Below are 144,179 nucleotides of genomic sequence, written 5' to 3' on the forward strand. Positions count from 1 at the left end.
GGCATTTTCAAATTATGACAAAAACTGAAAAATGACAAAAATGGAGATACAAGGTTTTACTCTGACAGCAGTGATATGGACATATATGTGACTTGAGACTTATATTTCAACCATATATCAAATTAAACAAACACATATACATAACATGTCTATTTAAAACTATATAAGAAAACATTATTCATATATATGCATGGAATATATTACTCAAACCAGCTTCATCTTATAGAAGTTTTTTGTATTTAATTTTGGTACTTTGCTTTAAAATATCTTTCAGTGTTTGTATCAAACATATTATGGACATATGATGCATGTATGATACATATACTATGCATATATGCCCAATATTTGATACTTACATACATGTACACTACATATACGACCATATATTTATCATATGTGTGCATATATGGCTATATTTCAGAATTCTCTATATTTCAGAGTTTTTGGATAAATCACTTCAGATATTCCTGGGAAAAAGTTTAAAAATAGGTGGTTATTTAATATCATTTCAAACTCCAACACATTTCATAGATTATTTTCTTTCTTTTCTCAACTTTTTCACGAAACGTTTTGTTGAATGTAGAGCCGCATAACTCAGTTCAGTTCTACTGTACAAGACAACCTCAAACACCTACAGCTGAAAACCGCCGTAACCTGCAATATGAATGTGATACCCAGTCAGTTCCACAGCTTAACCGCTGGTCATTAGTAAAGTACACAGCGTTAGAGGCGTATTTACCGCGAGCTGAAGACTCCTCACCGCCTCCTCATGAACTCGGGATGCTGCCCTCGCCTGTCCGTGCGGTGAATTTGAAAAGGCTCCCGTTAGAAGTTTGTAGGGTTTCAGCGACGGCTGATTCTCCCACGCCTACCGCCCCGGCCGCCTCCTAATCGCCCTCATGTGAGTGAATTCTTCCTCCCTGACCCTCATCCTCACTCAGAGCGCCTCCAGGAACGTGGCCGCCCTGGTGGCTCCAAGCCAAACCGACGCTAAGCTAACGGGAGCGCCGAGCCTGAGCTGACAGAGCACGGAGCGCTCAGTCTGTGAGCGCCTGGAAAGAAACCAGCCTGTTTAAACCTTCACAAAACAGGCTTTGGGAGAGGGACAGAGGGACAAGGCTGGTCCCTTCATCCTTTCACCAAAATCTAGAGTTAACTCATTCGCGTCCAGCAGAAACGCCACAGGACGGGCTGTGACCCACAGCCGCTAATCTGACACGGAGATTATCTTTAATAAGGAGAGGCCACGGAATAATATATCGATGCCACAAATTACTGTACTGAGGCCTCGATTTACTGACACAAATTATTGTGTTAGTAATTATTATGTTGAGGCCACAAATTATTATACTGAAGCCACAAATAACTATATTGAAGGCAAATTTTACTATATGAGGCTACAAATTACTACATGAAGGTCATGAGTTACTATATTTATTAAGGCCACAAATTAATATATTGAGGCCACAAGTTATGAGAAACTTAACTTGTTGCCTCAATATAGTAATTTGTGGCCACGCCTTATAAAAAAATCACCATGTCCCTCTTGGGGCTCTGTAGTGACTGGTGATTGGTGTAAACTGACTGGTGTAAAGTAATTGGTGTAAAGTGATTGTGATTAGTGTGATTGGTGTGAAGTGACTGGTGTAAAGTAATTGGTGTAAAGTAACTGGTGTAAAGTGATTGGTGTAAAGTTATTGGTGTAAACTGACTGGTGTAAAGTAATTGGTGTAAAGTGATTGGTGTAAACTGACTGGTGAAAAGTGATTGGTGTATTTTGGCTGGTGTAAAGTGTCTGGTGTAAAGTAATTGGTGTAAAGTGATTGGTGTAAAGTGATTGGTGTAAAGTGATTGGTGTGAAGTGTCTGGTGTGAAGTAATTGGTGTAAAGTGATTGGTGTAAAGTGATTGGTGTAAAGTAATTGGTGTAAAGTGATTGGTGTAAACTGATTGGTGAAAAGTGATTGGTGTATTTTGGCTGGTGTAAAGTGTCTGGTGTAAAGTGATTGGTGTAAAGTGATTGGTGTAAAGTGATTGGTGTGAAGTGTCTGGTGTGAAGTGTCTGGTGTAAAGTGTGGTGTAATCGGTGTAAAGTGACTGGTGTAAAGTAATTGGTGTAAAGTGACTGGTATAAAGTAATTGGTGTAAAGTGACTGGTGTAAAGTAATTGGTGTAAAGTGATGATATTTTGTACAGTTATACCTCGAATGAATGTTTAATAGTGACCTTTGATTACTGGTTATTTTAGTGCTTTTGTTCACAATCACATTTGTATTGTTTTTTTTATTTTTTGTTAAAGTAAATTTCCATTTTTCTTTTTTCCCCGACAACTTCTTTGTAGTCATTGAGATGTAATACACGCATTCAGAATGGTTTGATGGGAAATGGTTCATTGTAGAGAACTTCACTGATTAGTTTACAATGGAGGGCAATTTTATCTAAATTTAGTTATAAATGCAAATATATTGGACCTCCTGCCTTATTAAGCATAATAACACATTATTTTATTGACTGTCTGTGCCATTAATATTATTAGTGGACGAATGAAATTCCAAAGCTTAAAAGCTGTTTTAAACTGTCTCTTCAAAGTCCACTGAAGTAGTTTCTTGTGGTTAATCATAAAACACTAATTATTACAGGAGTGGCTTTACTTGAATTTACTGTTTATTTGTGTTTTTGTCCATTTTTCATCATAAACAGACGCAGCTGTCATGAAATGACCCTTTTGCCTGTGTGGGTCTTCTCAGTGATCTGCACAAACCAGCAGACTAAAAGCCAACACAGTAGATTCTGCTTGACATGACGGAAAAGCTTTTTTCAGTGCTAAACCAACACGGGACCACATTCCACAAGTCCTGGTACGCAGGCTAAAAAGCACAAGGGTGCAGACAATGATGAGTGACAATATGCTGCCTCTAAAGCCCCATTCAGACACGTTATGAGAAGATTCACCAAAATGCACTTTGAAAAAAACGATGGCCTGATGCTGAGAAATATAGTTGTAATTCACTGATGACATTAACCGTTTAGGGAAAACCCTTCTCACCTGAAGAAAACAACATGCAAAGGTCCATCCACACCAAGAAAACGATTCAGTAGATTAATTCACACGAAGAAAATGATTCAGAAGATTAATTCACACCAAGAAAATGATCAGAAGATTATTCACCCAAGAAAATGATTCAAAAAGGTTCATCCACACCAAGAAAATGATTCAAAAGGTCCATCTACACCAAGAAAACGATTCAGAAGATTAATTCACACCAAGAAAATGATTCACAAGATTAATTCACACCAAGAAAACGATTCAGTAGATTAATTCACACCAAGAAAATGATTCAGAAGATAAATTTACACCAAGAAAATGATTCAAAAGATTAATTCACACCAAGAAAATGATTCAGAAGATTAATTCACACCAAGAAAACGATTCAGAAGATTAATTCACACCAAGAAAATGATTCAGAAGATTAATTCACACCAAGAAAATGATTCAAAAAGGTTCATCCACACCAAGAAAATGATTCAAAAGATCCGTCCACACCGAGAAAATGATTCAGAAGATTAATTCACACCAAGAAAATGATTCAAAAGGTTCATCCACAACAAGAAAACGATTCAAAATGTTCATCCACACCAAGAAAACGATTCAAAAGATCCATCCACACCAAGAAAATGATTCAGAAGATTAATTCACACCAAGAAAATGATTCAAAAGGTTCATCCGCACCAAGAAAACGATTCAGAAGGTTCATCCACACTAAGAAAATGATTCCAAAACGTCCATCCACACCAAGAAAATGATTCAGAAGATTCATCCACACCAAGAAAACGATTCAAAAGGTTCATTCCCAACCCAAAAACGACTGAGAACGTTCATCCACACCAAGAAAATGATTCTAAAGATTCATCCCAACCCAAAAATGACTGAGAAGGTTCATCCATGAGGCATATGATTCAGAAGATTCATCACAACCAAGAAAATGACTGAGAAAGTTCATCAACAAGAGGAAAATGATTCAGAAAGTTCATTCATACCAAGAAATTGATTCAGAAGGTTTACCCCACCAAAAAAAGGATTCAGAAAGCTAATTTCAACCGTGAAAATGATTCAGAAGGTTAATTCTTCTTAATGATTCAGAAGGTTCATCCCCACCAAAAAGAAAAAAAGATTCAGAGGCTTCACCCCACCAAGAAAAATGATTTGGAAGATTCATCCACTCCAAGTCTCATCACTACATATGACCAAAATAGATCATTAGCCATTTTATTCACCTCTGCTTCCATCCGTCCTGCTGAGACTGCACTCCATACTAGTTGATGTTGTATCGTGGAATAACTGTCAGCTTTTCCTTGACTAACAGGGACTAAGCCATGTGTCTGTCTGTATGGCTTCTATCACCAAATGGGCCTAACACCATAAAAATAATAGAAGAAGATTTATAATCACAACCTGTAAAGCACAGAGAACTATAGCGCTGCTGTGGTAACAGAACCTTGTACCTGGGAACAGTAACTATATAGAGGGAGGAGAAATACCTTTACTGTATGTTAATGGAACAAGATTCTACTGGTCCATTCGTCATGAAACATTCACACAATATAAAGGGCAGCTGGTGTTTTTGAAAAGAAACAACAAAAATAAAAAATCTAAATAAAAAAATAAGATTTTCATAGTGATGACAGGAGAGTTAAAGGGGAGTTGCACCAATTTTAAACGTTAAGGTGATCATCCGAGTGGTCAGACGTCAGAACCGCTGTAGAGAAACTTACTGAGTCAGAATTGTTCACAGGAGTGGTGAGGAACCAGAATTTAATACCCATAAAAGTTCACAGAAAATGGCTATGAATGAGCTGCCAGATGCCTGAGACATTGTTTATTATAGTTTTGAGAAAATATTTTGGTCTAAAACATTTTTTTACATCAATTCATGATGAAAAAGGGCCTGCAGGCAAAACAGTCCCCAAAGAAAGCACATGTTTAAAAATGTTTAACTGTGGAGGGGTACAGGCACGGCGTCGTGAGGCAAAGTAGTACCTGAAGAAAGTGCAGCTTTAAAAATACTTCATTGCGGAGGGGTACAGGCAGGGCATTGTGAGGCCAAATAGTTTCCACAGAAGATTTTAACATTTAACACTATTTTAACTTCGTCTACATTACATATAGAACTGAAGACGTGAGGTTCACTGACTGTTTTGGATAGTAAATAAAATGGCTGTGTTTGAATGGTTAACATCGTGACCCCAGAAGAAGATTCATCCACACCAAGAAAATGATTCAGAAGATTCATCCCAATGCAAAAATGACTGAGAAGGTTCATCCACATGAGGAAAATGAGCACCGAGTCATTAGGTTTCTTTACAATGAACTATTTCACTTTGAAACAGTCTAGATTACTTGGTTTACATCTCAACCACTGAATTACACAGAAATTCAGAAAAAAATAATAACTTTTTTATTTTTCTAATATGCCAACAACTTCAGCTCATAACCAGCAACAGACTAGAACATTACTGAGAGGCTTTTGGATAAAATTCAAGATACTGACAGATACTCACGAGCGCTCATATGACTGTTATAGATCAGGCTGTACCTTTCATTTTACTTGGACAGGGACAAAGTTCAACGGACATTCCCTAAAAAGCCTCTTTGATGACCTCAGTATCCTGTAGTCTTCAGTCTATGCAACACATTTATCACCTTGTACTTCCCTGCAGGGTGATGACATCTCTGTTCCTAGTTGCACTTTTCTAAGCCCAGCTGGATCATCCTCGTCTTTCTGGACACCTTCAACGGGAACACAGTACCACGACGGGATATCATATTCACATTGGAAGCACATTCGCATTAAATCTTCCTGACAGTTTTTTCCAGGCTAATGCCGTAACCTGTGTACAAATGGAAAAACATACTCCAGTTAACATCTTTAATATCCGTTTATCAAATAGAGATTAACATTATAGGCCAATGGGGCTGCACAAGCGTTTCCCTATGAGGTCTCTCCACTGTTACATAAGAGAGAGATTGACCAGGGATTACTTGGAAATTCCTTCGGAGCACAATAGTGAGCACTGGGTACAAACTCAAATACCTCGTGCCTCAGCAGGACCTGATAGAGGAGCCCTTTAAAAGGGACCTCTGGAACGCGGCCTTACTGACACGTCATGTTCAAACATCATAGATCGCCAAGTAGAACAGGAACCAACCAGAAAAGCCAGCAAAGAGAGAATTCTTAGAGAACCAGGCTAAGAATTCAAACAACAGTTTGGCTAAATATCAAATTTATGCAATTTTCCAATCAGCCCAAATGTAGTGGTCCTACATTTCCAGGGTATGATGTTCCTAGGGTCCTACATTTCCAGGGCCCTACATTTCCAGGGTATGATGTTCCCAGGGTCCTACGTTTCCAGGGTCCTACATTTCCAGGGTATGATGTTCCAGGGTCCTACGTTTCCAGGGTCCTACATTTCCAGGGTATGATGTTCCCAGGGTCCTTCGTTTCCAGGGTCCTACATTTCCAGGGTATGATGTTCCAGGGTCCTACGTTTCCAGGGTCCTACATTTCCAGGGTATGATGTTCCCAGGTTCCTTCGTTTCCAGGGTCCTACATTTCCAGGGTATGATGTTCCTAGGGTCCTACATTTCCAGGGCCCTACATTTCCAGGGTATGATGTTCCTAGGGTCCTACATTTCCAGGGCCTTACATTTCCAGGGTATGATGTTCCAGGGTCCTACGTTTCCAGGGTCCTACATTTCCAGGGTATGATGTTCCCAGGGTCCTACGTTTCCAGGGTCCTACATTTCCAGGGTATGATGTTCCAGGGTCCTACGTTTCCAGGGTCCTACATTTCCAGGGTATGATGTTCCCAGGGTCCTACGTTTCCAGGGTCCTACATTTCCAGGGTATGATGTTCCAGGGTCCTACGTTTCCAGGGTCCTACGTTTCCAGGGTATGATGTTCCCAGGTTCCTTCGTTTCCAGGGTCCTACATTTCCAGGGTATGATGTTCCCAGGGTCCTACGTTTCCGAGGCCTTATATTCCTTGCCTCAGCTAGGCTAGCCTCAGTAAGCTAATTAGCTAGCTAAGCAAACTTTGTATTGCAGACCAGAAGCTTTCAGGGTGGAACATAAACTATCAAAACTGTGCAAGCTTGTCTGTATGAATGACAGTCTTACTTTCCTTAGAAACCTTTTCTGGGACAAACTTAAGGATTTTCAAGGAAACTTGGGAACACAGGCCTAGAGAATATAGGGCCCTGGGAACATGGGGCTGTCTTCTTAGACGTTTCAATGAGCAAATAAAGGGCTACTAGGAACCCAGGACCCTGGGATAATCAAGATGGCATAATTTTGTCATTTTTTATAGATAACAATACCTACAGAGCCCGTTAGGGGTCACTAATGAGAAAAAAATTGTGAGGGGGAAAATCTGTCCCTGCAGTTTAGTAATCCGTACTCTCAGTTTATAAACCGTGCCCAGGGATTTGTAAACTGTACTCTCGGTTAGCAAAACTTTACAGACGGATTTGTAAACTGTACTGTACTGAAATGACGCTCATGCACCTGATTTCAACGTCGACTGTTCACTGGGCTGTAAATAGCCAGCAATTCTTGCACAGTCAGAGTTTAACGTTATTCATTTTAACATGCGATGTGCTCTCCGGGCTGAGACTCCATTCAGTCGCCGATGGCCGCGTGGTGGGATAATATAGGCAAAAACAAGATTATTTTTGCCTCGTTTTAAACAAGTGCATTCACACCATTCACTTCTACAAAACACTCCAGTTAAGCAGTGAGGTTGAACTGTAATTTAATGAAATGTTAAAGCTGTTGATAACGGTGTCTGTGAAGCTACAGCACAATTACATATCCTACTTTCTGGTCATGTCTGGTTTATTTCATGTAACGTTACTTGCTTATATTTATCTTTTCATCACAAAAGGTCGACACAGTTGTGTCGTCCAGTTGCCTGCCCTCAGAAATGTCAAAAAAATTCTCAATTTTCTCAAAATAGTCATAAATGTGGCCTGTATCGTAGCGTGTGCTTTACACAGTTAGATAGCTGACTAATCTGTGGGCACAGTTTCTAAAATGGAGAAATTGAAGAAAAATTCACAGAAATTAAATTCGAGAGTACAGTTTACAAATCCGTGGGCACCGTTTATAAACCGAGAGTACGGGTTACTAAACTTTTCCTCCTCACAATTTATTTCTGGTTAGTGACCCTTACCGGGCTCCGTAGAAACCACATAAGCAAATTTGAGATCACTTAATAAATCAACACACCTTCTGCCAAGTATGTGAAGATTTAAGCAGTTTGCACAAAGCTAACACTTCCATTACTCATAGCTCCAATGCAAAAGGCTTCAGATACCAAACGTGGCTCAGCTTGACATGGTACATGGTTTATGTGAAGTTAATTTATGTCAATCATTGCTTTCAGTAGAAACCACACATTCCAAAGGGTCGCTAGACCACGTCTCCCTCACCACTGTGTCCAGTGTATCCTGTTAAGTTTTCTCCAGCAGCTCGCTAATCTCTAACATATTGCACCCCTGGGGTAAAGGGGCGTTTGAAACATGCTACAGCGTCTCAGACCGGGCCAGTGGGGTCGTTGAGTGTGTAAGCATACCAGGCCACCTACGGTTTAGTTCCCTTTGATCTCAACCCAGAAACCCAGCACTAGGCCCACTCTCACACATTACACTCTGGTTTCTGAGATTTCCCTCATTGGAAATCAATGAAAGCTACATTTAATGGCTCTGTACTGTCGCTGTGGCACGAACAGGATGGCAGGATTTCTGTCAGTGCGAGTTACAGCCATTCATCTGCACCAAGAAAGTAAAAAATTCCAAAAGGACTCCCTCATACAGCGCTGCACTGTGAAGTTACGTACCATAATGCAGCATCTCTCAGATCATTCCTCGGGGCCTTACAGGATTTCCAGTGGAGATCCTCAGCTCACAGTGTTCTTTAGTGAAAAGCATGGTTGCCTGAAAAATTGCATTCAATATGACCGTTCTTATTAGTCCTCAGGCTCCCAGACAGTCCGTATTATTGCTCCATCACAGGTCCCTACACATCATAACAAAGCGAAACATTCTGAGGACGGCTCAGAGAACCAGTCTGAATGAATGCTACTATGTTTGATGCAGTCTTTCAGACAGACAGGTTCATGACTAAATAATGTCAGCTGAGGGCAGAGTTCGGCAGAGAAAGTGGCAACAGTCCACTATTCCAGTATTCAGTAACATTATGTTATTGTATAAGTAGAATTCAGATAGACAGGGTGATTCAAAAAGATGCACCCGATTTCAAAGCGCCATATATTTACAGCCGTGAGGTGCCTAGGAACCAATCACAATACAATTGTAAGAGGGGGGGGTCATAGAGTTTCTGACTCAGTATGGCAGTGAACCTCCAACAGCTCAGAGTGTTCGTCGCTGGGACCAGCAGTTCCAAGAAAAAGATCACCAGCATCACCAGATCTCACACCGTGTGACTTTTTTGTGGGGGTACATTAAGGAACATTATGAGCACCTCCTTGTTTCTATGCTTATTGTCCATTTTATCAGCTCCACTTACTATATTGGTGCACTTTGTAGTTCTACAGTTACAGACTGTAGTCCATCTGTTTCTCTGCATACTTTGTTAGCCCCCTTTTACCCTGTTCTTCAGTGGTCAGGACCCCCATGAACCCTCACAGAGCAGGCACTATTTGGGTGGTGGATCATTCTCAGCACTGCAGTAACACTGACGTGGTAGTGGTGTGTTAGTGTGTGTTGTGCTGGTCTGAGTGGATCAGACACAGCAGTGCTGCTGGAGTTTTTAAACACCTCAGTGTCACTGCTGGACTGAGAATAGTCCACTAACCTAAAATATCCAGCCAACAGCGTCCTGTGAGCAGCGTCCTGTGACCACTGATGAAGGACTAGAGGATGACCAACACAAACTGTACAGCAGCAGATGAGCTATCGTCTCTGACTTTACATCTACAAGGTGGACTGACAAGGTAGGAGTGTCTAATAGAGTGGACAGTAAGTGGACACAGTGTTTAAAAACTCTAGCAGCACTGCTGTGTCTGATCCACTCAGACCAGCACAACACACACTAACACACCACCACCACGTCAGTGTTACTGCAGTGCTGAGAATGATCCACCACCCAAATAGTACCTGCTCTGTGAGGGTCCATGGGGGTCCTGACCACTGAAGAACAGGGTAAAAGGGGGCTAACAAAGTATCAGAGAAACAGATGGACTACAGTCTGTAACTGTAGAACTACAAAGTGCACCTATATGGTAAGTGGTGATTGGTGTAAATGACAGGTGTGAACCTGTTAACATTAGCAAAGTAAGAGAGACGCTGTAAATGCTATAAACACATCACAGGCTTGTACTTTGTCATCACATGCATTTATTTGAGAGAGAAACAAACAAAAAAAAATCGCCATACACATCTCTTTGTGTTTACCAGCACATTTCTGATTAATTTAACAGGTAATTTAAAAATGACTAAAAATTAAAGCAATACAAACGTTGGGTTGGGGCAGCACAGAAGTGTCAGTTATTTTAGGCCAATGACAATCTGGATGTAGAGACCAATCTGTCCTGGGCTTTAGCTTCTCATTCGGAGGACAAACCCATAGCAGCCAAAGTGCTAAAGATAACAGCCAGCACGAGCGAGCCAGAGACTCCGGGATGGGGTACGGCAGAAAGTGGCCGATAGAGATAAACAGCACGTTCTTTTGACCCCAGAAACATTTTTTGGTGCTAACTTCGAGTCTCCAGCTCCCCCTGCTGGCTGCAGCTTCACCCGACAGTAGTGTTTTCTTTATACATTAACATTCATTCAGCCTTTTTCATTCTCTCCCCTGAAACAGCGTGCATTCTCACATCCAAACAAAAAAAAACAAAACTGCACTTTCCCCAAAGTTCCAGCCTCGATTTTATATATATATTTAATCAACCCCCCAAAAACCCCCTTACCCCTTAAAAAAAAGTATAATTGCTCTTTATATAATCTGAAAATATACACCAAATAGGGGAATCTTTAAAACCAAATCCCTCAGTAACAACTAATAAAAAACAGAGTGAGGAAAAGAGGAAAGAAAATCACTCAAAAGAAAAAGGCTCATATTTCAATAAAATAAATAGAAATGATTCGTCAAAGCAGCAAAAAAAAACAAAAAAAAACAAAAAACAAAAGAGGAGAAGGATGCTTAAAGGCAATGTATCGAAAACCTTTTTTCGGGTGCAAATCATGGTGGCACAAAGGGTGAAACCAGAGGAAGGCAGAAAGAGAGAGAGAGAGAGAGAAAGAAAGAAAGAGAGAGAGAGAGAGAGAGAGAGAGAGAGACTGACTGAGCTACAAACACTCTGTATTCCTCTTCATGTTTCTTTATATGAGAACGGTCCCATAAATTTCTCTGGAAGAAAGAAAATCACAGACGATCTGGGAAATTCAGCAGTTTCTCGCTACGGACAGCAGGTTGTCGGTTGTCCAGCCAATGCAGAACGCAGAACATTCACCTGGGTTTCCAGAAGGCTTCAGAGACCACTCTCCTGCTGGGGTCATCGAAAAAAGCCTGGAGAGATCTTTGCAGACGTGTGGTCTTGGTCAACAACAAAAAGAAAAACAAACGAACAAAAACAGGAGAACGTACAGCTAGCCAGACACCAAGACGGTTCCTGAGCAGGACCAAAAGGAACGAACAAAAAACAAAAAAGGGAATCGCTTTGGCGGGGTGGTGGTTTTTTTTTTGGTCTTTTTTCTTTTTTCCTCTGGAGACAGAACAATACGTGACACACATACACAAGCACACCTGCACACACACTTACAAAGCAAACAGCGTTTATTCCACCCCCGGTCCCCGACCCCGGACCCCCAAATCAGTCCTGAGAGCCAAAGAGCAAAACTCATTCAGTGTCCCGCACAATCAGATCTCGTCAGTTCTTCAAGACCTTTCTTTTCCCCAGAAAAAGGACTGGTCCGTCTTCCTGCTACAGTAACTTCTGGAGTACACGCTGGGGGGCGCCGGGGAGCTGCGTGCTATAGTCCACTGCTCGGCGTCGGTGGAAGAGGAGCGAAGAGTGCGAGGGTGTTGTTTTTTCGGTGCACGTGTGTCTGTCTTTGGTTTCTGTCTGGCTCCCGTCTTTATTGAATCCCACTGTTGAGGGGAATGTAGTGACGGATGACAGGACGACATGAAATGATCGTAATCCTCTCATCTGAGTCGTTAAAAAAAAAAAAGTCAAATATTTGTGTTTCATAGTGTTTTAGACTGTAGTGAACTGTGTGATGCCTCAGGAGCATCTGATCCATGATGCTGTTGTTTTTTTCCTTGATCTTTGTGTTTGAGTCCTCTCTAAGCGTCTGTATTGGAGGGAAGGAGCTGTGTGGTGTAGCAGAAGAAAGATGGGAGCAGGAAACTCCAAAGCCCAGGGGTTGCACACAGTCTCTCTACATGGGTGGACCCTGTGGGACAGGACAAAATAAGGGTTAAGGGTTTTAGGCACAGTCGATTGCAAATTACACATTTTGTTGAATTTCTAAGTGAAAATAAGACATCCTCTATAGACGGCATCCTTCTGCACATTTTAGTGCACAATTTACATACACAACATACTGAACATAACATACTGAAACATACTGAAAATAACTTTCAGACTTTTTCACAGGTTATATTTTATTTTATTTGTTTATTCCCAAAATGTTAATTTCGACAAATAAACAGCATCTCGAAAAACAGCAGTCACATGAAAAATAAGGTGGACACAATCAGCCCAGACATGCCTGAGGACCAACGTTAATTAGTAAATTAGCTAACAAGGGTATCTCTCAGCATGGGGTGTGGGGGGTCGTAATGCCCTTGAAAAAAGGAGTGTAAATCTTTCAAGGTTCATCACAATGAGGTCCTACACCGATTCTTTTAGCTGAAGATCTGATGATTTTCAAAACTTCAACATTTCCATAACAGTTATTTAACTTTCTCACAGACTATGGGCTTATAAGAAGGCTAATACTGACATTATGGAAAACTGAATGATTAATTTTTCTCCAATTATTGCTAAAAATGCAACTAAGATATGCTAGCAATGGGAGACACCGACAAAAAAAAGAAAAAAGAAAGTACAGTGTTGAGGGAATGTACAGCGTGTCCCAAAAAAACTGACATCATTTCGTAGTCTAATAACAATTAGAACCAATTCTCCCTCAAATGAAACTAACCCAGTTTAATTTTTAATGTTTTTTTCCAGGGTGAAGAATGGCGTTCACTAGAAATGAAAAGGCATTTTGTGTGTTAGAATATGCTCGAACACAGTCAAACAAGAGTGTGCAGCGTGTATTTTCGAGAAAATTCAAGATTTGGACACAGCACAAAAAATTCAAAAGGGAAGGCTGTCTGTGCAGGACAAAGGGATCTGGACGACCACCAGTATCGGAAGATATTATCTGTGAAGCTTTGAAATCGGTTATAAAATCTACATCCCTCTGAACTCCTTGTTCGAATTTTGATAAATAAATCTTGTTGTTCAACATGAAGCCTATTTAATTTTGTTTGCCTGGACATGTAGTTACTCAGATATTCACAACTCAAATGATGTCAATTTTTTTGGGACACCCTGAACTATTTAAAGATGCACATAACTTTTTTTTTTTTTTTACTTATTTTCCAATTTTCAGTTTGGAGAGAAAAGCTGATGATCACAGTTCGAGTTCTGAGTGAACTGCTACTATAACTGTTAGCCAGGGTTATAACCTTGAGAGGTTAACCTTAAAAAGCCTGTACATGTGAAGGCCTGTACATCAGCAAACACTTCAGTTCCTCACTCGCATAACTACATAGCTTACACTTAGTCTCATAGTAGGTACAAAATAGCAGGTTTTAAGGTTAATTAATAAACAATAAGTGTGCAGTTTAGACAAAGGCATATCTACTTCAAAAGGATTTACCGTAGCTACAGCACTAAGGCGTGTCTCTGCTCGTATCCAGACTGGCCTCTAAAAGGAGCTCTTCCAGATCCTGTCCACAGCTCAGCTCCGCCGTCACGCTCACTGTGAAAACACATAAAATATGAGCATAAAAGGACGGGCTCTGAAGAATTAGCTATGATAATCCTCATCGTTCTGGAACTCACTGTGCTCCATGACGCAGCAGGCAGCTTTGGGTGTCTCCGGCTCCAGCAGGTGGAAGGCGAACTCAGGCTTGAGGCCGTTGGGCAGCGTGGCCGTCTCTGCACTAATGCACTCCGCCTCCTCCGCGAAGCTTTCATCCGGAGAATCGGCCAAATCCTCCGTCCCTGCGGAGGTGACACGGTCCTGATCCACTGGGGGGCGCTCAAGCGCCAGTCCCTCTGCGACAGGCTGCGAGGGAGTAGATGAAAGACTGTTTGCTGTCGCAGTCTGTGGCTGCGCTCTAGACATGGCCTGTTCCAGTGAAGCCACTGTGTCCATCTCAGAATCAACTAGCTGACCCGTTTGTGCGTATTTTTGCGTATTCTCATCGTGTGGCTCACTTTCAGCTGCTGGCTTTAGGATCTGTTTCTCTTTCTGGGACATCAGTGGCTCTTTTGGGAGTTCATTGTTTGTTACTGGCTGCTGCTTAGCAGTGTCAGTATCTATTAGTCGCTCTACCAGAGAGGGAGAGACGTTGTTCTCCGGAAGCCCCTCACTGAGAAGTTCCTGCATGGCTCCTTGTATTGAAGTCTGCTGGCTTTGAATTTCATTCTCTGTCAGTGTCTCTGCTGCGTCCTCACTAGCCGCCACCCTCTGGTGCTGTTCCAGCTGGGTGGTGGCCAGCTCCATATTGCTGACCGTAGAAGATTGCTGCTCTGTGGTGGTCTGTAATAATACCCTGAGCCTCTTGCTGCTGTGGCTGAGGTACAGGCTCTGCTGGCGGTGTCTGTCGAGGCTGGGATGGCTCTGATGGGTTTTGTGAAGATTTCTCATTGGTCTGCTGAGCTGAAGCAGCTTTCTCAGCACTTGGATGCTTCTCCTCAAACTGTGGCGCAGATGGTTCAGAAGGTGCTTTAGGACTGGGTAGCTCTGGCGGCTTGGGTACTGCAGTTTTGCTCTCTTGCGTCCTCTCCTGGAGGCTCTTGGCCAGTGCAAGTAGTGGCTGCTGCTGTTCTGGTGGACTCTCCACACGAGTTACCATGAAGATCTTATGACCCCTCCCAGGGCTGGACACAGAGATGCAGCGGCCAGGGGAGGGTGGGGCGCCTGCAGGCACGGTGGCCTCCGTCACCGTGATGCTTGAAACCACAGTTGGGCTCTCAGAGGTGCTAGGGGTAGGGCTGGGGGCGGGGCTGGGGACTAAGCCAGTCTGAGAGGCACAGAGAGGTGTGGTCACTGCTAAGACTGGGGGTGGGGTTTGTTTTAGGGGTGATGTCTGCACCGTGGCTTTCACCACTTCGGCATCAGCTTCTTCTTCGTCATCATCAGTATCTGAATCTGAATCATCCTGTGAGTAGGGATGAGTACACTGGTTATCAATGTGGTACATCAATGCTACTGTTATTGATTCTTTTTTTTAATTTTTAAAATTATATTTTGTACTATTGAAAAGCCACACTGTTGAGTCAGAACACAGACCTGTTTACAATGGACCTTATCAACACTCTAGTTTTACTACTTAATCTTTCAGAACCAGGTTTAATGAGACTTTCCTACCTGTGTGGCTGCTGGTTTAGCTTCATCCTCTTGGCTTTCGGCTGGCTTCTCACTGCCATCCTCATCTTCGTCTCCCTCAGGCGCAGTCTTTTCTCTCTCTCCTTGGTCTCCCGACGCAGCGGGGTCTTCCTCCTCTTCCTCCGGAGGTGGCTCTTCAGTGGCAATTTCTGCCATGGAGGCTGATTGCCTCATCAGCTGCTGCGACTCCTCCTTCTCTTTAGCCAGAATGAAGTTCCGCTTGCAGCCATTCTGGATCTCTGCCAGCAGGGCGCGCTGTGTCTCAATAAAGCTTTTCACCTGAGAGCATGGGAGACAGAAGAGACCAAAGAGAGACAGAGAGCGACACAGAGACGTTAGCTCGGTCAGAAGTTTGCTACTTAAGGTTTGTGCACTGGAGCTGCAAGGCGAATGTAGCTAAAGGAAGCTGATCATCTCATACTTGCCTCAATAACACTGATGGAGTTTTGTATGTTTTCATTACTTGTTAACTGCACTAGGTTCACAGCTCCAGGGCAAAACTAAAGAAGCAAATTTGTACTGACTGACTGAGCACATTTGATTTAAACAGATATAAAAAAACACCCTTGAGCAAGACACCTAACCCCCAACTGCTCCCTGTGCGCCGTGGATAGGGCTGCCCACCGCTCTGGGCAGGTGTGCTCAGTGCCCCCTAGTGTGTGTGTTCACTAGTGTGTATGGGGTGTTTAGTCTAATTCCTCTGTGTGCAAACACAGTTGGCCAGTGGTTCTGAATTCCTTCATTCAATTCATTCTTTCTGCATCGTTTCTAGTAGAAAACCAGTGTAATTTTAAAATGAAAACTCTTGTGTCTCCTCAGACAAAAATACAGGGGTACTTGCTGTGAAAATACTCTGTTAAATGATAAGGGTCACTTAATCTTAAGGGTCACTTTCAGAGGAAAACTAAAGTTAATTCAGAGTCAATTTCAGAGGAAAACTAAAGTTAATTGTTAATTCTAAATAAAAAGTTAAGAGTTAAGTTCAATGTTTTGGTTGCTAACAACGATAATTTATGCATAACATTTTACCCTCATGGTTCGAAAGCTACAGAAGAAAGACATATATACAAAAAAGGAAACTAGCTTCACTGCTCCTAACACACAGCTCTCTTTTTAATTTTCAGTGATGCTCTGATCAGCCCTTAGTTTGTTGGCTGAATAATGACCATAAACTGCTGCTGTGCTGTGTTTGGGGAGGAGATCTGACCTACACGATTCACGTGAACGGCATAGTCAGCCGAGATGTGTCGAGTCTGTATGCTTGTTCAAAGGGAAAGTTGTGTGAATTAAAATAGTTCTGCTTCACCGTCTCTTTTTTGGGCTCCCGGTCCAGGTCGAGACGGAGCAGTGAAGTGTTGACCTTCAGGGCAAGGGATAGGGCCATAAGCCCGCCGGTCTTGATCTCGTTCTCCCGCAGGTCCAGCCGCAAAAGCCGTGGGCTCTCAGCAATAAACTCGGCCACAGCTACAGCCCCTGAAACACAATGCCACAGTAAAGGTCAGCGAGTTTTCAAATGATTGACTTAAAACAGGGAATCTCAGCACACATTAGGGCTGCACAACGTGAACGACATTTCATATTGGCATTACTTTATGTTGGCATGTTAGCTAATGTGGCTCGAATAGAAGGTAGCGTAACTAGCCTGCTAATGTCAGCCGTTCATTGCAAGCTACAGTGCTGTGAAAAAGTATTTGCTCTTCAACTGATTTCTTCTATTTTTGCTAATTTGTCACATTTAAATGTTTCAGATCATCCAACTAATTTGAATATCACATAAAGAAAACATGAAGAAACAACAATGCAGCTTTTAAATGATCATTCTGTTCATTGAAAATAAAGATTTATTCAAAACCTATGTCACCCATGTGGGTGTCACTCGCTATAAAGGTTATATTTGCCAATTTTGATCAAAGTTAGCAAAAGCAGCCTTTATAAACACATTTATAAACATTTATGTGGGGTTATATCAGTTGTCATGACAAGCTTATGTAGGTGTCATGTAGCCTTATGAACAGTACCCTACAGTAAAGTGTTCCCAGAGTAGGTTCAACCAAAGTGTCACTAACTTTTAGGAGGTGTTTTTCTGTGGTTTTGTTAGTTTTATTTTTAGAACATGTCTGTATCTCTTCTGAATAAATCCAGGGCTGTTTTTAAACATTTAAAAAGACAGATTTTGTTTCATTTTCCACACTGTTAAAAAAATACTTTAAAAATACTTTTTAAAATATACCTAAAAAATATTCTTGCTCTCCACAGAAAATGTTATCACCTGTTTTCAAGAAAAATCATGTTAAACTGATTTATATGGAAATCCCAGTGTTTAATTAAAGCATTAATGATTATAAGGTCTGTAATGTAAATGCCTAGGTTGAAAAAAGGCCTAGATTTATTGGCAACAATCAAACAAGCAGAATTTCGGCAGTTTTGTTCCTTCAGTTAAGGTCGGAGACCCCTGACGTAAGGTAAAATTAAGCTTCTTAGAAAAATCAATCAAGCTTTCAGCTCTTTAATTGTCCTATTATTTGAATGCAGGAAAGGGACTAGATTTAAGCATTTATTAGTTGCATATTATTAAAAAAACAAAAACAACAACAAAAAACTATGGCTGCCTCTGTGAAAGCTGGCCAAATCCAGCCCTGCACACAAACCAGTGTTTATGCAGCAGTTGATGTTTTACCTTCACAGGACAGCTTGGTGGAGGCCAGGCCAAGCCGGAGGACGGAGCGGTTGGCTATCAGGCCGTCCTTCAGTTTGTGCACTCCCTCATTGCTGACTGCATTATGGCCAAGGTTCAGAGTCTCCAGACTCTGTGTGCACGGCTAGAGAGAAAGAGAGAAAAAGAGAAAGACAAAAAGAACGACAGACAGCACGTTAGGCATGACATCTGGATGTTCCGATCAACATATTTATTAATTCATGAAACAACTGTCAGAGACGAACAAGAAAAACAGTCAACCTTTGCGATAGATTTTGTGCTTTGTAGAGAAACACTAAAGGAAAAATGCAAAATTGAGAAACAAAGAAAGAAACAGACTTGAACAGGTGGAAGATAATCAAACGAAAGACAAAATTAAATAAAACCTTATGCTTATCATATGACTGAAGGAATACAGACATTTATTCAATCCAGAACGCACAAAGTTCTCTAGTGTTTAGGGCTGCAACAACTAATCGACATTATCCAAAATGTCACTAATAAAAAATTGTTAGCACCAAATCTAAGTTTTCATTGGCTTGATGGCATTTGTGCTCATCATCTGATTGCTAAAAATAACATGCAAAGTCCCAGTTGTTCGTAGTGGCGGTGATGTGAATAGTTTTGCAGTAGCTTTTAGATGCATTAAAGTTATTACATGGCTATACACACACACACACACACACACACATGATTATTCAACTTGGTCGACTAAAATGGAAGGCAAAATTAGTTGGCAACAAATAGTCGATTCACTACGAATGTTTTGACATTACCGCTCACTGGGGAGTTAACAACAACAACACAATGTCAGCCTCAACAACAAAATCCTTAAAAGTGAGGGAGCTTTTCACGCTCAACTCAGAAAAAAAAGCAGTCAGTTGTGCTACTTGTAAAGCCGACATTAGCTGGCTATGGGAGCACATCCTCCATGATGGAGCATCTAGAGGAAACTCGTCAGTTCAGTGGGTGAAGATTCATCTCAGTAAGATCGTCCCAAACCGCACACTAGCACACTAGATAGTGTGTAAAAACTGTGCATATACCATTAGAAGTGCACTCGTCAGTGTAGTGTGTGACGCGGTGATAGTTGTGATAGCGAGCTGGTTAGCTAATGTTAATGTTAAATTCTGTCCTACTTCATGTTCTGAGCTGAGCTGTAACTTTTTCTAGTTTGAAATGCTGCTCTCTGTAATCGTTAATGGAGTTTGAACAGGGAAGCAAGTAACTATTATTCACAGCGACCCTGTTTACTTTCCAAATAACGTTCACAGTTTTGAACACTTCACCGTCGTCTTAACGTCGAGGCCGCCGGTGCGGTCAAATTCAGCAAAATTCACATTTAGATTGATTTTGTTTATTATTTACTTGATTAAAGGAAAAGTGATTTAGTTTTGTTATATTTTATTGCTGCTGCTGTGCACAGTGAACTCTTGAATGTTATTTATCCTTATTGTCTTCACTGTTAGTTAGTAAATGCATAAAACAACATCCAGCTAAATTTTAAAGCTAATAGCTATTAAAAGAAACTGTACACTGTAAAGAAATCTTTCTTTACAGTGAAAAAGAAAAGTTTATCTATAAAAAACCACTCTGAATAATTTTTACGTCTTAAAGATGTAATTATGCAGAACAGAAATTCAGAAAAATCAGCAGAACCTTCATGGTGGTGCAATTCAACTATCAACTAACTAGTATCCAGCTTCAACATCAAGCATCTGGGACCAACTCTCAACAGCACCACAGCCACTGTTCTCATTAAATATCCCTTTTAGACCACAGCAGCAGGTTTAAGATGGGGTTTCTGAGTAAAAGACTCACCCAGACCCAAAATAACATTCAATTATTTGCTACTCTTCAGTACAAAGTGTTCCTTGAACCTGCTGAAACAGCACTGCTTTCCCCCGTGAGAGAGAGAGAGTGTGCGTCCATCTCTGTCTGCAGGCATCACACACTAAATTAACTACAGGATGCCAACAACAGGAGAAGCAGCAGGACAGCAGCCACATACAAAACCAGACACATACAATATGTACTCCAAATAGTGAGAGAGACTCAGGGAAACAGACAGAAAGATCTATAAAGCAGAAAGAGGCAAGAGAGATGCATCGAAGAGACTGTAAGAGCACTGTCTGCCTGGGTTCTAAATCAAGCTATTTTTGCTGCCTCCTACATGGAGAATATAGGTTACTGTCTGCATGTTAAACTGGGAAAATACCTTCTGCAGACTATGAGGTCCAAAAGTACGTTTATGTACAGACCTGGATACGTCAAAATACACGACGGCTGCTTTTCCACTATCAAGCCAAATGGATCTCAGGGCCGTACTGGGCCGTTCCACGCTGGTCCAGACTCATGAGACCAGTTACGGTTTCTGTTTCCATGTATTGCATCGCTAAATCAGAACCAGGAAATACCCAAGAAAACTACACAAATGACTGGCTAACTGCTAACAGGCTAATGGCAACACACACGCCACCCACCACAAACACCCCTGATAGCAAGTGGATAGTGGACCACTGTTGGTCCGCTGATGGCAAAGCTGGTGGTCCACTGGTGTTTTCCTCAGAGTATTAAACAAAATTCCTCTTATCATCACTCATTTTCCACTCACCGTCCAATTTACTGATTTTTCCTTCCTTCCTTTCTTTAGTTATACTTTATAAATTAGTTTAGTAAATAATTTTAATCCAGCACAGTGTCAGCAACAACATTTTCTAAAAAAATCATTTTATATCAGTATAGTTAAAACTTGGATGCATGACAGTAATCTGGGTGGTCCAAGGTTGGACCAGCAGTGGCAGTCAGTGGGGTACTGACTTATCAAGCCAGCAGACCGATATATCGCTGCTGTCGGAAGAAAACCTCGTATCTCCATTTTTGTCGTTTTTCACATAATTTAAAAGTACATGTTGCCCTTTACATTGTGTTCATGATGAATGGACCAAAAGAAACGACCCAAAAATGACTTGGAAAAAAGTCTGGTTCCATTGACTCACATTAAAAGTGAAGTATGTTTTTTCCTTCTCCTGTAAAGTTACCATTTTGGAGATTCGAGGTTTTCTTCTGACAGCAGCGACATATTCACTATTTGGGATTTTTGATTACGTCCATCACTCCACCTCCAGTCTCTCTCGGCTGCTCTCATCTTCTTTATCCTTTAGCACCACAGAACAAGTCTATTTTTTATCTTTGTCACTTCAACACCAGACATTCGAATTTGTGCACTCAGATACGAGTCTATATCCTCTAAACGGGTGTATTTAAGCATTGGTTCGCTAAAACCGAGCCCGTACTGCAGTGGGAGGCACCGTGCACTCGCGTTAGCTTAGCCTAAAGCACTACAGAACACTCCGATTTCGGCTGCTTCCGATTCCGATTTTCACCCTTGGACCACCCAGATTACTGTCCTGCAAACAAGCTTGAACTAGTTTTTTTATCTCCTTAAACAGATTTTAAATTCACAGAGCCTTTTATTTTACAAATAGATAAATATTACAGCAACTGAGAGAACAAAAATAATGATTAGGCCTGATGTAAAACGATTTTATAGAAAATGTTGTTGCTGACTCTGAGCTGGATTAAAATTATTTACTAATCTAATTTACAAAGTATAACTAAAGAAAAGAAGGAAGGAAAAATCAGTAAACTGGACTGTGATAAATGGAATTTTGCCCCTTACTCTGCTTAACCACTGGTGGGCCGCCCAGAAAACGCTGAGCAAAAACACCAGTGGACCACCAGCTATGCCGTCAGGGGCCTACAGTGGCCCACTATCAGGGTATTGTAAGTTTTTATCATCTATACTTGTGATAGCAGAGCAGTTAGTCGAATTGAACCTGCACTGTGGTGTTTGGATCTACGTTGGCTAGGAGAGAAGAGCTGGCTAGCATTAGCTTAGCTAGGAGGCTCCGGTCTTCAAACACCAGAGAAGAGGTTAATTTCAGCTTTCTGTCCCTCCAACATCAACCACTCGACTCCGCTTCCTCAGATATGAGTCATTATCATAGAATTTTTATGTTTTAAAAGTTTTTATTAGTCAGACTCAAATCTGTTCTGCGGTGAGCAGAGCTGGCAGCATGCTAGCTAACCTCTTCTAGCTGGTTAGGCAGAGCATTTAACATTTAGAAATTGGTTTCAGATTGAAGCTTTGATGTTTATTGAATGATGGTTTTAAAATCGCGCACTACTTTCATTTATTTGAGCAAACTGAATTTATTTGAATGCTTTTGAGTTTGAAACCGTGCAGCAGGAGGCGGTGGCACAACATAGATATAAACAGAACCAATCAGTGAACAGCTACGTCGCTACATCATCCCACCGAACGGTTCTGTGTCCCCAAGTACGCTTAGCTAACTGTTCTGTGTCGAACCGTGTCCAGGTTGAAACGCCACTGGAACCGTTACCCTCCATGCTCAGAACCATTCAGCCCTGCAGCGGAAAAGAGGCCTGTGTGTTCAAAAGTACACCTGCTCATCTAATGAATCCTCTGAAATCAAGGCTATTAATAGGGAGGTTGCCCCCATTTGCTGCCTCTACTCCTCTATGAAGGGTTTACAACAGATGTTTAAAACATTGTTAGAACATAATTTGTTTGCATTCAGCCATTCAAGCATTACTGAGGTCAGGTACTGTTGTTGGACGATCAGTTCTGGACCACAAACATTAGTCCAACTCATCCCAAAGTTACTGGATGGAGCCCCATCACATCAAAGCAATGAGCTTTTATACCCCTCTAGCTGACCCTTGGCATTGGGCAGGGTGCCCTTAACCAATGCTCAATATATGTCAGAAAGCCCACATTTTTCTTTGTCTTCATTCATTTTTAGGTCACAATAGCCCCCAGATTTTTAGATTTAGTATATCGTTGCTGTCCAATGAAAACCACGTACCTCCATTTTTGGCGATTTTTAGTTTTCTACATCATTTCAACACACCAGCTGTCCTTTACATTGTGTAAAAATTGCATGATGAATGGACCAATAGAAATTCTCTAAAATCACTTGGAACAAAATCTCTTTACATTGGTTTACATTGAAAAGTAAGAGTGTTTTTGCCTTCTCCTGTGAAGTTACTATTTTTGGAGATGCTTGTTTTTCATTGGACAGCGACGATATACAACAAAACACCACACACCTTCAGGTTATGCTAACAAACCCAACCTGAGATTCTGAACAACTGTGACCTTAGTAGTGTGAACTTGACACAAATTGCTTTGGTAGGTGTGTGTGTATTTTGCAGTAAAAAAAAAAAAATGGGAATTTTTTTTTAACATCAAAACATGACAGAGGGGCTAAATGGTTACATTATCATAGCAGTATAATTGGAAAAATACATTTTTATCATTCTGTTCGGCACTGTTCAGCTCAGCTCTTATTGATTACTGATCTTTTGCATGTGATGTCAACACTGTCTGCATTCCTCCCTGCTCTACAGGATGATGCGTCATAAAACGTCGTTGTCCAAAGGAAAAAAAAGTATCTCCAAAACAATAACTTTACAGAAGAAGACAAAAACACTCTTACCTTTCAATGTAAGCTAATGTAAAGAGATTTTGTTCCAAGTGACTTTAGAGCATTTCTATTGGTCCATTCATGATGAAACTTTTACACAATATAAAGAACAGCTGACGTGTTGAAATGATGTAGAAAACTAAAAATCGCCAAAAATGGGAGGTACATGGTTTTCATTGGACAGCGACGAAATATTGAACATATTTAATCTCTACAATTTGAAATCAAGGTGTCCATGTCTCGTCTGTGAGTAGACTGGAGGACTGAAGACTTTCACATCCCACACCAGAGGATAATCTGGGAAAATAATTAAAATTGGGCCACCTTTTGCGACTGTCAGGAGGCGTGAATCAGCATCAAAATCCCAGGTTTTAGGTTCATGTACAGCTTCTCCAGAGCATCTCACTCTACTGGCAACGCTTCTATTCACTACACACTTTGCACCTTAAAGTACCTGAATACACTAATTAGAAGGGGTGTCTGGATACTTTTGGATGCACCGTGTTTGCAAACATTTACGTGCCTTTGCATGTGTGTCTGTGAGATGCTATTCATTTTACCAGTGCAGCAGCGAGGTAACCCATGCCGTTGTGTGTGAGCTGGTTGTTCCAGAGCACCAGAGTCACCAGGCCTTTCCTCTGCTCCTTCAGACCCTCACACACATACGCCAACCCTGCAAAGAACGTATAACCAAATTAGACAAGAAGAGAAATGATACAAATTTAGGCAAGGCTAAACTAGGAGAAGCCACTAGCAAAGGTAATGGAACCAGATGATGAAGTAAGTAGGTAAGTAAATAAATAAATAAACAAACAACAACAACAAAAAAAAATCTTGGCCGAAATCAAACCAAAACTCAGGACACACTTTTCTGGAAAAAAAAAGCTGACAAAATAGTTTACATAAAATAAACTAACTAAAATTATACATAAATATAAGTTAAAGTATCCAAGGCAAAAAGTCCACATGATCCACATGGCCTTTTTTATTGTTTGTATTATTTACTGTTTATATTGTTCATTGTTTAGTACTATGTTAATAGTCTGTGCTGACCGGTGCAGGAAAGTAATAGAAACAATGTTTTTTATCACTATTTTTCATTTAATTACCGTTAAAATTATTTGCAAAGCCTTCGATTTTGATAGTTCAGTTCTAGGCCTATTTTATCTTTTTTTAGGCCAAAATTTTAGACTTTTTCTATTTCGGCTGGAAAAAAAAAAATGTCATTTTGGTCTATTTGCTGCTGAAAATGTCGGTGCATCCCTAATAAACCCCAAGGACACAGAGGACAGACAGGGCAAATATTATGTAATCAAACAAAAAACAAGGACACAAAACAATGTTTCGAAATTACATCATACAATTACAACAGAAAGAAAAGGACCAATCAAAACAAACAAATGAGGTCGATTTCATGGGAGGAACCACGATACTAAAAGAGGAACTTGAAGACATGAGAGAATGGTCAGGGTAACAGGAGCAAAGGGCAGCTAAGTAGGAGGGAATCTCCTACCATGTAGGTCAGGGGTCGCAACACAAATGTTAAGAAGAGCCATTTTGTCCTTCCAACAAAAATCAATCCGCCTTGGGAGCCACAACATTTTATGTCCATTTATTGAAGTAAAGTTTTACCATATTGGGTGTAAATATGTGTCAGTATGTCTCAGTGTGGATTCAAAAACATAATATAAACGAAAACACAGACTTTGCTCTGCTTTTGGCTTCAGCTGTAGCCACTTTTCTCACATCTCTGGCAGGAAACTTTACCGCAAAAGTAGAGCAGTTTCTTGTAAAACGTCTCAATATTCGCTTTTTAGGCTGAAGTCGCTTCTCATTCTCCAGCTTGTTGTTCGAATTTCCCCATTCCACCTTAAATGCTGCCCCATTTAGGGTGGAACAGAAAAATTCAAACAAGAAGCTGGCGAATAGGAGCAGACTTAAGCATCGCAACGTTTTAGTGTTTGAGAGTTTCTCGCTGCAAACTAAACGTATCAGGAAACCAGCTGGAGTGATCATAAATAAGTCCATGCGCCTCCAAACCATCGATGTTCGTCTTAAATCTCTCTCTTTGCCGTTTCTTTAGCTACTAGCTAGGCGAGATTGCAGTCTGCACACCATCCTTCAGGGTTAAAGGGTGGTGATTTAGCAGTTACACAGTCCAGTGTTTAAGATGTTAAAACTGTGTTGAACGATCAGCAGATCTTTATTTTACTGCAAAGGAGGATTATTTTATTTTTACCTAAAAGCCTAATTCTGCTGTGGAGCCACAACGGGGCAGTAAAAGAGCCACACGTGGCTCTGGAGCCGCGTGTTTCCGACCCCTGATGAAGCAACTAAACAACACTCAAACACTAAAACAGAAACTGTGAGAAAGACACCAAACCAGAAGCCCCAAATCTCCAACTAAAAGCATTCAGAGAGAGCATTTAGAGAGAGCATTCCACTCGCCGACCTGAGTCCAGTATGTGGTTGTTCCTCAGGTCAAGGATCTGGATGTTGTAGTTGAATTTGAGAAGGTTGCCCAGCTGAGCCGAGTCCTGCAGGCCGTTCAGCTTATTATCAGCCAGGTACAGCTCACGCAGGTTCATATTCATCTTCAGAGCTGTGGCTGTGGACAGATACACACACAGAGCCAGCCATTAGTGGGAGTTTTAAAAAAAAAAAAAAGGAACAAAGAGTCGAAAAATGGTGATTTAATGGCATCGATTTTGGACGCTTACAAATGGTTATAATCGTATTCAATAATTGAATATTTACTTATTAATGCTACTGAATGATCTGAATTCTATTCAGAATGAGCTCGTGCACCTTTTATACAGGTATAGAAAACATGAGAACACAGTAAGCTCCAGTTCTACACAGTAAAATTTAAAAAATATATTAACGTTGCCAGTGGCAATGTGCATGTGGCATAACTCCACTGGCGGCAGAATTAAATTAATTATTTTTTATTGGTAGTGTGATATGAGTTTCTGTGATAAACACATTGCGCATGCCTAAAATGTGAAGACATCTCGCCCCTAAGTGCTGGTAACATAAAAGTCATAATAAAAAATAAAAAAAACCTGAAATATATGAAGCAGTAATCTGCAGCATCATTAGGAGCTTTTTAAGGAATTAAATGAACATAAATATATCTGGACTACTCTATCCAGTTAAACCGCGATATCACAAGAAAAAAAAACATTATTACTATTATATACTAATATGCATAATGATACATAAGAATGTGTAACTGGGGACAGTTATATATAATATTTGGACTTTCAATTTATTTAAACCCTATATATATATATATATATATTTATTTTTTTCTGTTCTTCATTCATTCATTTTCTTTATTTAGTATTTTTTTTACAGATCTTCTTAGTGTGAAGTTGCGAGATTTAGATTAATCATGAGTTTAATTATGATATAAAAAAACTATTAAAAAAACGCTGTCCCACGATTTCATGTCACTACCAAAAAAGTTTTAGTCCATAGTCTGAGCCCTATTTTAGCCAAAACCCTGCACTTTAGAGCAGGAAGTGAGGCTGCATCCCTGTCCCTCATGGCCACACGATGAGCAGTTAGACCCCATTGTTTTGAAATAAATGTGTCCCAAAGTCTGAAAATCAGATAAGAACTGTCACTACTGAAACACATATTTTCTGCAATTAAGTGAATTTTTAGTGTTTTAATGAAACATATTTGGATTTTATGTGTGAACAACTGTTCAAAGCTGTGTTTGCTAGTCATGTCCTGACTAGTGTTTAAGCACAAAATTAGCTAAAACTGATGCTACAGAAATATTTGGTGAAGTTCTGGTAGTGTTATGGTTGTTTTAGTAGCAAATAAAACAGAACATTCAAACATTTAATTAATAAAATAAACATACTTCAAATATAGTCACTTAGCCTAAAAGTTTGAAATGTGTTTTGAACAAACATAAACAGACTTGTTCAGCCATACAGCGTACAAAAGTGTGCTTACAGTTCTGATTTAAGTAGCTACTACACTTTCACTACTTTTATTTATTCATTTATTTTTGCTAGAGGTTATTTTTCTGTTTACACAGCAAAAAAAGTCTAAAAAAGCCCTCTATTTTAACAGTAATTTATTACTTCTCATATTGTGAGCACAATGGACCCTTTTCACAAAGAGTCGCGATTACGTCCAGTTTAAGCGTTAGCAGGGTAAAATTCACTTCCGCTCCATATAACTACTACAGAAGCGATGATGAAATGTTATAGTAGTGAACCATAATGCTCAAACACTGAGCTACAGCAGACATATTTTAGTTTTCTTGCACTGTCATGACAAACAGTGAGAATAAGAAGTGAATGGAAGCACTGATTTAACTAAAATGCTGTATGTGTTAGCCTTGTTTTTACTGCAGTCTGCTGCAGCTGCTCACATCAAGCAGCCTCTGTGTCTTTGTACAACATGCCAGCGATTTCTGTAATATTTCAAAAGAAAGAAGAACTTTTATATGTAGCATGATTTTGATGGACTCCTTATATATTAAGCTGGCTAAAAGCTATTGCTAACAGTAGTTATTATCTCAAACTAGTTTACCCGGCTCACATAAAGCAGCTTTGTTTTGTACCCATCTTTAAAAAGCTAATGAGGCAATAAACCGTCAACAAAATAATTCCTACATGATCAGCTCGGTACAAACAGCCAACGTTAGCTGGCCCATTATGTCAGAAATCGTACGTGGCTCTTCTCAGATCACAAACAACTAGCTAATCTAGCTGTGTCAGACAATGGAAATCAAAACGCCGCAGCATAACCGCGATGCTAAGATACGAGTTAGCTAGGAGTGGCGTTTTTGTTTGAGCAGTGAAAGGTGGATGTTTTCTGTAGCGCTGCTTCAAAAATCGCCATGAAACTAAAATAAAGGTGCTGTTTGGCAGATCGCTAACATAGCTAGCCAGCTAGCTTTAAAGTCTGCTACTCATATGAAGCTGGAGTTCCTTAAACTGCTAATGGTAGGCTAGCTAGTTTAAACAAGGTCTGTGAAACAAACTTAATATAAAAGTTTTGGTTTGTGCTTATAATATTAGAGAAATCGCTGCTGTAAATGTGTCACAGAACCTGCTCCACGTTAGCCAGCTGTAGGCAGCAGCTAATGAAAACTAGCTTCCTTGTTTGGGAATACAGATACAGTTAGCAATGGCCTTTAGCGCAGCTAGGCTAGGTACATCTAAACAATGTCTACCAAATTCATACTACATATAAAAAAATTTCTTCTACCTTTTGAAAACAGAAATATTACGGAAATCGCTGGCATGTTGTACAAAGACAGAGAGACTGCTTGATGTAAGGCAGCTGCACCAGCAGCAAACAGGGCTACACCACACAGCATTTTGGCTCTGTTAATCGTTAAATCAGTGCTTCCATCCACTTTCTATTTTCACTATTTGTCACGACAGTGCATGAAAACTAACATATGTCTGCTGTAGCTCAGTGTTTGAGCATTATGTTTCGCTACTATAACATTTCGTCATCGCTTCTGCAGTAGTTGTATGGAGCGGAAGTTAGTTTTACCCTGCTAACGCTTAAACCCGAAGTACTCTGTGAAAAGGGCCTATATGAGCCGCAGCCCTGCATCCGACAGAACTGTAACTGACTCGAACAACTTTAAGATCAGAGATTTTTACCCCTACCAGCCACGAAGTATAATGTTGTCAAAATAAACCATATTAAACCGAATGAAAAAGAGTGAGGACAATATACTGTAAGAGGCCAGGCGCTCATAGTCCAACCTACAAAGTTCTAACACACATTCTATTCTAATACAACACACCTAATCCAGTTACTCAAGAACAATTCAGGACGTTATTAGCACAAGGTGTGTTACAACAGTGCTGGATCTTCACCCTGCAGGGCGGTGTACAACCAGCTGCAGGACCAGGCACGTTTAGACTGAGTAACTCTTTAGTTTAGAGGCCATTCATTCTTTCTCCTAGTCTCACTGTTGTAATGAGCCTTTTCCAACATAAAGTACAGATTAGATCAACACTTTTACTTCCTCTACTGCTATGACTACACTCCCGTCTGGGCTCTGAGATGATTACATTTATATATCAAACTATGATCTTTTCGTTTTATTCCGCTCCTCTGCAGAATGCAGTGCCCCCTTCTTCAGCTTCTTTCACCCTCTCATCACGTTTTTCTTCTAGTCCCTGTTTTTCCGCTTGTCCTCTCACCTAAAGTCTCTATTGCTCTTTAATGCTGACACTGCATTCTCCTATTCAATAGCTCTCACCCTTTATCTTCTACTTTAGAGGAGGTCTGTTTTATTTAATTTTACACATTTTTTATCACTGACCACCTTATATTTTCATCTCCTTTTCTCTTCCTTCACTCTCTCTCTCTCTCTCTCTCTCTCTCACTGTACGTCCCTACCCATTTTAACATTCATTTAACCCTTGATTGCACAATGTTGCCTCAGGGCAAGAAACCCATTTTCCTCACTTGACAATAACATTATGCATATTTAAAGACAATAATAGGGTTAACAACATAGGGAAGAGTCTGAGTAAGTCAATAAAAAGCATCTCTTAGTGGGCACTTTTATACCTCTTTTTTCAACATTCAGTATCACTTTTTTTGTTAGGAGAATTTACAGAAATATGTTTGTTGCCTCGAAGCAACATTGTGCGACAGTGGAATGGATTTGGCCAGCCACAAGCCAGATCTCACTACGGCTCTATATCATTTCTTCCCGAGCAACCTACCCCAAAAGGATCCCTGCACACAAAATCAGGTCCATTTTATGCAAGAAAAGTGAATCGAATATTTATTTATTTGCTTTTAACTGCTCTCATATTGTGTGCAGTAGAGGGTTAATCATTCTCTCTCGCCTCCCCCTCCCCTTCATTCTTTTACACTACATTTATGCATTTAGCAGATGCCCTAAAAGCAGCATATAAAATGTGCAGATATGCTAAACAGCTATAAAATGGCCAGAGACACTGCAAGGATTTATGACCGAAAAGACAAGAGCCCTCTTAACAAATGCAAATGTAAACCTTGAAGACAAAAAAGTGCAAAAGCGATAAACAGAAATGGTATTTCATTCGTTCTTCCTCTCCTTCTCTCACCCAGCAGCATCAGTGGGCGTCCAGATAGGCCAGCGTTCTCCAGGTGCAGCACCGTCAGACTGCCGCTGATGCGCAAAGCTCGGGCCACGAAGGGAGCCGAGTGGTCCAGCAGAGGGGTGTTCCGCGCGTCCAAATACTGCAGGGAACTTGTCTGGACACACAGACACATAAATCAAAATGTAATCCAGGGACACAAATTTTGGCAAATTCTTTTCAGCAATAATTGACAGCCTTTAGTCAGTGATTAATCAAGCCTAAAATTAAGGACACAACCCATCAAAATACTGATTATTAAACTGAGAGCTACAGTTCTGTCCAAAATCTTAAATACTTCTAAATAAAATCTTAAAATAATCTAAAATACTTGATGTATGAACACTGTATCAAAAACTGTTTCTATAGTCATGCTTCAAGCCATATGTAAATGACCTCTGTTCTGATTGGCTTCCCTGCACTGTGCCTCATTAAAACAGCAGTCACTTCTTACAACTTTATGGGCAGGGCAAAAACACTGTAGGCTTAATGTCCGGACAAACGTAAATGTGCTGAATTTGGTGATATTACAAAAGCAATTCATTCAAAATGGCTTAGTTGGGTGCAAATTACTTTGCACTAGGGCTGGGCAATAAAACGATAACGATAATTATCGTGACATAACTTTCTTCAGTAGAACTATAAGAAATGTTCGATATAATAGAGCATTCTCACACTTCCACGTTCTAGCGACAGCCCTGGTGGCGTTTTCTACTGCAAGGAAAATGACACTACTCTGCTGTCGCCACGAGAGGGCGCACTTCCAAGTTTTTTTAAATGACTGGTGGAGGGGGATTCCCAGGCTAGCTCTGTCACTCACACAGATGAACTGATGTTACTGTAGATTAAAGACTAAAAAGCGCTGATTTCAGTTTAAACGTACCTAAAAGGAGGACTCTGTTTGTCTGGTGTGAGATTCACACTGCAGTTGATGTTTTTACACAGTGAGCGTCAGATATACTGCGGTTCACCCCTCAAACTATGACGACAGAATAGAGAAATCCAGTCGCTAGCTGGTGTCTGAATACTGTGATATGCTCTGACATGGATGTGGTAGGAGTGACGGCAGTAAGGCGGTGTGATCCATCACTGGCGTACCGAGCCAGCCAATGTTGGCTGTTCGTGTTAAGTTGATGTTGTTGAGAAACTAAACAGTTTAGTGCTTTAACCAGACAGCCCAGCTCTCGTCACCAGACAGATAAAATAATCTGTTTTCTTTCTTAAATTATGAATATTACAAAAAACTGTGGCCGTGCTTTTCCAGCTGGTAAACACAGCTGATCAGAAACTTTCTCCCTCTGTCCCAGGACAGATTAGTGAAATGTTCCACTGGTTGGTGAGTGTTTGTCATGTTCTGACCATAAAGGATAAAAATCAGCCTCCAAACTTAAAAGAAATAAAGATTTGACATTTATCGCGATACGTATCGATATCGACTGATATGAAATTTTTATCATGATAACATTTTTGGCCATATCGCCCAGTCCTACTTTGCACCCAACTAAGCAGCAAAGACTCGTTTTAAAAATGTTTAAATACTACATCATAGTCTTTAATTTCAAAGAAAAGAGGATTTGTTTTTTCATGATATCGGCCTTTTAATGCAGCCAGATATTAAAAAGTGTTTTATGAGGGGATGACAACTATAACATGCTCATGATTATATAACCAAAAACAAAAAACTAAAAAGTTGACATGATCTGTAGAATATAGACCTTCCACCCCAAATACTGAAAAAATTGGGGAAAAAAAACAAAACAAAAACAGACAAACAAACAAAGCTACCAAAAGAAGACACTTCCTCACCTTCCTCATCATGTGGGCGGCAGCCTGCCAGCCACGGGTGCCGATGTGCTTGTTGAAGGAGATGTTGAGGTGCGTGGCTGATTCATAGTACTCAATCATATCAAACAACGCTGAGGCTCCCTGAAGCAGAAAGGAGTGGAAGAACAGAGAAAGACAATACAGTTAGTTGTTGCCAGTGTTTTATGTGACCTTACTGCTTCCAGAGAAGGTGTTTAAGATGTTAACATCACCTTGATGAGAAGAACAGCTCAACCAAATACGCAAACACAGCTAACAATAAACAAAAGCTGCATCACTGGTCTAAGCAGAAATAAATTACTGTGTAGGCCTGTGATAAAGAGGGAAACCCAACATCCTGAAAGCCGTGCAGTCCTCAGCTCACTTACTCCAACGCTTCTGCCCTTCGGTCATACTAAACATTAGCAATCAACCAGATGCTAATGCTGGATCCACATAAACATAACCATCACCACAGTATTCTTTCCTATAAAGCACGTGTCAGCTTTCCACAGGCACCTTTGCCTAAAGGAGACGACCCAAAGTTAAAATGTCAGCAGAAAGATGAGGATAAAACACAACAAACTTAAATAAATAAATAAAAACACTAAACCTAATCACCATAGGCAAAACACATACCACCACAGCAGTCAAGAAAATGTTGATGGTCCATTTATGTCTTACCCATGATGACTCTGTGCACTGAAGTTAGATGTGCACTGTTAGATCTTTGCTTCGACAGTTTACGAAACCCATTTTAGCTTTTGTTGTAAAAGCACTATTTAAGCAGTAGAACACGAGAGGGGGTTTGTTATCACGAAATAACATCACGACAGTTAAATAAATAAAGTAATAAATTAATAAACTGGGCCGTGAACGCGGCGTTTAGTATGTTTTAATGTTCGCAGTTCCTTCACCAAATTATAGTTCCTTAACAAGCAGCTTGTTGCTACGTCAGAGTAACGAACTCCGCCCACTCGCTGCACAGCCGGCAGTTCGTTCTCCAGCTCCACACAGACCAACTGACAGTTTGGGAATTTAGTGTGGTCTCATCTTCAGAGTCTGACCAAATCGGCTGTCGGTCAAATGTGATCTTAAAAGTGTCCATTTTCTGTTTGTGGCAAAGTAAGAAGTAAAAACGTTCAATTGTCTTCAGCGTCTCCTACAGCTGTCAAAGTGTCTCAGCGGAGTGATACAGTGTTTGTGAAAAACCTGTGATGTTATGGTGAAACAGCACAGTTAGAACGCTTCTCAACCAATCAGCTTGCGTGGCCGGAACTAACTGTTGCATAAAGGCACTCGATTCACAGAAGACTGACCATAACAATGCTTTCAAGTTTGTTTTTGGCTTTGGAAATGGGTAGAAAACCACATACTCTAGGGAAGGAACCTCACTATTAAAATGTCCCAGTTACACATTTTATCTGCAACCGGAGCTTCGAATTAAAACACTGTTGCGCCGATACGAAACTGAATGCTTGAGGCAAAGGTTGCTAGACAGTGCTTGAAAGGCTGAGAACAGAAGGCGGAACTTGGCGAGAGGCGTAAAGATTTGATTGACCATAATACAACGGTGCCACTCAGAGAAATCAAATTTCATTATCTTAATAAATGGGTCATTCTACAGAAACGTCCACTTTTCCATCTCTCCATAGGAGTCACTGGTGTTACTGATCCTCATTGGTGTTACATAATAAAGGGAAACACCAGAGACAATTTTAATGAACAATGCATTTTACAAAATAACTGCTATAGAGCATCAAACCACATGATGTCAATCATGGAATATCCACTAAAATATGGAATTTAATCCATTTGTATTCTATTTTTTCACAATTATCTAAGAATAAAGTCGGTCACACCAGTGACTTCAGCTAAAAAAGAAAATCTCTGACAAGTGAAAGACACAGTGGACTCACCATGTGCTTTTCTTCATGGATCCTCAGAAAACAGGTAAAAGGAAGCCGAGTGATGTCATCAGTGTGACTTATTTCAAAATAAGAGATTTTTTTGTTATGCAGTAACACCAGTGACACGACTCCTAAGGACAACAACTTTCATTATATATTTTATAATATTTATTTGGCATTTATTTTCTTTACGTCATTTAATTTATATATTCCATAGTCATGTATGGATTATTGCAGTTAAAATTGCAGAAAAACATGTTTTTTACCTCAAAATATGGCCTCAGCCTTTACACATGACTGTGGGGACGAGCTCTTCTGTGGTGATTGGAATTCTATATGATTGATTTAAAAACCAATATTGCTAAATTGAGGCTCAAGAAGGTGTAACTGTTAAAATAACGTATTGTTTTATTTTAAAATATAAATAAATTGTAACCCTAACATGTTTTTCCAAGTGTAATATATCTGTAAACGCTAGGGACACAAAAATGGACGTTTCTGTAGAATGACCCAAATGTTCCATCCTCATGTGATTTGCAGGCCAGTGATAAATCTAGGCACACCCAGCCCAACTGGTGGCTACGCACCTGGTTTGCATAAAACATAATAACTTTCACCGTTAGCGACATTTCTGATCAAACCATTCCTTTAAACAAACAACACACATCACCTGAAACCACAGGTGTATCATTATTTCAACAGGTCCAGTTCACCTTTTCCTCTAATCACAAGCTTTAACAGCCAGCCCTTTATCACGGGAACAGTTTTCATCTCTGACTGCACGGAGGCGGAGCTGCCCCAGCAAAACACCAGGGGCACGCTGCGGAGGGCCTGTGTTACCATGACGATGATCTGTCACACCTGCAGGGAGCTCCTACAAAGGCAGAGCTGGGATGTGCTCTGTTCACCTGTTCTCTCTTATCTTCCAGCACATCCTGATTGGCCTAAATGCTCTGTACTTCCACACATCTACACAGATTTGAACGCTTAAAACCTTTGAGATGCTACACAACTAAAACAATCGAACACAGGCTCTCCTGTTAGTAAAAGGAAAAAGAACAGCTTATTTATTTCAGTTTCTGTGCCACCCGTCGTCTAGCCCAAAAACTGCTGACTACAGCCACAAGCACAAACTCACTATGGCTATAATAAATATATCACTGCTGTCGGAACAAAACCTCGTATCTCCAAAATGGTAACTTTACAGGAGAAGGAAAAAACGTACTTTACTTTTAATGTAAGTCAATGGAACCAGTCTTTTTTCCAAGTCGTTTTGGGTCGTTTCTTTTGGTCCATTCTTCATTAAATTTACAAACAACGTAAAGAGCAACAGGCATTTTCAAATTATGTCAAAAACTGAAAAACGGCAAAAATGGAGATATGAGGTTTTCTTCCGACAGCAGCGATATAATAAATCATGGCTATAACTGTTGTGGTACCAGCTTCAAGGCCGAAGCCTTTTTAGTATTTTGGCCAATTTATTTTGGCTTTTGTTGGCTTGTATGTCTATTAGAGGTTACCTGACCCGAGCATGACACAACCCGACAAAGCAAGAGCTTTGGGTTGGATGACTGATTTTTTATGAAGCACATTTTATATTTGAAAATCATGCATCATGCATCCTCATTCTCACTCGCATTAAACTCAGTCAAGTCACATTATTATGACCACCAGCTAACATCCAGAGTAACTGCCGTGGGCAGTGCGGACAGCAGCTAGACAGGCTGGGAGTGACTCGATAAGGTCCTGGTAGGTTGTCACAGGGATCTGGAGCCAGGCTGACTGCAGGGCATCCCACAGCTGCTGGAGGGGGTGCGGGGGAGGATCCACAGAGCAAGCACAACGATCGAGGTGGTCCCACAGATGCTCAATTGGGTTCATGTCTGGGGAATTAGGGGGCCAGGGTAGTACTCAGAAGTCTTGGTCATGCTCTTCCAACCAATGTTGGACATTTCTAGCCATGTGACGTGTCGCACTGTCTTGCTGGAAGATCCTATCTGCCCCAGGGAAGACAAACAGCATGTAAGGGTGTTTGTGATCTGCAGGGATGGATTCGTACCCAAGTCGTCTAAGAGTGCCTTCCACATGGATGAGTGAGCCCAGAGAAAGCCACGAAAACAGTCCCCAGACCATAACGCTGTCACCACCAGCTTGTGGACATTAAGTGGTCATAATAATGTGACTCGACTGTGTATAAGGACTGTTTCAGTCTGGACTGCTTTTTGAATGAGGCACAATACAGAACAGCCAATCAGATAACACACACACACACACACACACACACACACACACACACCATCTCAACCGCTTATCCTTCTGGGTCGCGGTGGGGTGCTGTAGCCTATCCCAGCTGTCACTGGGCAGAAGGCAGGATACACCCTGGGCAGGTCGCCAGTCCATCGCAGGGCAGACAGACACAAGCACAACATTCACACCTAGGGGCAATCTAGCATGTCCAATTGGCCTGACTGCATGTCTTTGGACTGTGGGAGAAAACCAGAGAACCCGGAGGAAACCCGGGGAGAACATGCAAACTCCACATGGGAAGGACCCCGGTCTCCCGGCTGGGAATCGACCCAGGCCCTTCTTGCTGTGAGGCGACAGCGCCACCATGCTGCCCAATCAGATAACAAAATAAGTTAATTTACATGCATCAGTCTTAAAGGTACAGTAACAAAACAGCCTGTCTGAGGTATAAACAAAGGAAAATCATGTAGAAGTGAATTATGATTGTTATTGGAACATAAATCCACACAAACGCAGGGAGAAAAATAAAATGCAAGTAAAATATACATTTAAATGTGCATTTTTTTCTATTCATCACTACTAATACAGCTATTTGTGCTGTTCAAGTACGACACTAAAGCTCATCCCTGAATGCAACTGGGGATGATGCAACCACACCATTGATGATGAGAGGGAGGTGCTGTGCTCATGAAAGGTCAGAGCAGATCTTGTTTGTTAAGCTCGCTCGAAGTGTGTTAGACAATTCCATTCATTTTTCGAAATTACTGCATAATCAAATGGTTATAACATCAACAAAGTCACTCAGACCGGTTTGACGTGAGCTGCTACCAGCTGTTCTTAACTAAACCGCAAGAGTGCGGTTTGTTGTTTAGCAGGTTAGTTGGGCTTCTTGTGATATGCGCGATGAGTCAATGGGTTGATTTTCTTGTCATTAAGAAAAATCAAAGGCATACTGAATACACATAATGATGAGGCGGGCTAGCCAGGTCAAAATTTGTTCTTGCACAGGTGCTTCTACGTCAAAATTCCGGCCCAGTTTGGAGCAAATGCAAACCTTTTGCTTGCACAGTAGAACCTTGGACTGTATTTATATCAGCACATCCAGTGCAGTTCACACCACTTCTTCTGACGCAAAGCAGAGCCCTGAACCACGAGCCCTTCACACACATCTGCCCCGAGAGAACAAGACACTAGAGAACAGAGTGGTGCTCTTTACGGTACATGAGGCCAACAGCCCACACAGACATGCTCTCTCATTCTCTCTATAAGGTTCTCTCACTGAGCTCTCTTCTCGCTTCTGTCTTTCCATCACATACACAACCCTTTGAATCTGGTATCACAGCATGAAGTGTACGATAAGCATCAACAAACGCCACGACTAGTAGGCAAAAAATCTAACTTGGACAGTTTTCCCTTTAACACAAATGAGACTGTGGCTATAAGCTTTTCTTAGGTCGCCATAGATCATCACATCCGTGATGTTATTGGCGATAACACACTCCTCGAGTGCTCTATTGCTTTTATACAACAGTTAAATAAATAAAGTGATAAATTAATAATCTGGGCCGTGAACGCAGCGTTTAATATGTTTTAATGTTCGCAGTTCCTTCACCAAATTATAGTTCCTTAACAAGCAGCTTGTTGCTACGTCAGAGTAACGAACTCCGCCCACTCGCTGCACAGTCTGCTGTAAGCCTCGCCTTTTGAAGCACAGACTGAGACATAAAACTGCCGCAATATCAAGTTTAGCTCAGTTTTGTCATTTTTTGCCAGATCAGTATTAATGTTGTTTTGTTCCAGCCAGTCTGTAAAGCATCTTACAGCCCATTTAGTTTGGCGAATGGTGTTGGGTTCATTTCTGGCTGATTCCAGGTTGTTTAGCTGTTCTTCTGTTTCAGCTGCCGACTGAAAAGCTGCTCAGTGGTGATGACAGTTTGGGAATTTAGTGTTGTCTCATCTTCAGAGTCTGACCAAATCGGCTGTCAGTCAAATGTGATCTTAAGTGTCCATTTTCTGTTTGTAAAGTAAAAACGTTCAAATGGCTTGAGCGTCTCCTACAGCTGTCAAAGTCGTTTGCTTAGCAACGGCGTCTCAGCGGAGTGATACAGTGTTTGTGAAAAACTGTGATGTTATGGTGAAATAACAGCACGGTTAGAACGCTTATCAACCAATCAGCTTGCATGGCTGGAACTAAATGTTCTATAAAACAAGGCCACACTGAAGCAGAAGCCAGTAGTAAATAAATTGTAAATTCATTTAAATTGCTAAGCTGAGGTCAAACCACTGAGGCAAGTTAATTACTTTTCATCAACTCAGCTCAGCTCTGTGCAAGAACTCATGAGGGTGGAATTAACAGGAAAGAGATGCTTTTCAGTAAATACGCGTGGGTGAGCTGAAAGCTTTGCACTTTTAAGCCTGCAGGTTTTCTCAGATCTTAGGCGTTTACCGACAACCATGAGTAATATCTTGAGCACTGTGGGGCTAATGGTTTCCTGCACCAAAGGACACAACAGCTCTACAAACAATATGATGCGAACACACAGCTATTTGTTTTCAGCACACAAAACTGAAACCCAGAAGGGAAATCAGCAGTGAAATCAGCAGATCATTCAGTGTGAATCAGGATCAGTAATAAACAGGAAGGCAAACCTCTGACTAACAACGATTCAAGTCAAATTACAGAGAAGAGAAATTAATCAATGCATCATAAAAGTCCTTTTTGATTATTTTGATAGGACTCAAAAGTAATTAAAAAATATACTGAACACACACAAGTAACTTCCCAAAGACGCTGAACGTTTTTCTCATGTGCATCTAAAATAGCTAAAGGAGATATTTCTGAAGATTAGATATAAGATAATCCACTTGCATAAAGAAGGGGAAGGTCAGATGAAAAGTGGAAAAAAAGCTGACAAAATGTTTAAAAGATACAGGGAAAATTAGATTCCTAGAAACACAAGACTTGGGGCTTTATTTATAAAATTTACTTGAATTTTATACTACAGCTGTCAAGAAGCCATTACTGATTAAAGGAAATAGACAAAAAAGAAAAAAAAAGTTCTAGAATAAAGAAACTGGACATCTTGGGCCATATTATCATTATTAAAACTTTCTATCTTAAGATCTGACAGGTCAAGATAAGATTTTTCACAAATTCGTATTACAGAAGCAAATCTGATCTTAATTTAAGAATCTTATCTTACAGCATCTTTTCTTAACTCAAGTTAGGAAATCTTAACCTATTGATTGAAGTCGACGATCAACTGTCACGTCTGTTACCTAGCAACCGACCACACGTGCACAGCTACAATGTAAACACGTAATCGTGTTAATTAGCCAGACAGCTAACGTTAGCTACCATTACTGATGTAAAAAAGGTCAAATAAAACTAAAGCGCGACAAACTGAAAGTTCAGAATATTGTGTCAGCGCCCCCTGCTGTTTATCAGTGTCGCTGCTCTTCAGTTTCAGTCTCCATTTCCCCAAACGCTTTAGCCGAGCACGCTAACGTTATTCCTCCTAATAAACAGACACACGTTCAGCTCTGTCTCCTCATTATTCGCCACCATCACTGTAATATTTTATCTGACGAGTTTTCCTCAACATTATCACATGAAGGTAATCAGAGGGACGGTGGAGATTGAATCTGCAGCATCTGAGTTCTTAAAAATGCTATTAAAAAAAAAAAACTCAAGTCAAAGCTCAGTTTTCAGTGTAGATAAATGTAGCGTCATTATGCTGGTTATAGTGAACTGTGCTGCCAATCACTGCATAAAACAATAGAAACAGACGATTAAACAGAAGTTAAGATGCTCTGGGGTTTATCTTAAAGTTAAGAAAATATTTAGGATATTTTGGCAACTTAGGATGTTTCTGTAAAACCATTTTCTTACCTGGAAATAAGCTAAGATTATAGACTTAAGGGCTGTTTCAGTTAAATCAGTATTAACTGAAGTTGCCATGACAACAAAACAGATAAAATAAGTTCTCAGAGTTTTCTGTAATATGGCCCCTGAAGTACAGACTAAGGTTTTATGGACTGATGAGTCTAAATCTGATATCTTCGGCAGTAACAGAAGGCAATTATGTATGCGACCAAAGCAATGAAAGACTCTGCAACCATCAGTCAAGCACGATGGAGGATCAGCGCTTTTGAGGACGAATAATAACACTCGCAATACCCTGACTGAAAAAAAAACATCTGATTGAAAAGATATTCATTCAACGAACACTGCTGAGAAGATCAAGACGTACTTTTCAAACAAAGAAGCTGCCGGTGTTCTCAGAACAACCGACTGACCACCCAAGACCCCAGACATCAACTCTGGGATTACTTGGATTATTTTTACACCCATTAGCAGTGACGCTCTGCAGATCAGCAATGGCTACTGAATATTATTGAAGTAAGGAAAGCTTCAAAGTGAGATAGAGGTAGGACTCACATCCTCATCCAGGTTGGTCTGTTCCAGGTCCACCACTTTAAACTGCACTCTCTTAAAGATCTCCTCCAGGGACTCACATGCTTTATAGTCCAACTTCTCGCCTAGAGAGGGAGAGAGGGAGAGAGAGCGAGAGAGCAAAGACACTCAGTCATGGGGATGGGAAGATTGTTAAGGTTTTCACTCAAACAGAGCAGGAGATCACCTGGTCGGCAGTTTGAAGACTTGAACCAACTGATTAAACAAGGGGAATCAGGTGTGATCCATCTTGTTTTGAGGGAAACCCTGCAGCCACACTGGCCCTTCGTGGACAAGATTAGATGCCGCTGATGTAGGCCCAATCCCATTTCTTATTTTTACCCCTACTCCTTGTTTGAGTTACAGGGTAGTGGTTGAAATCTTCCCCTATAAAACGGGACCCTTTCATTAACAGCTACTAGCGCTGCTCTGTAGGTGACCCGGCCCGTCTTCAGTGATAGCAGAGGAGGGTAAAGTTCAGCTCCTCACTGCTGGGCTTTAGTTACATTTAGGGCATCATATGCCTTCAAAGAGGGGGGCAATTATTTATTATCACCCACCCCTAATTCTTCAGAGATATGAAGCTGAAGTCAGATATTCACCAGATTCTTGTTCGAATTTTCCCGTTCCACCTTAAATGGTGCAGCAGTTACATTCTGGCGCTTCAGGCGTCAGAAATGCTGGACTATTCAAGGTGGAACGGGAAAGTTAGCTAGCTACTGAGACATCAGCATGCTATTAGATAAAACAGTGGTTACTGTAATTTTTTTAATGGAGAAAATTCTCACATTTGTGGGTTTCTTTGGTCTCTTGTTCATCCATCTTGCCGTTTTTTTCTTTTTTTTCTCATATCTCTCTGTTTGGAGTGTCTGAAAAACCTCTGTTTGGAGGGCCATGTAGCCCCAACACTTCGCCCCCTACCCCTCTATCACAAAAAAATTGGGATACCCTAAATCTAGACGTGAACGTGCACAACAGAGGGCTAAGGGTTAAGTGGTGGGGACGAGGGGTGAAATGGGATTGGGCCGTAAACACTGCTGCGTTCACTCCTCAGTCCATTCAATCCTTATATGGAAACTAAGCTTCAAAAATAGTCTGATTTTAATTAGTTGTTTCTGTGATGTCATGAAAACCAACACATTTGCTTATATCCACCTATTCAGATGACAGCGGTTTATCCCCAACCCTTCAGACTGAAGTTACACAGTCGAGTCACATAATTATGACCACCAGCTAATATCCAGAGTAACCGCCGTGTGCAGCACGGACAGCAGCTAGACGGGCTGGGAGTGACTCAATACAGTCCTGGTAGGTTGTCACAGGGATCTGGAGCCAGGCTGACTGCAGTGCATCCCACAGCTGCTGGAGGGGACGTAGGGGAGGACCCATAGAGCGAACACAACGATCGAGGTGGTCCCACAGATGCTCAATTGGGTTCAAGTCTGGGGAATTAGGGGGCCAGGGTAGTACTCAGAAGTCTTGGTCATGCTCTTCCAACCAATGTTGGACATTTCTAGCCATGTCACATGTCGCACTGTCTTGCTGGAAGATCCCATCGACCCCAGGGAAGACAATCAGCATGTATGGGTGTTTGTAATCTGCAGGGATGGATTCGTACCCAAATCGGTTGAGAGTGTCTTCCAGACGGATGAGTGGACGCAGAGAAAGCCATGAAAACAGTCCCCAGACCATAACACTGTCACCACCAGCTTGCGGACATGAGGTGGTCATAATAATGTGACTCGACTGTGTATAAGGAATGTTTCATAACGCTGTGGCTCATCACTACTAATACAGCTATTTGTGCCATTTAAGTACAAACACTAAAGCACAATGACAAAAATACACAAAGCTGTCAGGAGAGGAGAAATGATGGGATTATATGGGGTGGAGTGGTGTTACGGTACACAACACATAAGCCTATTATACTTAATAATAATGCAGGCTATACACAGAAACACAAGCCTCAGGGTGAAACAAATCAGGCTCAACCACTTAAAGTAACCACAGTGGCACCTTCAGCTTGTGTGTGTGTGTCGGTATAAAATGACACCTTACCTTTAAGATCCAAGCACTCATTTCGCTGAGTCAGCTCTGTCAAGTCCTGCAATAAATAAAAACAAATAACCAGTCACTCTGCTGCTCTACGGACAAAGTTACACACTATGCACTGATTCATGCGCACTCACATAACAGAATTACATTTATATTTTTTCTGGAGAGTGAAAATAGGTACATGAAAACTCTGCTAGTGACTGCTTGAAAACTCTGCTAGTGACTTCTGCTGCATTTTAGGGATGTAAATTACCGTTAACCAACCAGCACATAACCAAAAATATGAACAGTCAAAATATCAAACATAAAACTGACAAGTCAGGTTCAAGTATAGAGGCAACCCTCTTTGTCAGAAAAGAACACAAAGTGCTGAATCCACAGAGATAAAAAGATTATAAAAAGTCCAGAGAGCAGTCGTGTAATTTATTAAACAACAGATTAAGCACCGACGCATTTGCACACGGCCTTCCTTAGCATGCTAACAGCATTCAGGCCACCAACTCAAGTCAAGTAGACAGATAGGTAGATAGATAGATATGTAGATAGACAGACAGATAGATCACGACAGTTATAATAATAAGGGTGAAACAATATAAAGAGAAGAATATATACAAAAAAAACATCTACAGGCATTTATACAAATAGAAATGTACAAAAATCTGGAATAAGATCTACAACCTGAGATGAAAAAGGCAGTACAATAATGACTGTACAATGAGGCACAGCAACGGCATATAATGACAATACTGAATAAATATGTGCAGATATTGAAATAAAGTGTCCAGATGTGCAAGATGCGCGATAAGGTGTGCAGAAGTGCAATATGTACAGTAAGGTGTCCATATGTGCAGATGGATAAAAAAACCTAAGTCAAGTAAAGGAAAAGTTTATTTATATAGCGCTTTTTACAACAGGTGTTGTCACAAAGCAGCTTTACAGAAAAATCTGGGTCCGAGCCCCCATGAGCGGAACAAAGACTCAAAAGGGGAACGCATCCTCCTCTGGTCCACACCAGATAGCAAACAGCGTTAGAATAAAATATTAGAACGCAAAACAGGAAAAACAGGTGGAGCAATGATTAATTAGATAGTTTGAGTTATGCAGCAGCAGCAGCAGCAGCACTCACTTTTAGGGGAATTCCACCAGTTTTTCAAATTTGTTATATAATTCAAATATTAAGATGGAAACAAAGTCATTCAGAGTGGTTTAATGTGAAATGATCCATTCTAGAGAAACTTACCATAACAGAACTGTTCACAGTGGTGGTGATAGGAACCAGACAACCACCTCTAAAAGCTCCCTCACAGAAAGTTACTACATGAACTGGGTATGAATTCACTGCCTGATGTCTGAGACCCTGTTTTATGTCTGTTTTGACATAAGGTTTTGGCATAAAATTTCATTTTTAAATCATTTTGTCATTTTTATTTCAGATTTGCAACTATTTTACTTCACCGTTATATATATATAAACTCAGAAGACTCATGTACCACTGGTGGTTTGGATGGTAAATAAAATGACTATAGTGGTGTTGTAGACATTGTGACTCCTGGTTCCTATCAGCACCACTGTAAAGAAATCTAATTACTTAAGTTTCTCTAGAACGGAGCATTTCACAACAAACCGCTATGAATGCCTTACATCTCAACCGCTGAATTATGCAGAGACTCTGACAAACAGTGTAATTCAGCTTTAATAGTGCTACCAGTTCCACAATCCCCCCCACTTATGAAGTCACTGAGGCGAGCCACAAGTACCACAGACCCATCATCCACCATCTCCAATATAAATCAAAGCAAAGAGACAAAATAATTAAATGAAAAAACATTAAACCAAAAAAAATATATTTTTACTCAAAACTAAAAATAACGTAATAATGTATGAAAATGAAAAAAATGAAAAAGAAGAAACAAAAAGGGGTGTTTGAAGTTTTGTTCCAACAAAGACAATAGATGCACACGTTGGGCGCGTGTGTAATTGAGAGTGTCTACATGCTTCAACATGCACGACGTGCGAACGCGAAAACGTCTGCTGGACAGCATGCCGAGGCTTTTGAGTGTGTGTTTGTGTATATATGTGTGAATGTGTGTGTTCAGGTGGCAGAACTCAGAGCTCAATCAGGCACCGACACGCCTCGACACACAAGGGAGAGTGAAGGCAGGCGGGCAAGTCTTCCCGCTAACCCCAGAGTGGCTATTACAGCTGCACAATATATCAGATGATAATTATTTTCACAGCCTGCTCGTCTTAAAAAGCTCTAATTACACTGCAGTACATCCAACGCGCCACGTCAACCAACCCCACTGATAACTGCACCCCTCAGCAACCCAAAGATTACGGAAACTTATGGTGAGCATGTGCATCATTTAGATTTTGCTAAGAAACATCGAGAGAGCATTTCCACGAATCACAAGTATTCAAGCGCTTTTTATTTCTGTAGCTTCTGGCTTCAACAATGTTTTATTCATACTATGTTTTATTCATATATTGCTTGCTTAGGCAGAACGTTTTGAATACTTGCTAATGTTCTTCAAAGTATCTAAGCAGAAAGAAACAAATGGAATATTTTAGGTGGAACATACAGCCAGAAATCTTCCAAGTTGGCTTATGGATGAAACTGAATTGGCCAGTGACAGTAACAGATTGCGAGAACAGGCAGAGTGCGTTTGGAGTAAATGTCTCAGTCACCAGATTTCAGAAAAAAACTTACCCACTGACTATCTCAGATCTGCTTAGTACCTTAAAAAAATAGCGTTACTGTGGCAAACAGACAGCACGCAAAATTTTAAGCTTGGATCTCAATCAGATTCTGACACACAGAGGCTTTAAAAAGTGCGTATGAGCTTAATTTTGCCTTTTTTGTTTTATGTTCCCTCTTGTCCACTTCCTATCACTTGTGAGGGTTCACCTACCACAACCTCAATTCTTTATAAATGTCTTAATTCATTTCTACATAACTATTTTCAAACAGAAGCTCTGTACTATGCTTCATTCAAAAAGCAGTCCCAGCTGAAACTCCTTATAACTTTAGCAGGAATGGGTGGGGCTAAACTGCTGAAGCCAGAATGGGCGGATATTCATAAATGATTAAGTTTTTCATGACAACACAAAAACAATAAATTCAAAAGGAGCTATTTTTATAGCTTACTTTACATATGTGGACAGTATGGACCGGTGAGTGACTGATTTGCTTTGATCAGGTGAAAACATGCTTCCATATTACATTACTCTCTTTAATTAAATTCCATTTTGTAAAATATGGGCCCTTTAAAATAAACACTATAGAGATGGGGTCGTTAATTAAAATTCAATAAAGTCCAGTTAGAGGAAATATCCTCAAGTAAAGGTCCAGAACATCATAGTGTCTAACTTGCATCATGATTCAGTGCCATGTACTCTTTACTGAAGTAGCCTAGTAGGTATATCAACATCTTATGTAGTCAACAGCTGAATGTCAAATCAAATAAAGTACAGTTCAGTCATATTTCAACAATATTTATCACCACTTTTCTCTTTTTAGAGCGCGACATGTAAAATAATCTGGCTCACTTTCTACTTCGACTGCTGTTTCTTGCCTCGTCCCTCCCCTGTGTGTGCATCACTCACTCCAGTCTCAGTGCTCATCGTAATGCACAGATCTGATTGGCTGAGTAGCGTCACGTGTGATATTTACAACGCACGCGATTGGTCTGTGAGTCTCCCGGGCGGCTAAAACGGTACCGTAAACACTAGAAAAGTTACGATTAAAATAGGACCATCCAGTTGAAATTACATAATTCTCCCTAGTTTATCAGTTACAGGTCCAGGTCCGCATAGGACAGCGTCTGGGTCCGGGCTCGGACTGTGGTCCGCCTATTAGTGACCTCTGCTATAGAGGTCAAACTATGGTAGGTCAAACATTGAAACTACTGATGCTAGATGCTTGAAATGAGCAAGGATTATTCTGTGGTTTACGGTGTGTTTAAGTACCAAAACTGAAGACAGAGATGCATGTATGCTATTTTACAGTGGTCAGTTGTTAGGCCTTCAGGATTTCAGATGGACTTCTAGACGACCAGAGTTCCACACAAGAGTTCTACTGTCTGCCAACAGGGGGCACACTGTACAAGCCCTCCTTGCCAAAGCCAATACTCATCAGTGTGTGCTAAGGTCGCATGACCCGCGGCATTCAGAGCCTCTGTCCGACATTCAGCACTGACCTGCAAACAGCGTCTGGCCATGGCTTTCAATTTTACTGAACTCTATACCACAGCCATGGCTGATCTGAGGTCAGCTATGCAATTAGCCTTCAGAGAACAATGCCAGGGTCACACAATTTATCAGTCTTGAAGAAGTCAGAAGCATAAAACTACACAGCTGGAACAGAAGTAGGAGCTTTCGCTCAACTATTCAAATGATATACAGCTGAAAACAATATATAAACACATAATACCTTTACTAGGACTGTAGTTGTGGCACATGACTACTGCAAAGTGTGGGTGGGAGTTGGCACACATGCAGAAATATTTCTTTACTATTTCAGTTTTTGGCTGAATTAGTTAAATTCTGTATAGCTCAACGTGTGTGACCAAGTTTCTGCGATGCTTGTGTTTTTACACCTGTATAGCTGGGAGTGATAAGTATTTTGTATACCTGAGTAACAGGCATATTTTGTACATGCTTCTAGTGAGTAGCCTGCAGCAAACGACAATGCCAGGTGACTACTTCTGCTCTAAAATCTGCTTAGCTGTGTTCTTATTAACAACTTTCAGTCATTTCAGTTATTTATTTATTTTTTTACTGTGAGCCACTTTGAGGTAAGCTGAAGTTCCATTCAATTAGATTCCATTCACATGAAGTATAGGGGGATCCATGCGGTAAAGCTAGCGTTACAGCGCGCAGCAGAGAGAAATAACACAACAAACACAAAACCTCTCTCTCTCTGTGAAGCAGAGTACTGGTGTTTGAGCCCACACACTTCTTAAACGTCAACCCCTGTTTAATGGTCAACCAATGAATCAATCAATTCATTCACTCATCCATTTATCTTCTAAGCTGCTTATCCTCCTGTTTCGCAGGGGGTGCTGGAACCTTTGGCGGAAGGCAGGAAACACCCTGGACAGGTCGCCAGTATATATATATATATATATATATATAGAGAGAGAGAGAGAGAGAGAGAGAAAAAGAGAGAGAGTGCATAATAATGGTTTATTATTCAAAGACACCGCTTCACATTTTAATAATAATAATATGAAGTAATATTTAATAATATTAAGTTACGTCTGAATTTCTAAAAAGTTGGCCTTTTTCGGCAGCTTTTTGGCTACATTTGTCGTTCCACCTTAAATAGAGCAAGAGTTGCACTCTGACCGGTACACTGCCCACTACTAGACTGTTAGAGTTTCCTAGTTAAGTTTCCTACTTGGAGGAAACCTCAGAAGTAATTACTGCTCAATTAGACAACAATCTGAATAACAACAGGATTAAATATAGAATTAATCGTTAGTCGCAGGCCTAACGCACCAACACAACAAGACACTAAAAGTAGCACACATTCCATAACTGGCTGGTTAAAACAAGCCTCCCTGTATGAGGCTGCAATTCAGGAACATTCTGGACCGATGGAGAGGGCAGATGGCCTGTACCTTCCTGTGTTGAGTCATTTTAGGAGAGAGAGAGAGAAATGCTTTGTACTTCTGAGACTTAATATTGCAGGATTATACTGCGGCTCCCCTGGCAGGTGGCCTGCAGGTCTGTCAGCACAGAGAAAGAATGCGTGTGTTTGAGTGATTAAGGTACTGAAAGCATGTTTTTGATATGAATAACTACAATGTGTTTGAAAATACGAAGTGTATGCCACCGGGATGTTGAATGTATGCAGTTATGTGACGGAGAAATGAGAGTACTCGGAGAACGTTCGTCTCGATGCTACTGACGCCAAAACATTCAACACACAGCTGCCAACAGAAAGCCAAGATACCCCCCACAGACCTTCAATAAAGACCCAAAGCAGCCTTCGGCAACATCCAGATCCACTCTGCACACTCGTACATGCTCCTTTAAAAGGGCTTTTATTAAAAATGCACCCATCTTCCTCAATTTTTCAACAACAGGTGGGCTTTTAAGTCTCATGGAATACAGACTTTAAAACAAATCTTCCTACATTTTGTTTATTGGCTTGTGGCTCATTGAAATAAGCTGAGAAGTTCTGTAGTTTGTGTATTTCTAAACTGTTTAATTTCTGTTCATATTACATGTATTTGTAAGTTGAAGAGAATGTTTTATAATGATTTTAATTAAAAAGTTATTGCTGTGCAAAACCTTGCTTTGCAGAAAGAAAAAAAACACTATTTCCTTCAGATCACGCTCGTAAATACAGAATCAAATGCAAATGAACTATGTTACTACATACACAAGGTGATTCAAGAAGATTTCAAAGCGGCATATTTTTACAGCTGTGAGGCGCCTAGGAACCAATCACAATCCAACTGAAAGAGGGGGTTTCTGACTCAGTCTGGCAGTGAACCTCCAGCAGCTCAGAGCGTTCGTCATTTGTACCAAGAGTTCCAAGAAAAAGGTCACCAGCATCACCAGATCTCACGCCGTGTGACTTTTTTGTGGGGTACGTTAGGGTTTCTGTTTATGTGCCACTCCCAACAACACCGGATGATCTCGGAAATCTCACTGAAAGAGCCGCGAGTGCAGCGACACTCGACATGCTCAATCCAGTATGGGATGAATTTGACTATGGCGTTGATGTTGTCTGTACAGCTGGAGGAGGTTCACACTGAGACCTTGTACAATTACATAATAAACTTTATGCTGATTTAAACCATTTACAGTTTACTGCATTGATCTGTAATGACTTGCAAGTGAAATAAATCATTTTGAAATTGGATGAATCTTTTTGAATCACCTGTATTGTCATTGTGTGAATAAAACCTTATATCTCCAAAAAGGTAGCTTTCCAGAAGTAAAAACAAACATTCTTAATTTTTCTTTAATGGAAGTTAATGGAGAAATTATTTCTATTGGTCCACTCATCATGAAATTCTGACACAATGTTAAAGGTAGCTGGTGATTTTAAATAAGGTCAAAAAATAAACGACAACAAAAGTAGAGACATGAGGTTTTGTCCCGACAGCTACGGTATAATCGTGTAATTATATAATTACTAGGGCTTTTAACCATGCAGTCCAGGCTGAGACCCAGCTGTTCACACACTGTAAGTTGCTATGATAGAATCTGTGATTATAGCCCATTCAGTTCAGTACAGTTTTTAGATGGCTAGTCAAAGTTTCGGCACCTTCGACAGACCACACTGGACTGGAGGAGGAGACTCGTAGCGCTCATTCACTCACATAACACATACCCTCAGTGAATACATCACACAGGCTGCAAGCATGAGCCTCATAAACTGAAATAAAGAGAGCATTCAGTTAGGCATCAGGGTGGACAGAGCTTGCAGGAGACCTATGGATAAGTCAACGAGCAGCAAACTAACAAAAGCAACAGCAAAGTGGAAAGCTCCAGTTTCCCTCAAGAGCCTCCACTGAAACAAGAATACAGAAGTTGCATCAATGAGAGTGAGAGCCTACAATTGTGGAGGACCTGGAACCACTGACTGCATATAGTGTATGCCAAACTTTGAACACCCCTTGTGCTTGTGTGGTTTCTAATGACATTACCAACAAAAAATGGACACTGTATAGCTAAAATCAGTATTACAGACATCGTGCAGCCTGAATTTTATCTGTTTGTAAGAATAATAACATGCAAAACGCTGTCAGAAACCACATATGCAAGCCTTTTTGAGATCACTTAAGTTTGTTTGCAGTTTGAACGATGGTAACCGTTAGCTACAACCTTTGTGGCTCCAGTGCAAAACTAAAGATGGAAACTTTGGACACCAAACATCTTGGCTGATCGACTACTTTTGTGATTTTAGGCTGAATTACTCCTTGAGGCTGAGGGACGAGATTGGAGCTAATGTCATTTAAATTTCACTCTCACAGCACTTTTTTACAAGACACCATCACTATGCAACTTTCTGAAAATCCAGGGGGCGCATTATAGAAATTTCCTAAGCTTTTGTCTTAAGATCCGACGGGACAAGAAAACATTTTTCGCAATATTTGTGATACAGAAGCAAATCTTATCTAAATAAGTGATGCAATATGTAAGGACGAATGATGTAGACCAAAAAAACTCCAGCGCAATCCCACCCGACACCCCTCACTTTCAAATTACTATTTCAGGCTTTGCAGGGCGTTTCGCAGTAGAGTATTCCCACCAAAATTTAGCGTATCCTCCTGACTCAGACACGCTGCTTCGATCAAATTTCAACCAAGTTTTAACCAAAATGTACACAGTGCAGCTTTAAATGATTGTGATCAGCTGAAATAACTGCGATCAGGCGATTATGTAATAGCTGTGAAAGGCCTAAGCAGCACAGACTGCACTCAGTTTCTTTCTTACACTCACGTAACACACACCCTCAGCGAATACATCGCGCTGGCTGCAGGCATGAGCCTTGTAAACTGAAATAAAGAGAGCATTTAGTCAGGCATCAGCGCTCCCCCGGCCCTCCCCCTCCCTGTCTGCACCACCTCCCTCCACGATTTTGCCATAGGTGGCTTTGTGAAGTCATTTTTCCGAGTGACTAAGTGATTCAGACACGTAAGTAAACCTTAAGTGCGGAAAAAAAACACGGCACTCGTTCTCTCGCTCACACTCACCCTAACGGCTCACTATTTTCTACCCCTCCGGACCCCAGTGGAAATTTACCATGGGCCACTGGGGAGCTTTAGCAGACCGATGTTTCTTTCCACGGCTGAGTGTGATCTGCGCTCTCACACACACACACACACACACACACACACACCTGCGGCCAGGTTAACGGACGCTGCACATCACCTAATTGCTGAGGAGGGGGAGAGATGGAAATACAAGGATGGGCAATATTGAGATAGACATGCATCATTCAGTGATTCAGTTCATTCATATTAGTATATGCTTCAAAATACTGCCACTGCGTTTTAGTCAAATAGGTTGCTGTGTTCTTTTAAGAGCTCTAGTTTCACAAGCTCACAAGACGCTCTCGTGTTTCGGTCACATATTCTAGGTCACATTTATCACATAATCGCATGATCGCAACCATTCAAGCTGATCGCAGTCATTTAAGCTGAGCATAACTACTGTATTTTCCACACTTGTTTGCTTTCAACTCCATAGCTGTTTTTCGTTTTTCATGTTCAGCTCACAACAGACGTGCCCTGGGTCTTACAGAACTTTTGATGTGCTGTAACACATTTAAAGGGCAGCAGTGAGTAATGTTTGTTTACTTGATGTTACCTTTAGAGGTGTCGATGTTTGTTTTGTTACTTGATATTTGTTTGTGTGATTTTTGCTAACACTTTAAGGCTCCTTTTCACTCCCTTTACGTACGAAAAAGAACACGCCTGTTTCAAACGATGTAACCGTCACTGCCCAGATACTTGCACGTGTCCTTTATGTTGGCATGGATGTTAAGCAGTACGTCCACCAGAGGGCAGTCCAGAGTAAAACGTTTATGACGACTATAGACATGGCGATGGTGGAAGAGGTCATAATAATGTACTAACTATAAAGGACATGAAGGAGGCCCAAGTGAAGACTGTGATGGCCTGAGAAGCCATGAAATATTATGTGACGTGGACGGGGAATACTTTACACTTATATTACCAATGAGAGAAACTGGCATTGTGTCTTGTGTGAATTACTGGCTTCACTGCCCTCATGGTTTCTGGAGGTACCAGTCCGTTTCGTCCGTATCCATAAGCTTTCAGAGAACGTGCACTAATACAGACGAAATGAAGGCAGAGTACGGACAAAAGGCTCCGTCCGTAACCATATCTGTATTTACCGTTGTGCATTAATGAGCCTTTAGAGGGCAGAGGTGAGTAACGTTTGTTTATCTGAGCTTGAGCTGTGTCTGTGGTCAGCTGGGAGCTACTAAGTACTGACAGCTAAATCAGCCGATTTAGGCTTGTACTTTAATAGCTGCATACAGGAATAAAAAAATACAAATAAATAGTTTATCACAATTATTTATATGGCCATTAATCATCAGCTAAAATTTCATTATTAATACAGGTAACATCTTCTGTTCACTCGTTGCTCAGATAGAGGGTTGTTAACCAACCTGAGCTCAGCAAGGCCCAAAAAAATAAAGCAAATAAAAAAAAATAAATAAAAACAGGTTTTTGGCCGGTTTTGGGACAATTTTTGAGATTGGGCTCAGGTCTGAGACATGTTTGTAGCGTAGGATCTCACGAATAACGAATACTGTTTGCTCTCACACACTGTGTGCATATGAACTAAATGTCCCGAACACACTAAACAAATCCTCCATAAGAACAAGGTGCTGTTTAACAACCAGATCAGCAAATTGCTAACAGGTTAATTCTGAAAATTTAGCTAGAGGAAATCAGCATCAATGGAGCTGATAAGTAATGACTTTTAATAATGTTCATTAAACACTGCTGTGAAACGTGGCTGGTGCATGTTCATGATCATATGGCAAAAAAATTAACCACACGCACTCCTTCAGAAATTATCAACCTGAGATGAACAGAGCATTAGCGGCATCTTGTTCACCCAATTGTGAACCCAATTTATAGGTACACAGTATCTTGAGTATTTTGGTATTTCATCAAAGACCACTGAACTCTCTCTGCTCTTCAAACACCTTGGTTAAGTAACTCTCAAGTAAGATTAGTACAGAATCTGTTTCATCAATGCAAAACTATCAGTGTTATCTACCCAGAAGCAAGCTCTTTGTTGTTGTGAAGAAACGCCATAAGATACAGGAAAAATCAAACAATTGGTAAAAAATAAGATTAGGCAATAGCGGTGTCCAATCAGCTCCTTATTACTACGCCTTTTCAATGGGACACCACACTTAGGCTCAGTCCCATTCCTTATTTTTACCCCTACCCCTTGCTTTCGAGTGTCACCATGTCCCTTGGAACTGAGTTACAAGGGGTAGTGGTTTGAAATCCTCCCTACGAAATAGAACAACTTTCAAATACTTCATTAACAGCTACTAGTGCTGCTCTGTAGGAGACCCTGCCAGTCTGCAGTGACAGCAGAGGAGGGTAAAGTTCAGCTCCTCACTGCTGGGCTTTAGTTACATTTAGGGAATCAGATGCTTTCAAAGAGGGGGGATGCCATAATTACGTATCATCACCCACCCTTAATTCCTCAGTGAGATAAAGCTTAAGTCAGCTATTCGCTTCCCGTTTTTTTTGATCCACTTTCAAATGGTGCAACAGTTACATTCTGGCGCTTCAGGCACCATTTAAGGTGGAACGGGAAAGTTAGCTAGCTAGCTACCAAGACATCAGCACTACTAGCAATTTTTTATGCTTTTATGAAGAAAAGTACCATAATACACTGAAATGACAATAAACTAAGATAATACGATGGTGGTTGTAATTTTTTAACAGAGAAAACTCAAATTTATTACGTTTTTTTGGTCGCTTGTGTGGCTATCTTGCTGTTTTTTCTTTTTTTTTGTCTTAACACTCCGTTTGGAGTGGTAGGGGCGAGGGGTTGAATGGGACTGGGCCTTAGTCTTGTGTTTAGAGGCTCTCTACAACTGGTCTTAATCTCTGTTTTCGATGACTCATGCTTAATTGTTCAGTGCTCTAGAACCCATGCGTCAGACACAAGCCCCGCGGGCCAAGTAAGGCCCGTGACACAGTCCTATTCGGCCCGCAAAAGTATTTTAATTTTCTATTCTTATTAGCCCGTTTCACCCTGAGATGCACTACAGTCCTCTGCATGCACTGCAACATAGGCTTTGTTCACACAGCAGGTAAAAGTCACTAAAATCTGATCTTCTTCTCCGTATGTGACACAGATGTGTCTGTGTGTCAGTGTGAGCAGCAAAAAACACACTGAATCTGACATTTTCAATTCCGATTTGAGACGCTTTCATATGTCGTACTGAAACCCGATACGTATCCGATCTGCAGCAATGTGACTCAGTCTGAACAGCCAGATCGGACTTCATGTGACTTTTACGTCAATCCAACTCAACATTAGTCATAATTTCGCACTGCTGAGACTCACAAACATTTAGTCTGATGTTTCTGTACCAAAACATTAGAAGAGACTCATCAAACCGCTCCGTGTTTGAAGAGGTTTCAAATGAAACGGCCGAGCGCAGCTGGAGGAGACCGAGGCTGCAGCTTCAGAGAACAGTTTAAAGAATCTGAGGACACGAACCAAAGAAGTGGCCGTGGCAGAATAACGAGCCCTTTTTATGGCGAACTCGAACACATTGTGGGTGATAAGTCCAGCTGTCAACCACTGGAACTTTATAATCGCTCATGTGATGCTGGTGAAGACGAAACTAAAGCTCCGGGAGCGACTGGCGTTCACTGGCCATCGTGACTGTTTACCTCTGGATGAGCCACATGAAGCTCTGTTCTTTTGCGCATGCGGGTCAGTTTAGGAGCTGATCTGTTCAGACTGATGTCACATACAGATCACATTTAAAAGGTAATGTGAACAGCCAAACAAAAAAAATCGGATTTGGTGAGAAAATCTGATTTGGGCCACTTTTACCTGCTGTGTGAACGTAGCCTTAGTGTGTGTTCTGACCCCCAACAACAATCTATGGGCCAGCAGTTACACAAAAAGAAAAGATGCCTGCTGTCTAGTTCAAGCAAATAGGCCATTTAAAAAAACGACCTAAAACAATTTATTTTTATTTAGAACTATTTTTGAATAGAGATTCAATGCCGATTTTGCTCCTGCATTTTTGGTATGTTTTGAATAAACAGCGGCCTGTTCGGGAGGCAAAGGGTTAAGTGAAAAGATTTGAGATTTTTTTAATATGGCCCTTGTAGTGGTTGAGTTTGACACCCCTGCTCTAGAAGATACGTGTGATTTGCTCAGAAAAGTGTACTGCGATGTAATTTAGTGCAACAACAATATATCAGTCACACTGCCCACCCTTAATGAGAGAAATATAAAAGCTGCAGGTGAAAAGCAAAAGAAAGGAGAAGTGAGACAGCATGTGCTGGTTGCTGTGTAACAGTGGGTGTTAGTTGGCACGTGTCTCTATGTGCAAACAGCAGGCGATGATAACATGTTCTCTCTCGCCGTCTCTCTGTTTTCTGTGACTCAGCATGGAGCGTACAGGAGCGATGACCCTCTGTCTGCTGCGGTCTAACAATGCATCCGTCCATCACTCTGTGCCGCAGGCAGTCCTGATAAGCTGCACTGGAACGCTTAGAGAAAAGGCCCTGAATGATATGAGAGTTTTGTCACCAATAACTTTTTAATAATTAATAATTTTAAGTAGCTAAAAATTTCTGATAACCGATATCGTCCAATATTAATTTATAGCCAAAAATTAAACAGATTACAATAGTTTTAGTAAAACGCTATATGCTTACAATTTACTGCTGAAAGCCAAAAATCTTAGACGCTCTTTGTATTATTTTATAAAAATAATTTTTACAGAGCAGATCACTGTAGAGATGCCGTCTGTTTACAGTTTATAGCCCAGATTTGTGGAAAAATGGGTCGACTGAGTTCAGCTTCTTTTATTATAAGGGTTTAAAATTACATCACCCATCTATTTGAACGGAAAGAAGACAGTTACAGCTCTCATATGACCCTCACCTTTAGAATGTAGCTTATGAAATATGAAAGTTATGAAGAATATGACGAAGTGCGTTTTGGAACCACCGGTGGTCTCAAGGGGTTGAAAAGGTTAAATGGCTTATTTTCAAGGGTTCACAAAGTTTTTTTGTGTTATATTATATTACATGTCATCCTGATGCTAAAGGTTAGACCTAGATGCAGCTTACATGTCCTTGGTACTTTAACCATGGTGGTGTTTTATGTCCCGTCCCTACTGCTGTAAAAACACACAACTGTTTATTTCTAGCCTAGTATTTCCTCTAAAAGCTGGTACAAGGGCATGAACCTCTAAAATCCTGAGAAATGAATAATCACATGTATTCACTTCAATATAATATAAGATAAACCACTTATGATCTTTACCATTGGCAGGATTTTTGCCAATACAGCTAAATCGTGGAACCTTAAATGATATTTGGTCCTATAAGAGACGACACTGTTCACTGTCTCACACATGTAGAAAGGGATTCTTAATGCAGGCTGGTTTAATAACCGTGTGGTGAATAATGCTTGTGGTCAAACCTGTTTACTGTTCTAAGAAAGGCTAACTGTCACATAGTGGTTCCACACCAGGACAGCACCTTGGAGCTGTTTGCAGAAAACACCCAAAACACACAGCAGTCAGTCTGACCCTGTGTTCCAGTGTGTGTATGTGTATACACAGATCATGGAGGTGTTCTGAGAACTGTTGTTCAAATTGGTCTGTAGAGGTGTGTGTGGTGAAGACAGGAAATGGTGGTCTGCACCTTGACTCTGGCTTGAGGGAGGGGTGTTTGTGTGTGTGTGTGTGTGTGAGTTACCCTGATACACTTGACTGGTTTGTAGTTGGGTTAGCAGGTCTATGTTCACAGTTCGATGCACAACTACTGATCATTTGCTTAATTTAACATATAAAAAACCTAACAAACAAACAAACAAAAACAAAATATTACCCATCCAATTCCTCAACATGCTGTTTTGTTTCCAATGGAAATTACCCAATTAAAATGAGCTGAAATGCCATATTTTGGTTTGTCCTCTGTAGAAGATATACGTAATTTGAGCGGGGGTGTTCAAACTTGCATACGACGATATTTTTTGTTTAAGAATTTAAAATGCCAATTTGGCCCATTAAACCGCATATAATGTTGTTTATGATGCAATTTTGGCTAATAATAAGAACCGCAAATATGCTAGAGAGTTTCCTGTGTTTATTTAGCCAACAAATTGTTAAATATACATTAAAAAAGGCTAATAAAAATGTAGTAGTGGCCATGAGCAGTTATACTGCTATAATCATGTACAGAACATACACTCCTTCGACACTGTTCACTTGTAAAACATACATAAAGAAAGAAAGAAAGAAAGAAAGAAAGAAAGAGAGATTCCAGCTGGTTTCTAATGTTCTCCTTATTCAATCATTAAAAATGAATCCATTGATTTTTCAAAGTTTCTGCATAATTAAATGGTAAAGATGTAAAGAAAGTCGTTCAGAGTGGTTCGATGTGAAATGTTCTGTTCTTAAGAGTCAGAATTGTTCACAGCGGAGATGACAGGAACCAGATGTCTGAAGTGCTTAATGAAGCTGCCTCACAACAATTAGATAATATTATGAATATGCCTCCAGCTGCCTGAGACACTGCTTTATAATAGTTCTAACATAAGCTTAAGGCCTAAGAGCTTAAGGTATTTTTATTAAGAGTTACTACTATTTAACATTTTCACATCACATATAAAAACTTGACTGGTCATTTTGGACAGCACAAAACGTCTATGTTTGCGTTGTAGACATCAAAACCCTTGCTCCTATCACCACCACTGTAAATGCAGCAAAGTCAGTAACTTTATCTACAATGAACCACTGTGAATGACTCAGTCAGTGTTTCAATTCAGGGGCTGCGTCCTTCGGAGGCTGCATTTAAAGGCCGGCTGCGTCACAGCAGCGCGACTAGACTGTCCTATTTCAAAGGCTTCTTCATACGTGGCCGATAAATGTGTCCTTCTTTTTCATGGCAATGAAGGATCGAACGGGTGGATCCTTCACCAGCCAACATATCCCGAGGTTCATTGCGTGCCGGGGAGGATTCAAGAGCATGGCGGCGTCAGCAGAGGAGCGAACGGTGGCTGAAGAGATACTTTTAAATGTAAGTATTGGGTTTAAACTGAGGCGAATAGCTAATGATACAAATGTAAAAAAAAAATCTCATCAGTAGTCAGCGGTGCAGAATCTCCAGCTCTAATAAATGAGAAAAATAAACAACTGAAAGTTTCTGGCTCCATCGTTAAAGAACTTTAAAAGAACTTGACAGGAGCGGCGTATCGTGATGCAGTGGTGAGGGCAGGGAACAACGGTGCTGTGACGCAAACAGAAAATCCGCCACAGAGCAGACCGTCTCATTTCGGTTCAGCCTTCGCGACTCTAAGCGGTCTATGAAGGAGTGTCCTTCGAAGGATCCAGCCCCTAAATTACTTCTCAATGATTGTGTTATGCAGAAATTGTGAAAAACTGAATTCTAGGTCTTGTGCAGATAAACTGCTGTGTCAGTCTTATCAGGCTTGCATTCACACTTAACCAGTTTCTGTTTACTCCTGCATACAAAGGGCAGGTGTGTGAGGGGCTCGTGTATTTATCGGTGGTACCTGGATCTGTTTGAGCACTTTGGGGATGGGTTTGCAGTTGAGCTTCTGGCAGGCTTGTCTGTAGGCGTTCAGAATCTCCTCCACCGTCACATTCTGGGCTGCAGAGACACAAGGACAAAAGGGCACAAAGTCAGGGGTCACACTGACACATACATAACATTCTTACATAAAGCTCTATAGGCTCTCTGTTCTTCAGTAGATGCAGCAGTAGAACAGCGATCGGCACCAACAGCATTAGCCTGGTACACTTTCAGACGTGCATCTAAAATAATGCTGAAGTGTCTTCTTTTATAAGAATATGGAGTCGGTTCAGAAGCCAATCTGAGCCTGAATTTAACACACCTTTCTTTAGACGGCACTCAAGTGTGTGTGTGTGTGTGTGTGTGTGTGTGTGTGTCTTAGGGCTGCACAATATATTCTATCAGAACTGACTTTAAGACTGCAACAAGTAAATGAGCCTGTGTGTTCTGGTGAATCAAGGGATTTGTGTGACCCAACAAACACAAATCATGTTGGTCAAATTAATGAGCACCACCTTTCTGGAGTGCAGGGTTCATAAGACTACACAACACCTACATTAGCCTTTCATTACAGCCATCATAAACCTAAAGTGGGGTCCAAAAGTCAGACCACTGGTGAAAATGCTTCTCTTTTGCATTCCTCCCTAATTTAATAAAAGGTTTTTCATTACAAATTATTTTATCAGCAAAATTCAGTGAAAAGCACAGTCTTTGAATATTTACATGAATTTCAGAATTTCTTAGGCTACATTCACATTACCAGGCTGAAGTGGTACAAATCTGATTATCTGCCTTATTGTGACTCAGATCTGATGTTTTCAGAGCTGTGTGGACACGCAAATCTGATCTTTTCAAATCCGACCTGAGTCACTTTCGTATGTGGTCCTAGATCGGATACGTATCCGATTCGTGGCCATGCGACCTTAATGTGATGCTCAGATCGGAATTCATGTGCTTTTTTTCCACTGCGCCATCATTCAGCGTTACCATGGCAGCAGCGCCGGACAGCAGTTAAAGCCTGTAAACGGTGGAAAAGCAGCTCATCTCACCTTTTTCTCCTTCGTCTCGCTCTAATAATGAAGCTGAGAGCTGATCAGAGTTAATTATCTTCTCAGTGAAGCTCGTTCTGCTCGTTAGTTTGTGCTGATGATGCGTGTGATTCATTCACGCGACATTTGTTGCCGGTTCGTTCACATTAATGACCGATTTAAATCACTTACCTAAACGAGTGTGAACCGTCGTGTCAGAGAGATCGGGTTTGAGCAAAAAATCAGATTTGAGCGATGAGGCCTGTAAGGTGAACGTAGCCATAGAATTTGGTACAGAACGTCCCCTTTTTGCTTTAATGACAGACCTTCAGCTGAAACGGTGCAAAGAGTTGGTGTAAAAGCCTATAATCAGTAGATCAAATCCACCTGATAACGGAACGACAATAAATACTGTCATATTGCTCATCACTAGTACAGACTTGTCACACACACACACACACACGAGCTGAAGTCCAGTCCTTCCAAGCACTAACTCTAGTCAGCTGACTCTACTGACCTCACAGCTGGAACAAAAGAGACGAACGCATGAGAATGAACTCACACAGAAACAGACACACACAGGGGTCAAAGATTAAACACACTCACTCGCTCTGCTTTGCTTTGTGACTCTGTAACTACAGAGAAGACGACGCTGTGAGGCACCAGAGAGGCCAGACGAACACACACACGTTCTTTTCAAAGATCTGACCGAAGGAGGCCAACATTTATGACTAGCTCAAGGCATCTCGGTATTTTAACATCACACTGGTGACCTTTAGAGAAATGAAACAGCCTAAACAGCGTCAGCCAGCCAGGCGATTCTCAAAGGAAACGTCTCCCAGCCTTATCAGACAGTGTTCCCATTCATAACTGATATTCTACTCAGAACTGTAACACCACATTAATCCCTGTGAGCTATACGAGTGTAGCCTACACACACGAAACATCCTTTCACAAGGTTTAATACACTGAACTGATGTACTGTTTTATGTTGTATTTAAGCAATAGAACCCGAGAGGGAGTGTTCTAACATCACGGCTGTGATTTGGTCGCCGTAGATCATCACAGCCGTGATGTTATTGGCGATAACACACTCCTCAAGTGCTCTATTGCTTTAATACAACAGTTAAATAAATAAAGTAATAAATTAATAAACTGGGTCGTGAACGCGGCGTTTAATATGTTTTAATGTTCGCAGTTCCTTCACCAAATTATAGTTCCTTAACAAGCAGCTTGTTGCTACGTCAGATTAACGAGCTCCACCCACTCGCTGCACAGCCGGCAGTTCATTCTCCAGCTCCTTACACTAAATTCCCAAACTGTCATCACCACTGAGCAGCTTTTCAGTCGGCAGCTGTGACAGAAGAACAGCCAGAAATGAACCCAATACCATTCACCAAACATGTAGTCTGATCTTCAGAGTCTGACCAAATCAGATTGAGCCATAAATCTGCCGCAATATCAAGTTTAGCTCAGTTTTGTCAAGTTTTCCTAGATCAATATTCATGTTGTTTTGTAGGCGTTGATGTGCACAAACAACAAAAAAACAAACAAAAAAAAAGACAGTTCAGCTAATTATAGCAGCCCATATCAAACCGCAAAGCCACGCAAAACCAAGAAATATGATAGCCTGCATTGTGCTGTTGCCTTGTGTGCCTATTTGCTCTAGAACTGCTGTGAGGTCAAAAACTTACGAACACACACACACACACCCACACACACACACACACACACACACACCACACACACACCCACACACACACACCCACACACACACCCACACACACCCACACACACACACACACACGCACACACACACACACCACACACACACACCCACCACACACACACACACACACGCACACACACACCACACACACACACCACACACACACGCACACACACACCCACACACACACCCACACACACGCACACACACACCCACACACACACACCCACTCACACCCACACACACCCACACACACCCACACCCACACCCACACCCACACCCACACACACCCACACACACCCACACACACCCACACACACACACCCACACCCACACCACACACACACACCCACACACCACACACACACACACACACTCACACACACACACCACCACACACACACCCACACACACACACACACACACACACACACACCCACACACACCCACACACACACCCACCCACACACCCACCCACACACCCACCCACACACACACCCACACACACACCCACACACACCCACACCCACTCACACCCACACACACCCACTCACACCCACACACACCCACTCACACACACCCACTCACACACACCCACACACGCACCCACACACACACACACACACACACACACCACACACACACATCCACACACATCCACACACACCCACACACCGTACTTTTGGTTCCTTGTTGCACCTTGTTCCTGGAGCAACGTAATTTCGCTCCGCTGTGTACTTGTACATGGATGGAATGACAATAAAAGCCTCTTGACTTCACTTCACTTGACACGGACACACATAGATGCGTTTGACCCGTGCCCAGTGCTGCTGCGTCGCGCTGGAGGCATTAATGAAAATAAACCGATTGGATGCAGTCAATCCACAACTCCAGCCTGCCTTAATGAGCCCAATGCTGCAACCCAGCCTAGCCTAAATTAGCCTAGCCTAGCTAATCACACGCTCTAATCAGCCAAACAGCTATAAATATGAAGTAATAAACTGAAGATTATGTGGACGGCACAGCTTCAGCACACTGAACTCAACAGTGTACTTCTATAGGCTCCTAAAGGAAAAACAGGATTTCCCAATAAAACTTGACAAAATGATAATCCATATTTCTCAACTACTGAGGCCCTGACAGACTACGGATTCTTATTTTTTATATTTATGATAAAATTTGAATTGTATCACAAATTATATCATTATATTAACTGATATTTATTTAAATAATTACAATTTCATTATGATGTGTTCTCTCGAGAGACCAGAGTGTCAGGGCTCTATGACGTAACGATTGAAATTATTATTGAATTACTCATACTTTAGCTGTGTCCTCGGGGGCTGTATCCTTCAGAGGCTGCATCTGAAGGCCGCTTGCTGAATTGGGACACACCCTTTATATCAAAGTGTATCAAAAACTGTCATTTTCTGACAACAATGAAGGGGTTTACCAAGAAATACCACAGAAAATAGGACAATCTGCTGTTTTCACAAGATCTTAAAATAACTGTCATTGTCACAACATAAACATTGTGTTTTCAAGCTTCATATTATCTCCAAAAAAATAACGCATAGCTCTGAATCTCCAGAAACAAAATTAACTAATTAATTATAGGAAAATCTGAGTAAATAAACCAGGTGACTCAATGACCTCTTAGGGCTCCCATACTCAATATCAGCAGGTGTGATAAGGAAAAGTGACGCTGGTGACGATCCATGAACCGTTTTTGCTGCAGAAGACAAAACAATCCAATACAGTTCCATTTTATTAGATAGGAGATCCAGAAGCAACATCCAAATCTGAACAAGCATCTCCTCTGTTGGAGCTCTGGATTTCAACATTTCTGCGCATTATGCTTCTGTCCTTGCTCTCACGAATACAGCAAGACATGGTTGAAACTAGCTATGAGGACACCGAGGTCCGGACCTCGGTAGTTTTTTTTTCCACTATTCTCCATTCGTGAGATTAAACATAGAAACAGCACCGTTATGGTAATACAGTCTCGGTCACGGCCACAGTCTCACTGACCTACCTAGAATATTTATAATGCGTCATTTTTTATGAAATCAAATGTGATTTGTTGTCTGTGAGCGCTGTCACTGTGTTGTGACCAATCAAAATCTGCCAAGCTCCGGGTCATTTTCTTCAACCATCCAATCAGTGCTTAGCAACCGCTGCTATCCGCAGTTGCTTCAGTAATCAGCGTCTGTGAGCTTCGTGACCTGTGTTGGGACTCCGAGCTCCTCGGAAGTTTCTGAAGGGTTTTGTTAGATTCAGTGTGGAAAAAAAGTGATGTAACTACACAGCGAGCAGTGAGAGGTTCTCGGCTGACCTCAGAACAGCTGTGGTTTGGCCACAGGTTTAGCAGCCCACTCGGTTTATCTCTGTACATACTGGGCCACGCTGCCCTGAGAACCAGAGTAACGTTAACTGACTTCTTACAATGTTGAGGTATGCAGCACACCTGCTGTAGGCTAACATATAACATTGCTATGATATAAATGCAGCTAGCTGAGAGTTTATGAGCGCAATCAACACATTAAGATTGTAAAATGCAAACCCTGTATTTATTTTTTTGTTTGGGCTGCTTGTAATGTTACTGGCTAAACCAGCATGCTTTAGTCCAGCTCCAGTAGCTGCCCAGTTTAGGCTACAGGCTCCATAGTTGCTATTTTAGTGATAATATGAGAATTTAAAGTTATTTTGTGTTAACTACTCATAACAGACTACAGCCAGCATGAGACAGTTCACTGTTAACCAGCATAGTGATGGTACAGCATCATGTAGCTAAGATTAATAAGAAATCAGCAGCTACATTAGACTGTATTTTGTCTCTTTAACTGTATGAGTAGCTGCCTTTCCTGTTAGGGTTTAGCACAGACAGCCCTTTATAACGCATGTTTAATCTGTGCTTTAACAGTAATCAGTAAGGACAGAGGAGGGAGAGACACAGAGAGGGCAGACGAGAGAAAGGTAAACGAAATAAAAATCAATTTAAAACTATCACTTAATTTAGTGCAGCTTCCAGCACATTTTCAGTAGATTTTTCAAAATAAACATAGAAATAAATAATTACATGATTAATTAAATAAACTATCAAACTATCAAATCAGTTTATGGAAAAGAAATATCAGTTTTTAGAAGAATGGAGGGACGGGGAAGAAATAATTGAAAGGTAAAAGGTGCATAACAATTATAGATGGGTAAAAAAAAGCAATGATTTGGTTACAAAAAAAAAAAAACCTAAAGGGGAAACTTACGGTTGCGGAAATACTCATATTCGACAGTTTGTTTATTTACTATCAGATTTGGGTCACATTTCTGCAAAATGGACCTCACTAAAGTTTTCATCCGGGTTACAGCCCTGCAGCAAGACTCCCTACCAGCAAGTAAATAAGAACAGAAGAAAGATACAGTGCTGTAGCTTTCAACATCCCACCATCCCTTCTCTAAGTCTACATCGATTGACCAAACTGCTAGCCTTCAGAGTTTTGCTCTGCATTGCAGACGGAGCTCGAGCAGAAGGAGTAAACAGCAGTCACTGCTGACAAGCGCCCACGATGAAGAGGGAGACACAGAAACCAGCGATGCACTTATACAAACGCCACAGAAGAGCGGAGGTAAAATAAACATCACATCCTTAACAGTAAATCCTCTATACGTCACTAAAACAGTCTGTTTATCCGAATCTCAAGTACAGAGAAACCATATTACGTGATACTGATATTAACTCCAGTCATCAGGGAAGTGCATTTAAGGACAAGATCAAACCGACGGATCCAAAAAAGCAATAGTGAGTTTGCGTGCAAATCTCTGTGAGTCAGTCGTTTATCCATTAGGAGAGGCTGGACTCTATTTCCCAGCTGAGTGGGCACCGAGGGCAGAGTGTGGCTCTGGCTCTGGCCGCTCTAACGCTGATTAATCACCTCCCTATCAGAACAATTAGGGCACCAGCAGGCACAGCCCTGCTGGCTCCACGGCTAGATGCTACCGAAAAAGCTGTGCTTCCAAATTCCACACACAGAGGGTCAAAATGGCTTGTGTGCTTCTGAAAAGTTGAAGCTTTACAGAGCCCTTAACCTCTTACGCTCTGAGAGCCTGAATGAAGGTCCAGACTTTGATTAGTGACTCTTAGAAATTCATAAGTTTTCGTTTCAGTGTAGCTAAATAATTATTCACAGTTACTAGGAACGCAAATGTTGACAAATTGTTCTGACTGATAACCGACTGTTATTAGTCAGTGATTAATCATTAACCACCAAAACTTAAAAATCACAGACACGATCCATAAAAAATATCAAACGCAATGGCGTTTCACTGGGTGAAGAAAGAGCCCAGCCAGACGTAACAGTAGTCCACCAAGGCTTTGTTCACACAGCAGGTTAAAGTGGCCCAAATCCGATCTTTTCCTTTATATGTGACACAGATGTGTGTCTGAGTGTCAGTGTGAACAGATAAACACGCTGAATCTGACATTTTCAATTCCGATTTGAGACGCTTTCATATGTGGTACTGAAATCCGATACGTATCCGATCTGCGGCAGTGCGACTCAGTCTGAACAGCCAGATCCAAATTTATGAGACTTTTACGCCAATCCAACACGATAATCGTGATAATTTCACGCTGCTGAGACCTCAAACAATTAGGCTGATGTTTCTGTACAAAAATTAGAGGAGACCTATCAAAACCCCTCCATGTTTGAAGAGATTTTAAAAGAAATGTCCGAATGCGGCCGCAAGCGAACGAGGCTGCGGCGTCAGAACAGTTAAAAGTCTGAAAGCAAAGTTTAAAGAATCCGAGGACGTAAACCAAAGAAGTGACCGCGCCCTTTTCACGGCTCGAACACATTCTGGGTGATGAGCCCAGCTGTCAGTCAGTGAAGACTTCAAAATACCAACAAACCCACATGAGCAGGGGTCAGTCTTTGACTGTAACTCTGGGCCAAAGACTCCCATCACGTTACTGTGAACGGTAGCCACTCAATATATTGAGTAAACTACATATGGATGGTTAAATCTCTGCTGTATCAGCTCTGCTATCATTGCTCTGGCACTACCGATAAAATTGAAGTGGGGTTAAAGGAGACGACTTCCATCAACAGCAGCAGGAGTCGAGAGTCGAAGTCGATTCTGGAAAACCCAGAGTTGTGCCTCACTACGCAAAGATACTGGAACTAGACGCGCTCCTGTGCCCTTGTAATTCCAAAACAGTCCTCAAGTTGGATGAAAAGCCCACCTATCTGAGTATCAATTGTTTACTAAATATTCAATTAATTTCTTGAACTTAATCTGTTAATCTTTAACATCCCTGATAGCAACAAGTCTTAAAAATAATAACTGAACAATAAGGCTATTTTTAATTTTTTCAAAAGAGTAAAAAAATAAACCCATAGTCAGGAGAGTCCAGCACACTGTGGTGATCTTCCTGCTCCAACACATCCACTGAACCTGGTAACTGCTGAAGTGAAACAAGTGAATCAAGCATCTATGCTATGCTTTCCCTTCAGATCCTTAAGTATCAGCCAATACCGAGCACTGATACCGATACTCTGTATATCTCTATCTAACTCAACTAGCTTATCCTGTTATTTACACAATTCCATATTGTAAATATTATTCAAAACATTTTAGATGTTTAAGAAAATCTATTTTTGTTCATTAGTAACAAGAGCCGTTCTAACAAATACAGTAAATGTAAAATATTTTTACAGCGCAAAATAGTTAAAAGCAGAACTGAATAGATAAAATAGATAAACTCATGGTGTGTACACGTAAGCATACAGCAGCTTCTGACTCGGCAAAAACAGCACCATCACTCGCGCTTACACCTCTGATCAGCATCAGTTGTTTTCAGCAGATTTCTCAGCTTACTTGAAGCACTAGGCCACGAGACCACAACGCTGTCTGACACAGCTGACCAACGGAGGGACACTGCAGGCAGGGATAGTAGACACAGTAGCCCAGCTAGAAGGCTGCTACGCTAAAGGCTAAATCAAGGCTGAAGCCTATCAGTACCCCAAGAGACTGGCAGTTTCTGCCATATGTCTCTCTAACATTCGCTCCCTCAGTAAAAACTAGGACTAACTTTAACTACACAGCATTAGGGATTAGTGAAAGAAGGCTAAGTCAGCCATTCAGGTAAAAAGCTACCGTTAGCGCATTTCACACTGTTTGTATGTTATCTGGCTTACTTGTGGCATATCAGTAGAAACTAACTGACACATAACCCACCACCATCTCCTTTCCACATAATCGGCGGTACAGTATTAAAAATGTGCAACCATAATATTAAGCTTGATTCACCATATCATTTAAGGGTGTGTTTATATTTGTAGTTCAGTTTCTTTGTTCGAGCAGATTTTATTTCCGGGGTGACCAACATTACCTGAGAAGTGCAGGTTTTCATTCCAACAAAGCAGAATCTGATCAACAGTTTGAAGACTGATATTAACTGAATAAATCAGTAGGATCAGTCGTGCTCCTGCCAAAAGTAAAAACCTGCAGCAACACCAGGCCTTTGTAGATAAGCTTAGTGTGCTGGCACATTTGGTGTGTACCAGGGCTCGCATGACAACGTTCTCACCTGCTCTAACTGTACTATAAGAGTGACCACACCATGGTTTGATCTGCCAAATATGAACACACTCTAATAGACAAATATTCTGCTTTCTGCAATCTTGCATTCGGGTTAAAATTAACCAGTAATGTCATGTTTCATTTCCACTTACCATCTTCCATTTCCATTGTTCACTGAACATTAAATTAATTTCTTAAATAAACTTTTAACAGTTAATCCCTTCATTTTTAACATCCCTGATAGTAACTGATTAATAAGTCTTAAAAACAATAACTGAACAATAGACCTAGTTTTCAAAGGGGTTGAAAGTAGCACAGTGTGGTGATCTTCCTGCTCCAACACATCCACTGAACCTGGTAACTGCTGAAGGAAAACAGGTGAATCAAACACCAACACCACCTTTTCCCTTCAGATCCTTAAGTATTAGCCAATACTGAGCACTGAAACCGATACACTGTGTATCTCTACCCTTACTTAACTAGCTTATCCTGATGTTTACACAGTTCCATTTTTTAAATATTTTATTTTGGTAAAAAACAGGTTTAGTGTCACAAATTAACCTTTAAAAACCTAAAATTTCTGGGAATTTTTTTGGTATTTTTTGGTATTTTAGCAGAAATGCTCAGATACCCTCCATGACAAGTTTTTATTATTTTTTTACTTGGTTTAAAATGGAAAATCGCATCATCACTTGCTCATTTCACTGCATTCCAGGCGGCCGGAGCTCTACTGACGTTTCAAAATATTCTTCTGTATGTTATGTGCGAGTACACATTTCCAACAGAGAGGTGTCTGACATGTTTGAGAACAGATAGGTTTTGGTCTGATTCTACAGCAAGATCAAAAAACAAACAAATATATGACCAAAAGATTCAGCAGGAGCTGAACTGGGAATAGGATTTTAGTAGCTGGACTGCAGAATCATATACTGGACGTATCCAACGTTGGTGTTTTGTATGTGACACAGCCTGGTTTTACAGCTGTTACACATCAAGGGCAACACGAAAATGTGAAATGTTTGCACTGCGGAAAAACCAACAATTTCTTCAACGGCAAGCTCGGGCAGGCGACTCTCCATTTTGGAAAAGTGGAACTGAAGAGAGTGGAGAGCTTCAACACTTTATTCCGATAAAGTGGAATGCCAATAAACTCCGTTTGAGCTGTCTTTGGAGACTAAAGGCTAACACCATTTGTGACAAAGTAGTATTCTTTTGGAGTTTCTCAAAAAGTTCTCGTTGCTAAGACACAGCCATTGTCGTTGTTATACCAAAACCAGCTTGAACTTTGCAAAAGTTTGCAAATAAATAAATAAACAAACAAACAAACAAACAAACAAATAAAAATCGAGCAGAGGGCAAACAAAACAATGCCGCATTTTTGCTGTCTGAAAAATCACATTTGCTATGCAAGATACCATCAGTTATACACATGCTTGATCTAATTTACTGCAGAATAAACAGCATAAATAAATCACACTCAAGTAAGTTAAGGTCGGGAAGTTATCAACTTCAAAACGCTCCTGGTGCTGATTTGCTACTGGTGTTAAAACCTGCCTGAAAGATAAATACAGGTACTCTTTTCACACAGTTTAGATTCTATAGGCTTCATTAAGTTTTGCATTGATTGCAAAAGTTTGCCCTTTGTTCGAAATCACTAACTGAAAAAAAGGAACTACTTCAAGGCTCCTTTCTATTGACTTATACAGGCACATTTTATGGCCTGGTTTGCTTGGTTTGCCTTTCTTTGTTTACTTTCTTGTGCTTGCATCTTTTTCTTGTTTACTGCTGCGCTGTGAACCCAAAACGAATGCGATGAGAAATGCAAAAAACTCATGATGAGCTAAAATCAAGCTGTAGGTCAAAAGGTTAAGAAACCAGCACACAGAACATTGGTAAAGGGGGTCTATTAAGGGAGGGGGGTATGTTTGTGTAGAACAGCGTGTGGTGCATGCACAGAGAGAGAGAAAGAAAGAATGAGAGAGAGAGAGAGAGAGACAGAGAGAGAGAGAGACAGAGAGAGAGAGAGAGAGAGAGAGAGAGAGAGAGAGAGAGAGAGAGAGAGAGAGAGGAAAGAGACATGCACGGGGTGGAGGGGAACATACTGGGCGCACTCCATGGGCCTTGCGTACACCGTGTCCTTGGAAAGGAGTGCTTACAGAGCCTCCGCGTTGGTAAACATTCCCACAAACACTCAGGGAGCCACTTCCCCAGATGGGAATACACAAATACACACAGATACCTTATGCAAGTTTTCTTTTTAGCGTATGAAAAAAGTACCAAAGATTATGTGACATTTTTAGTTGATGGAAAAAACAAAATGTACAATTTTTCCCCCCATTACCCCAAAAGCAGTCGATCACCCCAGGCATGTTTGGTGTCTGATGTCATGTGTGCTGCTTTAGTTCTGCACTGGAGCTTTGAGGCGAACAAGAAATGAAAGCTTATCCAGCACCAGTTAGCAAACTGCATCTCACACTTGCCTCAAATTACATCTCAAACACAGTTGCTTATGCAGTTTTGGCATGTATGACAAACTGTTATCTATAAAAATGGACAAAAGTACCTCACAGAGATAAAAACAGTATTACAGCCATTTTGGAGTCTGAATATTGCTTTCATTTTTCCATTTTTATAGATAACCGTAGGTCATATTCTGTCAACTACATAAGCAACTGCATTCAAAACAATGTAAGAGTGGCGTAAGGTTTCCCTGCTCAGGTTACCGATGGCCATAGCCCACTCTTCGGTGCCAGGCTCTCCCCTGTTTCTACCCACGCTAAAGCAATAACAAAGGCAAGAGGTTGATTTACTGTGTTAGATATTTGGCAATTTCTTACTGTAGGAAATGAGGGATTTCATTCATTGTGCTCGAGCCCTGGTATGACATTCCAGGCACACTGCATTTCAGTACACACAGTACCAAAGATGTGGAAACAAAGGCAGAACTGTGTGAAGAGGTGAATACGGCACAATTCATTACAAATACAACAGACAGCAGTACATCTCAAGGTGTTTAACCAGCTACCCTCTTCATAAAAGGGAAACCTGAAAACACTGATGAACTGCATGTTTCATTACAAAGAGAGTTTAATTTCGCCTGTTCAAGTTGATTTACTGCAGCGCAGTGCCTGAAATACTGAATAAAAGTCACTGTACTTGTTATTGATGGTACTTCCTGAATGGGGCTCTGGTTCTTTTTAATTTGTTCCAGCTTGTCAAACCTCTTGTGATGTATATTGTGTATTGAAATCATTACATTTGCCTTGCATTTTTACATTTTGCCACATCATGATGATCTCCATAAACATCCTCAGTCTCATCCTGCCAACCTACACCTACACATATAGATCAACATCTTGTACATCATCTATCCACATCTTGTAATCTGGAATATCTATATATTGATACTGTATCCCCTGTGTACCTGGATCTCATGTATTTATCGTCCTCAGACTCACATATTTCACATATGGAAAGTGTACAACTGTACATATCATAGCTTTTATTTCATAATTTATATTACTGTACAAAAACTGTACACTGGAATGGTGCAACACTGGTGTATACTAATGCGTATACTGTGTATGTGTATACATAATTAGAGTATAATGTGTGTCTACATGAGCATGCATATATACACACACACACACACACACACAAACATATACATATACATACATATACACACACACCGATCAGGCATAACATTATGACCCCCTCCTTGTTTCTACACTCATTGTCCATTTTATCAGCTCCACTTACTATATAGGTGCACTTTGTAGTTCTACAGTTACAGACTGTAGTCCATCTCAGCACTGCAGTAACACTGACGTGGTGGTGGTGCGTTAGTGTGTGTTGCGCTGGTCTGAGTGGATCAGACACAGCAGTGCTGCTGGAGTTTTTAAACAGCTCAGTGTCACTGCTGGACTGAGAATAGTCCACCAACCAAAAATATCCAGCCAACAGCGTCCTGTGGGCAGCATCCAGTGACCACTGATGAAGGACTAGAGGATGACCAACACAAACTGTGCAGCAGCAGATGAGCTATCGTCTCTGACTTTACATCTACAAGGTGGACTAACAAGGTAGGAGTAGAGTGGACAGTGAGTGGACAGAGTGTTTTAACTCCAGCAGCACTGCTGTGTCTGATCCACTCAGACCAGCGCAACACACACCAACACACCACCACCACGTCAGTGTTACTGCAGTGCTGAGATGGACTACAGTCTGTAACTGTAGAACTACAAAGTGCACCTATATAGTAAGTGGAGCTGATAAAATGGACAATGAGTGTAGAAACAAGGTGGTGGTCATAATGTTATGCCTGATCGGTGTACATATATATATATATATATATATACACACACACACACACACCACACGCTCATTTCGATGGAAGGGTCTGCAGCCATGAAGGAGCCGCACACACACACAGGATACAGTTTTAGACTAGACGTCTATTGCAGCAACTCACCACTACAAAAACTCTTGCAACGTTTCATTCTTGTAAAAACAAAAGCACCACAAAAGAACCTTCCTCCTTGCTGCCATGTCACTACACCCCCACAGCCACTCAGACGTCTAGCGATGGTATCACGTCTCACTGTGGTAACCCAAACACAGAAGTGCTGAAAATGTGCCGCTGCAAGTTTTACTAACTCAGACGTTCATCTGCAGGAGCAGGTAACCGTGAAATAAAAAGTATCTAACGTATTATAGTGACCAGCACCATCTAAAGTACAGGAGGGAAAAATTATACATCAGACACATCAATGAAGTCTAATTAAATCAGAGAACATTTATCATTATTTATACTTTTGATTACATATGAACAGACCATAAACCTATAAACACTGAATAAGGTGAGTGCTAACATCTTTTGTGCATGTGTAATGAGGAAAGACCAGCCCGGCAGCCGTTCTGCACTCAGCTAAATATTATTTACAGCTCATTACCTGCAACTCATTAGGCCCACATTCGTTATGTGTAGCCACAGCACTACACACAATACTATTTACAGCAGGTACACGTGTCATAGGGTTGGGTTTCAGTACAATACAGAGATTTCTACCAAACTGAAAACACATTTCCGACTTTTAACTGACTTGGACTTTAGACTCAAATCCTTGACCTTAATTATGTTTATGTTATTAAAACTAATCATTGAACTTTCCACCCCCCCCCCTTTGTCAGTATTATTATTATTATTATTATTATTATTATATCATATTACTGCTATGGACAATAACACAAACACTCAGTCACTTTAAATAACAATAACACTGAGTCACTTAAGTCACTTTAAAATGTATATATTCTTCACAGATGATCCCTTGTTTAATATAAATATATTTGTACATAGCAGAGAGGATTTTTTTTCCTTACATAGGTCCCTCCTGTCTCTATATTTTGTGTATATTTAATGTATTTCAGTTTCAGTATTTCCTTGTAGTTTTATTTTTACTTGTTTACTGTCTGTAGAGTGATTATCTGAGCCTCACCACAAGCATTTCAACGCATGAATGTCCTGACATGTTGCGCAAATGACAAATAAACTTGAAACTAAAACTCTTTGCGTTTCGGTAGTGACATGAAAACATGGGACAGCATTTTTTGAAGTTTTTTTGTATTTAAAAACTAAAAATATGGTAAATCTAAATCTTTCTAAATCTAAAATGTCACTTTTAAAGAAATCAAAAAGAAAAAAAAACAATGAAGTATTACTTTCACATTTTGATATTTGGGGGTTAGGGTGTAAGAAAGCCACCTCCCAATAAAAAGTATCCTATAAATGATGATTTTGTATACATTTATCTTATTACTATCTCAATTAATGTCTTGGGTTTAAATAGGTCGTAATCATTGTATATAACTAAGATCTGATTTCTTTTTCAATATTTTTTACTGCAGTTTACAGTAATTTGGCAGAAAGGTCCATTTATAAGTAAGCAGACTTTTTTTATGTCTGACTATTTGTAAAGGCAAATACAGAGAACATCGCCTTTTATTTCTATCCATGCAGAATAATCTCCCTCACTGTTTGGCCTGTACTTTCGTTTCAGCTGACGAATTCTGGCACAAAACAAACTGTAAAAAGTCTCTGACCCACTGACATCACTAAACTCTTGCTTCGCTCCACTGAGACGCTTTGCCAAGCTCTGGCAGTATCCAGTTCCCTGGTAACTGTTTGTTTTGGGTGGGGTTTCTGACTTCAGTCCCAGTTATGCGAGTCAAACACACGCTTGGGTGGATTTAAATCTAGAAATCAACCTGGCCAGTCTAAGATTTTCCACGTTCCCCACCTCAGGAATTCTCTGGTTGTCCTAGGAAAGTCTCACGGGTCAGTGTCTTGCTGCACAACGAAGCGTCGGCTGAAAAGTCTCGAGCTGTTTTCATGCAGGCAGACAAGATGTTCAGGCATGTGTCTGTTACTATAACCATCATTTATACATCAATAATGAGGAGTGAAGTTGCAAAGGTGAGCAAGACAGAACTAATATGAGTGACGACGTCACAAAACCGTTTAAGCAACAGAAGAACACGAGAGGGAGTGTGTTATTGGCGATAAGACACTCCTCGAGTGTTCTATTGCTTTTAAACAACAGTTAAATAAATACAGTAATAAATTAATAATCTGGGCCGTGAACGCAGCGTTTAATGTGTTTTAATGTTCGCAGTTCCTTCACCAAATTATAGCTCCTTAACAAGCAGCTTGTTGCTACGTCAGAGTAACGAACTCCGCCCACTCGCTGCACAGCCGGCAGTTCGTTCTCCAGCTCCTTACACTAAATTCCCAAACTGTCATCACCACTGAGCAGCTTTTCAGGCGGCAGCTGTGACAAAAGAACAGCTAAACAACCTGGAATCAGCCAGAAATGAACCAAAGACCATTCGCCAAACGTGGAGTCTGATCTTCAGAGTCTGACCAAATCAGACTGAGCCATAAAACTGCTGCAATATCAAGTTCAGCTCAGTTTTGTCAAGTTTTCCTAGATCAACATTAATGTTGTTTTGTTCCAGCCAGTCTGTAAAGCATCTTCCAGCCCATTTAGTTTGGAGAATGGCTCATTTCTGGCTGATTCCAGTTTTTAGTTTTTATTTTTTAGCCTATACTAGGACATCAGCACATATTGAGACATATTGGACATAAAATGTTGTGGCTCCCGAGGTGGTTTAACTTTGTTGAAAGGACAAAATGGCTCTTCTTATCATTTGTGTTGTGACTCCTGATCTAACCTGGCTTTAATGCAGAGGGAGCCGGTCGGATTTCTCGCTTATCCAGTTGTGTTTTTGTTATGTGCCGCCACAGACTGTCCGGGCGCTGCACTTACCCACTTCCAAGTTCTGTCTTTTGCGTTCCGTCAACATTACATTACCAATTAAAATTTAGAAAATCGAGGTTTATCGTTTGTGACTCGATTCATAATCATCCATGTCCGCATCACGATGCTTCTGAGAATTGATTTTTTTCCCCCCACCCCTAGCAGGGATGCACTGATACCAGTTTTTCCCCCTCCAGATAACAATACAAATACCTGGTCCTTAAGTATACTGATACCAATATCAATACTAAAACTGTCTAACCTAACTTCAAACCCCAATATTTATAAAATTACACTTTTTAAATATTGCATTTAGGCAAAACCCATGATCTGTGTCATAAATAAATAAATAAATTTTTTAGAACAGTAGCTCTACATGTTAATCATGGAAACCTTTTACGGAAATTATCTGGTCATATATGTGGTGGTAATTCACTCTTTTTTTCCACTCTAATATCTAATTCAGCATTTTCTGCTGTTATCGGCCCAATACTGGAGCGGCGCCATCTCAAACACTAACGCTTACATCGTGCCATCCTCTGTGTCAGGGAGAATATCTGATGACACTGACAGTGAGAGGGGTTACATATTCGCTTAAGAATAATGAACAAACGCCAACGGACATGCAAAATTCCGGGAAACCACATTTGCATAATTTCCAGCGTCTACTACTGATGAGGTGATGCAGCGCTGCGCTTGCTGTTTCTACAGATTAAAACAAATTAAGGGCCAAATCAATACATACTAAAGAATACAGACACCTACACCTAATAGAGGAGAGACTTTAGACAATTAATTAATAATGCATTATAAGTTATTTCAGGGGTAGTGAACGTACAAAAGTTCAGTCGGCATAGTTTACATATGCATCAGCTGTCACTGTGTTGAGTGTGTAAAATGAACGATGACCATCTCCACAGCGTGGACTTTACTCTGAATCGATTAGCCTAGTTTTTGCCTCCTCAGAGAACAGCCTGTGCCAAACACACACACTTGCACACAGACAGAAGGCAGAACACAGACAGATACCAGCACTAGATACTAGAGAGAGACTGTCGATTATATTTAAGATAAAATAATAAAAAAAAAAAGGACAAGATGATGAAGACGACAAGAAGCACAACACAGAAAGAACCTAGAAGTCAAAGGTTGGAGGGAGATGTCTGACTGAGGCAGACAGGGAGTGGCCTGTTTGTGTGTGCATCCTGTTTCCTTTGTAGTGGTTCAGGCTGGACAGGTAGAAGAGAATAAAAGCCCAGAAGGAAAACAAATGAGTGGTCTGACATTTAGACTCAGTAAATCAGCAAACATGCTCAGAAAGACATAAGGTAGTGAGGTGCACAGGGACTTTAAAGACTTTAAAGCCCTAATGAGACTCAGATCTGATTTTTTCAGGGCTGTGTGGACAGAATTCTGATCTTTTCAAATCCACTTTCATATGTGGTCCTAGATCAGATACGTATCTGATTCATGGCCATGTGACCTTAATGTGACGCTCAGATCGGAATTCATGTGCTGTCTTTTCCACTGCGCCATCATTCAGCGTTATCAGGGCAGCAGCGCTGAACAGAAGTTAAAGCCTGTAAACGGTGGAAAAGCAGCTCATCTCACCTTTTTCTCCTTCGTCTCGCTCTAATAATGAAGCTGAGAGCTGATCAGAGTTAATTATCTTCTCAGCGAAGCTCGTTCTGCTCGTTAGTTTGTGCTGATGATGAACGTGATTCATTCACGTGACGTTACTGAGTAGGATGAGCTCATGAGGGTCATTTCAGGACGCCGGTTCGTCACATTAATGACAGATTTGAGTCACTTACCTAAACGAGTGTGAACCATCGTGTCAGAGAGATCGGATTTGAGCAAAAAATCAGATTTGAGCAACAAGGCTTGTAATGTGAACGTAGCATTAGTTAACCATTTGAGGCACTTTATCCAAACACTGAAATCTCCATTCGGATATGTGTTTTAGTTTTATCACGGTAAGTGAGACGCCAATTTTTCGCAACTACGGACCAGCAATGCCATAAGAAGAGCACGTAGCCAAAGGCGCGTTAAAGACGTCAATGAGAAGCCGGAGTGCAGCCGTATCGCTAACTAGGCTAACTACTCTAGCTGATGTTAGCTTGGTATGAAAACGGTAAAATTATATTTCTCTGACAAATAAGGTGGGCACATCGTCTAATGAGCAAAAACGCCGACCTGTAAGAAGACGACGAGTTAGACGACTCGGTTAGCTCATTCTGAAGAGGCAACCAGTGTTACTCATCCAACAGAAACTCTTCCGATTTTCCTCTTCTGTTTCTGAATGATAAAATATGTTTTGTAAAAAATTCCTCTTTATGCTGCTAAATTTTTGTGTAACATCACTGCTGTCAGCCTAAAGCCCTATATGTCTTAATGTCTGTACCCCCCCACGGTTAACCAATTATCACTCATTTCCGATACTTTACAGATACTCAAATATTAAAATTAGTTAAAATACACATCTCTAGCACGAAAGTCTATCTACCACAAGTACATACACTATAGTGCAGTATGAACAAAATTTTGCAATTACTGCAATTATGTTTCTACTAAGGATCCACTGATATGGGAATTGTGGGCCAATGCTGACAATATCCAATTTATCATGTACATATCTGCTGAAGATATGAGGTGTATACATCGATACATACATATTCATAAAATGTCTAAACTGGGACTAAATCTACCTTGATTAGCATTACAGAGTAAATATTACTTTTATTTCTGTATGGTCACAAATATAGTACATTAAATAAAATAGACACTGTAGCTGCATAGCTTTGCCTAAATGTTCTGCTCTTCCAAAGTTCAATAACAACTAATCTATAAAAATACTTATCTATAAAAACTAATCAATAAAAACTAATCTAATATAGCTTTGAAATATCAAATCTAACTATCACGCCAATAACACCTGTAATGCAATTATCACCCAACACTGACATGATTCCACTATTATTATCGGCACAAGATTTCAGAAAGGCTCTTCACACTAGCACATCCCATTTATATAAACGGTCTCAAAAGAATCATCTACTGAAAGCTTTAGAGGACCAAAAGTAGTTCTTCTCAAAAAAAAAACCCCTTTCTGGCACTTTTATTTTTAAGAGTTTACTTGGATTGTGAAGCACTTTGTAATATTAAAAAAACATCTGCGAATGAATTACACTGACAAATACAAGTTTTGCATCATTTTAACTGTAAAAATTTGATTTTTTTGGACTACATGATCATTTTTATTCATCAACACATCCACATAAATTTATCTTGACCCATGATTGGTCAAGATGCTTATAACCAAAATAATTGTGATTGATCATTGTAGGTGTCTGCAATATCGCAGTGGCTCAATAATATCTCAATAATTTATAAAAAACAATATATTGTACAGCCTTAAAACACAAACAGTTAAAGCCCATCCAACAGGTATTATTACACATTTTACTGCCCCCCCAACCTGTTCTACTTCTTGCATACGCACAGTCATTTCCTCTATAAACACCTCACAATGCACTGTGTTATTTCCCTTGGCCTTGACGAGAAATGTTATTTGCTTAACCTAAGAAAAGAACAGGACACTGGATATCTGTGAAATCTCACTGTGAGTAATCTGCAATTTAAGCAATTCCACTAGAAATTTTCAGTCTATTTTGTAAAAGGCGCACAAACAGAGAAACAAACATGCTGTGTTTTATAAAATATGATCTGACAGGTCAAATAAAACCGATACAAAACAAGTGGGAACGTTCGTTTTTCATTTTGTATGTTTAATCATTTCAACACTGACTTTTCTAAAAACATCATCAGCCTCAACCATCGTTATTATGCTGTGAAAATATAGAAATAAGGGACAAAAGGTGAAAAACAGGAAGTAAAGTCAAGTGACCCGATGAACGTTGCACAGGTGTACATGATCTCCAACGAAATACGTCAATTAGTCTGTCTTAAAATACCAAATCGCTGCCTCGACTCAATGCACAAAAGGTTAGGACACGTCTGGTTTAGAAAAGGTTTAGAATAACAAATGTCACACCTGGAATTAGAAAACATAACGAGCCATGCTTAGATTATAAAACATGTTACAGTGCAGCCTCAGTTAAAAAGATGTGAATTAGGCCCAGTCCCATTTCTTCCTTTTACCCTACCCCTTGTTTTCGAGTGTCACCCTAACCCCTAACTTGGAACTGAGTTACAGGGAAGTGGTTGAAATCTTCCCTCTGAAATGGGACCCTCAAATAAAGAACAGCATCACTTCATTAACAGCTACTAGCGCTGCTCTGTAGGCGACCCTGCCAGTCTGCAGTGACAGCAGAGGAGGGTAAAGTTCAGCTCCTCACTGCTGGGCTTTAGTTACATGTAGGGCATCATATGACTTCAAAGAGGGGGGCAATTATTTATTATCACCCACCCCTAATTCTTCAGTGATATGAAGCTGAAGTCAGATATTCACCAGCTTCTTGTTCGAATTTTCCCGTTCCACCTTAAATGGTGCAGCAGTTACATTCTGGCACTTCAGGCATCAAAACTGCTGGACTATTTAAGGTGGAACGGGAAAGTTAGCTAGCTAGCTACCAGACATTAGCATACTATTAGAGATATTTTATGCTTGTTATAAATAAAAGGACCATAATACACTGAAACAACATTAAACTAAGATAAAACAGTGGTTACTGTATTTTTTTACAGGAGAAAATTCTCACATTTGTGGGTTTCTTTGGTCTCTTGTTCAGCCATCTTGCCGTTTTCTCTTTTTTTCCCATATCACTCTGTTTGGAGTCTCTGAAAAACCTCAGTTTGGAGGGTCATGTAGCCCCAACACTTCACCCTACCCCTCTATCTCAACAAGAATCAGGACACCCTACCCCTAGACGTGAACGTGCAAAACAGAGGGCTAAGGGCTGAGTGGTAGGGGCGAGGGGTGAAATGGGATTGGGTCTTAAGTTTGAGGGAGTTATGCTATTTTTTAAATCAGCTCTGAACACGACGACCATCACGTCAAAAGTCAGGCCATGTCAAGTTCTGTACAGGGAATAAAGACCCCTTAAACACTTCTTTGAAACATCTAGTCTTCTTCTTGTTTTCTACTCCAAAAACACTAAAAATGCCACTGAAAATGGAGAAACACTTTATTTGCTTCTCCTTGTTTGTCTTTAGCACTTATGGAAACTCCCAGCACCTTCACCTTCTAATCACCCAGCAGCTCCACCTACATTTTCACCACACACATACCTGTGAGGCCAGGGCCACGTCAGAGCTGTAAACGTTACGGCAGAACAGGCTGAACGTGATTGCTGGTGAAGTACAGGTTGGTGTTTTCATGTTTTTTGGGCATGTCAGTTCACTGTAAACTGACAGTGACATCAAGAAAAACTTAAAGAATTTAATCTAGTAACATACAACAACACAGCGTTTCTTCAGCCAACTTTCGCTCGACAAATACAGCTTTAAATGACCACAAAAACTCCCTCTCCAAGCTACATGTCAACGCCAAGACACAGGAAATGACAGGGCACGGTGGCACATCTGTATCAGCTCCTCTAGGAAATGCAACTGTGTTCTCTCAGTGTAAAACAAGAGGCAACCTGCCACCGCCAGGTGTTCAATCATCTCCAAGTGGAAAAAATAAACAAAAGACAGACACAGCCTTTCGCTAGGGCTGCTGTATTGATGTTTCAAACAAATAGAAGGACAACACACTGCACACTTGTAGAGCTGATTATAACGATATGAGAGAAAGGCCTTTTTGCCACAATACCCTCATTATGTTTATTTTATAAACCACTAAAAACCAGACACTGTTAATAGCAGGGCACTCCCAAACATAAGCAGAGCCAAGCAGAGCCAACTACCCCACCACCACAGACACCGTGATAAACAGAGATGAGCGGTACAGCTTTAACATGGTTTCCTGTGTTTTTTGAAAGCAGTAGAAATGATACTTCTTCTTTTCTGACACAGATATTGACACAGAAACCTTGATAAACAGCCAATACCGATTGGATAATCTTCCTTTGAAATGAGACAAATATGTAAGAACAACATTCAGGCCCAATCCCATTTCTTATTTTTACTCCTACCCCTTGTTTCTGAGTGTCACCCTAACCCCTTGGAACTGAACCCTCAAATAAAAAGAGCATCACTTCACATTAACAGCTACCAGTGCTGCTCTGTAGGCGACCCTGCCAGTCTGCAGTGACCGCAGAGGAGGGTAAAGTTCAGCTCCTCACTGCTGGGCTTTAGTTACATTTAGGGCATCATATGACTTCAAAGAGGGGGGCAATTATTTATTATCACCCACCCCTAATTCTTCAGGGATATGAAGCTTAAGTCAGATATTCACCAGCTTCTTGTTCAGATTTTCCCCATTCCACCTTAAATGGAACACCAGTTACACTCTGGTGCTTCAGGCGTCAAAACTGCTGGACTATTTAAGGTGGAATGGGAAAGTTAGTTAGCTAGCTACCGAGACATTAGCATGCCATTAGTGATTTTTTATGCTTGTTATGAAGAAAACGACCAAAATACACTGAAACAACATTAAACTAAGATAAAATAATGGTTATTGTAATTTTTAAGTTTACAGTAAATTCTCACATTTGTGTGATTCTTTGGTCTCTTGTTCTCCATCTTGCTGGTTTTTCTTTTTTTCTCATAACTCTCTGTTTGGAGTCTCTGAAAAACCTCCGCTTGGAGGGTCATGTAGCCCCAACACTTCACCCTACCCCTCTATCTCAACAAGAATCGGGACACCCTACCCCTAGACGTGAACACGAAAACAGAGGGCTAAGGGCTGAGTGTTAGGGGCGAGGGGTGAGCTGGGATTGGGCCTTAGTATGAGTATCTAAAAGCAGCCGTCAAGCTCAAAACACTCAAACACTACAGGAACAAACCCCTAGCAGGGATGGACCAATATGGGAATTGTGAGCCAGTGCCCCATTCCGTGCTTTACATTACAGAGAAGTGTTTTTTCTCTACAGGACTACATACACAGTTAGTTTTACCACAGAAGCCCAGGATCACCTAAATGTTCTGCCAAGTAAAATAAACACCAAATATCACTTTAAAATGTCGGTCAAATCCAAACAACTGTCCTACATCGATATTTCTAACCTCTTTGGCTCAAAACACACTTCGTCATATTCTTCACTTCATAACTTTCATATTTCATAAGCTACATTCAAAAGGTGGGTGTCATATTAGAGCTGTAACTGTCTTCTTTCCAGTCAAATAGACGTTAATGTAGTTTTAAAACTTTATTATAAAAGAAGCTGAACTCACAATTTCTTTTCTACTGAAAGTTGACCTATTTTTCCACAAATCTGAGCTATAAACTGGATCTCAGATGGCGTCTCTGTCTAAAAATTATTTTTATAAAAAAATACAAAGAGTGTCTAAGATTTTTGGCTTTCAGCAGTAAATTGTAAGCATACTGCATTATGGTTATGAGCATAAAACACGTTTTCTGCTAATTTGTGAGGAACTTTTACAAAACTTTACATTTATTTCATGCAGTTACTGAAAAATTTGCTTTATGATTTGGGCACATAAATTCATATGGAAAAACTGAAATATACCCACGAGCATAAGAGGTTTTTTTTAATCGGCAATTATCTGCCGATAATGATAATCATCATGCATGCCTAACACACTGTTAACAACATCACATCACACAATCAGAGCGCACACTTTCATAGTGCTGGGAACTGTTAGCAACTTGACGATACAACATGCATCACGATTCTGCACTTTTATTCACTGAGGCAGAGGCAGCCGGTGAGGCACTAGCCAGTATTTGTGCATGTGAGAGAGTATCTTGCTGTAAAAATATTGGTGAACAAGATGTTCACTAACACAAGTCACAGACTGCACAGAAACATCATCATTTTATTTTTGACAGTGCTACCATCCGAAGCCGAGACATACCCAAAACAACAGCCAAACAACAGGCTACAAACACAGAACTCACCCAACCACAAACCAAACCACATCTGTGAAAGTAAAACTAACTCGAATGCACTGGATATTCACTTCCTCCTCTCTAACACTGACAAGCTTAGAGGATAAAGACTTCAGCCAAGTGACCAGTGCTGGAGACAAAGCTCGCCGGACTCCACTGGAGCTCAGTTTGCTGCTATAGAAAGAGTTGATCCTGCTCAACCCCGGTGATAAAGATCTGCAAAGTGCCTTGTTTCTACACTCATTGTCCATTTTATCAGCTCCACTTACTATATAGGTGCACTTTGTAGTTTCTAGCAGTACTAGAATGCTATAAAGTTGAGTATTTGTGCGTTGCAGAGGTTCTGAATGTAAAAAAGGATTATTTTTCATTTTTCTTTTAATTAATTAATACGGTAGAACTACAAAGTGCACCTATATAGTAAGTGGAGCTGATAAAATGGACAATGAGCGTAGAAACAAGGAGGTGGTCATAATGTTATGCCTGATCGGTATATCTTTAACCAAGCAGGACAATGCTCTAGTTAGACTGGACCCATTCAGTATGTTGCTAGCTAGTGTTAGTCCCCAAACCGTATTAATTAAAGAAAAGAAAAATGAAAGAAAATAATCCTTTTTTACATTCGGAACCTCTGCAACGCACAAATACTCAACTTTCACATCAGCAAATGTCACATCACAACATCTGCCAAGCCTAAAGACTGGCAGTTTCAGACGGTGACGACTCCTTTCAGCTCAGCTCAGCTTCAGCCGATGCCCCTCAGGATAAGAGGAGAAAAAGCACATAGGCAGCTAAAACTAATCACTCTGTCCCTCTCTGCTCAAACAAGATAATACATTACTGAGAACCCAGTATGGTGAGAAGAACTGATGTCAAGAACAGAGTCTAATCTTTTCCTAGCAACAGACTTCCTCTCCGGGTTTTCATGACGTTATGCTTCTGCATAAACACTTCTTTATTGTTATTGTTATCATTTCTAATCACTCCATTAGAATTACTCATCTATTAGAATTTTCTCCTCATTGTTTTGGAGGCTCGTTGCCAGGCCATGGTTACGCCACCTGCTCCAGCTCCACTCAGAGCATGAGCAGTACTAGAATGCTATGTCCAGCTGGAAGCTGCAAGACAGTTTTGCCCAACAGCAGAACGTCTGTTGAGGTGGGCTTTGCTCTCGGCTTTAACACATTAATGAAATATTAAAAAGCAGAACATTTGTGTTTTTGTTTTCAGGCCAGCGAACCGCACCTGGAAACACCACGTTAACAATGTGATTGACTTCAGGCATAGTTCTGCCTACCGTGCACAGCACGTATACGCAGGGTAATGCAACGTGTGGAGAGCCTGTCTGCTTTACCTGTGACAAACACTGCAACTACAGGTGAAAACAAACATACCTAGACCGGCTAGTGGGTGGAAATGACTAAATTAGGTAGGAAAATTGGGTAAATATAAACGCTACTGTATCAGGTGGGAATAGTAATAAAGCCACAGTGTCTAACAGAACTAGCTTAGTACCAAGTCTGACAATCTTAGGCCCAATCCCATTTCTTCTTTTTACCCTTACCCCTTGTTTTTGAGTGTCACCCTAACCCCTTGTTTTCGAGAGTCACCCTAACCCCTTGGAACTGAGTTACAGGGTAGTGGTTGAAATCTTCCCTCTGAAATGGGACCCTCAAATAAAAAGAGCATCACTTCATTAACAGCTACTAGCGCTGCTCTGTAGGCGACCCTGCCAGTCTGCAGTGACCGCAGAGGAGGGTAAAGTTCAGCTCCTCACTGCTGGGACTTTAGTTACATTTAGGACATCATATGCCTTCAAAGAGGGGGCAATTACTTATTATCACCCACCACTAATTCTTCAGTGATATGAAGCTGAAGTCAGATATTCTCCAGCTTCTCGTTCGAATTTTCCCTGTTCCACCTTAAATCGTAGCAGCAGTTACATTCTGGCACTTCGGCGTCAGAACTGCTGGACTATTTAAGGTGGAACGGGAAAGTTAGCTAGCTAGCTACTGAGACATTAGCATGCTTATTAGCGATTTTTTATGCTTGTTATGAAGAAAACGACCATAATACACTGAAACAACATTAAGCTAAGATAAAACAGTGGTTATCAGTAATTTTTTAACTGGAGAAAATTCTCACGTGTGTGATTCTTTGGTCTCTTGTTCAGCCATCTTGCCGGTTTTCCTTTTTTTCTCATATCACTCGGTTTGGAGTGTCTGAAAAACCTCTGTTTGGAGGGTCATGTAGCCCTAACACTTTGCCCTTGCCCTCTATCTCAACAAGAATTGGGACACCCTACCCCTAGACGTGAACACACAAAACGGAGGGCTAAGGGCACCTCCTCTGACCGAAAGACCCTACAGCGTATAGTGAGGACAGCTGAGAAGATCATCGGGGTCTCTCTCCCCTCCATCATGGACATCTACACCACACGCTGCGTCCGCAAAGCCACCAGCATCGTGGACCCCATCCATCCCTCACACTGACTTTTTTCACTGTTGCCGTCTGGCAGAAGGTACCAGAGCATCCGTGCCATCACTACCAGACTCTGCAACAGCTTTGTTCCTCAAGCGATCAGGTTTTTAAACTCACAAGGACTGAACTGAAACCCCCCCCCCACTCACACACACACACACAACTCTTTTGATGCTCTATTATCTGGAACATTGCTGCTAACACTGTTTTACTCAGTGTATTTACTTACTAAGTATCCTACCTCAGTAGCTGCTGAGCTCACGTATGTTATATTCTGACTGCGTAACTCACAGATCACAGCATGTTAAATATCTCTGCACCTTATTCTCACTACCTCACGCTCAGAAATAGTGCTGTGTCGGCACTGCACTCTCCTGTCTGTTTACTGTGTCTAATGTCTGTTTTATTTATTTGTTTCCAGATTAATGTTTTGCACACTCACGTCTGCACGTTTGCACTTTGTACTGTCTATTTTGTTCCATGTTGCACCATGTTGGTCCTGGAGGAACATCATTCCGCTCCACTGTGTACTTGTACACAGATGGAAAGACAATAAAGGCCTCTTGACTTGAAACGCAGACTGTGTGGCCTGACTAGCCATTTGCCTGGATTTATTTTTGAGCATATTTACAACCAGCAGGCCTGTTGAATTTCCACACATTCATGAACATCCATCATTAAAAACAAAACAAGTACTTTTTTTTCCATCTTAAGCGAAATCCGGAGTCTGTTTCATCAGACACGGAACTGACTGCATCAAATTGGATTTAGTCAAAATTTACCAACTGTAACATCATCGCTAACCACTGTGACAGCACACAGTAAGCAGTCGGCCACCATGACTGAGCTATTAAAACAGATGTATAAAGAGACTAAATAAGACTGAGTGTCAGAGCTGACAACAGAACAGAACTGCATAACGATGATGAACACAAACAGAAACTAATCTGAAAAATTCAGCGGCAGAAAAAAGTCTCTGTGGCTCAAGCAAGGATTAATTTGACAAAGAAGTGATGTTCATGTCTTTGTTTATAGACCACTGTAGTCGTGCGTCATTCTGTGGTCCTCGTTATGCCCATATTAGGAACTCCAGGTCTAAGCTCCATTTCTCTACGGCCAGAATAAATAGGGTTTTCGAAAAATCGCCTCTATCGCCCCCTGTGTTAAATACAAATGTTCAGAACACGATACGTTTTATCCTGTGTACCTTTTTCTCCTGAATACCACTGGATCCTCTGAATTACGAGGTCGTTAAAGAGCTATAATACTATTATTGCTAAATGTGAGCTAAAGCTACTGTGCATCAATTTGATGGTCACTAAGCTACACGAATCAGTGGCGGTGCTCTGACGAGCTACCTTATCGAAATGTTCTACTGTCGCGCATAATTACAGTTATAACCGTAAATAAAACCTCTAGGTAGGATATTTTAAGGCTAAAACTCCTTATGAAAAATACTACCAGCATTAAAACTATGAGGCTGAATTTAGCTTCTTTTTCTCAGCTTCTTGTTTGAATGTTCCCGTTCCACCTTAAATGGTGCAGCTGCTGTGACTTACTATCACAAACATTAGCAAACGAGACAAATTACTGACCTGTCGGTTCTGTGAAACAGCAAAAATAAGTTAATGTTACTCAGCTGTTCAGCGGAAACAGAGAAACCTCCTCATATCAGGCCTTTCAACCCTCCATGAAGCTGAAGTCAGCTTCTTTTTCGCCGGCTGCTTGTTTGAATTTCCCCGTTCCACCTTAAATGGCGCAGCAGTACGGAACGCGACTGCTGCACTATTTAAGGTGGAACGGGAAAAGTCCAACGGAAAGTTGGCGAATGTCCTGAGAAAATGTCCTCGGAAAAACGTTACCAGCATTAAAATAATAATTAGGATATTCTGAGAGCCGAAATCAGTTTATCAGGGGGTGATAACCTGATTAAGGAGGCTGTCAGTCTAATGACGTGAACTCAGTTCGCAGTAGCTTTAGCTCACATGTAGCAATATTCATATTTCAATTCTTTAACAACCTCGTACTTTAGAGCAGTGGTATTCAGGATGTTCACAGGACAGAACGTATCGGGTTCTGAAAATTTTTATTTAACACAGGGGGCGATAGAGGCGATTTTTCGAAAACCCTATTTATTCTGGCCATAGAGAAATGGAGCTCAGACCCGGCATTCCTAATATGGGTATAAAAACATGGCACCAACTACAAAATGACGACATGACTACAGTGGTCTATAGGGAATAACTCATTTAGTGCCGCGATCTTCACAAACTGGACATGGTAAATTTGGAGCAAAAAGCAACACCTGACTGGTATTTAAACTTCGTATCTAAAATTCTGGCCATAACATTCGTCAGCTTAGTGTCTCGAGTGGCCAGTACAAATTTTTATACCTGTTCATTCATGGATAAAAGAAATTTTCAGAATTAAAATAGACTCAACATGTATCTAAGCAAGTATTTGAGCTATAGCAAAACAACAGCTCAAATGAGGTCTCAAAGACGGTTCTGATGAGGCCGGCGGTGAATAGTCATTAGGCTGAAACTCTACAGAGTGAAAGGAAGGCTGGGGCCATGTGGGCCTCTGTTAGCCCTGTTTAACACTGCAGCTTTTCATGAATGTGTGAGAGATCAATGGCACTGCCACAAGGACCCAGTGACATTGGCAAGTGGCGTAATTACCAAGCAGAAGGTCGACTGCCTGGGTTGGAACAGACAGGAAGAGTGTGTATACGTGTGTGTTTCTCTCTGAGGCCCTGACTCTCTGGACCAGGATGGCCAAGTTAAGCCAGTGTGCGATTTTAGAAATCTTGTTCTTTGGTGACTCACACTGTACGTTTGAGTCCCCCATTGTGTTCGGCCAAAACCTGCGATTTATATAATTACACTGTACGAAAACACTCAATCCGACTGACGTGACGAGACATGGGTGCTCACACTGCATGTGAAATGCAGCCCCTACAGACGCAGTCTAGAGTAAAGCTGCTTCATTCAAAACAACACGCTGCGCCTCCGAGTCCTGATCAAAACACTGGCTGTATCTCAAATGGCTCCCTGCTCCCTACATAGTGCACCAGATAGTAAAATAGCTGCTCCTGCACCCATAAAGTGCACCACATGTCTAATAAATAGCCTTCTAACCCTGCGTTCACACCGGCAGCAACTTTTCACCTCTTGTCGCCCAAATCGCTGATCGCTCATTGCCTGTGGGGGCGTTTCTGAACTCAAGCGGACCATTGGCGGCCATGGTTTCACCAATGCCAAGCACAAATCAGATGCATTCCCGCTACAAATAAAAATCCTGGTGAGAAATCGCTCGTGTGCTTATTTTTATTTAATCCCCGTGTCTGTGCAGTCAGTCTGTGAGGAAAAAGGTATTTGGTCTTTGTGATCACTGTCCATTTGCAACGAAAGCACCGCCGTAATATTCCACCTTTTGGCTTTTGGTGTAGAAGCCAGAATCAGCCACTGACAAACCGCTACAGCAGCTTAGCTAACTTGTGCCACACTGTGCACTGAAGCTGAAGAGCAGGCAGCGCTACGCATACAAAAAAACACTATTTATTTAACTCAGTCACACGGAGCAAAGTCGGCATAAACGAACGCTGGTGGCGCAAATGTGGACTTGTGGTTGTGACTGTGTGTGGTTTTGGGTGCGACTTTGGGTGCGGCTCACAGTGTCTGTGTTTACATGCAGAGATGTTCGCCAATCCGACTGAATACATTCTGATTACAGATTAAGACTGAGGTGTTTATTTGCTCACTCTACTCAACACTCTGATGAAAATCTCCGTTTACATGCTCACTACAAGTAATCAGATCCAAAATGATGCACATGCGTAGAGAACCGCTTAGAGTAAACGTTACCATGGCAACCAGTATCACGTGAGTCCAGTCAGAGTGAGACGAGCAGCAGTGAGCAGCGCTTGTGTTTTTAATCGCTTTAAAATGATGTCAGACTCAGGAAAACGTCCTTCACATGTCCTTATTAAAGAAGGCCGAGAGGAAGACGTCGTGTTCTGAGACACATAAGCTGGACGTCCGTCCCACCGCCGTCTTTTAAAGATCAGAGCATAAACTTCGTCTCCTCTGCAGACCAGTTTCTGCTCCGCCATGTTGAACGGTATAAACTTTCACTATGACGTGACGAACATGATCAGAACGGACTTAAACTTTCCGATAGGGAATGTAATCAGATACAGGCGTTACTGGGCTACTGTGAGACAAGTGATCAAAACTTCTGACGTCAGAAATCCATCTGATCGTCCGACTGCTTAATCGTAGCTCGTTTGGGCAGTTAATCAGGCACCGTTTCTCCTCTCACGCTGCACGGCAAACGATGGCTGATGAAGCTGAAGTCTGGCCTGTTCATGAAATTCAGTTGGCTCCGACCAAATCAGGCTTAAAAATGAGCTAAAATCGCTCAGGCTGTAGTCGGAGCCTCCGGCACGAGAGAAGAGCTGGGCGGCAGGGCTCACAGGACACCAGTGGATGCTAATGAACAAGTGCTATGGTCGAAAATAGCCCTTTTGCTAAAGTTTCGCGCTGGCACAATGAACAGGGTGACCACAGTGTCACTCACACAGCAGCTGTGGTGTGGTCACACGAGACATGACCCGAACACGACTGAGCGCAAATGAGCATGTTGGTCTCAAAGTCAATGACACACATGCTGGCAGCATGTTCTTCTTTCTCTCTGTGCATTAGATTCCCCACTGAAAGCAAAAATAGAAGCAGAGCTCTTGAATTTCCATGTAATGATGAGATCAAGTTGGTACACGTTGTAAATTGTAAATAAAAAAAAATGCAATGATGTACAAATGATTTAAACCCTATATGTAATTGAAATTAGTACAAAGACAACATATCAAATGTTGAAACTGAGAAATTTAATTGTTTTTCGAAAAAATATTTGCCCATTTTGAATTTATGCCAACAATACGTTCCAAAAAAGTTGGGACGGGGGCAACAAAAGGCTGGTAAACTTGTGTAATGCTAAAACACCTGGTGGTTGATTGGAAACAGGTCAGTAACATAATTGGGTATAAAAGACAAAGGGTCTTTCAGAAGTAAAGATGAGGAGGGGTTCACCACTCTGTGAAAGACTGCACAATTAAATAGTGCAACAATTCAAGAATAACGTTTCTCAACATAAAACAGCAAAGAACTTTTGCTTTTCATCATCTACAGTACATAATATCATTAAAAGATTCAGAGAATCTGGAGAAATCTCTGTACGTAAAGGACAAGACCAAAAACCAGTATCTGCTGGCCGTGATCTTTGGGCCCTCAGGCGGCACTGCATTAAAAACAGACATGACTTTAGATCAAAAGCCAGTATTCATGATGGTGTAGGGGGGCATTAGTGCACATGGTATGGGTGATGGGCACATCTGTGAAGGCACCATTAATGCTGAACGATATATACATGTTTTGGCAACATATGCTGCCATCCAGACGACGTCTTTTTCAGGGAAGGCCTTGATTATTTCAGCAAGACAATGTCAAACCACATTCTGCATGTATTACAGCAGCATTGCTCTGTATTGGAAGAGTCTGGGTGCTAAACTGACCTGCCTGCAGTCCAGACCTGTCGCCACTGAAAACCTCTGGCGCATTATGAAATGAAAAATACCCGAACTGATGAGTAGCTGAAATCCTGTATCAGACAAGAACAGGAAAACATTTCACTTTCTAAACTACAGCAGTGTCTCCTCAGTTCCCAAACGCTTACAGAGTGTTGTTAAAGAAGAGGTGATGAAACACAGCGGTAAACAGGCCCCCGTCCCAACTTTTTTGGAACGTGTTGTTGGCATCAAATTCAAAATGGGCATATATTTAAAAAAAAAATAATAAATTCTCAGTTTAACATTTGATATGTTGTCTTTGTAGTATTTTCCTTTAAAAATATGGTTTACATGATTTGCACATCACTGCATCCTATTTTTATTTACATTTTATTTACACAGTGTCCCAACTTTTTTGGAAATGGGGTTGTAATTATGTTTAATTCAAAGGCATAAATAAAAGATCAAAATAAATATATTAAAAACGTATATATCAAAGGTATGCATAACATTAAAAACAATACTAATAAATTAATTCAACAGAAAGGTAAAATATCCAACACCTCCTGACTTTCTTATTTCTCCAACAGGTTTGACAGTCAATTTCTTTTTTTTTCCTTCAAGAAGCCATGTTAAAAGGAATTTTCGGAATCTGAGATAAGTTTTCCGAAAAGCCATTCCTTTCTGATCCTCTACAATCAGAGTGGACAGAAAAGCAGGTTAGAGGACAGACATCGAAATGCCCAGAATTGATGTCAAGATCCTGGAAGGGCCGTCACACAGGGCATGATTCCAGACGGCTTCAAGAACGATCCTGGTTAATGATCAGTCAGACAGGCACTTATAATGTGCCACAAATACCGCGGTGTTAGTGTCTTAAACATTCAAACCTTCAGCCAGTGCACTATTCGTCTGACGAAGTTTCGAGATGGCTTTGGTGAGCCGCCTTCGGAAGTTAAGGTCAAGTGAAACCACCTGCTTTAAGTGTTTACTTCTAAGCAGTCTCATAAATCTGCCGGTTAAAGTACAATATTACAAGGTACCACGTTCAGAATGACGTATGACAAAAGCCCTGGGTTCAGCCTGTGTTCGTTAGGTGTCCAGGACCAGGGCTGGGCCTGATACTGAATGTCCAAGTGTTTACTCTTCCACCCGGCACTGAGGGGCGAGATAGCAGGAAAGCAGCAGCAGGAATTATTCCTCCGTATTAAAAAGAACCCAGGAAATTTGGTGATGAAAACATACTCTGTTTCCTACAGATACGCAGAATGTTCCTGACTCTAGAAGACGACACAAGCCACCAACACACGCTGATTCATAATCACACTCCACTTTTTAAAGATGAGGTTAACATGGGCGGGGGGGGGGCGGTTCCGGCTGAGGAAGTTCAAACGGTTTATCACACTTCCAAGCTGCAAATACAACAATCCAATTCTTCAGTCAACGTTCTGTCAGCAAAATAATGAAAAGCTGGCGCATAATGAGGTCCAGGCTAATCTAAAATGAGGCTCTGTTAACTCGTTTGTGAGTCAGAGTGCTGTTTTTTGGATAATGGCAATCAGTGGAGGTAAAATGCCATAATACGACATCTGAAACAAGGAAGGCTGAACTATGCACAACTGCTCACATGCGGTCACATGATTAAAGATTAGAGAGAGAGAGAGAGAGAGAAAAGAGTTAGAGAGAGAGAGTTAGAGAGAGATAGACACAGAGAAAGAGAGAGACAGAGAGAGAGAGTTAGAGAGAGATAGACACAGAGAAAGAGAGAGATAGAGAGAGAGTTAGAGAGAGATAGACAGAGAGAGATAGAGAGAGATTTAGAGAGAGAGACAGAGACAGAGAGACAGAGACAGACAGAGAGAGAATGAGACAGGGAGAGAGACAGAGAGAGAGTTAGAGAGAGAAATAGAGAGAGAGAGAGAGAATGAGAGAGAGTTAGAGAGCGCTAGAGTTAGAGAGAGATAGAGAGAGTGAGAGAGAGATAGAGATAGAGAGAGAGAGAGAGACACAGAGAGAGAGAGAAAGAGAGTTAGAGAGTGAGTGAGAGAGTTAGAGAGAGAGAGAGTTAGAAAGAGAGAGAGAGAGTTAGAAAGAGAGAAAGAGAGAGATAGAGAGAGAGAGAGTTAGAGAGAGTGAGAGAGAGAGATAGAGAGTTAGAAAGAGAAAGAGAGCGATAGAGAGAGAGAGAGATAGAGTTAGAGAGAGTGAGAGAGAGAGATAGAGAGTTAGAAAGAGAGCGATAGAGAGAGAGAGAGAGATAGAGTTAGAGAGAGATAGAGAGTTAGAAAGAGAGAAAGAGAGAGATAGAGAGAGATAGAGTTAGAGAGAGAGAGAGAGAGAGAGGTGTTGTAACGTAGGAAAAAAAGCTGTAAAACTTGGAAGTCACAGGATATCAGGAAATCCAGGCCGGAATAGCCCAGCAGACCCAAGGGAATATTCCGGGAGACGGAAACGAGACGTCTCGGCCTGCACTAAGGAACTATAAGGCCACACTAGAGCTGCATGATAGACAAAATTCCACACTGCCATGGCAATGCAGTGTGTAACAGTGACAGTATGTCATGCAAGATACACTGCCAGTCAAAAGTCTGGAGACACCTAGCTGGTTGGGGGTTTGCCCCCCTTTTCTATTTTCCATATTTCACGGAATTTTAGCTATAACTGCCATATCAATTAGATATTAATTTATAATTTATTACTGTCAAATACAATTTAATTATGAACAATTAATTGATTTAATTAACAATTTAACTGCACTACTGAAGTACAACTCTAAAGAGGCCAGAAGGGCTGATTACCTATTTTGTTCCTACCTGTTAACACCTTGTAGCTCCCAACTAAAGACAGACACAACTCAGCTCAAATAAACAAACATTACCCACCCCTGACCCTATAATGTGCCTCAATATTTAACTCCTTTATTTCGCAACTTCACAGTGATCAATAAACTGTTAAACAAATTTTATGCCCAGTCCCATTTCTTCTTTTTACTCCTAACCCCTTGTTTTTGAGCGTCACCCTAACCCGTTGGAACTGAGTTACAAGTTGCAGTGGTTGAAATCTTCCCTCTGAAATGGGACCCTCAAATAAAAAGAGCATCGCTTCATTAACAGCTACTAGAGCTGCTCTGTAGGCGACCCTGCCAGTCTGCAGTGACAGCAGAGGAGGGTAAAGTTCAGCTCCTCACTGCTGGGCTTTAGTTACATTTAGGGCATCATATGCCTTCAAAGAGGGGGGCAATTATTTATTATCACCCACCCCTAATTCTTCAGTGATATGAAGCTGAAGTCAGATATTCACCAGATTCTTGTTTGAATTTTCCCGTTCCACCTTAAATGGAGCAGCAGTTACACTCTGGCGCTTCAGGTGTCAGAACTGCTGAACTATTTAAGGTGGAACGGAAAAGTTAGCTAGCTACCGAGACATTAGCATACTATTAGCGATTTTTTTTGCTTGTTATGAAGAAAACGACCAAAATACACTGAAACGACATTAAACTAAGATAATACAGAGAATATCGTAATTTTTAACGGAAAAATTAATTTGTGGGTTTATTTGGTCTCTTGTTCAGCCATCTTGCCGGTTTTTCTTTTTTCTCATATCACTCTGTTTGGAGTGTCTGAAAAACCTCAGTTTGGAGGGTCATGTAGCCCCAACACTTCACCCTACCCCTCTATCTCAACAAGAATCGGGACACCCTACCCCTAGACGTGAATGTGCAAAACAGAGGGCTAAGGGCTGAGTGTTGGGGCGAGGGGTGAAATGGGACTGGGTCTTAGAATTCAGCCCCCTTCGCCTTGAAGCAGCTTTAAAGATGTTCTCTTGATCATTCTCTCAAGCGGCTTCACGAGGAGTCATGAGGGATGCTTTTCCAACAAGCCTGAAGAACATCCACAAATGAGACCTTGTTGTTGCTGAAAATCACTTGTTGGGGGCATTTTAGAAAACAGTTTTTGATTTTTTTGCATATAAATTTAAAACTTTGCCTTTGGAAATATTTTTTTTATGTTTGTCTTCTAAGAAAATTTCATTAGCATTTAAGCATGGGCTTTAGAGAAACAGCATTTAAGATGAAAAATGCATATTAGGTATTAAATGTGTCCAACTTTTGATTGCTGGTGAAAGAAAAATAAAAAAAGGCCTGCTTTATTTTGCCCAAACGTATTTACTGTGATGGGATTATGTGAATCCATTAAATAAAAAAAAAAAATGCTCATCTGGAACACTTGACATTGTTCAGAATACTCAAAGCACGCAATAAAAAAATTCTAATTCATTAAAGAGCTCATAATGCACCCAAAAGAATTTGTGTAAATCTGAGGAAACCAGCAGCCAGATTTAGGCTGCTTTTTTAAACATGTATCAAAGGCACCGACAAGTAGATTCTGTGACCGATCAGGCCCTGCATCACTTCCCCGAAAAAAATGAAAGGCTTTTATCCTCCGTTTCACTTTCTCTGAGACAGGGCAAGTACTGATGAGGGTAGTCAGACAAAATACAGTGAAAGAAAGCCTGCAGGCCACTTCTTTACACTGTCTAGTCAAAAAGCAAGAGTATGAAAAACTAATGCTGAAGGCACAGCTGTGACCCTGCAGGCATCAACTGGTTTAAACCTGGTTGCAAAACAGGTACGAGCGCTACAGGACAATCATATTGATACAGCTAGACATAGGACTGGACGATAAAACGATAACGATAATTATCGCGATATAACTTTCCTCGATAGAAATAAAAGAAATGTGCAATATAATAGAGCATTCTCACACTTCCACGTTCTACTGCAAGGAAAGCGACACTACTCTGCTGTCGCCACGAGAGGACGCTCTTTCGAGTTTTTCTACATGATTATAGAGCGAGGGGGTCAAGGAGTGAAATAAGTCACCAAATATACTTTAGAAACATCTGAAACATGGAGTTATACATTCCCTGTCTGAGTGGCGCGACCGGCGATCTGATCTCCTGTGACCGAGTGTGAGTTACGAGGTCAGTGGTGTAACTGTACTGTCCTACAGCGAACTCACCTCTTTCCTAACAGCTTTAGCAGCGTTAAATCATGTCTGCTCCTCACAGCTACAGCACTGTTACAGCTCTCAGTCATATTTTAGTATTAGTGCATTCAAAAACAACAAAAGTGAAAGAAAGAAGTGGTTCATGTGAGTTACAGCCCTGATTTAAACAAAGGTAAACTGAGTAGAACGTTAGCTTCCCAGGCTAGCTGATTTTAGCAGCTGGCTAACTTGAAGCAGCTCTGTCACTCGCACAACATGGAGAATTGATGCTACTGTAGATCAAACACGACACAAAAGCACCAATTTCAGTTTAAACGTACCTAAAAGGAGGACTCTGTTTGTCTGGTGAGAGATTCACACTGCAGTTGATGTTTTTACACAGTGAGCGTCAGATATACTGCGGTTCACCCCTCAAACTACGATGATAGAATAGAGAAATCCAGTCGCTAGCTGGTGTCTGAATACTGTGATATGCTCTGACATGGATGTGGTAGGAGTCACAGCAGTAAGGCGGTGTGATCCATCACTGACGTACCGAGCCAGCCAATGTTGGCTGTTCGTGTTAAGTTGATGTTGTTGAGAAACTAAACAGTTTAGCGCTTTAACCAGATAGCCCAGCTCTCGTCACCAGACAGATAAAATAATCTGTTTTCTTTCTTAAATTATGAATATAACAAAAAACTGCGGCTGTGCTTTTCCAGCTGGTAAACACAGCTGATCAGAAACTTTCTCCCTCTGTCCCAGGACAGATTAGTGAAATGTTCCACTGGTTGGTGAGTGTTTGTCATGTTCTGACCATAAAGGATAGTTTAGCAACTGACCACCCAGGAGCAAAAATCGGCCTTCAAACTAGGGCTGAACGATTTAGAAAAAATCTTGCGATTTGAAAATTGCACTCTTTGGATTTGCGATTCGGATATAAAAACGATTAATCTTTCAGCCCTACTTCAAACTTGAAAGAAATAATGATTTGACATTTATCGCGATATGTATCGATATCGACTGATGTGAAATTTTTTATCGTGATAACATTTTTGGCCATATCGCCCAGATCTAGCTAGACGTGAGCGAACCAACACAGGCAGGTTCATGAAAATGATTAATGTCACAGCGGGAAACCCGAAGCACAATTGCTTGGAACAGCCCGAGCCTATCGACTCAGTTTGCTAAGGCAACGACAGCCAAGATAAAAATCCATTCAGTAAAGTCTGCTGTTGGGTCACCTGACCGACAAAGCAGCTTGCAGAGGTGCTATCAGTTGTACCCAAAGGCTAAAACTTACACAAACCATTACAGCTGTTCTCCAATATCTTTCTCAAGAACTGAGTGTGCAACAGAACACAAAGCATATTGGCAATCGAGCCTAAATGTCCCAGACAGACCAAAAAGACCAGTGAAAACAAGAGTTTTGAGCAGAAAACCCTAATTGTCCAGGCTGAACGCTTGGAGCTTTTACCAGCAACAATTAAGCGATTAGATTACATGCAATTGCGTGAGTTTCTTTCCCTCTGAAAGGTTTTCATAGAACATCCCGTTTCTGGCTGCAGCCCAACTGTTCTCCAAGCTAATGAAATCGGCCTCGGTCATTTTCACAGCCTCTCCCGGCCACGTCCCACTGACTCAGTGAAGCTAATTGCAGTTTGAAGAACAGGCCACTAGCAATAAAGCAGGACCTGGGGGGAACGTGATAATCTGCGGAAAATGTCTCTCTCTCTGTCTGTGAGTCAGCATTATGTTACAGGCCTAAGCATCGTCAGACGGTCTTAAGCTACACCGATCAGGCATAACATTATGACCACCTCCTTGTTTCTATGCTCATTGTCCATTTTATCAGTTCCACTTACTATATAGGTGCACTTTGTAGTTCTACAGTTACAGACTGTAGTCCATCTGTTTCTCTGCATACTTTGTTACCCTGTTCTTCAGTGGTCAGGACCCCCATGGACCCTCACAGAGCAGGTACTATTTGGGTGGTGGATCATTCTCAGCACTGCAGTAACACTGATGTGGTGGTGGTGCGTTAGCGTGTGTTGCGCTGGTCTGAGTGGATCAGACAGCAGTGTTGCTGGAGTTTTTAAACACCTCATTGTCACTGCTGGACTGAGAATAGTCCACCAACCAAAAATATCCAGCCAACAGCGTCCTGTGGGCAGCGTCCTGTGACCACTGATGAAGGACTAGAGGATGACCAACACAAACTGTGCAGCAGCAGATGAGCTATCGTCTCTGACTTTACATCTACAAAGGTGGACTGACAAGGTTGGAGTGTCTAATAGAGTGGACCAGCGCAACACACACTAACACACCACCACCATGTCAGTGTTACTGCAGTGCTGAGAATGATCCACCACCCAAATAGTACCTGCTCTGTGAGGGTCCATGGGGGTCCTGACCACTGAAGAACAGGGTAAAAGGGGGCTAACAAAGTATGCAGAGAAACAGATGGACTACAGTCTGTAACTGTAGAACTACAAAGTGCACCTATATAGTAAGTGGAGCTGATAAAATGGACAATGAAACAAGGAGGTGGTCATAATGTTACGCCTGATTGCACGGCTGCCTTTTGTCATTAGGCCTTCAACAGAGAGAAGACGAACAGGTTACACATTCACCTACACATGTAAATGTGCTCTCTTATCCCAAAACCAAGCAAACGGTAAACTTTCCAGCACAAAGTCATGCTGGGAGTACAAGACAGAGAGTCCTGCAGGCCCTATTTACATACAAGACGGGCCTCTGGACGCTGATTACACGTATCCTTATCTTGAAATCACACAGCGAATTGAGATCCGTCTTTGAATAAACTTTTTCAGCAAACCTTGAAGCTTCATTTTAGATCTTCGAACTGGATTTTTTAAAGCTGGTTACATGTGCTTCCCATTCTGAAGCATGATGTCATGGTAAACTCAGAGTGTCTCTCTCCTGCTGCTGCAAGGGGAAACAGATAGCGCTGTGGTGCGTGTCGTAACGCAGTCGTTATGGAGGCTTCTAAAGTGATCAAATGTCATTTTGATCACAAGAACCTTGGAAAGACTGTAGCTTCCCTCACTCTTCCTTTTCTGTTCCTCTCTCCTGAGGACAGGTAACACAAGCCGTTTTCAAAGGCTCGGCAGCAGGGCGTGAACATTTTGAGCTCAAGGTGAAATTATCTTGGACAGTGAAGCAGCAGTGCTTGCTGAGCGAGATGAGATCAGCATGTTTTGGAGCAGCTACCATGTTGACATTTGCATTTAGGCATTTGGTAGATGCTCTTTTCCAAATTTTGATTTAAAAATAGGTATAAAGTTAAGAGTCTAGCCCAAGGACTCTTACTGGTGAAGCTGGTGCGCAAGGAACAGAACCCAAGTTCCTGCTGTGGAAAGTAGGGCTGAACGATTTGGGGAAAATATCTAATTGCGATTTGTTTCCAACTTATATTGCGATTATTTTTTAAGAAACTGAGATTCAGGCTTGGCCAAGAAGGCCAGTATATCCACCTTTTTTTGGCTGGACCCCTGAATGGCCAAACTGCCAATAAGTCGTGGTTATGATGTCACAACACATGGAGGTTTGGTTGTCTCTGATTGGTCTATCTTATCTACAGGCATTTCACAAGCTCTGTGTTATTAGGTTTAATTTCTCCTCTGAAAACTTAAGACAATGTTTTTTTTAACAATGTACACACCGAAAAAGGTGGTCCTTCAAGGGTTCTTTAGTAAAGACAGTGGTTCTAAATAGAACCATGAACACTCTAAGATCCATTTGCATTCTTAGAGGGTTCTATGCATGGTGAAATCAGTCTTCAGATTGATGGAGATGTTTGTATAGGTTTGCATAGGGTTCTATATAGCACCAAAAAGGTTCTGCTATTGTTACAAGCGTTGACACCATAACAATGGCAGAACCCATTTTGGGGGTATATAGAACACATTTTCCATCAATCTGAAGAACAATTTCACCAGGCAAAGAACACTTTAAGCATGCAAATGGATCTTAGAGTGTTGATGGTTCTACATAGAATGATTGTCTTTACTAAAGAACCAACCTTTTCAGAACCTTGAGCCCCAGTGGAAAGGCAACAACATCATTCACAACAGCTGAAGAACCTTCACAAGAACACTACAGAGCAAAGTATGAGGGATATCATAACAGCAGCGTGCAATACATTTAAGGAACCTACCATGCCGCCATGGGTCCTTGGGCTCAACCGATCCGGAGACGATCTCCTCATCAGCAGGAAACGTTACCCTCTTGGCTCCATGTTTATGCCCTACGCCCTCTTCCTGGGCCGGAGACGGAGTAAGAACCTCCACACTCGTTAAACCAGGAGGCATCCCATCGCCCCCTTCTGAGGGTTTCTGCACATCCTTGTTTGCATCGGTGTCCAACGTTAAGGGCTTCGCACCAGTACAACCAGAGGCACCTTCCTCACTTAAAGCGGTCCCACAAGCCGTCGGCGGTTCGGACTCCAAAACTCCACTTTCGTCCAGACTTAAATCCACACCGATGTCCATGTCGCCGTCGTCGGCCGCAGTAAAACTGCGACTTCTCTCTGCTACTTTCCTGCTGTTCGCTGCCGTTCGACCTGCAGTCAACGGCGAGCCCATTGTTGTTCTGTGGAAACAGCTCTTCTTTGCCTTTCTTGCCATCGTTGTCCTTGTCCCCCACATGACAGTCCGTCACTCTTGCCAGAGCATCATCAGCAAGAGTCTCTGCATCACCTGCTTGCTTCCCTGCATCCCCGTCCATCAAACGAAGGCTGTTGCGTGGAATGATCTCCTCCGAGACGTGTGCTGCAGTGTCGACGCCGGTTTTTACATTTGCATTGCATAAATCTAGAGCTTGATCCTCACTATTCATCTTCTCATTTCAGTAGAGCCGCAGCACACCACCGACTGCCCCCTTGAGAAACTGGACTCTGAGTAGTTTTGTATAGTCTATGTACTCCTATGTACTTTGTATAGTCTATGTTGTCTAATAATTACTATAATAATTTCTCTCAGAACAGAAAAAAAACAGTTCAGCGCCTTTCTGATAAGTGCAACTTTGGATTCAACATTTTAAATAACACCACTTACTTCCAATACACACACGCATGTCCACTAATATGAACTTGGACAGTCTTGTGCAGTATTATTAAGTCTTGTGCAGTATTATTCAGTCTTGTGCAGTATTACTCAGTCTTGTGACTCCGAGGCTGCACGGAGTCCCACTTTGTTGTTGCCTTCTTTGTACCAGCAAAACAGAAAAGCCTGCGCTGCTGTAAACGCACTCGAGACTCCTTCACCTTTCCAGAGAAGCACCTACTGTGAAATATAAATTATACAGATGTCACTGAAAGCACTACCTTCCCTCGTTTCCAAATCACCTGGGCAGCATAACGTCCAAACCCCACATAGCTGTTTTCTGTCAGGATCCTGTTCCACTGGATTCAATAACAACACTAGTTCGTACAGTTTCAACCGGGAGCAATGCGAACGTAGCTAGACCGGACTTCTCCTTCGCGTCAACACAGACCTAATAAGTATCTAGATCGAATAAACTATTGACAAAAAGCAAGAAATACAGGACATTAATGAGGGGGGGAGTCTCTCACGGCGCTTCCATTACGTTAGCTGACTGTTAGCAGCAGCGGCGGCGGCTACAGCTCTGGCTAGCTTGCGCCAAGACCGTTTCATTTGCGTGAAAAGTGAGAAATAAGCGAAGTATTTTGGACCAAAAGCGCTAAACTGACACCGACCGTGCCGCTCGGTGTTTCCAGGCGGCTCGGTGCGGGTATGTCGAAGCGGAGGAGGTGCAAATTTGACTCTCTGTCACCGAAGAGCGGCGCCTCTCAGTCCTCGGGTCGGCTGAGGAAAGTCGGCCGTCATGACGAGCTGCCCGCGCTGCGGGCGGCCGAACGGGCGAGCCGGGGCGCCCAAAGCCTCCACGACAAAGCGCCTCGGGTTGAAGGTGTTAACAGCGCGATTCTGCGTCCGTATGATGGCGAAACACGGAGGTGGCCGCAGGCGAGCACATAGAAAAACACGACCCCACAGACACACAGACACACACTTCAAGCCCCACAACTGTTTTGTTGTTCATCCGTCGCTACGTCATCGCGGCCGAAGAGTTCACGCTGAGCTTTCGGAACGGCACATTCGCGTCTCGCCGCAACGTTGTGGTCAGTTCTTAAAACAAATGGATGGTCACAAATGAAGAGTGACCGAAACACTCCTTCCTGTCTTTTGGGTTTATGGAAGGCGATTTTAAACCGAGTTGCCGCTGAGCCAGTCCGTGCTGCTTGTTTTGGCGAATCATGCCCGCCGCCCTGCCAAAAGCGTCTGTCACGTTCACGTCTTCTGCTAATGCGCTAAAATATTTCATGTATATATATTTATTTTTATTTCAGTACAAATGTCAGAGTAATTCAGAGATGTGATGAGTTAATATATAAAAGCAAACGTAAACAAGCGAATAAATAGAACGAAACTGCTGCTGTCATGCTGGCTCAGTGTCATGGCAGGTCAATGAAATGATGAAGGAATTCACCCCCCGCCGACTCCACTCCATTAGAGAGATTAATCACTGTTTTTGTGCACTCTCACAAAAACAACTACAGCTGCTTTAGGATGGGTATTTGGGGGCTGGCTGGGAACACAGAAAGAAGGCAATCTGCTAGCAAGCCACATTTTGTGCAGCCAATTCAATGAATCAATCAATCATCAATGAATCAATCAATCAACCTTTATTTAAACTCCCGAACACACTGAGAGAGACCCTCATTTACAATGTAGCCGAGTAATACAGGAATCAGGGATTGAGAAGTTGTACGGTAAAAAAATAAATCACATGCTATAATTAAATAATAAAAATCATAACAGTAACATTTAATAATAAGGGACCAATAAACTGTTGAATCAATAAAGGATTCAAAATTACAATATAACAACTAATCAAGTAACAGAGCAGATTAAGATGAGATAAATAAAAACATAAATTAATGAAATAAAAGAAATAGATGTAAGACAATAAATTGACAATAATAAAAGAAATAAAAAGAAAACTAATAAAAGAAATAAAAAGTAAAGAGATAAAAGTACAAAAGTAAAAAAGTAAAAAGCAATAGCTAAGACCAGGGGCGTCGCTAGGCCAAATATTTAGCCCCAGAAGTGAATGCACATTATTATCAACAGTATTTTGCATTTATTCTTCATTATTCATTATTTAAATGTGCCATCATGTCTCCAAATTTACAGCATTACTGTGAAAGCAGGATGAGAACTGGGATAGGCGCTGCTGCTGCTCTGTTCCACCCTCTGCTTTCGACGCTGCTAGCAGAGATTTGCTAACATAACAACATGAGTGTTATATTTCTCTACTGTTTGATTTGGGGAAAAGTGTAACACCGGCTCAGCCAATCATATGAGACCTTGTACACTATATCAGCCAATTATATCAGAACTGGAGGTGGTTCTCTGGTGCCGCTCAGAAATGTCCATTTTTGTGTATTTTAACAGTTCTTGAGCCTCAATTTAGCAATATTGGTTTTTAAATCCATCATATAAAATTCCAATCACCACAGAAGAGCTCGTCCCCACAGTCATGTGTAAAGGCTGAGGCCATATTTTGAGGTAAAAAAAAACCATGCTTTTCTGCAATTTTAACTACAATAATCCATACACGACTATGAAATATATGACTTAAATGACATAAAGAAAACTAATGCCAAATAAATATTATAAAATATAGAATGAAAGTTGTTGTCCCCAGGAGTCGTGTCACTGGTGTTACTGCACAACAAAAAATCTCTTATTTTGAAATAAAAGTCACACTGATGACATCACCTGACTTCCTTTTACCTGTTTTCTGAGGATCTATGAAGAAAAGCACATGGTGAGTCCACTGTGTCTTTCAGTTATCAGAGATTTTCTCATTTAGCTCATGATTTCATATGAAGCTTTTAGCTGAAGTCGCTGGTGTGACCGACTTTATTCTGAGGTAACTGTGAAAAAATAGAACACAAATGGATTAAATTACATATTTTAGTGAATATTCCATGATTGACATCATGTGGTTTGATGCTCTGTAGCAGCCATTTTGTAAAATGTATTTTTCATTAAAAATGTCTCTGGTGTTACCTTTATTATGTGTAACACCAGTGAGGATCAGTAACATCAGTGACTCCTATAGACAGTTGGAAAAGTGGACGTTTCTGTAGAATGACCTAGTGAAGTTGTGACAGGGTTCCAGCTTTTTAAAATAAAGATTAAACCTTATTAAAAATCTGTCATATACATTCTGAATCAGTAATTAGTTAGAGAGTGAAGATATTTACCTACCATGTGTATTTGTGCAAATTGTTGTCAGTTTACTTGGCTATCAAGTTTTTAACTGATCGCTTGTTAGCTTTAGCTACCTGTAAGTTCACGTGAGGTAAGCACAAACATTAATATTTGACACTATCACACCAGTATTATCTATATATTATTTTAACATATGTAGCTGATGCTGGTGTCATGTTGACTGTATCGTAGTTTTATATTCCTGAATTCTTCAATCTGTAGATGATCATTAAGAGATGGCAGATCAGTAGAAGCCAAACCAAGATTTTTCAAACAAAAAAATAACTTATTGATCCTTGAGTTCTTGTAAATCTAAGTTAGCGAAGAGAGAGGAGCTGAAGGAGACTGACAGAGCTGAAGAAGCAGGGCTGATAGAGGTTAGGGGTCCAGAAGAAAGCGAGTGAGTGTTGTTTAAGCTTTCAGTTCAAATTAGTACTGAAAATTGAGAAAATATCATGTTTGTGCTGATAAATATCACCATGACGACGTCACCTAGACTGTTAAACACAGAGCTAAGCGCGACTACAGAACAAAATCACACTCTATCTGGTTGCGCAAACTGAGCCTGTACCAAACTATAATCTGTGTATTTGAATGACCTGCAGCTAAACTGAGAGTGAGGAGACAGCAGTGCTAATAGCTTTGTTTGATCTGTGCAGGTGGATTTCATATTTAATCCCTTAACATTTCAGGCTTATTACATACTAAGGCTTATTATTCAGTAACTACAGGGACTTCAATGCAAACTAATGAAGCTATTCTTAGGTTATAGAAGTGTGTAATACAACTTTGGGCCAGACTGCAGGCCCATGGCTTGCTAGGGGGTTAAGTTGTAAAAGATCTGTGCTTTACACACCACGAAGAAACACATCTTTTGTGTGCAAAACCTGGTCAAACAGCAGTTTTTTGCAAAAAAATTCCAGCTACTGCTACTCTCAAAGTTCATAATGAACAGACATCTTAGAGCAATTAAAAACACCCTCCTGTGGGCGTGTGCCCCCAGACCTTCTTAGTGAACTCTAGTGATGCCCCTGTGTGTAACTGTACTAACTGTCTTTAAATCACTGCTACAATGGAAAGGGTGGATTATTCAAATGACAGAAATCAATGACTGGAGCTTTTCTGTCTGTTTATATTTGGCTGAAAGGGTGAAAAACATCTGTCTAGCTCTGATTCTGCACCAAATAAAGGTAAGATTTCTGTTATCTTTATGATTTTGTTTAACGACCAAGGTGAAAGTTGCACTAATGCTAGCTTGGTTGTATATATTATTCTACAGGGAGATTCACTCGAAAGAGGCCCTGAATATTCTGCTGTAACTCCTGTTAGGATGAAGCAATCTGAACCAAAAAACATACGCTACATACCTTGACGTGTGTGTAATCGAATGCATTACATGCGATGCTGGAAGTGATCTCCGTTTTCTGCCAGACACATGAAGGGGTACAGGGGGTCTGCACCCGGAAGTTGCAAACGGAGGTTAAAACGTCTCAACGGCTGTCCGGCGCCGACCTCATCGCTCCGACGCAGGGGCATCCTGGCCTGTTCAAAGCTCCATATACTGAGGAGCTCATTGCACATTGTTTCGTTCAGATTGCTTCGTCCTAGAGAGAGTTATTACAGAATATTCAGGGGCCTCTTTCGAGTGAATCTCCCTGTATAACTTAGTGTCTAGGCTAGCAGTTAAGATTGGTTGACACTGCAGGGATTCCCAATGGTTGTATTGTGTAAGGCACACTCAACTTCAGTCACATACAGTCAGCTCAGGGGACCCAACCGGCAACCTCCGGTCACAAGGCTGGCTCCCTAACATCCAGCCTGTGACTGCCCCTAATTAAGGCTGCATGGGCTGGAGGGATATGATGGTATGTTACAGAATACTGCATAGCATATTAAATAACATATTGAACTCTAGTTTTAGGCCGGAATGCTGCTTTAAAATGGGTAAAATTGGAAGGTATTGTGCAGCACTGCGCTCAGAGGGAAAGAACAGGTGGAAACTAGTTTCTTCTAAACCTGCCTTAAAGCTAAAGACTGTAGGCCAATTTATATAATACCAAAAAAAGTTTACACAGTGATATCACTGCAAGGCTTGTTCACTCCATGAGCCCCTTGCCATCTCCACTACTGGTGAAAGTCCACAGACTAGTTTACTGGCTTATTTTGCAACCAAGAAACTGGCCACACAACTGTGGAGCAAGTGGCAGGATGGGATGGAAGTTAAACTCATTAAAATACCAGTTTTAAATGTAAACAGCAGAGAGTTGAAAAGCTCCCCAGATGGTTCATAAGTATTACTGCAATCGCCATCTGGCTGTTTGTTTGTTCTATTTTTATGTTCCTGAAAGTGACAGGAGGCAGGCCAGAACCTCTCAAAAGCTGGTTTAGAAATTTGGAGCTACAGTGATAGATGTCAGTGAATGACTCCTTATGTAATGATTTCAATGGACTTACCACGACCTCGAACATGAAAAAATGCCCCTGTGCCTTTAATCTGGGAGGGGCTGGTGAGGGAGGGGGGGTGTACAGACTTTTTTCAGTTTGGTGGTGTTATTTCCATCTTCCAAATTTTGTTTTACACTCATTACCAGTAGAGGGCAGCATGTTCTTACACAATGGAGGTTTGGTCTATTTTTAAAGACGGAGCTGCAGAACAGCTTTAGAACAAAAACCTGGTGAGCTCAGCCGACTTCATTCATTTAATTCCCAATCAAAACGGCCAAAAAGTACAAGTTATTCATTTGTCAGGATATTTCTGAGGAGATTCAATATAAAATAACTTGGACAAAGTGAAAAAAAACAAAACATTTTTCAACAGTTTTCAAAACTGGAGTTCAAATAAACTTTTAAAGATTTTTTTTTAAGAAAGGCCTGGTAGACACCAAAACTGTCATCATCAGATAAACAGTACTTGAAGCTTTATCTCTGAGAGAAAATAAAGCTCCACTCTTGCTTCAGATCTGAAAACATCCACAGGTGTTTCTGTCCATCCTTCCACTGTGAGAAGACGACTCAGCGCTATGGGTCTGAAAGGATGTGTAGCTGTCAAGAAGAACCTCACTGAGAAAAGGAAGTAGACAAAAAGAAACAAGACAATTTGCAAAGCAAACAAAGAAGCTGCTGATGCTCTCAGAACAATGGATTGACCACCCCAGAGTCCAGACCTCAGCATCATTGAAGATGTCTGGGATTACTTGGATCATGAAAAGCAGAAAGTGCAACCAACTTCTAAGACTGAACTTCGGACGTGTAGAAAAATTCTCATGTAGGTTTCCCAAAAAGAAAGGAAGCTGTAATAAAGGTAAAGAGTGGTCAAACATTTGATATTATATTTAGTTGCTGAGGCTTCGGTGTAAATTTCTGTTGAATATATCGCTGCTGTCAGAAGAAAGCCTCATATCTCCATTTTTGTTGTTATTTAGTTTTTGACATAATTTGAAATTGCCTGTCGCCCTTTATCTTGTGTGGAAATTTCATGATGAATGGACCAAAAGAAATGGTTTAAAATGACTTGGTAAAAATTCAGTTCCATTAACTTACATTAAAAGTAAAGTATGTTTTTTCCTTCTCCTGTAAAGTTACCATTTTGGAGATACGAGGTTTTCTTCCGACAGCAGTGATATAGTTGTACTTAACAGCTGTTTTGACTGGAATTGAGGTAAATGAAGAATGGTCTTTGGCTTTTGCACAGTACAAATATATACTACACAGTAGTATATATTTGGCCTCCAGGCCTTAAAGTCAAGTTGAAATTAAAGTCGACAGTTTATATTAGTCCATGTCTCTGGTTAAGTTAAGCACAGTTCATCATATGATACTATTTAAATGAAGTGAAGTGACTCGCCTCAAAAAGTGTCTTTTTTGAGTATATCGTGAACCAGTGGGCGAAGAAGAATAACATTAAACAATAATATAATGTGTCACTTCCTCTTTCCCCACCTACCAATACTTCACAGTTCGATTCTCACTGATTTTAAGCTCAGTTGCCAGTAATATTAATAATAATTTACCTCTTATTCTCCAGGGTATATTTTGGTTTTCCCATCTGAATTTACGTGAACAAATCGTAAGGCAAATTATTCAGTAACTGCATGAAATAAATGTAAATTTTCATTTTATTTATTTATTTATTTTTGTAAAAGCTCCCCTCAGATTAACAGAATGTGTTATGATCATACACATGTTGCTATATGCTTACAATTTACTGCTGAAAGCCAAAAATCTTAGACGCTCTTTGTATTTTTTATAAAAATAATTTTTACAGAGCAGATCACTGAAGAGACGCCATCTGTTTATAGTTTATAGCCCAGATTTGTGGAAAAATGGGTCGACTTTCAGTAGAAAAAAAATCGTCAGTTCAGCTTCTTTTATTATAAGGGTTTAAAATGACATCACCCATCTATTAGACTGGAAAGAAGACAGTTACAGCTCTCATACGACCCCCACCTTTTAAATGTAGCTTATGAAATATGAAAGTTATGAAGTAATATGACGAAGTGTGTTTTGGAACCACCGGTGGTCTCAAGGAGTTACAAAGGTTAAAAGAGATGGGGGCTCCTTCAGTTACTTCTGTTGCTTGAGTTGTTTCTTCTTCACATTGTTATCTTTCTGCATTGTTAGCTAGATGTAGATATTCTCTTCACTGCCTGTCTGCCTGTCTTTTACTGTCTTCTGTCTCTTTTACTGTGTGAAACTGAAAATAGGTAATGACCCTCAGACATGTTAGGCTTGAGATTTTGCATTTGCAGTGGACAGAAACAGTTACCAGACCACTCCGGGATTTCAGGGATTCCAGGCCCGATCTGATGAGCGAGGATGTAATTTAGTCGGGCGAGGGGAGAGAGAGCGCAGGGACAGGAAACGGAGACCTCCCACGGGTAGACAAAAGTAAATATTTTAACATCAGATTGGAAGCGCTTGCCGCAGCTTGTTTTTTGGAAGTCATTTCTGGCCTTTCTCTATTTCCTCTGCAATTATTAATGGCTAGCTTTTGTCACTGCCAATCTCCACAGTGCCCCATTTGAGGAAAACCAACTGCATCCTTTCTACGTTTCCGCTTCCATTAAGTAGTCAGTCTTTTATTTATCATGCACAGAATATGTCAAGGATGTACGCTGAAGTACTCACGTAATTACAGTACAGTTCCACAGCACAGAGTGAGGGGAAGGAGACCAGGAACCTTAGAGCTAGCAAATGCAGAAATACAGGACTCAAAAGTCAGAGACCAGTAAAAAACACAAGAAAGTACAAGTTATTCATTTGTCACCATCGGTAAGCATATCGCTGCTGTCGGAAGAAAACCTTGTATCTCTATTTTTGTTGTTTTTCAGTTTTTTTGAAAATTTGAAAATGCCTGTCTCCTTTTATCTTGTGTGGAAATTTCATGATGAATGAACCAAAAGAAACGGCATAAAATGACTTGGAAAAATTCTGGTTCCATTGACTTACATTAAAAGTAAAGAAGGTTTTTTCCTTCTCCTGTAAAGTTACCATTTTGGAGGTTCAAGGTTTTCTTCTGACTACAGCAATATGCTTAACACAGCGTGTGTTTACATGCAGTTAACAATCCAGTTATCGGATTATTCAAATGTTCATGTAAACAGCACACTCTGATTTCTTTGATTGGATTAAAGCCTAGAAATCTGATTGAAAATCCAATACAGAGAGCTGAATTTTAGCTCGGTAATCAGGTTTTTCAGTGCATGTGTACCCTTACTCTGATTTCTTTCATTTTTCCTCTTCTACGTGAAAACAGAGCGCCATCCTGGAAACAACAAGAAGCACTCATGAGCTGGCAACAAAACACTTTTGGAGTGATGCTAAAACCAACTACATGCTTGACGAAATGAAAAAATGTAAATATTCTTCATCTTTTAGATGATGAATATTAATATTTTCCGCTAAAGTGACTATTTTGTCTTTTTTAAAAAGAGGTTTTACATGACGTTTGCATCACGTCTTGTTCTCTGAATTTATCGACGAGTTGTAAAGCAGAAATCTGAGTGTCTGACTCATGTACACCTGGAGTTTTCCCATTATCAGATTACCCAAGTGCATGTAAGCACGTTAAACGGATTACTGACAAAATCTGATTTTCTGCAGCTATCAGGTTATTAAGTTCATATAAATGCACTCACAGTAACAACTAAATACAACATAACTTTTGTTTAGTATTTACTGTGTCCACTCTTCTCCTTTATTACAGCTTCCATTCTTTTCAGGTAGCTTGCTTTCAGTTTTTAAAGAAATCTGCGGGGATTTTTCCACACCTCCAGAGTTCAGTCTCAGAAGTTGGTTGCGTTTTCTGCTTCTACATCCAAGTAATCCCAAACACATTCAGTGATGTTGAGGTCTGGATTCTGGAGTGGAAAGTCCATTGTTTTGAGAACCAGCAGCTTTCCTTTCCTGAGGGTTACAGTCATTATTTTGTCATTTTTAATGTTTACTATGGTAAGTCAGTATTTTGACAGTTTTCGTGGTCTACCAGGTCTTGCAAAGATGGTAGGAGTACCATTTTCTCTTTTAGTCATTTAAATGTTTTGGAAACTCCTGGTTTCACTACTTTTCCTTTGACTTTCCCCTTCCGTCTGTAAGTGGATTATCTCATATCTAATCTCTAATCTACCTGAAATACAAATAACTTGTAGGTTTTGACTGAAAATGAAATAAATAAAGGGCAGTCTCTGACTCTTAACATGTACAAATATGAAAATGCACAAAATCAGATGTATGGGATAAAACAGTGCTGCTGTAATGCAAGAAAAAAAAATAGCAGCAACGTCTACAAAGTGCATAAAGTAAAATGTGTACAGGCCTGAAACCTTACAGTACTTTAGCCGTGAAAGTATAAAAAAGTGAGTATAATGAATAAAGAGGGTCTGAGGTGAAACTGAAAATGGAGGTAACGAAAGAAACTCTGAGGTTGGAGTTCAAGTTCGCAAAAGCCTGTCCGCTGGCTGCCCCGTGGGAACGGCCATTAGACGAGCCTCGCCGGTCAGTGGCGTGTGACGCTGCGCTCTCTTCCAGCTGACCACTCGCCCACTGGCAGGTGTGGACATGCCTTATTTGGCTTCACAGGAAGCTCCAGGTCCGCTTGAACTTCCTGTCAGGTGGGCTGCGGGCTCCCAGAGTAAAGCCCCGCGTCGCCGTCTGATTTATTTCACACGCGGCTGGGAGCGAAAGCAGATCCAGCCGTAATCTCCCGTCATGAGGGAGCTCGTCCTTTAGTCAGTCCATTCCTTATCTCCTCTCCTCAGGAGATCCATTCGGCTGACAAAAGCCCGAGGATTTCTGGAATTTATCTGTTGCACATTGAAAACACAACTGCTGGTCTTGTGGGGAGAGTTGAGGCAGGGTTCAAACAAGGAGCTGTATTAGTAGATCAGGTATCAAAGCCATCAAAGGTGTAGTGAGAAAATATGTGCAACCACAGCCAATATGTCTTTCATTAACCCTTAGAAATGTATATTTCCCACTCGTAACTCATTAAAACAACCAGTATTGAATTCTAAATTGAAAATGTTCAATAGAAACGTTTATATGGACATCCATTCCCACCAGGTAGAGAAGAAAAATAATCACGTTTTGTTCTCCTTCTGTTTCTTTGAGCAATATGTCAGAATATTGACTTAATATCCTGAAATAATGAGAACTTTTTCAGAAATTTTAGCTTAGTATCCCTAAAGAACTATTTTCTTGAGGTCAAAATGATGGATTATTCAAGTTCAAGAAAGGAAGTAATTATTTTTTGGATAATACGTGATTATTACAGAATGCTATAAGATTATTATGAAATAATAAGTCATTATTTTGACATAGCAAGTCAATGTTAGAGAAAATAAGTCATTATTTAAAAAGTAATAAGTGAATTATTATGAAATCATTATCTCGACATAGCAGGTCATCATTTATTAAGTTGTTATTTCAAGATACTAGTATAATAGTTTCAGAAAATGAGTCATTATTTTAGGAAATTTTCCCTTCAATGTCTTGAGAAAATAGCTTTTATTTCAACATAGTAATCAATATTTTGAGAAAATAAGTCATTATTTTGACCTAGTAAGTCACCAATATGAGATCATTATTTCAACATAGCAAGTCAATATCTTTAAAAGAGTCACTACTTTGAGATACTAGGTCAAATTTTTGAGAAAATAAGTCATTATTTCAACATTGTAAGGCAATATTTTGAGAAAATAAGTCATTATTCGACATTATGAGTCATTATAATGAGATCATTAGTTCAACATAGTAAGTCAATAATAAAAAATACATTTTTGAGATACTAAGTCAATATTTTGAAAAAATAAGTCATAATTTCAACATAGTAAGTCAAAATAAAAAAATAAATTGAGATAATAGGTCAATATTTGGAGAAAATAAATCATAATTTAAACATAGTAAGTCAATATTTTAAGTAAAAAGTCATTATTTTGTGATAATAGGTCAATATTTTAATAAAATAAATCAATAATTTGAGATGCTAAGTCAAAATTTTGACAAACTGTTACCAGAAAAAAATGGAAAGGCTTTTCTCCTCTACCCAGCAGGAATACATACATTTTTTGTTTTTAAGAGGAAGAGGAGGTATTGTATCATTTGTACTGTATTTATTTAATTTGATGAGAATGTAAAGTTGGGTGAACAGCTCTGGTTCTGGAGGGTTGATGTTCAGCACAGTTTGATAATCTTCCTGCTCAAACACGCCTGATTCACCTTCCCTCTTAATTGCCATGTTTAGTGGGTGTGTTTGAGTAGAGAAACTACCAAACTGTGCTGGACCCTCGAGGACCGGAGTTTAATACAGCACCCCTGTGTTAAAAGTGTCCTTTTGTAGAAAAAAAGGTATTTTATTTTTTGTTATTATTGTTTGACATTGAAACAAGTGGCCATAAGTCTGAAGTGTAAATGAAGAGTTTCATTCCAAAATGCATTTCCAAAACATTTTTGGACAGAAAATTCTTAAAAAAAAAAAATAGCAGTTGGTGCATGAAGGAAAACATATTGTTATTTGTCCAGTAAGGGTGGTATTAATCTTAATATAGCATTATTACTCCTAATAACACATATAATGAAAAAAGAAAGAGGTCTATAGTAAATTTTGCTACAAAACCTTTTAAATATAAATGTAAATGTAAGCATAAAAGGTAAACGTCATTACATAATCATCAATATTCAGTAATAAAGTAATTGTTTTGTTTCATTTAAATAGCATAGCAAAATGACAGTCATGGACTTTTAATGGTTTACTAAAAAAAAAAACCCAAGAAAATATGAAAAAAAACTGATTTGGGCTCGATGGAGGTTTGTGTTGGCATTCGTATCATGTACAAAGTGTCCGCGCCACCTGTCTGTGTGTGTTCGTTGACTGTGTGTTTGTGAGGTCGAAGCAGGTGCATTTGAACAGGAGCAGTATCAGGGTGTGTGCTCTGTTCTTCACCCCTTTCCACTGTCGGTGGGCCTCCCTCCCCCTTCCCCTGGACGCTTGTAAATCCAAAAACTCGTAGACTTGGAGGATTTCACCGTTCCTTCGCATCTGCTCGTTTTTTTTGTCTGTAAAGCTTTGCTTTATGGAGACGTCAGGCGGAGACTTGGGGAGCTGGCGTTAGGTCCCCGGGAAGGAATTAATCTTCTAAATAAACTGGATCCAAGAGTCAATCGCTGATGTTTTTCACACAACGGGAAGTGCTACCGTGGCTAGGGTGAAAGATGTGTTGAAGGATGACTTCTTCTTCTTCAGACTGAAGCCTGCCTGCCCATTAACCCCTCTCTGGCCTCACCATAGACCTATGGACCTCATCTGAAAAACTCAGCCTGGCCTTCATTCAGAAAGCTTTAAAAACAGACTCAGCAGAGCTGAACTGTTCACACAACGTTGAGTTATGGCTGTAATTACTAGCATCGGTTTCAGGAGTGCTAATAGGCTCATGATTCATGCATGAGTGGGAATTGGTGGTGTTTGAATGGGCTTTTGCTTTGGTTACAACAGCTTTTATGATGTTACAGTATCTGAAAGGCAGTGCCAGAGTGGGTGATCAGGAGGGTAGAGAGAATATTCGGTGGGCCGGTAGCATTTTGGACCTGTTACTATGAGCCAACTATAAATGTTAAGTCCAAGTGTAAGCTGTAATCTGTAGTAGTTAAGTAGGGGTAAAACCAGCGGCCCCCACCTCAAGTGGTAAAGCCCCAGTTTGCTGATTGTAACTGAGTCGCCGAAGTTGGCTCCTTATTCTCATTTCCCGTCCCACCTTAAATCATGTACCAATTACATGCAGACGTCTGTACGGCCATTAGCATGATATTCCTGCATTATTTAAGGTGGAATGCAAATTCACAGAAGAATTTAACATCAGCCTTGAGGTGTTAGAGGATCAAGTTCAGCATGGAGGTGTGAATCTGATACTGGCTGACACAATGGGTGGTATTTTTACATTACTGATATAACAGTTTTCATACGAGAATCATGGACAGCAACATCAATAACTGGAAAAGAAAAAAACAAGAGCAAGAAGACAAGAATGAGGAATCTACTTCAGGAGGATGAGGACATATCCAAGCAGGTGGGCGGTGAGAAATGCTGACCTTAACTTACTTACATTTACGGCATTTGGCAGATGCTCTTATCCAGAGCGACTTACAATCATTGTACACAGCTGGGTGAAGGTAGTGTTAGGAGTCTTGCCCAAGGACTCTTATTGGTATAGTGTAGTGTGCCCTACTGTAGGGCAGTGAGAAATGCTGACCTTAACTTACTTAGCTGGCATTCATTTGTAGCATGTTGATGATCATGATTGTGTCACATTTAAAACAAAAGCTTTTTCCAGTTTTCAGTGAATCATTAGGCTAGTCACCATGGTTATCTCAGTGTAGCATGTAATAATAAATAAGGGAATAACATATATATGTGTGTGTGTGTGTGTGTGTGTGTGTGTGTGTGTGGAGTTTGGGATGTGTTGATATGCATCGTGCAACTCCAGGTCTGAAAACAAGTCCCACTCCAGCTCCACTGCCAGGTACAGCAAAAAGTGGGTTATTTCCTTAGTGCTGGGTTGTTTTGTTTTGTGTAGTCCTGCTGCTGTTAGCTGGGTCAAACAAAACCCCAGCGTCAATTTTCAGTGTGTGAGGAAACCAACTACCACAAAAACAGTTAAACGTTTTTTCGTTAAGTGAGGGTAAAGAGCCACAGCAGGCAGAAATTACTTAAATTAAACTTAAATTAGACTTTTAACTGACTTGGACTTCACACTAATATCCTTTTGCTTCGAATGACCCTGTACCTTAATTATTAATTATTTCATTAAAACAAATGATTGAATATTTCATTTTGTCATTACCAGTACAATCATAACGCCTCTAAAACTATAATAAATGTTTCGGTAGTGACAATCTTGGCTAATTTTGAGCAGAACTCAAAAATGCTAGCCAGTACATGACCAGCAAACACAGCTTTGAACAGTTGTACCCATGTGAAATCATAATCTTACTCTTTAAAACACAAAAGAGTTCACTTAATAGCAGAAAATGTGTGTTTCAGTAGTGACAATTCTTAATGTTACATGCTGATTTTCAGACTTTGGGACACATTTACTTCAAAACAATGGGGATCTAACTGCTCATCATGTGTCCATGAGGGGCAGGAACGCAGTCTCACTTCCTGCTCTAACATGCAGGGGTGTGGCTAAAATGAGGCTGTGCATATGGACTAACACTCTTTGCGTTTCAGTAATGACATAAAAACGTGGAAGAGTATTTTCTGAATTTTTCAGAAACTATTTAAATGTTTATTTAAAAATTAAACTCATGATAATTCTAAAAATTAAATTAAAAAATATATAAATAACATTAAAATCAGCTCTATGCCAGAACTCTTTACTGAAGGTGTTAAACGGCTACATACAAGGCAAAGTATGTTAAGGCCTGTTACACGCTTCAAATAAAACATGTATTTTACAAGTTCTAAATGTGTATGTTTAAGTAAGAATGGCTCAAATATTCATGTGAATTTCCTTTAGCTTAGCACTAACACACTACTAAAATCCCATAGGAGCGCTAGCAGAAATTAGCAGTGATTGGTGATTTTCCCCTTGTTTTTGACCAAGTTTTGATATTTGTTGTCCAAACTGAAGGTCTAGCTCTGCTTCACCGCTGGTTATTATCCACCTATATAATGGACATATATGCTAGCCATGTGGACATAAAGTTAGTGGACATAAATTAGCCAGTGAGGGCAAGTAAATGTCCTTCTAATGAAGTGGACGTTGAGTGTAAACAGATTAAATCATTCATTTCAGTGTGCAAACATCACACCAACACTGTAGCACTTCATTGCTGTCGGACAAAAGCCTTGCATCTCTAAAATGGTAACTTTTTAGGAAACATTCCTAACTTTCAATGCAACCATTTCTATTGATCCATTCATCATGAAACTCACACAACATAAAGGGCATCTGTTGTTTACGAGTTATATTAAAAAAACACAAAAATGGAGATACAAGGTTTGTTCTGACAGTAACGACTGGTTTCTTAGGATAAATTTGAAGCAATTGACACAGCTTATAAAGAACCTGACAAGCGTGAGCAGCAATCACACCGTTGGGAACCGGTAACATACATACCCTCACAAAGTCCTGCTTCCCATTCCGTCTCTCCTTTCATTTTCGGCCTGTCACAAATTGCAATTTCAAAACGTTAAATCAAAATGATTAGAATTTATGAGTTGCACAAACATGCGTTTATGTTAACCTAACACAGAAATTACAGTTATTCTAGCTCAAGTTTTCATTTCACATTACTTAACTTCTTTAAGGCAACCGGTTTCATTGTTTTTTTTTAAGTGAATTCAACTAATACAGGCTTACAGTGTAGATGTCAACACTGATGTAGGGGGCTTGGTATAGTGTAGTGGGTAACACCTCTGCCTTCTACACTGTAGACTGGGGTTCAAACCCCACCTTGGTAAACACTCTACACTATACCAATAAGAGTCCTTGGGCAAGACTCCTAACACTACCTTCGCCTACCTGTGTAAAATGATCACACTGTAAGTCGCTCTGGATAAGAGTGTCTGCCAAATGCCATAAATGTTAAAAAAAAAAAAATGTCCTTCTGACAAAGTGGACATTGATTGTAAACAGATTCAATCAACAGATTTTTACTCTCACTTTAAACGTAGCATTTCATCGCTGTCGGACGAAAGCCTTGCCTCTCCAGAATGCTAACTTTTCAGGAAACATTCTTAACTTTCAATGCAACCATTTCTATTGATCCATTCATCATGGAACTCAAACAGTGTAAAAGGCATCTATTGTTTACAAACTATATAAAAAAACAACAAAAATAGAGATACAAGGTTTTGCTCTGACAGTAACGACCGTTGTAGGATAAATTTGAAGCAATTGACGCAGCTTATAAAGAACCTGACAAGCGTGAGCATCAATCACACCGTTGGGAACCGATAACATAAGCACAAAGTCCTGCTTCCTATTCCGCCTCTCCTTTCATTTTCGGCCTGTCACCTTTATCTGCGTCCTGGTGCCAAACTCGAACGTGGGAAAGCCCCCCCGCAGGAAGTCACCAGCTCATGGTGCGTTATTCTTTTTTGGGCGTTATTCAGGCAGCGTGGATTCGGGGCCACACTCCCGGGCTCTCCTCTTTCTCTTGTGTTTTTGGGGACGCCGCTGGGAGGGCAGGAAACAGGAAGGCTTCGGCGGGAGTGACGGGCCAGCCAGCAGGCCCTGCTCTGATAGCTTCCATATGGGCGCCCGGTTTTCCAATCAAAAGAGATTGTCTCCTCCTCAAAACGCCGGGCAAGCAGGAGAAGCAGCAGCACCAGCAGCAGCAGCAGGAGGAGCAGGGGAGATATAAAAGGCATACACGGATTTGATCTGTCACAGAGCACCTGTGTGTGGGGATTGATGAGGACCGGCCAGCGAGCTTTCTGTTCCTGCGCCACGTCCTTAGAGGAGAGACGGCTCATTTTTCCTCCTCTCCTCCTTCCACCCCGTCCGCCCATCCATTCCACCTGTGCTCCTCAGCCCCCTTTCCTCCCTGCCATCTGTTTTCTCTCTCGCTGTCTAGCTTTCTTTCATTTTCTCTGTCTCTTTCTGACTGATACCACCCTTCTTCTAATACAAAGCCAATTCCAAAAAAGTTGGGACAGGAAAACGTTAATAAAGACAGACAGCAATGATCTGATGGACAGCAATGATCTGACAGACAGCAAAGACAAAACATTTAATGTTTATACTTTCCAGACTTTTAACTCTAAATTTGATGCCTGCAGAATGTTCCAAAAAAGCTGGGACAGGGACATGTTTACCACTGTGATACATCACCTTTCCCTTTAACAATAGCCATGTTTACATGCAGCCTAATAACCCGTTAATAATCCGACTAATAGCTCAATCAGAATAGAATACGGCCATTCAGAATACAGTTTCTATCTTAGCTTATGTGTCTCAGAACACGACGTCTTCCTCTCGGCCTTCTTTAATAAGGACAAGTGAAGGACGTTTTCCTGAGTCTGACATCATTTTAAAGTAATTAAAAACACAAGCGCTACTCACTGCTGCTCGTCTCACTCTGACTGGACGTGATGCTGGTTGTCATGGTAACGTCTACACTAAGCGGTTCTCTATGCATGCGCATGATTTGTATCGGATTACTTGTAGTGAGCATGTAAACGGAGATTTTCATCAGATTGTTTAGTAGAGCGAGAATAAACACCTCAGTCTTAATCTATAATTGGAATGTATTTAATCGGATTGGCAAAAATCTTTGCATGTAAACACAGACAATGTCCAGTAATCATTTGGGAAGTGTGGACACCAGTTATTGTTGTTATGAAAGTGGAATATTTACTGTTCTCTGCTTTATGTAATACTTTAGCTGCTCAACAGTCTGGAGTTTCCATTGTTGTACATTGAGCTTCGTTATGCACCTCATGTTTTCAGTGGGAGGCAGGTGTGGACTGCAGGCAGGCCAGTCTAGCACCTGCACTCTCTCACAAGTGTTACGGTTAATGACACAGGTAACTTGCATGTCTGTTTAAGTTAGATCTACATAAATTATTACTATAAATTATAACATAAATTATTACTGTGCAGTAGCTCAAACTCAGCAGTTGGGTACATGGTAACTTGTCACAGCCAACACCAAAGTGGCTAGCCAGTTAACTGTGGAATGTAAGAAAGATGCACAAATAAAAGGAAATTGGCCAGCAGGAAAGATTACAGCGACCAAACGTACACTTATCAGATAAATCTGAAAACTCAATTTCTGTGAAACAACATAACTGACTCAGTTTCACTGACTTACATGTCTTTGTTAATTAATATTAGAAGAGAATACAGATTAGAGCCAACAGCAGAGCATTTTTATTTTTTTGAGTGCAGTTGCATGAAACCACTTGCACTGTAAAAAGTGTCTCGTCAGATCTACCATCACATGTATATGAGCTTGTTGGACATCCCATTCTAAAACCAGTGTCTCATCAGATCCCATTCTAAAACCAGTGTCTCGTCAGATCTACTTTAAAAAATGACCATGTAGTAACAAGCAATTGAACTAGTTTTATTCAACTTAAAAAACTACTTTGATTCAAAGAATCGTTCATTCAATTTAGGTAAAATAAAACTAGTTAATTCACTTGTTACCACATAAAGTCAGTTTTTTAAGTAGATCTGACGAGACACTGGTTTTAAAATGGGATGTCCAACAAGCACATATACATGTGATGGTCAGGTGACCATATTCTATAAGTACCTACATACATTCTACAAACACCTGAGTTTTGTGTTTAAAAAGCAAAAAATATAAAGAAAACTTGGGACACATCATCATTTGTGTTTAGAACTATTAAACTATTTGTTTTTGCACTGTCATTTACAGTAGAAATCTCCTGTTCTAAAGCCACTATCTAACACATGTGACTCAAATATGACATTAACATTCTGAAAGATATTGAAGATGCACTGGAACTTCCGTAATCAAGAGTGAAAAATGTACTAAGGTTGTGGGAAAAGGCTTTATGGAAGTGTTCAATACTCATCAAGCTCTGGCTATTCAAAAGAGAACATCCAACAAGCTTGGTTGAGCATCAGTGGAGCATGAACATCAGTTGCTTAGAAGACTTCAAGCTACCATCCAGAAGCCTAGATAAAATCCTTAATACTAACCGACGTGAAGGGAAGACGCTGTAGTTTGACCTGCTAAACTTTGAGTACTTTTACTTGTTTTATTTCAGTTTGCTGATAATTAATAGGATTATTTTGAGTTTCATTAAGTAAATCTGGTCATTATTGCTGGTTGTCATAACTTTTCTGATGAATATATGGTAATTTTAGCCTAGGAAGTAATAAATGAACAAGACAAATTGTTTTAAGAGAGTCTCCCAAGACTACTTTTTGAGAGTTTGCAATGAATTTTAAGTAAAATGGTGCACGCAGTCTTCATATTTTTGACATTTTTCTCAATTGTTTACATTGAAACAAACAGGAAAACAGTAAGAAGTGGACTCACATACTTGTTCACACAGAATGGAAATTAAATATAAATGTAATTCTTCCTGCAACAGTGTAATTTATAGTAATTACTAATTAATACCTGTGTAATTACATGGAAATAGCCTAGCAAGATGATGATGTTTTAAAAAAGGGTTAAATATTCATTTCTGTCCATTTCAGAGTGCTTCCTGTGCTGGTCCCACTGCTAGCTTCCCTGGGAAAAGCCTGTAGGAAGGTGAGCAGCCTGTGTGTGAGCTGCGCTGTGTGTCCTGGCATTCGCTCCCATCCAGAGAGTCATTCAGAAGCTGTGGGGGCGACTGCATTACCACCCACCTTTCACCATCATAATAGCATCATTACCGCCATCATTAGAGCTCCTCACTGTAACTGACATGCTTATTCAGGATGCCGTCCATGGGATCCGCCGTCTGCTTTGGCCTCCGGTGCTGGGGGGAGGTGGGGAGGTCGGGGTCCAGAAGGGAGTTTTCGTTTGCAGTTTAAATCAGTGGCTTTTCTCTCACAGGTGATATGTCAGCTGTGTGGCCTTCTGAAGACGGTAATAATTCACAAGTATCGTTGATAGATGCTGTACTTTCATACATGCTATACAACAGATGGATTACTGATTTTTTTTGGATCACCATTACGGTAACATCTGGGTCATTCTTTTTGTAATTTAAAGCCGTACTGCCTGCCAAAAGGCAACCACGGCCATAACTCGACAGGTTTTTTGATTTTGACAATATGTGAAGCACAGTGCTGTGCAGAAGTCAGAGACCACCCATTATTTATGTGATTCCCAGTCAAAACAGCCATTAAGTTCAGGTTATTCACTTTTCAGTGTCAGGAAAAAAGTTGAAAAACGTTTTGTTCAAAAATGGAATATCTTTTTTTTCCTCATACAGGGAGATTCACTGAAAAGAGGCCCCGAATATTCTGTTGTAACTCCTGATCAGCCATTGGCAGATCAGCCAACGGAGATGGAGCTCTGGTGACTCTAGCAGCTCTGGTGGCTCCCATGTGGCGTCTCAGGCAAACATCGCTCAGGGGCTCAAATAAAAGAGAGAAAGAGAGAGAGGGAGAAATTAATTAACAGGACACGTCCGTTTATGGAGAGATATTAGTGAGTAATAGTGAAAACGACTGATATCTGCAGAATTCTCTTGCAAACAGAAAAGTTTTGAGTCTAGTTTTAAATGTAGAGAGTGTGTCTGAGTCCCGAACAGAGGTCGGGAGATGATTCCACAATTTTCGGGCTATGTAGGAAAAAGCTCAACCCCCTGCTGTGGTTTTCCTAATTCTAGGATCCGTCAGCAGGCCGTTGTTTTGTCAGCAGGCCCTTATTTTGTGAGCGGAGTGTACTGTGGGTTCATATGACTGAACTAATTCACTAAGATACTGCGGGACCATTTAATGATTTATACGTTAAGAGAAGGATCTTATACTCTACACCAAATTAACAGGTAGCCAGTATAATGATGACAGGACTGGGGAGCATATTGGGGGGGAAGAGCAGCAATTGTTGGATGTTTTCCTTCAAATCTTCCAGCGTGTGAGGCTCGTTCCCATAGACTTTTCCTTTGAGCATACCCCAAAGGAAGAAGTCTGGTGGTGTCAGATCCGGCGACCGTGGTGGCCAAAGCCCCTTTGAAATTACCCTGTTGCCAAAGAAGGACTCAATTTCTGCCATGCCTCTTGTATACTGTATACTGTACACCACCATCCTGATGAGCAGTCGAGTGACTGAATGAAGGGGTACGGGGGTCTGCACCCGATGTCGTGATGGCTGTCCGGCGCCTACCTCATCGCTCCGACACAGGGGCATCCAGGCTTGTTCGAAGCTCGAGGAACACATTGCATGGGGACCTCTTTCGAGTGAATCTGTATATGTTGTTGGGAGTGGGTTTTACATGCACAAGAAATATCAATAGCTTTAAGTGCTGTTTCTCTGATGGGGGCAGTTTTGGTGGGTTTAACAGGTCTTAAACAGTTGGTTGTTATGAGTCTTCAGTTGTGGAAATCTCCTTTGAGGTTCTGCTTCCTGATGCAAGTAGACTATCTTACGTCTAATCACCTCAGAATAAATGCACAATTTGGCAGTTGCACAAATGACGGCTGATCTCTGACTTCGACACAGTTCTGTACACGATGGCACAGCGAGGCCTCCTTTACTGCCTTATTCCAAAAGTTATATAGGCAGTTTAGAAAATTCCCGACGCACTCGATTTGTCTTGATCTCACTCTGCAATCAAAACGCTGCTGTTCATGAATTTAGAGCCACAACAGTCCAAATAAAACAAAACACAGACGTGCAAAATATATATCTGAAGCAATGGGTTGCTTCACCGTAACTGATGCCATGAGAGAGCGAGCGAGCGTTTCTGTGTTTCTGCTATACTAAACAGTTTATTTTCGTTGCTATGAGCAATAGGTGCGGTGCAGCCACGGTGTATCCTCTTCCAGGTGGTCTGTCCAGCTGAGAGAGCAAGGGGAGGAGGGGGGAGAGAAAAAGGGACAGACAGGAAGGGCTGCTCAACTACTTTGAGCAGTGCGGTGGTTTCCACACAAATGTCCCGGGTCGCCATGGTAACGGGAAAAGTCGTCTGCGTGCGGCGTGGCCGCCCGGCGTGCGGACTTCTGTCCCCGAGAGTTCCCGTGTTTAAAAATAGCTTCCAGGGCAACCCGAGGCCTGCTGCTGACAGCCCAAGGTCCTCTGATGCATCTGGGCCTACATGTGTTTGTATGAGTGTGTGAGAAGGAAAGGCATATGTGCATGAAAGAGAGCTGGAGTCTGTCTATGAGCAGCGAGCTGGCCTGGGCCTGTCCAGGCAGTATAATATCCTCGCTGGTTTGGTTTTCTCATTGCGGTGATGGATCTCCTGTGATTTATCTTATTGTGCTGTTGCTGTAGCCAGAGACGGAAGGGAGGTTGTTGATTGCTCACTCTCTACTCTGTGAAACTTCAGGCCTCTATTGGAAGATCTTGAACGCTTGAGACAGGATCTTCTGAGTGGGACAACTGCCAAAGAGGGATGGTTCCCAGCGGACACAGGATTCCACAGGCAGGGCAGAATGGGCAACTGACCTCTCCGTGCTTCACTCACAGATGCATTCTTTCATACTCAGGCAGGTTGGACGAGCTTTACAGAATCCCATTCCATGTAAAAACGGTATCAGTTTTTAGTCAATATGCGTCCATTATTCATATTCCTGTAGGTACCCAAAAGAAGGCAGGTTAGAAAGACAACCACATTTTTGCCTTCTTGATGATCTTAACAATTACACAATAAAAATACAGTCCCGTAACAATCTTTAAATGCCGTATTTAATTTACAACTTTGACAAATTACAGTTTCCCATCAGAGACCACCCTTCACTTATTTAATTTCCAGTCAAAATGACCATACAGTATGTTATCTACAGAGTGATTCAAAAAGATTCGTCCGATTTCTAAATTATTTATTTCACTTGTAAATCATCACAGATCAATGCAGTAAACTGTAAATGGTTTAAATGAGCATAAAGTTTATTATGTAGTTGTACAAGGTCTCAGTATGAACCTCCTCCAGCTGCACAGACAACATCAACACCATAGTCAAATTCATCCCGTACTGGATTGAGCATGTTGGGTGTCGCTGCACTCACAGCTCTTTCGGTGTGATTTAGGAGATCATCCAGTGTTGTGGAACCAACGACGAACGCTCTGAGCTGTTGGAGCTGTTCACTGCCCATGAAAATCACACTGCACAGGTATGACGGATTCACTCTTATTGAAGTGGAGAACGCAGAACGCTTTCTGCTCAGGGGTCTCATCTCCTCTCAGGCTGAAGGGAGCCATCTTCCACTGACAGTCAGAAACTCTATGACCCCCTCTTTCAATTGGTATGTGATTGGTTCCTAGGCGCCTCACAGTTGTAAAAGATTGCGCTTTAAAATCAGATGAATCTTTTTGAATCACCCTGTATTTTCAGATTACCTACAAGATAATCCACTTGCATAAGGAAGGGGCAGGCCTGGATCTTCCAGTGGTCTGAGTCACTAGAGGCCCCTATGAAAAAATCCAGACAGTGCCAGTAGCAGTGGGAAATTTACTAGCAGCTCTGCGGAAAAAAGTAAACTAATTTCTCATTGTGTTACAGCTGATCATAATCCTGATGCTCGCCATGCCTTTCCTATACGTCCTCTTTATTTTCTCCTCCAACCACTGCTTAGCAACCGTTCCATATTCTGCCAATTCCATATTCCGCCAGTTAAGCTTTCAAGTTTTTTAGCAGTGAGCTAGTGTTTCTGTGAATGTACTTTGAATTTGAAGCTCCAGAAGTTCAAAAGATGTGTCAGGGGGGATCTATTAAAACGAGACCTGATACTTCGACCGAGGAGAGCATGCCCATTCCCAAAGCCAAATATAAAATGTCACCCGAGTTAAAGAAAAAAGTTGCATCATCTTTAAAAAGAGAAAGGGGTAAAACATAAATGGGGAAAAAAACATGTCCACGCCCGCTGTGGCAGTTTGCTTTGGCTAGGATGCTTGACAGTTTGGGTTTCTGACTTTGCTGCTTTTTACATTTACATTTATATTTACAGCATTTGGCAGATGCTCTTATCCAGGGCGACTTACAGTTTGATCATTTTACACAGGTAGGTGAAGTCTTGCCTAAGGGCTCGGTATAGTGTAGGGTGCTTACCCAACCAAGGGATAGTACATTCAGCTGTTCAATTTTATGAAATGCTGCATTGCTTGTTGCATTTATGTTAACTTGTGCTCATTAATATGCAAGTAATCTTGCAAATGTTTTGTCTGGACTGGAAAAAAAAAACACTGTGATCTGATCCACTCATACCAGTGCAACACACACTAACACACCACCACCACATCAGTGTTTCTGCAGTGCTGAGAATGATCCACCACTTAAATAGTACCTCCTCTGTGAGGGTCCATGGGGGTCCTGACCACTGAAGAACAGGGTAAAAGGGGGCTAACAAAGTACGCAGAGAAACAGATGGACTACAGTCTGTAACTGTAGAACTACAAAGTGCACCTATATAGTAAGTGGAGCTGATAAAATGGACAATGAGCGTAGAAACAAGGAGGTGGTCATAATGTTGTAAATACATGTAGTCACCACTGAATGGTATGAACTTTGCTGTTTGCTGTTGATGAACACAGCTGTTCCAACAAGCCACTGACGGAAAAAGTCTGTCTGAAATTGCCTGAAGCTACTTTCTTGCTCGTTACTGTGATCTGCTTATGCAGCCGGAATCTCCACAATCACTGTTGCTCTTCATTATGGACAGTAATGGAAACATACCCAGAGTTTTTGAGTTTAACAGTAAACGTTAAGAAGTAAGCCGGCCAAGGCTTGGTAAATAAACCTTTACCGTGTCTTGTTGATAGTCAAGCCAATTCTCTCTTCTCTTGAGTTACTATGTTTAAACTGAGTATTTGAAGTGGTTTAATTGAGGCGATTTTTGTGACAAAACTAAAGCAAAGGGCGTTTCTGAACGTGAGCTAATGATAACATTACACTTGTGTTATCAACTATACTCTGGGTGTTAAAAGACGCACCTGGGAGATTTGGGGGGTGGATTTTTGGAAGGGGGGGGGTGCCCTTGTTTTCAGTGGGCTTTGCCACACCAAAAGTTGAACAAGTTAACAAGTGTTAACATCTATTCTTCGTATGAGATCACGTCTGGCCCCACGAGACTAGGAGGTTGAAGCCAAGCACATGCTTCCTCCAAGATGTGAAGCCGGCAATCTTTTTAAACTGCTGCTAATGCAACGTCAGTGGACAGCTCAACACGCTTGGAGGAGAACACTAACTGCCACTTGTGTTGAGTGAGATAACAGATGCCCACATTGGCTAACATATCACTGAGTGAAGCAGGAACTGAGCTGAAAGGGGGCTCATCACACCCAACCCGAGAATACAAGGCTAATTGTGCTCTTAGGAACTCCAGGCCATGGATGGCTGCGGCATCTGAAACTGGAAAGTCTCTACAGGCTCCTACAAAAGCAGATATCTTCAGTGGTGGATGAAGTATACAAATCATGTACTTGAGTTAAAGTAGAGATACCCAAGGTAAAATATCACTCCAGTAAAAGTAGAAGATCCTCCCTTCAGACCTCCACTTGACTAAAAGTACAAAAGTATTTGCCTTCAAATGTACTTAAGTATCAAAAGTAAAAGTACTAAAAGATTAATTATGATTTTAATGTCCTATTATCATTTTTGTAACTAGACTCGCTTCATTAACTCATTTAAGGTGAAAATACTCCAGTGTCTCTCTTGGTAAACCAGTCTTTTAATAGAATGTCATTAATTAGTGACGCTGATGTCTATTAAAATGATCATAAGCACAAAACACTGAAGGCAAACAGTTTCCATCAGGTAGAACTGAGTGGCTCTGAAATAACTTTTTACAAGCAAGTAAATTTTCAGTTTAAGATTTATTTAACTTAGTTACAAGTTTAAGTTTAATAAAAACTTTAAACTCAGGTTCACAAATGAGTTTCCTTTACTAAACTGCATCTGTAGGTCTCTGTTCATAAACATAAACTAGCCAAAACAAATTTACTATAATATGAAATAGTGTTTGTATAAATTCAGAAAAAAGACGCGTCAGTCACAACTGCATATGTGTACATATTTCTATATTGTGGTCTATTTACACAAAGTTAGGTTAGTCCATCATTTATGTTGAATAGACTCTCCCAATATTTTACACTGCTGCACTGACGTTGAACTGTGTGCTGCACTGGGTCGGAATGACCAACAGGTCAAAACAAGCTCAAAACAAAGTGCGCTGTGCCCTGATGGGTGTTCTGCTTCATGCTTCTTTCGTTTTGACATGTTACGTTTTTATACACACATAAACCAAAAGGAACGACAGATTTCTCATAATGTGGTGGAGTAAAAAGTGAGATATCTGACTTTGTAATGTAGTGGAGTGAAAGTAAAAAGTTGCTCAAAATGGAAATACTTCAGTAAAGTACACTGCATTTCTAACTGAGTTCCAGTTGACCCAACATGCTAGATCAACATGCTTTGGTCAGTTTTTAGCCCAGTTGCTGATGATGATACAAGACAAGTATAATGTATTTTGCATTGTTATGCTGGTCCAAATAAGAAATGTAATGAGGCAAAGAGATGTGACACTAAAGCAACATCTGGAAGCTATCAGTATGGTTGTGATTCACTGATGACATCACTCCCTGTTAGATGGAAGCGCGTTTTTATTTTCTAACTTCAGCGTGTTGTTGTTTTGCAGCCGTTTAACTTTTACTCACTGTCCCTCTCCAGTGGCACAAAACACACCTACCTCATAAAACCAAAACACCGTAATAACCTTTTATTACCGACACCACTGACCGACTCCAATGTCAGCACAGTTAAGCCAGGGTGAAACATATTGCTTTTTGTTCTGATCTAGAGCCATGCTGCAACCAAGAGACTCTCTTTATAAAACTCAGGTTGAAGATTTTGAACCGGATGAGTCCAATACAGCCCTACAGTGCCTTTTTTATGGCTCTTATTTTATGAAATGACCAAATTTAACCCAGATTCAGGCCCGGGTTCGACTCACTTGCTGCAGAACTGGCTATAAAATCAAAATATACTGCTGAAACAGTACAGAAGTGAGCTGCCTCAAAGAAAAATGAAGATGTTCTTTTGCACGTCAATAAGCCTGTGATGTTTGATGGCAAAAACATGCCGGCAGGACACTTTCCATCAATTGTGCAACAGTAGCAGCTCAGAAGTTCCAGAAACTTGCTCTCAGCATGTATCCTTAAACTTGGTTGAAGCAATAGGTAAAAGGCTGGCCAACAGGGATTGCTGAGCAGTGTGTAGTCCAGGCAGCTCCGGGTTTACGGCCTTTATCCTTCTCCCAACTCTCTGTTCCTATAAATAGCAGAAAGCTGCATTTCTTAATTTATTTCAGCATTCACTTTTCACTGTCACGCTCTGTGTCGTCCAGTTACAAACCGAACGTGACTCTGTTCATGTTCTTCACTGCAGTGGACAATAGATGCGTTCCATGTGTGCTGTAGTGCCCGTTTTTCGCTGACTTGCAGGAAATAAACCCAAATCACAGCCATGCTTTTGTACGCAAAATATTTCTCTCTGCCATGTTGTAGTTACAGTGTAGAAAGTGTTTCATCAGTTCAACCTAAAAAATTACTTCATATAATATACACAGATCAGGCATAACATTATGACCAGCTCCTTGTTTCTACGCTCATTGTCCATTTTATCAGCTCCACTTACTATATAGGTGCACTTTGTAGTTCTACAGTTACAGACTGTAGTCCATCTGTTTCTCTACATACTTTGTTAGCCCCCTTTTACCCTGTTCTTCAGTGGTCAGGACTCCCCATGGACCCTCACAGAGCAGGTACTATTTGGGTGGTGGGTCATTCTCAGCACTGCAGTAACACTGACATGGTGGTGGTGTGTTAGTTGTGATGTTTCAAATTCAACCAATCATTCCTTTAAGTCTTGTCAAATGGACTATGGATTGCTTGAAATTCCCTAGCATCCCACTGGGCATATGGAATGACCCATCATCCACCCAAAAAACATCTTTGAGAAATACGCTTAGGAGGCCGTTTTATGAGGCCTTTGTGAGGCCTAAGCCCTCAAAAGCGAAGCTAAATGTGCTGAGAGTGAGCGCAAGAGTCATGACAGTACAGTGTGGAAGGAACTCACAGTTCAACACCTCTCAGTAGAGGAGACTAATTAAGCCTGTTGGCCCCACAGCAGAGCCTTCAAGAGTGCGTGTCAGTGGTGCTTTAGGAGGAAAGGTGTTTAAGAGGACCAACATTCTCATGTTCTGTTTTTTTCTGGCAGGTTGTCACATCTTCAAGGGATCTTATCAAGTGTCCAGCACTTTCAGCATGGAAACAGCCTTCTGCTTCAACCAAAGCTGGGAGAGAACGGTTATGAGTGGAGCTGCACGGTCTATTGTTCCTTAATCATTTTTGTGAAATTGGCATTGAAATTCTTCTGCATCACAATCTGCAAATGAGCCCACTAACCAATCACTAAATGTAAGCTATGAGCATCCTTTTCACTAATGTTGCCTATGATTGGTGTGGTTTATGTCAGGGGTTCTCAACCTTTCCACCCCAATGCCTCCCTGTTTATAACTACAAAGCATAGCTGTCCACAGAAAAACTAAAATCAACTTTTTAAATACAATTTTCTCTTTCTTTTCTTAAGTGCTGACACTGAAAACCTGAGAATCAGGGCCTGAAAAAGATCAGATCGTCCATCTCAAAACAATGGACTGACTGCCCCAGAGTCCAGACCTCAACATAACTGAATGTGTTTGGGATTATTTAGATCATGACAAGTAGAAAATGCAGCCAACTCCTAAGACTGAGTTTGGGAAGTGTGGAAAAATATCACTGTAGATTTCTTTGAAAAGCTGAAAGTCTTCAAAAAAGAATGGAAGCTGTCCTGAAAAAAATCTGTAAAATATATGAAAATGAATGATTTCACTAATTTACAATAAGTCATGTGTCCTAAACTGCCTTAACAAGTCTGCACAACCTTAATGACCAGCTGGATGTGCTCAGGTTGGAAGAGGTTTTCGGGCATGTGTTTATGGAAAAGATTCGGGTAACTAATGTTACCAACGTTAGCCTCGTAGCTTCAGCACCGAAATGAAGAAGAACATTTGGACACAATTTTTCATCAAATCATTCTTTCAACATCATATCAAGACATTCTGAAGTGTTTGAATATACTGGAAACTACACTGTGATCACAATGTGTAGGAATACGATTGCAATATGGTATTTTGTCATATTATGCAGCCCTAACCAGAACAGTGGGCCTCATTAACCAACCATTCTTAAAGAGAAATTTCTTCTTAAACCCACTTACGCAGTTTTGACGAAGACTCTGACTCACCAGTGTTTTCTTAGGTGGGGATTTGTTCTTAGGTAAGAACAGAATCTACACACACTCAAGAGCACAAAGCTGTGAACAGTTCTGCGCTTTAAGAACACGTCATGAATCTGACGTAGACTTTTTCTCAGGACCTTCCTCAAGAACACATTTAAGAACAAACTAAAGAAGATACTGGTGAATGAGGGTCATTGATCTCATTCTAAATGCACTGTTTCTACTGACGAAGCAATAGTTAACTCTTCGCATTTAAAAAAAAGTTGCTTGGGTTTGAACAGGTTTAAAGAAGTTTTGGTGATGTATTTTCAAAGAAACTATCTGGGTGACTATAGAGTTCTAGGGTTTGTTCTTAAATACAGCCTTGCTGCTCCAGTTCTAAACCAAAGAGGCAAAGCTTGGATGTCAAACTTCTTGGCTGAATACATCTGCAGTGGAAAGCTGGGTAAATGACATTTTTTTTTACTTGTTTTTGTTTTTTCAAATATCACAATAGCCAAGTTTACATGCGGCATAATAATCCATTAATAACCAGACTAACAGCTCAATCGGAATAGAATACGTCCATGTAAACACCTCGATCGGAATAGTCTAGTCTGATTGAGGCCATTCGGAATACAGTTTCTATCCAATTGAATGAGGTGGGTAATCCTGTAAATAATCTGTGAAATAGAAGAATAATATCCGTGTAAACGCCTGAATCTGATTACATTCCCTATCGGAAAGTTTAAGTCCGTTCTGATCATGTTCGTCACGTCATAGTGAAAGTTTATACCGTTCAACATGGCGGAGCAGAAACTGGTCTGCAGAGGAGATGAAGTTTATGCTCTGATCTTTAAAAGATGGCGGTGGGACGGACGTCCAGCTTATGTGTCTCAGAACACGACGTCTTCCTCTCGGCCTTCTTTAATAAGGACATGTGAAGGACGTTTTCCTGAGTCTGACATCATTTTAAAGTAATTAAAAACACAAGCGCTGCTCACTGCTGCTCATCTCACTCTGACTGGACTCAGGTGATGCTCATTGTCATGGTAACGTCTACACTAAGCGGTTCTCTACGCATGTGCGTAATTTTGGATCTGATTACTTGTAGTATGGATTTAAACAGAGATTTTCCATCAGATTGTTGAGTAGAGTGAGAATAAACACCTCAGGTTGGCTAAAATCTTTGCATGTAAACGTAGCCAATGTGCAAAAAATGGAAATATCACAATGTGACATTTTCCCCAGAATCATTAAGCCCTGATCACAGGCCTTGACAGCTGCTTCGATGGGGAATTAATCTCATAGCATGAGCTTGACTCAAATTGCATCCTGCTATTCTAACCAGGTTGAGCAGTGTTTCAGTTAAACTCATGACTCACGCAGTCAAAAGCACTCACGGCTACTCATCATGAGCAAAAACATTGTTGACTAAGACTCATGAATCAAAACGTTTCCCCAGCAGTGCTGAGCGACTTCAACATGAAGCATTTTCATTACTCTTCGTACATTTCGACAGGCTGCGTGCCTCGAAAGAGCTGTGTCCAGCCGTGATGCTCGGCTCTGGAGCCACTTTTTCGACGTTTGAGCAGTTTGAAAAGGACAGGCAGATAGAGAAATAAGTATGAACGTTGAGCGGAAAACGGATCAGACGGACAACGAAAGGCGGGGGTGGGATGAAGGTGTTTGAGGAATTGTGGGACAGAGCAGCAATCTGCTGGGAAGCGGTAGCTTGGGCCGGACGAATCCACAGATGTTTTAAAAGTGCTAATCTAATCTTTCTGCCAGGCCTCCATTTTTTCCCCCCCTTCACTTTCTTCTCCCCCTCTCTCCTTTCCCCTTTTCCTTTCTCCTGGTTCTTTTGGAAGGGCTGAAATGCGCTTTAATGTTCCTCAGGAGCATCATGTCCTGCATGGAGCTGATCGGCTGCACTTATTCATCTACGTGTTAGCGGCCATGTTTTCGAGGAGGATGGACATGTGCAAATGCAATGAGTAGTTTTTTTTTCTCGGAAAAGATGAGTGCAAAAAAGCAAGGGATGGCTAAAAAAAAAGGGGGAGGTGGTGGTGGTGAGCGGGGCAGATGAAGGCATCTTTTTGTTGTAATGTCACCCCTGGTGACCATCCATCACGTTCGATGAACTCTCATTTTTACTCAGGTAGTCATTTTATTCATCGAGCAGCACTCGTTCGCTCGCTCACTCGATTTCTCGTTCACCCGTTCGTCTGTCCAGCCATTTTAACCTCTCAATTATGGCCCAGATAAAAAGAAGTTCACGTTGCCTTCCCGCCGTATGAAAGGCAATGTATCTGAAACCGCACTCCGAAGCTGGACTCCATAGGAAAGTTTTAATATCCGTTTACTCCAATCCACCTCCTCCCTCATCCCTCCTCGCCCTCCCTCCAGCGCCTTTTACAGCTGAGGAATGGGAAGTCTGTGGAATACAGTAGCCACATTGAAATATAGCGGCGACTCCTCCAGATGCAGAGGAAGTGTATGTTCGGGAGAGCCGAATAGTTTTAAAAAAAAAAACTACAAATCTGCAGTTTGAATCCAGAGAGCCTACCTGGGACCACCCACTGAGGGAGGATACAAAAAGACTATCAATAAAGATGCTATATGGAATACATCACCAACAGAATACTATCCACAGTTGCATCCCATTGGGTGTGCTGTGGCAATTCCTAGATTCTTAAAAGTAAAGCTACCATGAAGGACCCTTTGGCCCAGTCCCATTTCTTCTTTTTACTGCTACCCCTTATTTTCAAGTGTTGCCCCTTGGAACTGAGTTACAGGGTAGTGGTTGAAATCTTCTCTATGAAATTAAACCCTCAAATAAAAAGAGCATCACTTCATTAACAGCTACTAGCGCTGCTCTGTAGGCGACCCTGCCAGTCTGCAGTGACAGCAGAGGAGGGTAAAGTTCAGCTCCTCACTGCTGGGCTTTAGTTACATTTAGGGCATCATATGCCTTCAAAGAGGGGGGCAATTATTTATTATCACCCACCCTTAATTCTTCAGTGTTATGAAGCTGAAGTCAGATATTCACCAGATTCTTGTTCGAATTGTTCTGTTCCACCTTAAATAGAGCTGCAGAAACATTCTGGTGCTTCAGATGTCAGAACTGCTGGACTATTTAAGGTGGAACGGGAAAGTTAGCTAGCTAGCTGCCGAGACATTAGCATACTATTAGCGTTTTTTTCTGCTTGTTATGAAGAAAACGACCAAAATACACTGAAATGACATTAAGCTAAGATAGTACAGTGGTTACTGTAATTATTTAACAGAGAAAATTCTCACATTTGTGGGTTTCTTTGGTCTCTGTGCTCCATCATACCGGTTTTTCTTTCTTTCTCATATTTTTCTTTTTGGAGTCTCTGAAAAACCTCTGTTTGGAGGGTCATGTAGCCCCAACACTGCCCCTCTATCTTAAAAGAATACACCCTAAACCTAAACGTGAACATACAAAACAAAAGGCTAAGGGCTGAGTGGTGAAATGGGATTGGGTCTTTGTTGTGATGAAATAAAATCCACTTTTAGTTCCCTAAAGTCCTGCTAGAAAAGCACAGACCAGCTTAGCTGGTCTCCAGGAAAACCAGCATATGTTGGGTCCTGGATGCTGGTATGCTGATCAGCCAGCAGGACCAGCATGAAGCTTTTTTGTCAGCAGAAAGAACCTTTCAAAGCAGCGTTTCTCAAACTGGTCCAGATTTTGCTCCAACCTAACTTGCAACACATAGTGATAGAGCAGAGATGTGGATCGTCCGGGGGTCCCTGATGACCAGTTTGAGAATCACTGCTTTAACCTTTTTGCAAATATGTTCAGACTATTTCCAGTAGTCCTCCCAGAGTGAGTTCCTTTAGCATGCACACAGCTGCAGCTCTAGAATATGATTATTATGCAGCCTTGTCATCAGCAGAATGCTCTGTGGAATCATCTGGCGAAATTACATGCAAACAAGATAAGATGATGGACACATACAAAGTGTTCTTAAATAACCTTTTAAAGTGAAAATGACAGGAAGTCTACAGTATAACACAGCCATATTTGTGTAACAGCTAAAATGTGATACTCAGATAATGTATATACAATGCAATTTCAGCCCTCATTGCTCACCAGCAGCTCAATGCCAACAATGTCCTAGTTAATCTGATAACAGATTTACAAGGAACAATATACAGGGAGATTCACTCGAAAGAGGCCCCGAATATTCTGTTGTGACTCCCATTAGGATGAAGCAATCTGAACCAAAAAAACGCTACATACTTTGATGTATGTGTAATCGATTACATTACATGCGATGCTGGAAGTGATCTCTGTTTTCTGCCAGACACATGAAGGGGTACGGGGGTCTGCACCTGGAAGTTGCGAACAGAGGTTAAAATTCGCAATGGCTGTCCGGCACCTACCTCATCGCTCCAACGCAGGGGCATCCCAGCTTATTCAAAGTTCCATATACTGAGGAGCTCATTGCATGTTGTTTTGTTCAGATTGATTTGTCCTAGAGAGAGTTATTACAGAATATTCGGGGCCTCTTTCGAGTGAATCTCCCCGTAGTATTTCATTATATTTAAAATATCCAAGCCAATTTCCATTCTGAAATCGTTCCTGCAGAAAGAAGCTACAGATTTTTCGTAGAACTCTACAAACAAGCCAAGCACCATTTAGGAACCTTGCCTTTTAAGAATGTATTGCAACAGATATGAATCAACTGTGTTCAAATGACTTTTTCATCAATGTTAAAAGTAACAGGCCATAAACGTAGGAATAAACTGCAGTGAAAAAGCTTCATCCCGCTGATGGCTAAAGTCGTAATGAGTTCACCGTGTAGTGTTTTTGTTTACAGAGATGATGGTGTTGGGCACCGTAACTATCGGCCCTCGGTCCCTGTCCACATAGCACGTCGAATGTGAAAGCCATAAAATATATTCTATGATGATTCCGTCTTGGCAAAAGCGCTTGCTTACCTCCCCCCACTTTCCTGCCTGCCGTTCCGCTGCGCGTTTCATAACATCTGGAGAAGGAGCAATGTCGGCGGAGTAAATGGCTGAACAGCTGTTGCTCCTCTCACTGTCTCTCTAACTTTCCCCATTGTTGCTTTCTGTCTCCTCCTTTTCTACTGTTTCTTTCCCTGTTCCTCTCTGTGAACTATCACCCCCTGCCGGGACAGGTGATGGAAGAACACGGCCCAAGCAAATTAAATGTGAGCTTAACTGGCTATGCTTATCTGCAGCCTAATGATCCTTTAATAAGCCAAATAGTAGGTCGATCTGATTTGCCTGACGCTAAAAAGTGTCTATTTCTGCTCTTTAATCTGTTCTCTGCTCTGATTTCTCAGTGCTGTTGCTGCATTAATTTGATATGTAAAGAACATGATCTAACTAATCTATCTAGGTCATGTTCAGTCATGTTTTATGGTGACTGTGAATAAACAAATTCATTATGCTCACTCAGAAAAAAACATCAAGAAAGGAGGGCTTGTTATCTTTTATACAGTGGTAAAAAACACTGTAGAACACGGAAAGCTCCAGATCTACATGCTGAACTTGATAAAATTATATTACTATTGCCAACGAGGACAAACATGTAACGTAACTGGAGTGATTCTCTTTTATTAGGCCTGGTACCATCATTTCATCAATTCATCACTCATCAACTCCACACACCCCGTCTCGTCTCCAGGCTTTTATTTTACTGTTCTGTTTTAAAACATTCGGTTATGAAAAGGTACAAATACGAACTTTTCACCTGGAAAAATTTATTTAAGGTTCACAATCAGACCTTAAAACCACTGTTGTACCTTTGAGGGAACATTTACACTGTTTATACCTTTGATGAACGAAAAATGTACCTGCACAGAACCTTTATTAATAACAGTGTAGTTATTGTATAATTAGCCTTAGTATGTAACAGCCTGGGACTTTAAGGGGTTAATTGTCCATAGAATGGGAGGATTATCACTGTGTACACATTTTAAATGCGATCAATTTCAAAAAGCCCTTCTAATGATGTAGCTTAAAGGTGGTGGATTTTTGGGGGCAGGCCGTTTTGAATGTTTTTTTGAGCATATACCTCAAATATCTCATTGTAGTCCTATAACTGTCTTCAAACCATCAATACAGTGGAGAGAATGGATTACTCAAATGACCGAAATGACTTGTCAAATGAGGAGAAAAACAAGCCAGAAGCTAAAGTTAGCAAGGTAGCTGGTGATCTAGATACATTGCCTCAGTTTACTTGTTTTTTTCTAGCTAAAATTGTTGTTTTTGGCATTTATGTTGTGCTAAATAAAGAGAGAATCAGTTTTCTTTATGATTTCGTTTAACATCTGCGGTATGAGTCATATTAATACAAGCTTGGTTGTATTTATTAGAATAAATATCAGTGGCTAGGCTAGCAGTCAAGACTGGATGACACCGCAGGGATTGCCAATGGTAGTATGATGTATTTGCTTAATGCATGCTGGTTACTGTAGTGAGAAAACATTGATGAATGAAAATATGAAAATTCAATGTCATAATGTCATAACATCAGGCTATAACTTAAAGCTGATAGCAGTGCAGTCATCACCCTACGCTTCTTCCTTAAAGTCATACATAACAATAGCAAGACTGTGTCTCTTGCTACACATCAACAAGAATGCAGGATTCACATAAACACAGCCAACACTTCAACCCTCTTCACAGTAAAGCACTCATAACATGCACAACTTGTTCCCAATGAAGACAACATAAGGTTCAAATCAGTCAGCTAAGAGGAAAAACAACACAGCAACTTACAAACCTAAACTGAGATATCCTGGACTAAAGCGTACTGGCACAGCGAACATAAAAAGTGTTTATGGACCATTTATGTCCTACCTTTCATGACTCGAGGCATTAAAGTAGACATTCGCTTTGACACTAGTAGCAAAAGAGCACTGAAAGTACCAAATCTACAGATTAAAAAAAAGATTTAAAATTCTTACAGGTTTAAAATTCTTTTATGGCTTTGGAAATGGGTAGAAAATGATATACTCTATAGGTGATGATGTCTCATTTTTACGTGTCTTATAGGCACATATTTTGACCACAACTGGAGCTTCATAAACAAACATGGTGCGCTGATATCAAACCGGAGGCTAACGTATCATTTTCATTGACCATGATACAACAACTGCACTCCTAGGAAACAAATAAAACTTTCATTGTTTTGAAAAATGCAGCTTTGTTTGGACTACATGTAGAAGAACAGACTGATCAGACTGCGTAGTTAGGGTACATGTAAATGCTGTCATAAGAAAACACTCGTAAGAAAAGGAAAATGCATACACATCAATGTACATGAATGTGATAAGCTTTCAGTTCAAGTCATTTTAGCACATTATGTCATTTTTAATATGACAGTGATTATATAACCAGTTCTTTCAGAATCTGCAATTAGAACAAGTTCTTTGGAAAAGAATGGATTCCCTGGACAGACAATGTGCATGTAGAAGTTTTGCAATAAGGCAAAAAGCCGGATTCATAGAACTCAGCAGGAACAGCACTACGCCACTTAAAATGTGTGGCTCGGTAAACAAGACCTAATCATAAAGTCACCATTAGTGCACCATTGTCTTTTTAACACTGCAGTATTCCTCTTGTGTCCAGGCCAAAGCCAATCAAAATCTACATGTAAATGAGATACTAAAACCGCTAAAACGTCTTCCAGTAAATCGTTTTGAACAAGCTAAACTTACTTTCCCCACACAGGAGGGGGATTCACCAAAAATCGAATTTACGGCAGGAAGAAGAAGAAGCTGATTTAAGTGCAACTTGCTGTAATCCTGGTTTATGAACGCAGAACCGTGACGCTATTTACTCTTAGCGTCATGGTAAATCTGCCAGTGCGTTTTATGAATCTGGCCCTAAGTGGCCCTAAGGTCTCTCTCCCGCCACCTTCTCCGGAGAGTGTCGGAGAGACAGACGTTATTTGCCGTCTGCTTAGCACTTCAGAGAGACACAACAGTCAAATCAACACGTCCTGAAGCCCAGATTAGCCATTAAAAGCCTAGTTAAAGGCTCTCCCCCTGCTAGGCAATGGGAATGCATATGCACTGATATATCTCCCCACTGCAGCCGCTTCGACCAGGTTCTGCTCTGAGGTGCACGTGTAGCCTAAGTTAGAAAAGTGAGTGCGAGACAGAGAGACACAGAGAGAGAGAGAGAGAGAGAGAGAGAGAGAGAGAGAGAGAGAGAAGAGGGGAGGAGCAGGGACGAATGTGATTTCCAGCCAAGCGGAGACAGCATCCGCATCGTGAGAGACACCTGTAAAAACATCATTTTTCATCCCGGGCAGCTGTGGGGAAGGAGTAGCCGGAGAGGAGAAAGAGAGATGGAGGGGTTTGGGTTTGTCCGTTAAACCTCTAAGTCCATGCAGTCTTGGGTTTTACTCATGCTGTAAGTGCTTATTAACCCTTTACTACATACACCACTGCTCCACTCCTGCCCTTCTGAGTAGAACCAATTGGCTTTGCAGTTCTCACCTGTATCATTAACAGCCCAAAGCTCTGGGATCTCTGGCCATTTTAACACACACCGATCAGGCATAACATTATGACCACCTCCTTGTTTCTACGCTCATTGTCCATTTTATCAGCTCCACTTACTATATAGGTGCACTTTGTAGTTCTACAGTTACAGACTGTAGTCCATCTGTTTCTCTGCATACTTTGTTAGCCCCCTTTTACCCTGTTCTTCAGTGGTCAGGACCCCCATGGACCCTCACAGAGCAGGTACTATTTGAGTGGTGGATCATTCTCAGCACTGCAGTAACACTGACATGGTGGTGGTGTGTTAGTGTGTGTTGTGCTGGTCTGAGTGGATCAGACACAGCAGTGCTGCTGGAGTTTTTAAACACTGTGTCCACTCACTGTCCGCTCTATTAGACACTCCTACCTTGTCGGTCCACCTTGTAGATGTAAAGTCAGAGAAGATAGCTCATCTGCTGCTGCACAGTTTGTGTTGGTCATCCTCTAGTCCTTCATCAGTGGTCACAGGACGCTGCCCACAGGACGCTGTTGGCTGGATATTTTAGGTTGGTGGACTATTCTCAGTCCAGCAGTAACACTGAGGTGTTTAAAAACTCCAGCAGCACTGCTGTGTCTGATCCACTTAGACCAGCACAACACACACTAACACACCACCACCACGTCAGTGTTGCTGCAGTTACTGCAAGGAAACAAGGTGGTCATAATGTTATGCCTGATCAGTGTAAATAAAATCAATACAGCCCACTCCCAAAAATCCACCCAAAGCAGTTGTAGTTTTTCCAAAGTTCCTCCCACCTTCAGGATACATCATCAGAAGGTGTTTTTCCTGCTTTTTAAACTGATAAACTGCACTCTAGGGAATACTTCTGCACTGCTGTAGAGGTGAGAAGGTATGTTTACAGAGTGATGTAGCAATGGTACATTTTTTACTAAACTTTTTAAGTGTAAATTAATGCATTTAAACTTTAATTTCTGTTTATATATTCAATGTACCTGCCAACATATTTCACACATGCATGCCCTCAACTTGGACAATCAACACCATCCAAGTTGCGCAATCAAGCAAGATAAGAATGTTGTGAAGAGTAATTTATACCTAATCTAGAAACATCTTTCTACTGCTATAAACTCAATGTGTAATCTATCTGTTGAAACACCTTTCAGACTGCATGATAATGCGCAACTTACGGCTAAAGATTTCCGTGCTGAAGAGAACAGTGCCTCAAAATTCACCTAAACAGGCCAGATGGAAGTCATATATTGTTGCTTATTGTTGATCCACTGAAACAAAAGCATTACATTGTTTGCTCACTGTGTACATCTCATATAGAGAAGTGCATAATTTCTCTACTTCATCTGCTAAGCGGGCTGACCCAGACTTTCTTTCACTGCTTATAACTGGTTTTCCACTTTTTGGCAGATTAAACTTTTCCCAACGTAGGCCAGTTAAAGTGTGTTGGATATAAATAAACTGTTTAGCCCTGATAAAATAATACATATTTAAAATGTCACACAAGACACTTTTGAGCTTTTGCTCATGCCCTTCGCTTTTAGAGTGTTTAAAATGGCTTTAAATGGTCCATTAATAGGGGTGGATGGCATTCACTGTTCAAAAGAGTCACTAATATGCTGAAAGCCACAGGAAGCATTATTCCCCACAGACGAGGAAGTATGAGAGGAGAGGTGGGGTTCAGCAGAGGAAAAGGTGTCCGGGCTGTTCTTTAACCTGTCAGTCATTAAGGGGCCCAATGGACATCTTCTGAAATGGATTTTCCATAGTTCTCATTGTGTGTGGTTTCAGAAGAAGGTTTAAAATAATAATATTAATTAAAAAACAACTAAGCATCGCACTGCTTCACCGTTTTCTTTGGAGATGGGCTAAATCAGATTGTCAAATCAGATTTTTCTTGAAAACTACAAAGCTAAAATAAAGTGTTGAAGTACGATGCTGTGACGATGCACCAGAATCCAGACGCTTGCGGATAAAAAATGTACACCAGGCTTTATTTGAGTGCGACAAAGAAGAGGTCAAAAAACATGCGTGGGTCGTAACCAGAAAGCAGTACAATATCACCGAAGTGATCATAACCAAAGCAAACAACACCAAGGGAGAGATCCGATATCGTAGTCAAAAAACCAGGCCAAAACACGTATCCAAAAACAGTCAGCAAAAGTACAAGAAGGGACAGGCAAAAATCAAAGTCAGTGAAACAAAACGTAGGTCATAACAGGTAGTGGCAAACAGATAATAGAAACGCTCAGCAAGTTCAAGAAGAAACAATACCTCGCAACGACTAAGACTAAAGCCCGGGCTTATAAACTGTACTAAGTGGGTCATATGACAATAAACACAGGTGAATGTGTTTAGTACTCCGGTGAATGTGAGCGCTGATAGGTGCGTGCACAACCCACAGTCATATGATCTCCCGAGGAGTTGTGGGCAATGGAGTCACTTCTGGACTCTGCATCAGAGGGAAGTTGCTCAGTCACATGATCTACTAAGGTATTGTGGGAAATGTAGTCTGAGTCCTCCTGAGGCGTGACAGATGCTCAAACTGCTTAAACTCTCTTTTAGTCTACAGAAAGGAATGCACAGCCAACAACATGGCTTACACACAGCTTTTAAATCAGAAAACAAAATACTACTTTAAAATGTGTTCAAAATTAGACTATTTATAAAAAAAAAACAACATATTAGACTATTAATGAAAGGAATCAGTGTAATACTTAGTTAGGTACTATTTTTCTGTATGTTACATTAGGTTACATGTGGCTACTGTGGTGGTCATGTCACTAGTCTTGCAGATTTCCGCCTATCATTTGGTGCATTTTCTCCCTTAACGTGGCCAAGAATCACTCCCTTTGACAGGAAGGGGCTGTTTGAAATGCAAAATTGCCAATCACAGACCTTTTTTTGTGTAGAGGCAGGAGATGTGATATGCACCAATGAACTGCAGTGTTACAATGGAGACAATCCCATGGGAAACATGAGTCGAGAAACGCTTACTCACTTAAGAGCAGCTAAATGCTGCTTGTAATAACTTTCCGGTCAGAAAGATAAAACCAGTTGCTCAAGGGGGCCCTGCAGCTATGATGTAGCATCACACAGGCAGCTAGCCCAGAGTCCTTAGTAGGAGGGTGGCATTGCTCAAATGGCTGGCCAATGCAGCTCAACACTACTGGTCGAGGCAGCCCCACAGCTGTAGTGCAGTGTCACTCAAGTGGAGAGTCCAAGCAGCCTTGTAGCTGCAGTGCAGTGTCACTCAAGCAGCTGGTCCAGCCAGCCTCGAAGATGCGATGTAGCATTGCTCAAGCAGCTGGTCCAGCCAGCCTCATAGTTGCTGTGTAGCGTCGCTCAAGCAGCTGGTCCAGCCAGCCTCGTAGTTGAGGTGTAGCGTTGCTCAAGCAGCTGGTCCAGCCAGCCTCGTAGTTGAGGTGTAGCATTGCTCAAGCAGCTGGTCC

General features: G+C 40.9%; 2 protein-coding genes across 2 annotated transcripts in view; both read right to left on the reverse strand.

The window, feature by feature from the left end:
• LOC118818550 (zinc transporter 1) overlaps nucleotides 1-836 on the reverse strand; it is an 8,074-nt gene extending 7,238 nt beyond the window's left edge. Inside the window, exon 1 of the mRNA XM_036585796.1 lies at nucleotides 740-836. The gene's annotated coding sequence lies outside the window, so the exon portion shown is untranslated. The remainder of the gene's footprint in view (nucleotides 1-739) is intronic.
• A 13,781-nt stretch (nucleotides 837-14,617) lies between these two features.
• On the reverse strand, nucleotides 14,618-103,606 carry ppp1r37 (protein phosphatase 1, regulatory subunit 37). Its single transcript, XM_036584589.1, is given in 13 exon segments — nucleotides 14,618-15,465; nucleotides 15,675-15,971; nucleotides 16,999-17,165; nucleotides 18,370-18,511; nucleotides 24,461-24,573; nucleotides 26,353-26,508; nucleotides 30,992-31,142; nucleotides 32,831-32,950; nucleotides 41,426-41,526; nucleotides 43,499-43,544; nucleotides 59,795-59,892; nucleotides 101,666-102,020; nucleotides 102,022-103,606. Coding segments are annotated over 13 exon segments (2,778 nt in total). The 5' UTR covers nucleotides 102,346-103,606; the 3' UTR covers nucleotides 14,618-14,757.
• Between the last annotated feature and the right edge of the window lie 40,573 nt (nucleotides 103,607-144,179).

Source organism: Colossoma macropomum, unplaced genomic scaffold, assembly GCF_904425465.1.
Source record: "Colossoma macropomum unplaced genomic scaffold, Colossoma_macropomum, whole genome shotgun sequence".
Classification (NCBI taxonomy): domain Eukaryota; kingdom Metazoa; phylum Chordata; class Actinopteri; order Characiformes; family Serrasalmidae; genus Colossoma; species Colossoma macropomum.